Source organism: Trichechus manatus, unplaced genomic scaffold (genome assembly GCF_000243295.1).
Source record: "Trichechus manatus latirostris isolate Lorelei unplaced genomic scaffold, TriManLat1.0 scaffold00038, whole genome shotgun sequence".
Lineage (NCBI taxonomy): Eukaryota > Metazoa > Chordata > Mammalia > Sirenia > Trichechidae > Trichechus > Trichechus manatus.
Window position 1 is genome coordinate 14,746,093 of NW_004443974.1, and position 139,766 is coordinate 14,885,858.

General features: G+C 50.0%; 2 protein-coding genes across 8 annotated transcripts in view; both read left to right on the forward strand.

The window, feature by feature from the left end:
• HMCN2 (hemicentin 2) overlaps window positions 1–27,695 on the forward strand; it is a 168,191-nt gene extending 140,496 nt beyond the window's left edge. The window contains exons 80-100 of the mRNA XM_012555391.2: window positions 194–301; window positions 622–756; window positions 1,159–1,293; window positions 2,777–2,967; window positions 3,397–3,610; window positions 4,504–4,638; window positions 5,653–5,843; window positions 9,016–9,097; window positions 11,806–12,075; window positions 16,629–16,778; window positions 18,359–18,496; window positions 18,587–18,708; window positions 19,148–19,385; window positions 20,749–20,811; window positions 20,934–21,056; window positions 21,850–21,984; window positions 23,106–23,234; window positions 23,755–24,075; window positions 24,996–25,115; window positions 26,182–26,308; window positions 27,350–27,695. Of these exons, the coding sequence (XP_012410845.2) occupies window positions 194–301; window positions 622–756; window positions 1,159–1,293; window positions 2,777–2,967; window positions 3,397–3,610; window positions 4,504–4,638; window positions 5,653–5,843; window positions 9,016–9,097; window positions 11,806–12,075; window positions 16,629–16,778; window positions 18,359–18,496; window positions 18,587–18,708; window positions 19,148–19,385; window positions 20,749–20,811; window positions 20,934–21,056; window positions 21,850–21,984; window positions 23,106–23,234; window positions 23,755–24,075; window positions 24,996–25,115; window positions 26,182–26,308; window positions 27,350–27,695 (3,473 nt within the window). The remainder of the gene's footprint in view (window positions 1–193; window positions 302–621; window positions 757–1,158; window positions 1,294–2,776; window positions 2,968–3,396; window positions 3,611–4,503; window positions 4,639–5,652; window positions 5,844–9,015; window positions 9,098–11,805; window positions 12,076–16,628; window positions 16,779–18,358; window positions 18,497–18,586; window positions 18,709–19,147; window positions 19,386–20,748; window positions 20,812–20,933; window positions 21,057–21,849; window positions 21,985–23,105; window positions 23,235–23,754; window positions 24,076–24,995; window positions 25,116–26,181; window positions 26,309–27,349) is intronic.
• Window positions 27,696–43,461: 15,766 nt separating this feature from the next.
• On the forward strand, window positions 43,462–96,954 carry ASS1 (argininosuccinate synthase 1). 7 transcript variants are annotated; one of them, XM_023730809.1, is made up of 17 exons: window positions 43,516–43,543; window positions 49,744–49,856; window positions 50,137–50,193; window positions 51,257–51,376; window positions 51,635–51,703; window positions 54,372–54,560; window positions 59,263–59,319; window positions 61,899–61,973; window positions 65,772–65,842; window positions 66,514–66,544; window positions 71,720–71,810; window positions 74,873–74,957; window positions 75,609–75,673; window positions 84,199–84,330; window positions 89,921–90,077; window positions 95,231–95,296; window positions 96,659–96,954. In XM_023730809.1, exons 3-17 carry the CDS (start codon window positions 50,176–50,178, stop codon window positions 96,702–96,704), a joined length of 1,272 nt encoding a protein of 423 aa, XP_023586577.1. In that variant the 5' UTR covers window positions 43,516–43,543; window positions 49,744–49,856; window positions 50,137–50,175; the 3' UTR covers window positions 96,705–96,954. The 7 variants fall into 7 exon arrangements, with proteins under 7 accessions (XP_023586575.1, XP_023586577.1, XP_023586579.1 ...); XM_023730808.1 differs by lacking the exon at window positions 43,516–43,543 and adding an exon at window positions 43,654–48,842; XM_023730811.1 differs by lacking the exon at window positions 50,137–50,193 and having other exon boundaries at window positions 43,520–43,543.
• Window positions 96,955–139,766: the final 42,812 nt, after the last annotated feature.

Below are 139,766 nucleotides of genomic sequence, written 5' to 3' on the forward strand. Positions count from 1 at the left end.
AGTATAGGGAGAGCAATTAGGGTCGCATAACAATGTATGTATAAATTTTTGTATGAGAGACTAACTTGAATTGTAAACTTTCACTTAAACTACAACAATTAAAAAAAAAAAAAGAAGAAGCCGGCCCACTCCCTTACTGGGCACATCTGCCCTGGTCTCCTCGATCCTCTCCACACCTGCTTCCCACCCACAGGTGCCCTGGAGATCAGACAGGCCCTCCCCATCCACGCTGGCCAGTACACCTGCACAGCCCGCAATTCCGCTGGTATGGCCCACAAGCACGTGTTTCTCACTGTGCAAGGTAAGGATCCCTGAGCAAGAGAGCCCTTGGGGCAGTTGAGCAGGTGAAAGGTAGAGGCAGGTGCAGCTGGGGGACTGGGGATGGAGATGAGGGTCCTGGGGCCCCAGATGCCTGGACCTGCCTCTAATCTGACTCCCTGATGGGATCCCTTGGGAGAAAAGAATCTTTCCACTTGCCAGATCCTGCCACCTGCTTGGGGAGGTTTCCAGAACCCCCTGGTCCCTTTAGAGGCCTCTCTCTCCCCTGATCAGAGGCCACCTTGTTGGAGGGAACTGGGTGCTAAAGGTGTCCCAGGGACCTCTGCCCCTGATCTTTTGCAGCCTCCCCCGTGGTGAAGCCACTGCCAAGCATAGTTCAGGTGGTAGAGGAGGAGGAGGTGGTACTGCCTTGTGAGGCCTTGGGCATCCCCCGGCCAAGCATCACCTGGCAGAAGGAGGGGCTCAGCATCCCCACAGGTGAGTCTCCAAGGCAGCCAGCGGGGGAAGGGGAGAGAATGGTGCAGGCCTGGGCATCCTCCCTCCTGCCCAGGACACTCTGCTGGCCTGATGAGAGGCTTCCAGAAAGCCCCTGCCCTGCCACATGCACGCCTCCCCCCACCCCCCACCCACTGTGGCCCCTGCCCGGGCTTTACCCCCATCTCTTTCCTTCTCCTTTTACCACCCCAGAGCCTGGATTCCATCTGGGCGCTCGGAGGTCGAGTTGGGAGGTTGGGGAGAGGGGCAGCCCAGGGAGCTCTCGGCCAGGCTATCCCACTCACTCACCCTGTGACCACAGCAAGTCACCTCGGCTGCCTGATCAGACAGAATAATCCAAGCCATCCCTGCCCCTTGCCCCTGATTTTCTCCCACCACATCCAGGAACAAATAACCAGGTCCTCCCTAGTGGACAGCTACGGATTATCCATGCCAGCCCAGAGGATGCCGGGAACTATTTCTGCATCGCCCAGAACAGTGCAGGCAGTACCATGGGGAAAACTCGGCTGGTGGTGCAAGGTGGGCCCCAGGGAGGAGCCGAGGCAGCCCCCAGTGAGCGACAGCTCCTGGGAGGTTTTTCCTCTGATGGAGAGGGGTTAGGGCTGACCAGATCAGGGCATGTCGCAGTATCCTCCCAACCCAAGCACTACTTGTGGGTATATGTAGAAGGAACTGAGGGAAAACATCCTCTCTCATCTGGCCCCCAGAGTCAGTCTTCTGACAATAAATTCTTGTCCCCACTGCCTTCTCTCTGGCGCCTCCTGTGACATCCCTCATTAATTTTGACTTTCCAGTAACAATAGACATTTCTGTCCCTTTTCTTGCATACACACAAAATTAAATGTGCTGTTCCCTTAGTTTGAACAATCACTGTCTCCAAAGATAAAGGAGACATGATTGACCAAAACTCTACAAAACGTCCTGGGAATGTTTGATACGGATCGATCCGTGCTTTGCTCCAAGCGGTCTTCTTAGGTGCCATGTTTCGGGCGGTTGTGCCTGTGGGCTGCTGTGTGTCACTGGGGTTGACTCTGCCTCCACCTTCTGACTTTGGCTGTGAACTCAGAGGGGCTCCTGGCTCCATGCCTGCTCCCCGAACCTCCTTGATCGTGTGTCCTATTCCCTGTGACTTGGAGCATAGCTGCTGGTCACCAGAGGACCCAGACCCCAGACTTGTCCAGCCAGCAGCCTTCACTCTGCCCTGGTATCGCTCCTCCCCAGAAAAGGAAGGCGCATGGGCTTGGTGACAGCTGTCCCACTTTTGGCCCTGGGGGTTGCCTGACAGGAGAAGTCTGTGCCGAAGTGGAACCTGATTAGAGAGGCCCCTCTGCTGAAGCTTTTAGTCAGCGTGTGTGTGTGTGTGTGTGCGCGCGCGCACGTGTGTGTGCGCTTGTGCCATGGGGTCACCCTGCCACAGTATCTTAGTTATCTAGTGCTGCCATAACAGGAATACCACACATGGGTGGCTTTAAAGAACAGAAGTTTATTTTCTCACAGTTCCGGAGGCTGCAAATCCAAATCAGGGTCTTGGACATGTCAGTTCCTTCCCTATCGATAGCCCTAGGCGTCCCTTGGCGATCCTCACTTGGCATCTGTCTTCCCCTCTGTATGGGTCTCTGTATCCGTTCTGCTTTTTATCATTCAGAAGTGATTAGATTTAGAAAGCATCCTTCTCAGGTATGATCAAATTAACATAACATAACAAAGAAAACCCTGTTTCCAAACATGATCACATCCACAGGTATAGGGGTTAGGATTCCAACACATATTTTGGGGGAACACAATCCAACCCATAACATACATCTTCACCAAACTCTAGAGAATCCTGAACTCATCCAGGCCACAGATGATGGCCTACGACCAGAGAGTTTGTAGGGAAAACAAATGGGGGTGGAGGAAGGGGCTGAGGGATCGTGCCAAGTGCCACGGACCCTGGGGCAGGGGCAGCCCACCCCAGCCCAGCCAGAGTCCAGCCCCGAGTAGACCTTCCTCTTCCCCCCAGTCCCACCCATGATTGAGACTGGCCTCCCCGACCTGTCCACCACTGAAGGCTCCAACGCCCTCTTGCCCTGCACTGCCAGGGGCAGCCCCGAGCCCAGCATTACCTGGGAAAAAGATGGTCAGCCTGTGTCTGGAGCTGAGGGCAAGTTCACCATCCAGCCTTCTGGGGAGCTGCTGGTGAAGAACTCAGAGGTGAGTGCCCGGCCCGCGGAGCACAGTGGGGAATAATTGTAGCAACGACAGGAGCAAACATTGGCTGAGCACCCACTCTTTCTCATGCTTGGCACTGAGCCTCATGCAGTCTTTTAATCCCAAGAACCTTCCCCACATACAGATAAGAAAACTAAGGTTCAGAGCATAACCTGGTTTTCTCAAGACACGTTGTTGCCCAGAGGCAGAACCAAGATTTGCACCTGGGCCTCCATGCCAGTGGCGGGGAGGGAGCCTAGGCCTGGGAGTAGGTGAAGGCTTTGTGTCCCCAAACTACACATGTTTATTCTCAAACCACCCTGATGTTGGATGTCCTCCCCAGTCCCAGTCATGTTGGGGAGCGGGTCCTGAGGACATTCTGGCCCAGACCAGAGGCCCACTTCTCAGGCTGACCTCTCCCTCCACACATAGAGCCAGGACGCTGGTGCCTACACCTGCACGGCTCAGAACGCTGTGGGCCGCGCCCGCAGCCGCGTGAACCTCACCATCCTGGCGCCGCCTGTATTGACCACCCTGCCTGGAGACCGCAGCCTACGCCTGGGGGAGAGACTGTGGCTTCGGTGTGCGGCCCGGGGAAGTCCCACCCCCCGCATTGGCTGGACCATCAATGACCGGCTGGTCACAGGTCTAGGCCTGCTAGGGGCGGGTGGGAGGGCTCCCGGGGCCCTGGGAGCTCAAGGAGGGGCGGGCAGGTGGGCAGACCCTAGTTAGTGGAGGCGAAGAGAATGCTAGTTGGTCCTATGGGTTCTGGGTCTCCAGACTTGGCTCTGGGCGGGGGGTGGGTGTCAAGGCAAGCCCATGTGTGGCCACCCTGCCCCAGCCACACATCAGAGTGCGTGAGAAGCCACCTACGAAGAAGACTCACCCTGGAGACCTCGGGCGCGGTGGAGAGGCGTGCTCTGCGAACCTCTTTCCCTAGGGGGTGCTGTCTTCCCCTCTGGGACCTAGGAGATGTTCAGGAAGGCACAGAGCCCTCAGGGTTCATAGCAGGTGCTCAATAAGCGTCTGCTGAATTGATGAATCCCTAAGGCCTCTCCACTGCAAAGCGACACTTTTCTACATTAGAACATGACATCAGGAGCTCAGCCCCTCGGCAAATGTCTGATCAGTGGTAGCACTTGTCCCTATTCCTGTGGTAAGGGCAATGTCTAATCCATGACAAAAACTGTTTTAAAGCCCATCGATAGATTCCATCTGCACATAAACCACAGCAATGTTTAGTATATGCCATATGTTAGTAGTTCTCCAAAGACCTGCCCTTGACCGCTCATCACAGTCGTTGTGTGGACCTCAAAATGAGAAAAGGCGGTCCTTTCGTCACATCCTCAAATATGGCCTGTGCCTTCCGCAACCATGTGTGACTTGGTTAGGCTTCCACCTGGGAAGAAGGGACGCTTGTTTTCCACACCTTTATTAAGTACCTGCTGGGTCCCCAGGCCTGAGTTAAGTGTTCAGGGCAGGAGGTCCCTGTCACCCTGGGCTCAGAGTCCCCCTGGTGTGCCTCTTTTTCCACCACAGAGGGGGTGTCAGAACAGGATGGGGGCAGCACGCTGCAGCGAGTGGCGGTCACCAGAGAGGACAGCGGGATCTACGTCTGCTGGGCAGAGAACACAGTGGGTCGTGTGCAAACGGTCAGCTTCATCCACGTGAAGGGTAGGGCGTGCCTGAGTGGCCTTTCTCTCTCAGTCCTTTTCAGAACCAACCCAAATGACTTTTTTTTTTTTTTTTGGTACTGGCCCCCTGGCCTGTTAATGAGTATCTCTTTAACCTGGCACATTAGAGCCCCCGCTAGGGAACTTCATAGAGTACCGAGGACCAGGTTCCACCCCAGACTAAATCAGAACCTCTGGGGTGGGGCCCACACCTCAGTATTTTTTTGCTCCCCAGAAGACTCTAGGTACAGGTAGAATTGGGGATCTGACAGAGTGGCCTGTAGCACTAACCCCAGCTGGGCAGTGTCAGTGTGGGAGGAAGGCATGGGGGCCAGGGTACCCTTGCGGAAAAATCCCTGCAGGTCATCCCCGATGGCCCTGCTCCTCCAGGAGCAGCACTGTAATCCTCAGTGACACCATGACTTAGTTTGCGCAACTTTAGAATGCGTGGGGAGGGATGGGGCTTGCTGGAGAGGAATGAACAGCCCAGGACACCAGGACACAGTGGCAGCTTTTGGTAGATTCAACCTCAGGAAACCAGAAAGAATGGAAATTGCAAAGGGCATCCAAGAGTGTTAGAAATTCACATGAAATGAAGATCAAAGAAACCTGTTGCTGTGTACAACAGAGGCGTCTTAATGATCATATAGTTCTTGTTTTCCAAAGTACCTGGCAAGGAGCCGTGCAGCTGGGGTAATCCACCTATGAGAGAGAATATCTGATACACAGAACAATACCTTCCTACCTGTGCCTGTCTCAGGCATCACTAATCAATCATAGCACTATTCCCACTCAGCGTCAAAATCCTTCTCACCACAGTGCTCCTGGTATCCCCTACCAGTCTTTTTGATTTGGCCCATGACATGGAGTTGTTTGCCTTCCTTGATGTATTGACTCTACACAGCCATGCTGGGCTACTAGGAGACTCTGAAGGCCCCTGAAGGCAGAGGTTGGGCAAGACTGAGCCTGAAGGGAATCTCCTTCCTGACCCCTCATCTGATGTCACTCTGTGCAGAGGCTCCTGTCCTTCAAGGGAAGGCCTTCTCCTACCTGGTGGAACCTGTGGGGAGCAGCATCCGGTTGGACTGTGTGGTCCATGGAGACCCGGTGCCCAGCATCCGCTGGATGAAGGATGGCCTTCCACTTCGGGGCAGCCGTCTCTGGCACCGGCTGCAGAACGGCTCACTGACCATCCGCAGGACTGAGGTAAAGAGGGGCCTGAAGCTTGGAGGTGGGGCCACCAGGGACAACCCTAGGCTCTTTCTGACTGCTCAGGAGGGTTCTTCAGGTTGGCACCACACTCCACAGTTTACAAAGCATTTTCCTGCCTGTTATCCAGAGATCCTCCCAGTGACTTAATTATTCTGTGCCTTAGTTACCCCACCCATTCATCAAACAAAAACCCACTGCTGTCAACTCACAGCGACCCTATAGGACAGAGCAGAACTGCACCATAGGGTTTCCAAGGCTGTAATCTTTACAGAGGCAGACTGCCACATCTTTCTCCTAAAGAGCAGCTGGTAGGTTTGAACTGCCAACCTTTCAGTTAGCAGCCAAGAGCTTTAACCACTGCATCATCCAACGGGGCCAATGTTGTTTCTACCTCATAGAATCAGTGAGATGAAGCTTCCCAGGTATTTAAGCACGTCTGGTCCATGAGTTGTGGCCAATAAACGTTATTATTTTTAATAACCTCATGGAGCAGGCTAGGCAGATAATAGTACCCGCATTTTACAGATGAAGACGCTGAAGTGCAGACAGGCAAAGGGACTTGCCCAGCACCCCACAACCAGAAAGTTACAGAGGCAGGACCTATCTCTATGTATTTTATTCTTTTTAATGCTGTTGTGAATGGAATTGTTTTCTTAGTTTATTATTATTATTATTATTGTTCATTGCTAATATATAGAAATACAATCAGGTCTCCTGATTCCTATGCCATGCTGTTTCCAAAGCCTTGGGCACTGGGGCTGTCCCTTCCCCCTTCCTTTTCTGTGTCCCAAGTCCAGTGATCATGCAGAAACCCACAATTCAGTCCTAACTCAAGCTCCTCTTAGGGGTCCTCGATCTTACCAGCCTGGGAGCCTGTCTCTGGGTAGTAGTAATAATAGGACTAGTAATAATAGCAACACTAGTAGTAGCAGCAGCAATAATGACTACCATTACCTGAGTACTTACCATGGGCCAGGCACTACGCGTTGCACTTTGCAAACATCATTGTATTTTATAAACATTCTTTTTTTTTTTTATTGTTGTGCTATAAGTGAAAGTTTACAATTCGAGTTAGTCTCTCATACAAAAATTTATACATACATTGTTATGTGACCCTAATTGCTCTCCCCTTACTGTGACAGCACACTCCTCCTTTCCACCCCTGATTCCCCATGTCCATTCATCCAGCTCTTGACCCTCTCTGCTTTCTCATCTTGCCTCTGGACAGGCACTGCCCGTTTGGTCTCATGTATCTACTTGAGCTTAGAAGCACACTCTTCACAAGTATCATTTTATGTCCCATAGTCCAGTCTAATCTTTGTCTGAAGAGTTGGCCTCAGGAACGGTTTTAGTTTTGGGCTAACAGAGAGTCCACGGGCCATGTCTTCCAGGGCCCCTCCAGTCTCAGTCAAACCATTAAGTCTGGTCTTTTTACTGGAATTTGAGTTCTGCACCCCACCTTTCTCCTGCTCCAGCAGGGACTCTCTGTTGTGTTCCTTGTCAGGGTAGTCATTGGTGGTACCTGGGCACCATCTAGTTCTTCTGGTCTCAGGCTGATGATGTCTCTGGTTTATGTGGCCCTTTCTGTCTCTTTGGCTAATACTTTCCTTGTGTCTTTGGTGTTAGTCATTCTCCTTTGCTCCACTTGGGTTGTGACCAATTGATGCATCTTAGATGGCCGCTCATTAGCTTTTAAGACCCCAGACACCACTCACCAAAATGGGATGCGGAATATTTTCTTAATAAACTTTGTTATGCCAATTGACCTAGATGTCCCCTGAAACCATGGTCCCCAAACCCCTGCCCCTGCTACTCTGTCCCTGGAAGTGTTTGGTTGTATTCAGGAAACTTCTTAGCTTTGGTTTAGTCCAGTTGTGCTGACTTCCCTGTAGCAAACATCATTTTATTTAATGCTGACAACACTCCTAGCAATTATTTTCCCCGTTTTAAAGATGGGGACACTGAGGCTCCAGAGACATGGTAATGGACTTGGTATGATAAATGGTGAAGCTAGGATTTAGTCCCATATTAGTCTGACCCCCAAATATACAGTCTTCACTGTGCCATGTTGCTCCCTGATGGTCCCTTGGATGAAGCCTCCAGGATATCATCGTTTAGGTGTGAACAGTGGCCCCAAGCAACACCCCAGCTCCATCTCATGGCAGCGCTGCTACCCAGAAGTGAATCTGAACTAGTGTTTTTCCTGAGTTCCATAACATCCATGTTCATGGATATCCTGTGAACAAAATTTCACAGGATGTAAACTTGTTTCTCTGACCCTCAATGTCATCATCTGTAAAATCGGGGGACTATGCAGCCCTGGTGGCACAGTAGTTAACAGCTTGGCTGCTAACCAAAAGGTCAGAAGTTCAAATCCACCAGCCGCCCCTTGGGAACCCTATAGGGCAGTTCTACTCTGTCCTATAGGGTTACTATGAGTTGGAATCAACTCTACGGCAATGGGTTTTTTAAAGAGCTCTGGTGGTGCAGTGGTTAAAGCACTTGACTGCTAACCAAAAGGTTGATGGTTCGAACCCACCAGCCACTCTGTGGGAGAAAGATGTGGCAGTCTGCTTCCGTAAAGATTTCAGCCTTGGAAACCCTATCGGGCAGTTCTACTCTGTCCTTTAGGGTCGCTATAAGCCAGAATTAACTCCACTGCAATGAGTTTATCACCTAAGTTAGGGAAATGCTGCAAACCGTCTCCCATTCTGGAAGACTCACGATGCCCACCAGTGCAATAAAAGCCCTGAGAAATACTACAGTTCAGAAACATTTTGTTATCTAAGTCAATTTTTCCCAAACTTATTTAACCACAGAAAGTGTTTTTCAAGGAAGCCCCAGTAATGTGTCATGGAACAATAGTATTTCAACATACACAGTTTGAGAGAGGTGGATCTAAACTGTGCTATTTCCAGCATGTGGTTCCACGGTGGGAACTGGGGCTGGATTCTCTTTGAATTCCTATTGACAAGTGGCCACAAAGGGCTTTGGTGCTTTGTGGGGGAATCCATGGGCCCCTGGCTGATTTATGCTCTCAGCTCCTTCCTGATTAGTTGGGTCTTGGTCCAGTGCCCCTTTCCATGCCCAGCAGCCCTGAGCTGCTTCTCTCCTCCTCGCCCTCTTCTCCTGACACCTCGCTCCCCACTTCTGTGCCCATCTGCAGATGGACGACGCTGGACGGTACCAATGCCTGGCAGAGAACGAGATGGGTTTGGTGGAGAAAGTGGTGATTCTCGTACTTCAGAGTGAGTCTCAGCCTCCCCTTTTCCTGGCTTCAGTCTCTTCTCAGAAGGGCAGAGACGGGGATGGTATGAAGTAGACACTCAGGGGAGAGCTATGCTGAAGCTGTGACTGGTGGCCATGGCTGTCTGATAAGAACAGAGGAGAGAGAGGCAGGACCCCGGGACTTAGAAATCTGCTACAAGTTTATGCTGGTTTGCCAACCACTCCCTCACCCCAGGAGGTATTTTTGTAAATGTGCCTTGCTTCTTCTTCTTCTTCTTCTTTTTTTTTTCACAACAACAAGAAAAAAAAAGGTATAGTGGTGCTTTCAAAAATATCTCCCTGGGGTTGGGGAGGGAGCAGTTGGCAAACAAACGTAAAAGGTACGTGTTATTTGCGTAAAAATATGGTATTTATTCAGAACACACAATTCAAGTCTTATGAAACGCTTTTCAAAGTGGGGTGGTTACTCAGGGTCGGAGCTAATGAATACCCAGACCTGGAGGGAACAGGGCATGCAAAACTCAAAAATATCACCTGATCACAGCAACAGCCCTTGCAATTGCCAAGCAGCTTGTAGTTTACAAAGCACTATTTGTGCCCCAGAATAACCCTATGAACCAGTCTAGATACGGACTTTTTAATAAAATTTAAAAAAAACAAACTTTTTTATTGAAGATTAAAACACATACAGAGAAGTGTACCTTAAGTATCAGTAAGTGTATGGCTCAGTGTATCTTCATAAAGTGAACCCACCCATCTAACCCGCATCCAGATCAGAAAATAGAATAGTTTTTACTCCCAGATTACTCACCTACAAGTCTTAGTGTGGATGTATGTTCTCACTTCTCTTGGGTAGATATCTAGGAGTATAATTGTTGGATTGTATGGTAAGTGTATGTTTAACTTCATAAGAACTGCCAAATTATTTTTGCAAAGTGGCTGAACTATTTTACTTTCCCATCAGCCCTGTATGAGGGTTTCGGTTTCTCCACATATTCACCAACACTTGGTAATGTCGGTCTTTTATTGTAACCATTCTAGTGGGTATGAAAGGAGGCATGGTGACACAATGGTTAAGCAATCAGCTGCTAACTGAAAGGTTCGTGGTTCGAACCCACCCAGCAGCTCCTTGGGAGAAAGACCTGGCCATCTGCTCCTATAAAGATCACGGCCTAAAAAACCCTATGAGGCAGTTCTGCTCTGTCACATGGGGTCACTATGAGTTGAAATTGACTCTATGACTTCTAACAACAGTAGGTGTGAAGTGGTTTTAGTTTGCATTTCTGTAATGACTAATGAGCATCTTTTCAAGTCTTATTAGGCATTCATATATCTTTTTTGGTCAAGTACCTATTCAAATCTTTTGCCTATTTTTTAATTGGATTGCTTGTGACAGTTCTTTACATGTAATCGAGATACAAGTTCTTTATCAGATATATGATTTAAAAGCATTTCAAATATTTTTGTCTTTATATTTTCTCAATGGTGCCTTGGAGAGCAAAAGTGTTAATATTTGATTAAATCCAAATTTATTAATTTTGTTTTTTATGGATCCTGTGTTTGGCATTATATTTTTAAAAATCTTTGGTTAACCTAAAGTCACATTTTCTTCTAGAAGTTTTACAGTTTTAGTTCTTACATTTAGATTTATGATCTGTTTTTTGAGTCAATTTTTGTGTAAGGTAAGGACCTAAGTTCCTTTTTTTTGCATATTGAAATCCAATTTTCCAGTAAAATTTATTTCGGTCTTCTTTAATTTCTTTCAGCAGTGTTTTGTAGTTTTCAGTGTATAGATCTTGTACTTCTTTTGTTAAATTTATTACTAAGTATTTTTTTTTTAATGCTTTTGAAAATGGAATTATTTTCTTGGTTAGATTTTTCTATTGTTCATTGCTAATATATATAGGTGCAATTGATTTTTATATCTGGATCTTGTACCCTATAACCTTGATAAATTAGTTTTCTAGTTCTAGGTTTTTTATTTTGTTTTGTTTGTTTTTGTCAGATTCCTTAGGATTTTCTACATATAAGATCATGTTTATGATTAAAGACAATATTACCTCTTCCTTTCCAATCTGTATACCTTTAATTTCTCTTTATTGCCATATTGCATTGGCTGGAACCTCCAGTGCAATGTTGAATAAAAGTGGCGAGAGCGTACATCCTTGCCTTGTTTTCATTTTAGGGGGAAGAACATCCAGTCTTCCGCCGTTGAGTACGATCTTAGCTATAGTTTTTTTTTTTCTAGATGTCCTTTGTAAGGTTGAGGAAATTTTATTTTATTGCTAGTTTGTTGAGAGTTTTTGTCATGGATGGGGGTAGGTTTTTGGCTCGAGACAAGTCTGTCAATTCTACTTTTTGATTGTAGTGTTTAGCCCATTCATACTTAATGTAGTTATTTATGTGGTTAGATTTATGTCTGCCATTTTGCTATTTGTTTTCTGTACGTCTTGTATCATTTTTGTTTCTCTCTTCCTCCTTTACTATCTTCTTTTCAAATATAAGCTACTGTGGAGTAAAATAAAAAGTGGGTATGTGCAATGTGATCATATTTTCATCAGGAAAACAAAAACACAAGCAAATACAAAGTCTAGAAGGTCATACTCAGGAATGTTGACCGGGTGTTAGGATCTTTCTGCCTCTTTGTATTTTCTAATCTGTCTAAATGAATGTGTGTCTCGTGGACATACAAAAATGTTCCTAAAAAGCTGCCCTGGGCCCCCCACAGGTGCCCCAGTGCTCCAGGTGGAGCCCCAGGACACAACGGTGAGATCTGGGGAGGACGTGGTCCTTCGGTGCCAGGCCACTGGAGAGCCAGTGCCCACAGTGGAGTGGCTGCGGGCAGGCCAGCCCTTGCGGGCCAGCCGGAGGATCCAGACCCTGCCAGACGGGAGCCTGTGGTTGGAGCGTGTGGAAGCCAGGGACGCGGGCGTGTATGAGTGCGTCGCTCACAACCTTCTGGGGTCTGCCACAGCCCAGGCATTCTTGGCTGTGAGAGGTATGGAGTGTCCCTGCCCAGAACCTTAATGGACAGAGGGAGCATCTTCTGCATGATGGGGATCTGTGTGTTGCTTTTGGGGGACCTGGCCTACTTCCCTACTAGTTCCCCAATTCTTCTCTTTACTAAGAGCCACAAACTCAGAATGACCCAGCTGGGAGGGCCTTAGGGATCATCTTATCTACCCTGCTCACCTGAAGTTGGGGAAACTGAGTCTTAGGGATGCTAAGTGTTTGGCACTCATCTTCAGCAGGGAAACCTGGCTACTCCAGCTTACTTGGCAAGAACACATATCCTCTCTTTAGCCACTCTATAGCCTGGGAAGTGGGCAGAGTAAAACAAGGGCATCCATGGTGCCCATCTCAGGGGTTGCTGTGAAAGTCTATGAATTAATGCTTGTCCTGAGCTTTACACACTGCCTGACCATGGTAGGTGGTCAATAAAAAATACTGCTTATGGTGTTACTAACCTCTGCCATCTCAGGACTCCCTGCTGCCTTGGGTCAATCCAAACTTTAAAACTGAGAAAAGGACTATCCTGAGAAACCACTGTAAAATGACTCAGATTTGCATAAAGAAAATGCATAGAATATTACTTCTGAATGGTCTATGCCTTTTTAGTAAATACTTCGTATCTGTTGCTTCACGTGTTCGCCTCTGTCCATGGCAGACATCACTAGCCTATCTCCACATGCAGTGTCAGAATCCTTCTCCGTAGAGCGCTTCTCCAGACGGTGCCTCTTGACTAATTGGAATTGGGACTGGAAGAGAAACCCACTTTATACTCTGTCACTCGAAACCCACTGTCAATCAACTATGGGACCCTTTCTGGCCCCTGATCTCCTCATCTCTTGCAGCCCACAGAAGCAACTCTGAAAATGCAGTGGTTTAGAAAATTCAGTGCAAAATTCAGTGACACCAGCCCCAGATGCCGTATCAGACCTGAGAAGATCCTCCCTTTATTTCAGAATTTGGTCCCAGTTCTCACCCTCTCCTGTTGAAAAGCCCCCAACACAAACCACAGAGCTCTGCACATAGTTCCTTTATTAACGGAAACATTTCCCCCTGTCTTAGTTATCTAGTACTGCTATAACAGAAATATCACAAGCTGATGGCTTTAACAAACAGAAATTTATTCTCTCACAGTTTAAAAAAAAAACCCATTGTTGTCAAGTCGATTCCAACTCATAGCAACCCTATGCGACAGAGTAGAACTGCCCCCATAGGGTTTCCAAGGAAAGACTAGTTATTCAAACTGCCAACATTTTGGTTAGCAGCTGGGCTCTTAACCAGTTTAGGAGGCTAGAAGTCCGAATTCAGGGCACTCGCTCCAGAGGAAGGCTTTCTCTGTCGCTCTGGGGGAAGGTCCTTGTCATCAATCTTCCCCTGGTCTAGGAGCTTCTCCGTGCAGGGACCCTAAGTCCAAAGGACACACTTCGCTCCTGGCTCTTCTTGCTTGATGGTAATGAGGTCCTGCTCCTCTCTACTCACTTCTCTTATATCTTAAAAGAGATTGACTCAAGGTGCAACCTAATCCTGTAGATTGTGTCCTGCCTCATTAACATAACTGCCTCTAATCCTGCCTCATTAACATCATAGAGGTTAGGATTCATAATACATAGGTAATTACATCAGATCACAAAATGGAAGACAGCTACACAATACTGGGAATCATGGCCTAGCCAAGTTGACACACATTTTTAGGGGCCACAATTCAATCCATAACACCCTCATAGATACTAATTGTACACAAGTCAGATAATACAGAAATCTGTGAAGAAAAAAGTAGTTGTCAGTTATCTCTTAATTCGATGACCAGAAATAGCTTGGACAATTATTTGACCATATTCTTCCATACTTTTTTCTCTGAATGTAAAGAGTTATGCTTTTTTCTTCTTACAAACAGGGTCAAATTCACAGATTATCTTTATAACCTGCCATTTTTACTTACTCTATCATGGGCAACAATTTCATGGCAATAAACCTAGCTCCACATCTTCTTTAATGGCTTCATATCATTCCATTGTGTGAGAACATTTTTTTAACTTAACTGCTGTTAACTATGTTAAATAAGCAATATAGTTTATTCTTGCAGTTAAGAAAACCAACCCCATTGTCTTCGAGTTAATTCCAACTCATAAAGACCCTATAAGACCAAGGAGAACTGGTCCATAGGGTTTATAAGGAGCAGCTGGTGGGTTCAAACTGCTGACCTTTTGCTTAGCGGCCAAGCTCTTAACCACTGTGCCATCAGGGCTCCATTCTTTCAGTTAGCCCTCCACAAACCACTATGTGGTGCTGTCTTTGTGTGCTGGTCTGTATTTCTACAGGATAAATTCCTTTAAGGGGCTTTGCTAGATAAAAAATATTCTAAGTTTTAGAAGCCCCTAACTATAAACTAAGGGAGGCTGCGTGGCACAAGCACTTTGCAATCGGCTGCTAACCTAAAAGTTGGCAGTTCAAACCTACCCAGCAACTCTGCAGCAAAAAGTCCAGGTGAACTGTTCCCGTAAAGATTACAGCCAAGAAAGCCCTATGGAACAGTTCTGCTCGTAGGGTTACCGTGAGTTGGAATAGACTTGATGGCAACAGGTTTGGGTTTTTGTTTTTTGGTTAGCTATAAACTATATCCCTGGGTGGTGCAAACAGTTAACATGCTCAGCTGCTAACCGAAAGATTGGAGGGTTGAGTCTACCCAGAAGCACCTCGGAAGAAAGTCCTGGTGATCTACTTCCAAAAAATTAGTCATTGAAAACCGTGTGGAGCACAGTTCTACTCTGACACACATGGGGTCACCACGAGTTGGCGTAGACTTTACGGCGACTGGTTTTTTATCAACTATAAACTTGACTTCCCTCCCCACCTGCTTCATCCCTCCTTCCTGGTCAGCCTGAGGGGAAGGGCCTATCCCTGGCTGTGTGGGAGACAAGAGGCTGCTGAGTCACCCTTGTTTGAGAAACTTGACAGTGGTTTGCCTTTCCTGGGTTGCAATTTCCTGGCTCCTTGCAGTGTTGCCTGGGTCATGCTGCTGCCTTCTTACCTGCAGCTCCCCCACTTCCCTCCTCATCCCCTTAATAAAAGGCCAGGGGCAGATTACTGAACATTTGGATCAAAGATTCTATAGAAGAATCCTGATCATACGGGAGAAAATGCAGAAAAGAATTTCAACTTCTCATGGAATCCAGACTTTTTGGAGCCATAAGAGGCTGGATGAACACCTGAAACTATTGCCCTGAGATAATCTTTAAACCTTAAACCAAAAAAATTCCCAGAAGTCTTCTTAAAATCAAACAATAGTTTAGCTTAACTAGTAAAGAATGTCTGCCCTGAACATTATGCTCTTTTAAGAACTATCTATAGGGGATCAAAGTGACAACAGCAACTTGAAAGATTAGATAGGAACTTTAGGGGTCTGTGAGTGTATGTTAATGGGGGAAGAATAAGTCAGAAAAAGAGGGTGAGAATGGTTGCACAACTCGAAGAATGTAATCAATGTCACTGAATTGTACATATAGAAACTGTTGAATTGGTGTATTTTTTGCTGTGTATATTCTCAACAACAACAACAAAATAAATAAAGTTTTAAAAAACCACACACACACACACACACACACACACACACACAGAAAGTCTAGGAGTAGATTCACAACCCTTCTCCTCCTGTCCGTTCCATAAACCCTGGAGACATCCCAGATGTGCATCAAATCTCATCAAACCCCATCTTCGGGCTGCAGGAAACGCACTGCTTCCTGGAATTCAAAATTAACCAGCCCCTTAATTTACCCATTTGGGATCCTGGCAGTTGAATGTTTTATGTTTTTTCGACAGATCCTGGGCAATTTATTGTTAATTTCCCCCGAGAGCTGGTGAGTGGAGAGGCAGGCTGACTTCTGTCTCTCGCCCCCTGGAATGCCATCTGCCCAAATGAGACAGCTGGTCCATTAGGCAGAGGAAGCACCCCCCGTGTGCCCCACCAACCATCTGATTAGTGTGGAAGAGTGTCTGCTTGCAAACTTCCTGGTGGGTACCACCCAGCCAGGCCGACTGCCAGGCACCTGGAGCCAGGGCCTCTGATGGAATGGAGGAAGGTCAGGCGGCAGCACTCAGTCCCTGGCCTAATGCCCTGCCTCCCACCCTTGGCTTCTCCAGCATGCCAGCTGCCGCCATCATGGGCTCCCAGCGTTTTAGAACGCAACAGGTCTTTGGCCTGCCTGTGGTCCCACCTTCTCATTTTATGAATAAGCAAACTCAGGTGTAGCTTGGGGGCCTGACGTGCCCAGGTTTCAAGGAAGGTGATGGCAGAGCCAGAATTAGAAGCTGGTGCCCCCACCTCCAGCACAGGGTTCCTTCCAACAGCCTCTCGTTTCTCTCAGAGCCAGGATCCCCTGGGCTTTGAGTTCATCGCCTCTTAGCCATGTGCCCTTGGGCAAGTTACTTCATCTCGCTGAGCCTCAGTTTACTGCTTTGTGAAGTGGGAATGATAACAGTACCTGCTTACACTGAGGGTCTGAGGTGGACAATAAGTGCTATTGTTACTCTCTTCCTTCATCACAGGGGAGCCCTGGGGGAGCCGGGGCAGCATGATTGGGGTGATCAATGGCCAGGAATTTGGCGAGGCCACTCTCAACACCAGCGTGCTACAGGAGGCACGTTCTGGGACCATCACCATCCGAAGCAGCATCAGCCACATCCCTGCAAATGTGGGTAAGTGGAGGCTTGCATCTGGGCCCATTGTCCCAGCCCATGGGGACCCTCTGATACATGCTGGGCCCAGGAGGAGGCAGAGCCTATTCTCTGAGCTTGCTCAGGGCCTGTTTTCTGGAGGGAGGTCGACTGCCTGGCACTGCAGCCGCTACTAGGAGCTGAATCCAAGCTGAGGTGGACTCAGGTGCAGGCAGCTTCCTCCCTACCCCGCCACCCCCTCAACAGAACAAAAGAACTAGATCTAAAATCAGACCGAGAGAGAGTGTAAACTAATAAGGGCTATGTGGATGCAGGAGGTCAGATGATGATTTTTGAAGCCACTGGTTGCTGTGGAGTCTTTTTCCACTGTTAAAGGCAGGGGCTGATAGAAAAGCAAAGAGATCGCCAGCAATGATTAAGGGATTGTGAGCTGGAGGGGCCAGAAAAGGGTTGAAGTGTAGAGAATAAAATTAGCTAGAAGACCCAGAGAACCAAGAAATGTCCACTTTCAAACAAATTCATAGAAGAGTGTGTCATAAACAAATGGAAGGTGCTGGAAAGATGTTCACCATCTCAGCATCTTCCTGGGGCATTACTGCAAACCCTGACTTAATGGACCTTGACCTCTCACCCTTCCTAGGGGATCCTGTGTCTTACAGGTAGGGATCCAGAGCAGGGGAGGGAGTGTGCTGACAGAGTGTTTTCTAGAAGTAGCCCCTCTGAAGCTGCCCTTGACCACAGACCTGTGTGAGCGGTGTTGGGTCACAGGCTTTGGCTGGGGAGTCACTCAGGTGGCTGTCAGTGGAGAGTGAATAAAGTAAGATGCTTCCCAGACGTGGCTGGCTAGTCCAGCAGAAGCCTTGGAGGAATCTCTGGCCCCAAGCCAGGTGGGCAAGGCTCTGTTTAGTGGAAAGGGAGGCACAGACAGGTTGAGAAGGTTCTGCTCCATAAGCATCCGTCTCCTGGCACTTCTCTTGTGAGTGGACAGTTGCAGCAAAACAGAGAAGCTGGATTGACCCTAAGCCTGAGCCTAAGCAAGCAGGACCTTTCCCCTTCCCCAGTTCATGGGACAGCCCAGCCTTGAGAGCAGGACCAGGCATCACGTAAATGAATATCAGAGAAGCCATGTCCAGGGCAATTTTTCAACTCTTTTTCAAACTCAATGGTTTGGAGTGATCCTTCCTCTCCTGGGCACTTTCGGAAGGTGTCTACGACTTAGGGAACTTGGTTGGATTTCAGTTCAGTTCAGCAAATATGTATTGAGGGTCTGTGGAGGCCCAGGCTCTATGGTGACCCCATAGGCCACCAATCAGTATTTGTTGAATTGAGTTGAATATCAACAATTTACTACATTTCTTTGTACAAATGTATTTTGTTAATCTTCACACCGATGCCATGAAGTACATAGGTATTTGCCTTTGCCATTTTTCAGATTCCAGGTTAAATAACTGACCCAGGTAGTCATGGGGCTGAGTGTGAGCAGGGAGGGATGGGGTTGATGCTGTCCTGGGAATAGTAGGGAGTCACAGAGGATCCTTGAGCAGGAGAGTGACTGCCCTCAGGATCCAGCCCTAACCTGGCCTCCTGCCCTGCCTGTCCAGGGCCGCTGATGCGCATACTCATTGTCGCCATCACCCCCATCTACTGGACCCTGGCTGGAGAGAACGGGGACGCCCTGAACGGCCACTCCCTGACAGGTGGCAGCTTCCAGCAGGAGTCGCAAGTGGAGTTTGCTACAGGTGAGCAGGGTCTGGGTGGGCTGGATGGGGCTGAGGCCCGAGCCCAGGGACTCTCCCCCATGGTGACTCTGGGCCGGGTGGGGATTGCAGGGGAGCTGCTCACAATGACCCAGGTGGCTCGGGGTCTGGATCCTGATGGCCTACTTCTCCTCAACGTGATGGTCAATGGTGTCATCCCTGAGAGCCTGGCTGATGCAGACCTTCAAGTGCAGGTGGGGGTTGAGACTGTTTCATACCCCTCAGAGTACCAGCCCCAGGGGGTGTGCAGATGGGGTGGGGAGAGAGGACTAGGTGCCCTGCCACAGCCATCCCCCTAGCAGCTGGGCCAACTTTCCTCCCTGACACCCTTGCAGGGTCTGGTCATGGCCTGGCCTTGGACTTGGGGAAGGACTAATAGCTTGGACTTTGAGCCTGGGGGAGGATGCTCTGAGCCTGGACACTTGGGGATGGAGTGTTCTCCCCATTCCATAAACAAGAACACTGAAGGGAAGTGACTTGCCCAAGGTCACCCAGCTGGTTGGAGGAAAAGCTGAGAGGCCTATCCAAGACATCTTGTCTAGCACTCCTCAGCCCCTTGAGTGGAGGCCAAGGGTCCCAGGCCTCTTGGGAGTTGACACCCTAGGCATTCGCCCTTCCCTCCTCCTCATCTAGGACTTCCAGGAACGCTATGTGCAGACCGGGCCTGGCCAGCTATTCGTAGACTCCACGCAGCGCTTCCTCCAGGGCGGTGTCCCCACATTCCTGCACTGCAACCATAGCATTCAGTATGACGCTGCCTGGGGCCCCCAGCCCCAGCTAGTGCAGCACCTGCGGGCCTCAGCTGTGAGCACAGCCTTTGACCCCGAGGCCGAGGTCCTGCGCTTCCAGCTTACCACAGCCCTGCAAACTGGTGAGGCCCCATCCTTTGTCTCCACCCCCCTTCTCCCAGTTAAAAGCCTGCCAAGAGCCCTGAGTACACCTGGCTGAAAACCTGGGTGACACTCCCCCCCCCACACGCACGCACACACACACACACATACACACACGTACACACACACACGCACACACAAACCCGCACACGCACGCGCGCGCGCGCACACACACACAAACACACACACGTACACACACACACGCACACCTTGCATCTGCGGACCAGAGACCAGGTGTGCTCAGGAACTGAGACAGCTCACTTCCTGGCCTGCCCACCTCCAACATGTCCCTGTACCTCTCCATCTAGTCGTACCCCCAGTAGGGATAACTTTTCATTCAGGCCACTCCTGTTCAAAATTATCCAGGGACTCTTCCCAGGCCTCAGGATATAGGTCCAAACACCCACCCCCACTCCACAACCCTCACCCCCTACCCCCGCTGATGTTCAAGACTCAAGCCACTCCCCACCCTCTTCTACCAGGGGCCCCACCCAGGGGGCCAGGAACCACTGCTTAAACCCCTGGAAACCCATACGAACATGCCCTATTTTCTCAACCAATGGATGCTAAAGATACAAATGTTATCATATTTGAGGTCCCAAAATGTTTGTAACCTTGAACAAGGGTCAGTGGTAAGAACATAAGCTTTGAGACCAGATAGACCTTGGTTCAAATCTCAGCTGCACCACTTCCTGGCTGTGTGACCTCAGGGGCACCCTAGCCCTCTCTGAGTCTCAGTGTTCTCATCTGCACAATGGGTATGACATTGCCTGCCTTGCAGTGTATAAGGAGTACAGGTTCTATCTCTACAACCCGTCTGGCACCGGTGGGTGCTGTCGTTGCAGTTATTTAGGTAATCTGGTCTCCTTCCTGACTCCAGAACACATTTTTCACTGTCCACTGCCTTGTTCTTGCTATCCTCAGCAAATGCTATCATTCACCCATTCTTCAAGCCCTCACTGCCTAGCCAGCAGATTCAGGTCCTCTGAATTCTCACAAGCACAGTTTTGCACATGTGAACCTCCTGCTCTGTGGTTTAATGATTTCTCCTGTGTCTGCCTGACTCATCGCCCCAGCCCTACCATTAGCTTCTCAAGGGCACCTTGTCACGACTTGACACATCCCTCAGCCAACCCCTCCAACAGGCCTGGGCTGGGAACTGGCTGTCTGCCTCTCTGAGCACCGGCCTGGCTCAGGACAGCACTGGCCCATGCTCTTTGTACCTGGCTCAGGGACACTGGCCTGACCAAGCAGGCAGGAGGGAGCCATGAGCCTGGGCACACAGGTGGCCTTGGGCGAGGGTGCCCTCTGTGGTCCTTAGGGCCTCCCCCCTTTGCCTTGTAGAGGAGAATGAAGTTGGCTGCCCAGAAGGCTTTGAGCTCGACCCCCAGGGAGCGTTTTGTGTAGGTGAGCGCCCTTAACTCCCACCCTGGCAGAGATGTGTGAGGCCTCTCACCCCTAGCTGGACACTCTGCCTGGCCGGCTGCAGGGGCCTGTGAGCACAGACCACCAGACCTCTCCCCACCCAGACAGGGATGAGTGCTCGGATGGCCCCAGCCCCTGCTCCCACTCCTGCCACAACGCACCTGGCCGCTTCTCCTGCTCCTGCCCAGCTGGCTTCACCCTGGCCTGGGACAACAGGGACTGCAGAGGTGAATGGACCCTCAGGTGGAGAGGGTCTCCTCAACCTGGCTCAGCAAGGAGGTGTATGCATGGGGTCCCTGGAGTGAGGACCTTGGCCTGGGGCATATACCTCAGGGGATGGCCTGTTGCAGAGGGCATTGGATGCCAGCCTGCAATTTCCAATGCCCTGACCCCACTGGAACTCCTTCTCTGCTGTGAGGCTGCTGATGAGAGAGGTGCAGACACTGGGGGTGTGATGGTGGGGGTTCCTTGAGCACATGCATGAGTTTACCGCGTGCTCTTGGCGTTTATACCCGCTAAGCGTTAACACGGCCTTAGATGCTTTCTCAACACCCAGCAGTCATTTCCAATCGATCGGTGTTGGCAAGTGAACTGACACCCATTTGCCCAGGTTGCTCTACTTGATCCCCTCAGCAAAGTTGCCAGACGGCAAATCTGATAGTGAGAGATCTGTCCTGATGTTTGACCTCCAATCTGTGTCTCACCGCTTGCATCCGGAGGGCCTGGCGCTGCATTCCATAGCCAGGTCTCCGTGGGCTTCAAGCTGGGCACCCAGGAGATTGTCTGCCACCTCATCTCGGAAGCTTCAGGCCAAGGCCCTTGGATCCCTTGCCTGTTCTCTGTGTTTCAGAGAGGAGGGGAGGATGATGGAAAGAGCTTGCAGGTGGGGTGGGGACCACCCAGAGGCTTGTGGGCCCGGGGGATGAAACCTGTGTGTGTAAGCTGGGCCAGAGTGCGGGTAGCAAGGAGGGTCTGGGGAACACATGTTCATGAAGCCATCTGCCCCTCCCTCACCCTCAGATGTGGACGAATGTGCATGGGATGCCCACCTCTGTCAGGAGGGGCAGCGCTGCGTGAACCTGCTCGGGTCCTACCACTGCCTTCCTTACTGCAGGCCTGGCTTCCGGGTGGCTGCTGACGGGGCTAGCTGTGAAGGTGACGGGGACAGCTTGGGGCCTGTCCATTCTCCTGGGAACCCAGCAGTTGCCAGAGTTTAGCTGAAGGGGGACTGTGTGTCACTAGGGGGCTGGACTTTCGGGGAGAGCTGAACCTCTCTTTGGCAGAAGGAGCCCAGTGAGGCCAGATAGAAAGAGCCTGAGCTAGGGCTCAGGAGGTCTGGGCTGGTTCTAGCCCAGCTTGACTACTGGCAACTTGAGGACCCTTTCATGAGTGTATTTTACTTTCTGGGCCCTAGAAAGTTTCTCATCTGTTCAGTGATGGGGAGACTGGGTCAAGGTTGGCAAACATGATACATCTGCTGCCACGTACCCTATTTCCCCACATAGATCATGGCCCTTTTTCTGGCTAGGCCTAGACACTGGTTCTGAATCCTTCTCAACACAGCTTCCCCAGTAGCCACTACCAATCAATTGCAATCGGCATTTGAGACAAAACCTAGGTGCCACCCTTGGATGAACAATCTCTAGGGTCTTTTCTACCCTAGCGTTCTTTGATTTCATGATTCTGGGTTTCCCTGGCTCCTCCAAGAGAGACCATCCACTGGAAAGCATGGTGGGTGAACTTGAACTCAGAAGATGCACTCATTCAACCTCAGTGGGCCTCAGGGTCCTTGGATTGCTTTGACTCTTTATAGGGCTCTTCTGCCTGTTGCCTGCTTGCCTTCCACCATCTTTCCCTCCCTTCCTTCTTTCTCGCCATTGTTTGAACAGTTCCCATGTACCAGGATCTTAAGCCCTTTAGTTGCACGATCCAATTCTTTTCTCACCAGAACCGCATGAAGTGGTCCCATCCTTATACTCTTTACATATGAGGAAACTAAGGCTCAGAGAGAAGTCACTTGCCCAAGGACTAGAAATGGCAGAGCTCAGTTCAGCTTGAACCTGGGACTCTCCACCTCCAAAGCCCACCTCTTAAGCCCCTTTCTTGCTTGTGTGCTCAGAGCCCACTTAACCTCCAAACCTGGTATAATTGGGAGGGTGGTTTCAAGTGTTGGCTTCAGGGGATGAGGCCCAGATGGGGGGGGGGGGGTGGTCCATTCCTTGGGGGAGGGAATCTGAGCTCAGATCTCACCCTTGACCCCACCCCTGCCTCCCCAGATGTGGATGAGTGTCTGGAGCAGTTGGACGAGTGTCACTACAACCAGATCTGTGAGAACACCCCAGGCGGGCACGGCTGCAGCTGCCCCAGGGGGTACCGGAGCCAGGGCCCACACCTGCCCTGCCTAGGTATGGGGACACCCAGCCCCTCGCTGGGGCCCTGGTCAGCACTGCTGGCTCACAGGCAGTCGGTATTTACGACAACGTTGGTGTTGAGTCCTGCAAATGACTGAAACCACAGCCTGGAACCGAGCTCTCCCTGCTTTATCACACCCTCACCCCAGCCCTATGAGGCCACCATCCCTGGGCGCCCAAGAGGAGCGGGAGGGTGGGAAGAAGTGGGTGGACCTCAGAGAGGGTTAGGAGGTAGAATCAACCTACCTAGGACACTGAAGCGATGTGGGGATGAGGGGCCTTGGAGGCAGGATAATGCTCAGAACTGGGGGAGATTCGGGCCTCTGAGCCATAGAGGCGGAGTTGGAGAAGAGGCTGGTGTGGTCTGGGAAGGGAAGGCTTGGAGGAAGGCCTGGTGCCGCGTGCGAGGAGCTGGGTTCTGGGGAGGCATGAGCTAGAGAGTCAGCTAGAGCAGATCATGTGACGAACCCTGACCCATCCTCAGCACCACTGCCTGGCCCCGGCCCCTTCCCAGATATCAACGAGTGTCTGCAGCTGCCCAAGGTCTGTGCCTTCCAGTGCCACAACCTCCAGGGCAGCTACCGCTGCCTGTGCCCGCCGGGCCAGACCCTGCTCCGTGATGACAAGACCTGCACTCCACTGGAGTGGAGTGGACGGAATGTGACCACTGTCAGACACCGGGGCCCCTTTGCGCCCGGGCTGCGGCTCCGTGCCCCCATCCCAGGTGGCTCCTACTACACCTGGGTCTCCCTCCGGCCGGGTCCTGTATCTCTGAGCAGCATGGGCCGGGCCTGGTGCCCCCCTGGCTTCATCAGGCAGAATGGCGTCTGCACAGGTAAGGTCGGGCCCAACCATCTCCCTGGGGACACGCCTGCCATGTTATCTCAGGCTTCCAGACTGAGAGTTTGGGGTCCAGTCACCATGTTCAGAAACACAGTATTCACAGACGGGTTGGGCAGGTGGTGCAGGCAGACTGTTTGAATGGTGTTTCTCAAGACATACACTTGTTCCAGGGGGTGTCAGTAGTTGTCTGGTGAAAGGGGGGTTCCATGGCCAAGGAGTTTAGGAAACGCAGGGCCAGGCAAAATTGAGGCTGCTCCTTTGCTACAGGGCATCTCAGAGCCTTGGCTGTGCTAGTGGGCAAGTGGCCTCCAAGAGGGAGATGGGACATTTTCCAAACTATTTGACTTTGGACACTTTTCCCAGAGGGAGGGTCTCCTGGGGAATAGTTCCTAGGAACCCACTTTGAGAAACACTATTCTTGGTGCTCAGAGGTGAAGCATTCAGGGAGGGAGATTTTCAGGCATGAAAGAGAATGCTCCAGGTAGATATGAAAATGTGAACAAGGACTGGTGGATGCAGGGGGTCGGGGAGTGGGGAGGTGGTGGTCAGGGACAGGGCCCCTGGGCTGCAGAGAGGGGAGACGAGGCCGTAGCCTCCTGAGGGCTGACACACTTCAGCATTCCCACCTGGACAGAGGAGTCTGCAGTGGGAGATACCGGTGCCTTGGTGAGCACGGGTCTGGGAAGGGCAGGGCTCCTGACTCTTGCCAAGGCCAGGACTCCCTCAGTGTCCGAAGCCAGGATGGGCATTGAGTGGGGTAGGGTGGGGAGAAGGTATGGGCCGCCCATGGAGGGGAATTTCCCTGGTCTGCCCCAGAATCTGGCAGGCAGACATATGTCCACGTGGGCATGTGTGACTCAGTGTGTCTCTGCCCCTGCCATCCCCCCTCCTCCACGGCCATGCTCGGGCCAGACCTTGATGAGTGCCAGGTGAGGAACCTGTGCCAGCATGCCTGCCGGAACACTGAAGGCAGCTACCAGTGCCTTTGCCCCGCCGGCTACCGCCTCCTCCCCAGCGGAAAGAACTGCCAAGGTGAGTATGCCCAGGGCAGGGCCATCATCCTAGACACTGGAGGGAGCAGGGTTGGGCAACGTGGGAAGGGATGTGTTGGGATCTCACCCTCTCTGCTCTTCCAGCCCTTTGTAGTTCTGCAGGCCACTTCACGACCATCCTTCTGTGAGATGGGGCAGGGAGATGAGCTCAGAGGGGTCAAGAGACCACCCCAAGCTCCCACAGCCATGTGAGGGCTGGGCTGGGCCCCACATTTGAAATAAGAACCTTAAGAGAATAAGCGGATAGGCTCTGTAACCCTGGGATTACATCCCAGCTCTGCTGTGTATCCTTCGGCAACTCAGTTCACCTCTCTGAGCCTCAGCCTCCTATGTGAAATGGGACTAACACAGTTCCCCCACCCACTCCCAAACGGCTGGGATAAGACATGTAGAGCCTGGGCACAGAGCAGCACAGAGCCAATGCTTGCCACAAGGTGGCTGCTGGTGGTAGTCAGAATCGACTTGACTGCAATGGGTTGTTGTTTTTTTTTATTAACTGCCAAGTCGGGAACACGTTCCTCTGAGCCCAGCTCTGCCCATAATGTGCTCCAGGGCTGGGGCTAGTCACGCTGCTTTCCCGTCTGGAAAATGGGACTCCTGCCTGCCAGGCATGTCTCCAACCCTTGTGTCTGTCATGGGGGTCAGTGAACTTTCTCTCAGAAGGGTGAGGCTCCCACTGGGGCAGATGAGGATTGGGGGCCGCTCTGCCTGTGGGTAGTGGACCCCTCTGGATAAAAAGGACAAAATTGGCCCCCCAGGACAGCCTTCCACTCTCCTGGGCTCTCCATTCCAGCACTGGGCTTCAAGAGGACCTCAGGGTGCCCACCTTGCTCCTGAGGAGATTTGGAAGTTCTAGAGGCCTCCGGGCTGGACTGTCATGGGTCAGGCTAGCTGGGGACAAGGGGAGCAGGGCCTCCCACCTTTGGGCCTCTGAAGGTATTTCTGTCCCACTTATCCCACCCCTCTTCTCTGGTTCTGCCTTCCACCCTTCTCCTTTGCTCCGTCTTTCACTTCCCTCTTCCCTTGGCCAACCTCCCCCAACCCAGACATCAATGAGTGTGAGGAGGATGGCATCGAGTGTGAGCCCGGCCAAATGTGCTTCAACACCCGCGGCAGCTACCAGTGTGTGGACACACCATGTCCCACCACCTACCGGCGGGGCTCCAGCCCTGGGTAAGGACTGCGTCAGCTAGGGACGAGGAGGTGGAGAGAGGGGACCCAGTCCTTCCACTCTGGCTCCTGTGCAGCCAGACCCCACCTCCAGGAAGGTGGTCAGTCGCACTTGGCGGTATCCCAGCCCGAGGTTGGGCAGCCCCATCAGGACCCTCTCTTTGTCAGAGCCTCTGTGCCCACAGGGCAAGGCAGGGTGCCTTCCTGCAACCACCCTGGGTGCCAGCTCCTCTTGATGAGCGCCAGGGGCCCAGAGAGGCTGGAATTGGGGGAGAATGCGGCTGCTGGAAGAACATTACACACAGAGACACAAAGGGCATATAGCAACACACAAACATGCACACAGACATATAAACACCACCCAAAAACACACACACAAAATGACCCCTGGGGCATGGGGGGAAAGGAGGCGAACCACCCCCACTGCCTAGCCCTGGCTCAGGCAGAGCAGGGAAGCCCTTGCCCACACCACCCTGCTGTGACAAGTGGAAATGTCATCTTCCCCTGCCCCCGTGTGTCAGCAAGACCACGCACCGTGGCTACAGACACTCATAAAGATGCATGGAGACTTGGGGACCTTGGTGGGCAGAGCCACAGTGGTTAGGGAAGGTTTACTGGGACGTGCTTGTCCTGGGCCTTACAATCAGAATCCCAGCAGGAGCTGGAGCCGTGCCCCTGGCAAGGCTGAGCACGTGTCTTTGAGAACAGCCCTCCTCCCAGTCTGTCCAGAACCAGTGACTCGGCCCGCGGTGGACCCCGAGAGCTCTGTTTTATCCCTGCCCTGTGCTAGCTGGGCTGCCCTAGGGCGTGGGCTGGAAAATCCTCCGGGGAGAACTGCTCCGACAGGAAAGGGCACGTCTCTGGCTTTTTTGGGACTCAGTTTGTTGGTCCCAGAAATGGGTTAACAGTGGTCCTTGTGAGTGCATTTTGGGGCGCAGGGGTACCGGGAGAGCACGGGGAGAGTTAAGGTAGGGGGAGCTCAGGTTTGAGGACCGATTAATGCGGCCGGGCCTCCTTCCGATGGCCTGTCTCTCTGGCCCGCAGGACCTGCTTCCGGCGCTGCTCACAGGACTGCAGCGAGGGCGGCCCCTCCACGCTGCAGTACAGATTGCTGCCGCTGCCCCTGGGCGTGCACGCCCACCGCGACGTGGCTCGCCTTGCCGCCTTCTCCGAGGCCGGCGTCCCAGCCAACCGCACCCAGCTCAGCGTGCTGAAGCCCGACCCGCGCAGCCCGTTCGCTCTGCGCCCGCTGCGCGCTGGCTATGGTGCCGTGTACACCCGCCGCCCGCTCACTCGCGCCGGCCTCTACCGGCTCACAGTGCGCGCTGTGGCGCCACGCCACCAAAGCGTCTTCGTCCTGCTCATTGCTGTGTCACCTTACCCCTACTGAGGGAGAAAGGGTCATTGGCAGCAGCTCCTGGGCCAGCGACCCCCAGGGGGAAAGGAGCCAGCCCCCCCCCCCCCCCCCCCCCGAAAACCGCCCCCAGGGGCGAAGGGGGGCCCCCCCCCCCCCCCCCCCGCCTAGACCTGGCTCAGGCGGCGCAGGGTGGCCCTTGCCCACACCACCCTGCTGTGGCAAGCGGAAATGTCATCTTCCCCCGCCCCTGTGCGTCAGCAAGACCTTCAGTAAACATCACCCTGTGCTCAGCCTTGACCCCAGGACCTAAGGACCTGAGCCCTCCACCCCATGGCTACCCTCAGTGTCAGGCCAGGCAGGTGTCAAACGCTGCCCTTCCGGTGGCAGGGCCTGCCAGCAGGGCTGAGAAGTAAAGCCTGCGAGTCTAGCCGCCCCTCCGGGTCTGCCCCAGGCACCAGGGGGAGGTCAACTGGGACACAGTGCACCTGGGGCAGGGACTCAATGTACTAAGACTTCTGAGGGGTGGGGTAGATCCTGTGAGGGGTGGCAGCACCTGTCACCCACCCACACCTGCCACTGTTATCCCAAACCGGGAATGTGTGTATAATATAAAAACAATTGTCCTTAACCAGCTTGATTTTTTTGTCCAATTATTTGCTTTGGTGATGGGGGGTTTTGGCCTGGAGGGAGACCACCACCCATCTGTTTTGGACCAAGAGCACTGGAGTAGGAGTCTAGCAGCCCCAGGCCCCTTATGAGTAGGGTGGCCTCAGGCAAGTCACTCATCCTGTCTGGGTTCAGTTTCCTCATCCATAAAATATGATTATAAGAGGTTTCCCCCAACCCCCACACTCACGTAGGGCTGTGAGGAGAATTAAATGAACACAGATAGCGATACACAGTAGCAAAAAAAAAAAAAAAATCATAATGATTTTTGAATGAATGAATTAAATTCACTCATTCATTCACTCACCAAAGAGTCACTGAGTCCTGCTTATATGCCAGGCAGTGAGCATAAAACCGTTGTGCTAGGGAGAAAAGCGAAGTTGGAAAGGTTGAGGTACAGTTTTCACTCACCTGGTCAGGATAGGCCTCACTGAGGGGACATTTGAGCAGAGACCTGAAGAAGGTGAGGTCGAAAGCCATGCGGACATCTCAGGGAAGGGTGTTCCTGGCAGAGGGGAACAGCAATATCAGGGCCTTCAGTCAGGAGCGCGCTTGGGTGGTGCAGGTCAGGCAAGCGGGCCAGGGTGGCTGGAGCTGAGTAAGGGGGGGGAGGGTAAGGAAGTGGGAGATAACTGTCAGAAAGGTAAGGTGAAGAGATGGTGGGGGTCTTCTGGCCACAGGAGAAAACTTTGGTTTAGGCTGAGCAAGCTGGGGGGAGACAAGATTCAAAATGTCCATGTTGGTATGTGTCCAGTACACTGGGCCTGGGTCTGAGACTCTGGGGGAGAGCAGGTGCATGGAGTTAGCAGATGCCCAGCGCTACTTCTCCTCTCCATTCCTCCGTCCCTGCCCTCCTGGGCTGGCTGCAGTCCCCACCTCCCGTGGCCTCCCTGTTGCCAACTGTCTGCAGATAACAGCCTCTGGGAAAAACAGGCTGTCTCTTTATGCACTGTGTTTTGGAGAAAAAGGCTCCTTTCCCCTTGCTTCCCGTGTTCACAGTGACCATGGTCATCTCCCCCTTAGCATCCAATTCTGTCATCTGGGTGATGAGGAAAGCAGTCTGAGTGAGCTATTTCCCATTAACGGTTGAGTGACAATCAGACTGTCTAAATGATACCTTCCAGCAATGCTGGGGGTAAACAGGAAAGCAATCACTGGGTCCATTTTACAGATGGAGAAAGGAAGAATTAGGGAGGGGGCATGAGTTGATTGACAGGTGCCTGGTTAATGGCTGGAGCTGGGACTCTTGACTAAGCTCTTGACTTAATCAGCCCAACTTAACCTTCCCCAGGGGTACTTCTTTCAAAATTGGTTGGTTTCCTCTAAACTAGGAGTCTGCAAACTTTTTTTCATAAATAGCCAGATAGTAAATATTCTTGGCTTTGCAGGACATACAGTCTCTGTCACAACTACTTGCCTTTGCTATTGCAGTGCAAAAGCAGTCACAGGAAACCTGTAAACAAATAGGAGTAAACGTATTCCAATAAAACTTTATGGACACTTAAATTTGGATGTCACATAATTCGCACATGTCATGAATTCTTTTGATTTTTTCAACCATTTGCAAACGTGAAAACCATTCTTAGCTTGCAGGCTTCATAACAGATGCTGAGCCCTGCTTTAAGCAAAAGAAGTCACTAAAAGTGGAATTTCCTGCTGGAGGGAGGAGAGATTTTTGGGGAGGGGGGCAGAAATGGGGGGCTTCCCAGGCCCTCCTACACCCTATTCGTCTAGGGCCCTCTATGGGTGCCTTTCCTGGGCTGAATGCCCCTCTTTGGGCAACACTGGGGCCCATGGGTCAGAGTGAAAGCCCTGCCCTTTGCTGAGCTGTTAATTTTTTATGGAGCCAGGGAGTTTGCAGCCCAGGAGGAGAGACAGGTCAGCCCAGGGGGAAGACATTGCAGAGGCTGAGGCCTGCAGAGGGGCGGTGCTGACTCCCCTCTCACCCTTGGGCTCACCTGCTTGCCCCTCCCCAGTCCCGCCCAGGCCCTTCACATTTGCTGAGCTACCATTTGAGTCCCTATCCAGTGCCTTATGGACCCAGGTTTATTTAATTCTCCCAGGAACTCCAGAGGCAGGAAATAGTATCCCCATTTCACAGATGGGGACTCAGAGATGAGTCACTTGTCCAAGGTCACAGAGCTTAGATGTGAAGAGAAGGACTTAATCCAGGCCCATCTGACTGCAGAGCCCAGGGCTCTACCCATTAGGCTCCCCTTCCTCCACTCTCCGCCAAGGAAGAAGGATGAGGGAAGAGAAAAAGGGCCAGGAGCAGGACAAAGAGAAATTTAAGATCTGACAAGCTGCAAAGGGAGAGTCCATTCACTCTGGCTCACTTCCTCTCCTACCTTCTCCTCCTTTTCCCACTTGAGGTGACAAAATGGAGGCCTAGAGAAGAATGACTTGCTGGAGGTCTTGCAGCAAGCCTTGAACCCAGGCCCTGACTCCCAGCTCCAGACTCACCCCGCTCCTCCCTGCCCACACCTACAGGGATGGTCACTGAGTAGAGGAGGCACCTCTCAAGGGAGCTGCAGCTGGAGCCAGCTCTGAGATGGCTGTTTCCACTTCTGCTTTTCCAGCTGCCTGCTGTCATTGGCCGGGGCCCCATCCAGCTTCCCAGCCCTCTAGCACTGCCTGACCTCTGAGGCTGTTGCGCACCATCAGGGATGGAAAACAGCCCTGCAGGTCACTCATTAAACCCTCTGATGCAGCTTTTCCAAGAACCCAACAACTGGACTCTGTGTTCCTGTGGGTGGGGACTGGCAAACTGAGGTCCAGCCTGCAGGACACTCTCTGTTCCTGGGGCCAGTGTCTTCTGGTGGCTTCTGGTACCAACCATGAGAAGGTTACAGGGTGAAGTCCTTGCAGTCTGTACACATCCAAGCCCCTCCACGACCAGTAGACAGAGTCCTTGGGGCAGAGGAGAGACGGAGGACATGATCTCTACCTGTGTCAATAGGTTGCTTGGGGAATTTAAGAGATTACATCTATTGAGCTTGTCCTTCAGCAAGTCAGACAAATGGCCACAAACGTCAGAACTGATTGTCGTGAGACCAGAACCGGATGGTGCCTGGCTACCATTACAGAACATTGTGATCAAAGATTCTGTAGAAGAATCCTGATCAAAAGGGAGAAAATGCAGAACAGAATTTTACATTTTCATGGGATCCAGATTTTCTGGAGCCATAGAGGCTGATGAACCCCTGAAACTATTGCCCTGAAATAATCCTTAAATCTTAAACCAAAAATATCCCCTGAATTATTCTTAAAACCAAACAATAGTTTAGCTTAACTACTAAAGAATATCTGCCTTAAGCGTCAGTGGCATCCCTAGGGTTGGTGTCACCCAGTGCAATAACTCATGGTGTCACCCTCCCCATGGATATACATGTAAGTTTATTATCAATTTTAATCACAGAATGATATGTGATAAATATAGTTGTAAATTGCTTATATGTATTATTTCTTAGATTACATGAGTACTAACAACAAAATTGTAGAATCTTTCTACGTTGAATTACAACATTATTAGTGACAACATTGTCAGTGACAATATTGTTAGTGACTGAGCAGAAGGCATTTTTAATTTTTCTCCTTCTTTTCCTTTAATTACTACCTCATTCTAAAAATAAAGAAATAAATAACACCAGAAAATTTGACAAATCAGCAACTATAAGAACACCAGCAGCAACAAAAACAACAGCACATGCCTGTAGCTCATGCAGATGAAGCCGCGTGATTCAAAGCATTGTAATTGGGTAATAATGACAGCTCTGACCAGGGTGCATTAGAAGGTTCAAAAAGTAAATTAGTATAGAGTTTTAACCTTGTAGGTATATAGCTACATGTAAACTGGGTTTACACACACAAAAAAAAAAATTGTTGTTGTAACTAACTACAAGGATATTTTTATAAAAAAATAATAAATTTATGCCACAACACTGCACAAAACGTTTGCAGAAAGTCATTTTGGTATCAGCCACTCTGACAGCGTCACCCAGTGCAGTCGGCACCCCCTGTACCTTCCCAGTGGTGCCACTCTTGAGCATGGCGCTCTTTCAAGATCTATCTATATGGGATCAGATTGACAACAACAATTTGAAAGATTAGATAGGATCCTTAGAAGGCAGTGAGTTTATGTTAATGGGGGAGGAATAACTCAGAAAAGGAGGATGAGAATGGTTGCACAAATCAAAGAATGTAATCCATGTCACTGAATTGTACATGTAGAAATTGTTGAATTAGTGTTATGTTCTGCTGTGTATATTCTCAACAACAAAAATAAAATAAATTACATATTTTTTTTAATAAATTCAGAACTGACCCTTAGAAAGATCCCCCTGACTGCAGTGTCGAGTGGGGACTAGAGGGGGTGGGTGAGAGCAGGCAGGAAGACAGGTGAGGTGTCTCCTGCAGAGGTACAGGTGACAGGTAATGGTGGTCTAGGCTAAGACAACAGCAGTGGGGAGAGGAAGAGGGAACAGAGCCCTCATGTTTCTCCATTTTGTTGCTGGAGACTTTAGCCATCTACACTGTGCCAGCATGAGAGCATGTAACAAGGACCTGATCGGGTAGGGCGAGAGGGAGGGGTCAGAGAGATGTCCCCAAGGAACAGACTGTTAAGCCAAGACCTAGGAATTAACTAAGGAAAGACTGGGGAGGTAGGGAGCATCCCAGCTGAGGGGACAGTATGTGCAAAGACCACAAGGCAAGAAAGAGCTTGACACATTGGAGAAGCCATAAGCAGGCAGCATGGCTGGAGGGTGGTGGGTGACGGCAGAGGAGCAAGAAGCGTACGGCTTTAGATTTGAGCCTAAGAGTGACGGGGGATCATCAAAGTCCTTTTTAAAAATCATTTCATTCATTAATGTTTCAGTATCTATCTCTAAACACAAAAAAATCTATTTGAAATACACAACTACAATGTCATTATCACACCTAAAGAAATCAACAGTGATTTCTTACTGTCATCAAATACCCTGTCAGCATTCAAATTTCTAATTGCTCATAAAGATGGAATTTCTTTTACATTAAAAAAAAAAATCAGGATGTAAATAAGGTCTATGTATGGTGATCAGTTATATCTTTTAAATCTCTCTTAAGCTTCCATCTCTTTTTTTCCCCTAAAAAAATTGTAATAAACTTTACTGAGAAATAATTATTTCATGAATGCAAGGTTGGTTAAATACTTGAAAAATCAATCAACATGCATTCATTTTCACCACATTAATCACACAATCATCTCAATAGATGTAGAAAAGGCATTGACAAAATCCAGCATATACTCACAATAAAAACTTTTATTAAAGGAAATTTCCTCAATCTGATAGAGTATCTACGGAAAACCTACAGCTAATACTTAATAGTAAAAGACTGAATGAATGCTTTTCCCTAAGATCAGGAATAGGGCAAGGATATCCACTCTCACCAATTCTACTCAACATGGTACTAGAGGTCCTTGTTGTTGGTTGCTATCGAGAGTCAATTCTGACTCATGGCAAACTGTGTGCAGAGTGAAACTACTCCATAGAGTTTTCAAGGCTGTGATCTTTCAGGAGGAGATTGCCAGGCCTCTCTTCTGAGGCACCTCTGGGTAGGTTTGAAGTGGCAACCTTGCCACTAGTAGACTAGCACTTAACTGTTTGTGACACCCAGGGACTCCAAGCCATTTAAATAAGGCAAGGAAAAAAAAAAAAGCAAAAAGATGATAAAGGGAGAAATGAAATTGTCTCTATTCACAGATGTTATTGCTTATATAGAAAATCCTAAGGTATTTTTTAAAATCTGTTAGAATTAATGAGTGAGTTTAGCAAGGTTGTAGAATACAAGGCAAATCCAATTGTATTTCTATAAATTAGCAACAAGCAATTGGAAAGTGAAATTAAAAATACCATTTGTGATACTATCCCCAGAACCTTAAAGTACTTAGAAATAAACTTAATGAAAACTAGGTAGGACTTATACACTAAAAATTACAAAACGTGGCTAAGACATCTGAGCTAAGTAGGCTTTTTTGGCACTCCCATTGAAACTGAGGACTTTTATATCATCCATCAGAGATGCCCCAACCTGCAAGGTCTGCCTCTTCTCTGAGTAGATTTGGGCCTTTGCCTGGGAAGAGGCTTCCTCCTGGTCCTGGCAAGTCACCCAAGGTGTCCAATAAAACATTCACTTCAGAGCTGGGCCCTGGAACAGCCATACCTGTGACCCTATCTCTTCTAGCATGAGAGGTGACCTTGTCACACTGATACCACAGACACCAGACCGTTCCCACAATGATTACATATTCTCTCCCAACTGGAGAATGTCCACCCCCAGCAGGTTCATTTGAAACACCTCATCATCTTCAGAGACCTTATGAGCCTCCAGTTCTTCTAGCTATGCATCCTGCTAGTCTATATCCTTAAAAAAAAAACTTACCTGGGATTTTACACCAAATAAAGGAGCAGTTTTCTGACACTAAGGCGCGTATACTTCAACACCATCTTAGAGATGCACCTTTGGTTTAAAACACTGAATTTACCACAAATAAAGATCATCTCAAAATGTAGCCTCTACAGATTGACCTGACTGCTTTAGTTTTTTTCTCATTCCTCGCATAAATAGCAATTAATACTTCTGAGTAAATGGTTTACATTTTTTATTAAATGTTGGGACAATTAAAGAAGATACAAATAAATGGAGAGTTATACCATGTTCATGGATTGAACACCTCAATATTGTTAAAATGTCCATTCTACCCAAGCTGACATATAGATTCAATACAATACCCAATCGAAATTTCAGCAGATTTTTATATAAATTGACGATTTATATGGAAATGCAAAGGCCATAGAATAGCCAAAACAGTTTTGAAAAAGAAAAAAGTTGGGTGATAGATACTACCTGACTTCAAGACTTACTATAAAGCTGCAATAATCAAGATGGTGTGATATTGGCATAAGGACAGATAAATAGATCAATGGAACAGAATAAGGAGTCCAGAAATAGGCCCATGCTTAAAAGGTGAATTAATTTTCAACAAAGATGCCAACGAAAGGGAAATCAACCGATGTTGCTGGAACAACTGGTATCAATATTAGGGGCAAAAAAGAACCACCAAAGGGTTTTAAGAAGGGACTGACCTATTCTGACTGGTGTTTTTAAGAACTCTCTGGTGGAGAAATGATTGGAGGGGGAGTTAGGGGGAAGCAGGGAGATCATCAAAGTGGCTATTACAGTGATCTGAGTAAGCAAAGAGTAGACCAGTGCGGTGGAGGTGGAGAACTCTGGATATATTCAGAAAATATAAATGTCTTGAATCCAGTGCCTCAGATTCTCCACTTGGTCAGGCCTCAGTGTTGCTGTGCTTTTAGGGACACCATCCAAAGCCACTTAACCAGGAGGTGTGCAGGCTCCTTGAGGAGCCCTGACCTAGAGGTAGGCAGGGCGGGTGGAGGGCACAGAGTGAAAGGCGGAGGATTCCCTGGGGCCATGCCCCAGTTCAGACCCCTGGACCTGCTCTGCAGGATGAGGGATGGGGTAGGTTCAGATGCTCACCTGGTAGATGAAGAGGGTGCAGGTGCAAAGTGGCTCACTCGGGAGCCAGCCAGTCCACCTCCTCCTTGATCTCTGCCACTGGGCAACAATCCACCCTGGTGCTTAGTGAGCAGCTGGCAGCTTGGACTTCTCTTTTACTCTCAGGAGAGTTGTGACCTCACTGCCCCTCATGTCACCAATGCCTGTGCATCAGGAATGGACAGTCCCCTGGACTGGAGCCATTTCTGCTACAAGGAGTAAAAGTCCCCATATCCTGTGACCCTGGGAATCTCAGCTATTCCACCAGTTCAACTGAAGCCTGAGGTAGAGTAGAGGGTTTGGACCTGGGCTTACAGAGACTGGGGTTCCAGTCCTGCTCTGCCACTTACATGCTGTGTGGCCTTTGGGAAGATACACTTCCTCTCTGTGCTGCAGTTTTCTATCTATAATAATAATGTTTTGTTGTGTGCCATCAAGTTGATTCCAACTCACAGCAATCCTATAGGACAGAGTAGAATTGCCCAATAGGATTTCCTAGGCTGTAATCTTTAGGGTATCTATGATGGTATTGAAGGAAGAAGTCCAAGCTGCACTGAAGGCATTAGTGAAAAACAAGGCTCCAGGAATTGACGGAATACAAATTGAGATGTTTCAACAAACGGATGCAGCACTGGAGGTGCTCACACGTCTTTGCCAAGAAGGCAGCTACTTGGCCAACTGGCTGGAAGAGATCCATATTTATATTCATTCCAAAGAAAGGTCATCCAACAGAATGCAGAAATTATTGAACAATATCATTTAATATTGCACACAGGTAAAATTTTGCTGAAGATAATACAAAAATGGTTGCAGCAGTACATCAGCAGGGAACTGCCAGAAATTCAAGCCCGATTCAGAAGAGGACATGGAATGAAGGATATCATTGCTGATGTCAGATGGATCTTGGCTGAAAGCAGAGAATACCAAAAAGGTGTTTACCTGTGTTTTATTGACTATACAAAGGCATTCAACTGTGTGGATCATAAAAAATTATGGATAATATTGCAAAGAATGGGAATTCCAGAATACTTAATTGTGCTCATGAGGTACCTGTATACAGATGAAGAGGCAGTCATTCGAACACAACCATGGGATACCACGTGGTTTAAATCAAGAAAGGTGTGTGTCAGGGTTGTATCCTTTCACCATACTTATTCAATCTGTATGATGAACAAATAATCCGAGAAGCTGGACTGTATGAAGAAGAATGCGGCATCAGGATTGGTGGAAGACTCATTAACAAGCTGTGATATGCAGATGACACAACCTTGCTTGCTGAAAGCAAAGAGGACTGAAGCGCTTACTGATGAAGATCAAAGACTACAGCCTTCAGTATGGATCACACCTCAACATAAACAAAACAAAAATCCTCACAACTGGACCAATAAGCAACATCATAATAAACTGAGAAAAGATTGACTCTGTCAAGGATTTTGTTTTACTTGTATCCACAATCAACGCCCATGGAAGCAGCAGTCAGGAAATCAAACGACTTATTGCATTGGGCAAATCTGCTGCAAAAGACCTCTTTAAAGTGTTAAAAAAAAAAAAAAAAAAAAGCAAACATGTCACTTTGAGGACTAAGGTGTGCCCAAACCAAGCCGTGGTATTTTCAGTTGCCTCATATGCACGCGAAAGCTGGACAATGAATAAGGAAGAACGAAAAAGAATTGATGCCTTTGAATTGTGGTGTTGGCAAAGAATATTGAATATACTAAGGACTTCCAGAAGAACAAACAAATTTGTCTTGGAAGAAGTACAGCTAGAATGCTCCTTAGAAGCAAGGATGGTGAGACTTCTTCTTACGTACTTTAGACATGTTATTAGGAGGACAAGTCCCTGGGGAAGGACATCATGCTTGGTGAAATAGAGGGTCAGCAAAAAAGAGGAAGACCCTCAACGAGATGGACTGACACAGTAGCTGCAATGATGGGCTCAAGCATAGCAAAATTGTGAGGATGACACAGGACCAGGCAGTGTTTCATTCTGTTATACATAGGGTCTCTGAGTTGGAACCTACTTGACAGCACCTAACAACAACAGCACTCTTTATGGGAGCAAATTGCCATGTGTTTTCTCCTGCAGAGTGACTGGTAGGTTCAAACCAGCAACCTTGCAGTTAGCAGCTGTGTGCTTAACCATTGCACCACCAGGGCTCCATAATAATAATAATAGCTATTTCATATAGGGTAGTCATGAAGATTAAATGAATGTTAGGAGCATAAAAAGCACCTGGTGACAACCACGAGTGTTGGGGTTATGGCCAAAATCCACCCAGATGACCTCCCTTTTCACCCACACTCCCAGTCGACCTCTCCAGACAGGCAGGGCTCATCCCTCACTCTGCCCCCTTTCTGAGGTCCAGGTCATGTGGCTTCTCCCTGGGGCCACCACTGACTTTGGGGAGCTTGAGGGAACACCAGGCCTCACTGCCTCAGTTTCCCTTTCTGTTCCTGTCTTATTTATCAAACCATGACACTTCACCCTTTGTCCCCCCAAAATTAATGTCCTTGCCACATATAAAACACTTTTACCCCATCATATTATCCCAAAAGTCTTAAATCAACTCTAAGTCCAAATTCCATCCTGGGGCAAAATTTCTCTTTATTTGTGAACCTGTGAAATCTAGAATACAAGTTATCTGCTTCTAAAGTACAATCGTGGAATAGGCACAAAAAGTAGACATTTCCATAACAAATAGGAGAAACTGGAGGGAAAGAAGGAATAACAGGCACCAAGCAAGTCAAAAACCCAGCAGAACAATTTACATTAGTTCTCAAGGCTTGAAAATAATCCTCTGTTCTCTGAGACCATCTAGGCAGGACCCTGCCCTCCAGACTCTGGATGTTGGCCATGCTCTCTGGATTCTGGGTGGAGGCCCCTCATCCTTGGGCTTCAGCTCTGCCTTCCAGGCCCACTGGGACGGCAACACTGCCTCCTCAGCTTTGGGCTGCCTCATTCATCTGCCCCATGGGCATTGCAGTCCCACCGTCTCAGCTTTGGGTGGGGGCCCAACCACCGGCACACCTTAATGGCAGCCCCACTCTCCAGAACCAAGCTGGTGAAGATCCAACTCCTTGAAACCTAGAAGGCTATGACCCTACTCTTAGAGATCCAGGAGACTGTGCTCCACCCTTTGAAACCAAGAAGGCCCTGCTTCCCATGATCCTTCCAACAGTTCTGCTGATCTCCAAGCTGCTCCAGGGATGGTCCTTTTCTTTTCTTGAAGGATAACAGACGTAGCTCCTTTGGCCTGTTTCTTGCTTGTAGAGTTCCAAGATGCAGACAGCATTCTTCCTCTCATTCTTTCTCTGTCCCTTTCAGTCTAAGCTAATGGGTTTTCTGCTGTGATAGTTTGTTAGATCCATCAGTCACAGGCTTAATCTCTTTAACAAAAGATTATGTAGCTACTTCCTTGGTGAAAATTCTAGAACATATGTTCTTAGTTTGTACAACAGAATTTTTCAAATCTTTCAGTTCTGTTTTCATTTTGCACAGTTTATTTTTAAGACCATCTCTTTTCTCTCAGCATTTTACTATAAGCGGTGAGGAAAACAATGCAGCCCCTTTAAGATCTTGCTTAGAAATCTCATTAGCCAGATATCCAAGTTTATCACTTACAAGTTCTACCTTACACCAAACACTTGAATATAATTCAGACAAGTTCTTTGCCACTGCATAAAAAGCATTACCCTTCCTCCATTGTCCAATCACATGTTCGTTGTTTTCTTTTAAAGCCTCACCAGCACATTTAATGTACACATTTCTAGCGGCACTCTGTTGTTGGTGCCATATGTATTCTCTAAAACAATAGAGACTTTCTCTATAGCTCTCCTTACTTCTTTCTGACCTCTCACCAGAATTGCTTTTGATGTCCATAATTCTACCAATAGTCTCTTCAAAGCAATCCAGGCTTTACTATTAGGCACCTTGAAACTCTTTCAGCCTCTATCCATGATCCAATTCCAAAACCACTTCCACATTTTAGGTATCTGTTAGAGCAGCACCCCACTCTTCTGGTACCAAATTCTGTCTTGGTTACCTAGTGCTGCTATAACAGAAATGCCACAAGTGGATGGCTTTAACAAACAAATTTATTCTCTCATGGTTTAGGAGGCTACAAGTCCAAATTCAGGGCGCCAGCTCTAGGGGAAGGCTTTCTTTCTCTGTTGGCTCTGGGAGAAGGTCCTAGTCTTCTTTCAACATCTATGGGCCCGGCTTTCCTTGGATATCTCCAGTGTCTTGGCATCAATCTTCCCGTGCATCTAGGAGGTTCTCAGTACAGGGACTCTGGGTCCAAAGGTTGCCTTTGTTCTGCTCCCAGTTCTTCTTTCTTTGTAGTAGTGTGTCCCTCCCTTTTTGCTCACAACCCTCTGGTTTTATCTCTTGTAAGATAAAAGGTGATGCAGGCCACACCATAAGGAAACTCCTTATAACCGGTCAGGGCTGTGACCTGAGTAAGGGTGTTACTTCCCACCCTAATCCTTATTAACATGGCCTAATCCTGCCTCATTAACATAACAGATAGCTCACTCTCAAATGAGACTATAACCACAGGCATAGAGGCTAAGATTTACAACGCATCACAAAATGGAAGATTATCAGATTGCAAAATGGAGGACAACCACACAATACTAGGAATCGTGGCCTAGCCAAGTTGACACATATTTTTGGGGGACACAAGTCAGTCCATGAAAACTCCTTCTGTAATAACACCAAGGAGATGGTCCCTATCCACCCATCCCTCCCCAACTTTCTCAAAGGGCAACGACATCTTAAAGGAAGAAATGAGGACCAAATGAGGAGAGAGTACAAAGTCATAGGCTGTGATGGAGACTCAGAGAAGACTTAAGACAAACTGCCACCCCACCCACCCATCCCTGCCCAGGGTGGCTCTGCAGATGAGGAACTGAGCCTGGAGTGGGAAGTGATCTTCCTAAGGTCACACAGCTGCTTCCGGTGTTGTTTGGTGGCTATTTCTGACTTGCTTCCTGCTAGTGTGGAAGGCCCAGGGGATCCAGGCCTGACATTTGCCTAGTGAGTGGGCTAAGGGGCTGCTGTCACACTGCCTCCCAGCAGGAAGGTGCCTCAAGTCACCCACAGTCACTGGGGCCTGTGTGAGGGGTTGCACCAAGCCTACATAACTCACCTGGGACCCTCGCCATTACAGGCCAAGGACATGGGTGTGGGTGCTAGAGGATAAGAAGCTCACAAGGGGGGCGGGGGTCTGGGGACCATGCTTTCAGGGGACATCTAGGTCAATTGGCATAACAAAGCTTATTAAGAAAATGTTCTGCATCCTACTTTGGTGAGTGGCATCTGGGGTCTTAAAAGCTAGTGAGTGGCCATCTAAGACGCATCAATTGGTCCCAACTCACCTGGAATAAAGGAGAATGACGAATACCAAAGTCACAAGGAAAGTGTTAGCCCAAGAGACAGAAAGGGCCACATAAATCAGAGACTTCATCAGCCTGAGACCAGAAGAACTAGATGGTGCCCGGCTACCACCAATGACCACCCTAACAGGGAACACAACAGAAAGTCCCTGATGGAGCATGAGAAAAGTGGAGTACAGAACTCAAATTATAGTAAAAAGACCATACTTAATGGTCTGACTAAGACTGGAGGATCCCCAGAAAGCATGGTCACTGGACTCTCCGTCAACTCAGAACTGAAACCATTCCTAAGGCCAACTCTTCAGACAAAGATTAGACTGGACTATGGGACATAAAATGATACTGGTGAAGAGTGTGCTTCTTAGCTCAAGTAGATACATGAGACTAAATGGGCAGCTCCTGTCCAGAGGTGAGATGAGAAGGCAGAGAGGGTCAGGAGCTGGTTGAATGGACATGGGAAATCAGAGGTGGAAAGGAGGAGTGTGCTGTCACAGAATAGGGAGAGCAATTAGGGTCATATAACAATGTATGTATAAATTTTTGTATGAGAGACTAACTTGAATTGTAAACTTTCACTTAAAGTACAACAATAAAATTAAAAAAAAAAAAAGAAACAAGAACTCACAAGGGACTTGAAGCTATGGTTTGGTAAACTGATTTGATGCCTTTCTCTCCTGGAAGGACCTCCAGCTACTGAGGGAACTAGCTGGTGTGTGTCAGTGACTAGACTGCCATTGTGATGGGGTGGGATGGGCTGGCAGAGTCAGATGGTGAAATAAGAGAGTGCTGGTGTCAGGGTGGCAGCTGGACCAAGAGGCCTGGTGACTAGCAGGCTTCACCTATCTGCTGGAGGTCCCTTTCTCTGGCTGCTTCCTGATTGCAGGAAGGGGCCATGTCGGTGCCACATCCTTAACATCACCTATCAACCTTCTCCCCATTTTCCAAGATGGCTGAATGACAAATCCAGCAGTGCAGGCTTGGGTCTGCTGCCCTGCGTCCCTCGTGTTCAGGAAGCTGTCCTCCCTGGGTCAGTCTCAACTGTGGGGCGGTGGCCTTGGATGGAGTCCCAGAACCTGAGGTTTTCTTGGGCTTGTGGTTGCAGTGATTGGTGCTTTGGGGCTTATAAATCAGGCTGGGAAACTTCTGATGCAGAGACTCTTCTGAAGGCCAGATTGGGTTCACAATTCCTGGTTTCGTTTTGCAAACAAGAGGCTTCACCTTTGTGAACCTCGGCCTTCCCTGCTGTCCAATGGGTTAGTGGCCAGCCAATCATTTATTTATCATTTACTGGGTGCCCTTGCAAGACAGCCAGGAATAAGCCCTGGACTGAGGATGGAACCTTGGAGTTCTAGTGGCAGCAAAGTCCTGGTCTTCTCCTTTGCACAATGGGCACCGGTTCACAGGGGCTAATGTGGGTGAAAGGAGGGGCTTTGAGGTCTGCAGAAGGGTCCAGGACGCTGGGTGCAGGATAAGAGTGGGTACCAAGTTCCCAGGAGCCCTGGTTGTGCAACGGTTAAGCGCTTGGGGGCTAACCAAAAGATTGGCGGTTAGAATCCACCCAGAGGCTAGAAGGAAGAAAGACCTGGTGATCTGCTCCTGGAAAGATTACAGCCTAGAAAACCCCATGGGGCAGTTTTACTTTGTCACATGGGTTCGCTATGAATCTAAAATCGATTCAAGGGCACTTAACAACAATAACACGATCCTGCCCCCCCCGCCCCCCGCCACACACACACACATATACACCGCGCCGAGTGAACTTATATCCCCACTTCCACCTCGAAGCGCTTTGAAAGCTCCCAAGGGCCAGGCAGGAGGTCAGGCTGCTGCGGTCACCCTGCCAGCGGCGCGGGTTCCTGCCCCAGCCGCCTTCTGAGGCGCCGCCTGCCATCGGACCAGGGCAGTGAGACCCGCACCGCGTCACCCCCGCCCGTGCGCCCTCAGGAGGCCGTGCTGGCGTCCGCCCCTGCAAGAACCGCCAGGGACCGTAGGTGGGGGCTGGAGGGTTTGAGGAGGGTGGTGGAGAGAAAGCCAAGAGGGAAAGCGTGAGAAGGGAGGGAGAGTCGGGGCCCCGCCCACTCGCCGGTGGCTGCGAGGGCTGAGAGGCTCCCGGAGGGGGCCAGGCCCGGGGGCGGGGCCTGCCGCGCGCGTCCCGCAACGTGTCCCCTTTCCCCGGTCCTGCCCCCGACCCTGTGCTTATAAACCGGGATGCGCGTCGCTGCCGGCCCCGCTCCGCCACCTGCCACCAACGCCTGGGCACCGGTAAGGAGCCTCGGGCCTAGAGGGGTCATGGGTCCCTTTCCCACTCCCTAGGCTATGGTCACCTTCCCCGGAAGCCCCCTCCCCCGCGCGGTCCGAGGGCGAGCCGAGGACAGAGGGAGGACTTTCTAGTCGCTGCGCGCCTTCCGCTGCGACTAAGGCTGGCGGGAAAGAGGCAGACGCCAGGGATTCTGTTGCTTAAACGCCTGCGGCTGGATTCCTCGGCTTCTCCGGTGGCGGGGAAGGGGTGGGGCACGAGTCTGGGGTCTGAGGAGTAAATTAGGCTATCTCTTCGTTCTTTCTGCATTTTTCTTCCCCGTTCCAGGCTCCTCTATGCCGTGAACCTCCAAAATGGAGACCTTGGAAAGTCTAGAGAGGGTGGGGGCTCCCGACCCTCTCGGCCCCTCTCTGATCCACTGTATCTGACTCTGCCTTTTTCTTTTTTTTCCTCTGCGTGAAACCAGAGTTCCAGCCCCACCTCAGCCCCTCACCCCCGGGGCTTGGGTGTATGGCTTTTCCTGAGCCTCAGTTTACCCTGGGCAGACGGGCGCCGTGACCCTCGCTGAAAGCCCCATTGCCTTGGGTGTGACAGGGGGCGGCAGACACAAGGTTTAGCCTCCTGAAAGGGATTTGCGCGGGGCGCAGGTGGGGCTGGTGGCCTCGCTTTGGGCAGCGGTGCCTGGTTTCCGCCTGGCTTTCGCACCGGGCGGGAGGGGCAAGTTCGCAGGAAATAGCCACCGTCTGGGTTGCTGTTGCCTTTGGCCCCTGTGGGCGGCTGCGCCCTCCAGGAAGAAATGGAGGAAATTCCCCTCTCATCCTGCCAGAGTTCCTCCTGACTCGAGGCCCAGTGACCCCGCCACCTCAGTATTCCTCTCTGTGGAGTGGGGGCGTCTCCTTGGGAGCAGCGCTGTCTGGCCGCCGATCTCCGGGCAGGAACAGACCTGTCGTTTCCCCAGGGGTAGATCGGGAGGGCCCTGGGCTTTAATCCCTCCTCTCCCAGTCCACAGCCGAGTGACAGGAGGGGCAGGTTTTGGAGTCCTGCAGACCCAAGCCCCAAAGGCAGGTGCAAATACACGAGACCTTGGGCAAGCCCCTCAGCTTCCCAAGCCTCAGTTTCTCCATCTGTCTGAGCTCGCACAGGCTCAGGGTTCAGGAGACTTTTGCAGATGTTAAGATGCCGTCGAAGAGCTCTGTAAACTGGCCCATTTAATCCTTTGGTAACTCAGTTATTTCCTGCTTTGAATTTTTGGTTGATACCATGTGTTTTCACTAATGGAAGCATGCTGAATCACTGACTGTGTCTGAATTTTTGGTAGGTAGTAAGGATTTTTTTTTTTCTTGCCCCCTCCCACAAGCCTACCCTAAGTGTTTAGATGTACATGTAACTCATTGTTGTAGAGTCGATTCTGACTCATAGCAACCCTACAGGACAGGGTAGAACTGCCCCACAGGGTTTCCAAGGAACGACTGGTGGATTCAAACTACTGACCTTTGGTTAGTAGCCGTAGCTCTTAACCACTGCACCACCAGGGCCCTGGTACATATAAAGTGCCAGTAATTATACTCTAGAGTACCCACCGGGGCCTACTGGTACATATGCATAACAAATAAAAATTTTCAAAATTTCTATTTTTCTTACCAAAAATTCAGACACCTCATGCAATACCCTATAAAAACAGTATTTTGCAGCACATGCCCATTTCTTGGGTTTCAAACAGTCATAAAGGCCCCTTCCTTGAGGCAGCACACACTGTCAGTGGGATAGCAGCTTCCCAGTAAACCCCAGAGGCTGAAAAATTTCATGGTCGCTATATGTACTGCCGGGCACGAAAAGGTTAACTCATTAATAAATGTCTGGGGTGTGGCACGCTGGGTACACGGCAGAGAAGGAAGCAGGGTCTCTGATCTCATGAGTTAGGTTCTGATGAGGGGAGACAGTAGAGGCAAAAACAGTCACACAGTGGGTGGGAACTCTGGTGATGGATCAGAACTGGAGGAGTCCCCATTCCAAACTAACTCTCACCTCTCACTCCCTTTCCCTAGCATCCCTTTCCCCAGCATAGCCAGGGCAGGGAGCCTGGAGGTGGGAGTCTGCCCCACAGCCAACTGTGCGTGATGCGGAGAAGTGATTCTAGCTCTGCTGAGAAGTGGACCTAGTGGATGAGTGGATGAATCTTGCCAGCTGAGCGCCTAGAATGAGGGCCAGGCAGGTGGTGGTATGGAGGGGGTAGGCTCCTGTTCTCAGCATAGTCCAAGCACCCCCGAGCATTCATATTTGCCCCTATCGACTATCTGCCTACTCTGGCAAGAATGCTTATGCACCAGGCTTGTGAGGTCAGCTGGCTCTGATAATAGCCGTTTCACCCTGGCCCATGGCCCCAGGGGCCTTGGGGGTGGAGCTAGCATTTGTGCCCAACTTGTGGGGGGTAAGGGTGGCCAGGCCCAGACACACCTGCTGTGCAAGTACTTTCTAATGCCTCATGGGTTCTGAGAGGCAAGCCAGGACAGCCGGATGTCTTCATTTGAGCACTGAGCATGCAGCTTCTGAAGTGAGTGGCTTGCCTATGGGCACTTATGTGGACAGAGGTAACCTCACTGGAAATGAGGGTCCAAGGCTCTGGTTTCTGCTGCAACACTTTGGGTTTGGACAAAGTTGATCTTCAGGCCCTGGCTCCCTCCCTCCTGCGAAGGAGCCTCCCTCGCCAGACTTAGGGTAGGCCAGGCACCCACAGGCACTTACTTCAGCATTATTAGTAGAATAAATAAATGAATGAGTGTACTCTTTCCAACATAACCAAATGCTTTTAAGAGAAGATTTATATATCTCTCACCAGGGTCTGGGAAGGCTTACTTAGTCCTTTCTACCCCCTTCCTCAGAGCATTTTCATTAATACTGGAGACTAAATCTTCCTAAGCCAAAGCAGACTCCCAAATGACTCCCAACCCTGAGTGGAGGAAAGTGGCTGGAGGGTTGGGGTCCCTGAGAGAGTTTGGTGTTCCTGATTTGATTCTCAGGCCTCTGGAATCCTGCAGCTGAGATTCAGCCAGTTCAGTGTGTGGCTCCCTTGGGCAAGCCTCTTGACCTCAGCTTCCTCACCTGTCTGTCTCTCACCAAGGCTGTGGTGATAGAAATGAGCTGAGACTTGTTAGTGAATGGGAAGGCTGAATCCGGTAGAAGGAGGACAGTGGCACCTTCAGGTCAAAGTACAGAATTGCAGCCTAGCTCTATCAGACACAAATTAGGATGGCCAAGTGATGAGAGATGAAATCCTAGATTGAGGAGACCCTAAGTAGGAGAGAATTCTTATGGCCTAGGTGGAGCCAAGGTTTTTAAAAAAAATTATAATGAACCCAGCTCAGTTGAGTTAGAAAGTTAGGGAGAGGTTCTATAGGAACATTCCATAAGGCTGTAGTCCTAAACTACATTATGCAGGACATTACGAGAAAGAAAAGACCAGTGATGATTCATTGGAAATTTTATTCTCTAGAAGATGTATAAAGCGAAGGGGAGACTATCTGGGGTCTGTCAGAGGCCAGAGAGGATAGTGAATAGTGTAGTAAAGAGCACGGAGTCTGTTGTCAGCCTGGATTTGAATCCCAGCACTGCCATTCACTAGCTTTGTGACCTAGGGCAAGTTGCTTAACCCTTCTGAGAATCAGGTTCCTCATATGTAAATAGGAAGTAATAGTAGCCTCTATCTTGAAATGATATGTGTAGGGGAACTGAACCCAGTGTTTGCTCTTGTAACCATTCCAGCTCTGAAACGTTAGAGTTGCACAATTTTCCTTAGTGTTGAGTGAGTACCCAGGCTGGCCCAGCATGTTCACTGGAAGCTGGTAGTGTGGCTCTAGCTGAGGCCATGGAGAACGTCCCCTGCCTTGCCAACTAAGGCCCAGCTGGCAGGCGTCTGGGCATGAGACCACCTTCCTCCCTTCTTCCAGGTGTTTCTGTCCTAGTAAGGGATGTCTCGGCTGGCACTGGGAGCTGGGAGGCACAAATGTTCTTGGCCTAGAGGAAGGCAGGCTGAGTTCAACCAGGATGGGCCAGGCGCCTCCCCCAGGAAGGAAGCTCAGTGTCCTAGGATGTCAGAGCTAGAAGGGCTTTTGGATCCGAATGCAAATGATGAAACTGAGGCCTGTAGAGCGAGGGACTGGCTCAAGGTCAGCCTGTGGCAGTGTTAAGGAGAGTTTAGTGGGCACATGCTTGATGCCGAGCTTTGGGCTCCCCTCCTCCACCCAACTCCATAGCATCTTATTGAATCCTCACCATTGCCTTATGGGGGAATGGAGGATGGGCTGTTCTCACCCCCATTTTGCAGATGAGCAGCCAGGTTTGGAGCTTAAGCAACTTGAACCCAGGTCTGGCTGACTCAGCCACTGTGTTTCACCCATAGTGAGTACTCACTCGTGGATTGTAGCTGTGGTTTCTTCTTCTTCCCCATCTCTCCCTCCCCAGGTCAAAGCCTCAGCTTCATCACGCAGCCCAGCGATTGCTCTGGCAGAGGGAAGAGGGAACTTCGCCAGATGCTGGGAGGGGAGGAGCTGACGCAAATGTCAGATTACATTATTTTCCTTGCCCACCTGCCCAGCTAATCTCTGTGCGTTCACACACAGACCCAAATACACCACACGTGCACAGATACACACACTGGGGCACTCAACGCACACACACATGCACCCCCTCAGGTATACATTCCTGGGGCAGCCATTCTTGCATACCATTTAGATCCAGTGGTACCCACTTTACAAGGGTCTTTGGTGCCTACATGTGCACGCAGCCTGGCACACAGAAGGGGCTCTGTAATTTCTGGTGAGAGCATGCATAGCATTCCAGACTGTGGGGATTCTGGCTCCTCTTTTAACAGAGGGGAACTGGCCTTCAGAGAGTAGAACCAGCAGGGTCGTTCTGAGTGTCTGCCATATGCCAGGTATGGTGGGACTACTAAGGCAAACAGGGGCAGGTGAAGGTGATCGATCTGTCTCCATGGAGCTGCCTCTTCTGCCCCCACCTGTCCTCTTGACTCCAGGTGCCTTTGAAAAGGGGTAGAATCAGGGGTGTCTTTTAGAATGGGGCAAATCTTGGTACAGCATTATCTCTCCCTATTTCAAGCCTACCCCAATCTACAGCCAGGGTGTCTGGGCCACCTGAGGCTTCCCAGACCACAGCTTCCCCCAGCACCTTCCTTCCCTGAGGCTTCCCAGAAAAGGGTAGCTTTGTACCTCCCAGCAGGGGGGTTATGGAGTCCAGCTGATCTGGGTTTGAATCCAGGCTCTGCCACTTATCAGCTAAGCCAGGCCTTGGGTAAGTTCCTTAACCTGAGTCTGTTTGTTTCTCTGTCTTGAAAATGGGGATAACACCCACACTGAAGGGCTTGGCATGTGACGGATATGTTCATTATCTTGATTGGGGTGATGATTTCATGGGTGTATACACAAATTGAAACTTACTAAATTGTACACTTGAAATATGGGCAGTTTATTGTATGTCAATTATGTCTCAATAGAGCTGTTTAAAAAATAGGCAACAGGATACACCCCACCCCTAACCACACCACCATCACACACAGTCCCACAGGGTGAGAACACAGGCACTCCCTAAGAGCTTCCTGGTACAGGAGGTTGGATGGAGGCTCTGAGGCTCCTGGGCCTCCCTGCTTAATGAGGCTGCTCAAAATGAGTTCGGGCGGCTGGGGAGGCCGGATTCAGGGCCCCTGGCATCACCTGGCAGTCATGCCAAGCAGCTGAGCAGCTTCTGCCTTTGCAGAGTGGTTTGCTGAGCTGTGAAGAGAGATTCCAGAAGCAGAGAACTCACGCTACCAATTCCACATACTTACTACCCCGAGTCCTTCCTGCCTCCCTCTCCTCTTCCTTCCCTCCATCCTTGATGCACCAGTTGCCTGGCTGCAGTTACCATGGGTACCATCTCCTGGCCCCAGGGTCTAGGTCTGCTGAGTCACCAGCAGCCCAGGTCCTGGGCCATACAGCCCAGCCAGCCAGGACAGGGCCTGGCAGGCAGGTGAATACCCATTGGAGGAGAGAGTTGCGGGCATTGATCAGAATTCCCCTGCTCCCAGCCTCACTGTTCTAGAAGCTGTTTTCCCCTCCCAGTCGAAACGACAGCAAGGGCCTGTGAGAGGGGGGCAGGCCAGTGAGCAGGCTTGTGAGATGTGTTAGGGACTGCTTGGTTCTGTCCATGTGGCCAGGCTCTAGGTCATACATGGCTGGATGACCCAGGACAGCCACTTCACCTCTTCAAACCTCCAGGCATGTAGGAAGTGCTCAGGACACAGGAATCTGCATCACCACAGTGGCAGCGGTAGGTAACTCTTCTGGGCTCCCAAGCATCTGGAGGGATGGCCACAGCCTTTCCCACTGGTGTCTAGTAAGGAGCCCCAGTTGACTCCAACTTGGTCAGACTACAGCGGAAATGCTCCCACCCAGACACAAACCTGCCTCCTCTAAATGTGAGACAGTGGGCCAAGTGTCCATGGAGCCTGGAACCAGATGGCCTGGGTTCAAATGTGGCCCTCCCACCTGCTGACCATATGACCTCGGGCAGATGATCTTGCCTTTCTGACCCTTGGTTTCCTCTTCAGCAAAGTGGGCACAGTAGCAGCACCTATTCTCAGGACCCCATGGACGTGCTGGGGGAGGTAAGAAAAGCATTAATTCAGCCCAAAGGGTCAGGGAGAGCCTGCTGGACAGAAGGAAGAGCGACTGCAAGGGCAGGGAGCCAGGAAGCTGTGGAGATGCAGGAAGCTTGAGTGTAGCTGAGGAGTAGGAACAGGTGGGAAACGGGCATCTGTGCCTGCTGCAGAGCTCATCTAGGTCTCCAGGGAAAGATCCCTGGATTAGAGAGAGGCGTTATGCCTCTGCCTGTCTCCAGCCCTCTCTGGGACTCAGTTTCCCCACCTGCACATTGGGGGAGCAGGTCTCTGAGCCCCTCCCCACTGAGCATTTTTATTCACTGAGGTCCACAATGGACCCTGAGCACCTCAGTGAATAAAAATTTGAAAGAGCCACAATGCCTAAAATCCCAATGAGTGAAGGTTAAATCGGGCACCAGGTGGGAAAGGTTCAAGTGGGAGGCAGCACTGCATGCTGGGTAAGAGCCCAGGTTCTGGAGCCAGACGCAGACATGCACTTTAACCTTGAGCCCCAGTGTCTGCCTCTGCAGTGGAAATGACAGCACCTACTCCATGGGGTCATGATGAGCTTCAGGGCCTGGCACTGTCTGCTTCTCAAGTAGCGGTTGTGAGTGGGGACATGTCTGCTTGGGGGCTTGAGGCTTGGGGCCACGGCCCTTCCAAGCTTCCTAACTGCTGTGCATCCTTTCCTCCTCCTGGCCCTGGCCCAACAGCTCAGCTCAGATGTCATCTCTCACCAGTAGAGGATTGACTCAGAGATGTACCTCCCCGCTGCCAGCCCCAAGTTTTGCTCTCAGCATTCCGGGTCCCAGCATGGGATGGGGTGTGTGTGTGCAGGGTCAGGGTTTCCAGGGTGGAGAGGGTGTGGCTGGAGGAAGGACAGCTCTTCAGCTGGCCCTGATTATGGGTAAACATCCTGTTCCCAACCCACCAGTGACAGGTTGTCCAGGGGATAAGGCCACCGAAGGCAGAGGTGGGGGCTAGGGGCGGGGCTGGGGGACCGGCGGGGGGAAGCTGAGCCGGGCAGGCGAGGACCTTCCAGCTCCTGGTCACTCACAGTCTTCCTCAGCTCCCTCCAGACAAGATGTCCAGCAAAGCCTCCGTGGTTCTGGCCTACAGTGGTGGCCTGGACACCTCCTGCATCCTCGTGTGGCTGAAGGAACAAGGCTATGATGTCATTGCCTACTTGGTGAGGAGGTGCCCTGTGTGTCTGTCTTTCCACCTGTTTGTCCTGCTGCTCAGCCAGCCAGCCCTTGGCCAGTCCCTGGTTTGTGCCCTTTCTCCTTACTGTGACCTCAGGCCTGTCAAATGGAAACCACGTCCATTTGAGGGCTGTTGGGAGTGGATGGTGCTTGCCCAGGACTCACCGCAGGGGGCTGATGCTCCTCTCATGCTCTCCTTTCTGCCCTCCCTGGGCTGATTGGGCCTCTCTGTTTCTGCTCCCCAGGCTAACATTGGCCAGAAGGAAGACTTCGAGGAAGCCAGGAAGAAGGCGCTGAAGCTTGGAGCCAAAAAGGTACCAAGTGGGATGCAGGATTTGGGGTTGAAAGTGGGGTTGTGACACGGTGGAGGCAGCAGTGCACGCACTGACCCAGAGCTCCTTGCCCCTGCACTCCTTCTGATTTGTCCTCTTGCTTCCAAGAGTATGAGATTGCTTCCTTCTGCTCTCAGATGCATGAGGATCATCTTCCTGCCTCCCTCAAGCACCCAGCCACCCACATATCCCAACTCTCCATCCAGCCATCTTTTCTCCACTCATCCAGCCATCCACCTGCCCATCTCCCTTTTATCTTTCTGTCCACACATCCATTCCTCCTTCCATCCACCCATCCATCTATCCATCCACTTGTCCATCCTTCTTTTATTTTTATTTTGAAATAATTATAGACTCACAGGAATTTGCAAAATTATTACTAAGATGGGGAAAGGGGGGAATGGGGTACAACTGTTTAACGGGTATGAGCTTTCCTTCTGGAGTGATGAAACATTTTGGAACCAGACAGAGGTGATGATTACACAACACGGTGAACGTACAAAATGCAGCTGTGTTGTTCACTTTAAAATGGTTAATTTTATGTTATGTGAATTTCACCTCAATAAAAAAAAAAGATACAGAGTTCCATGATCCCTTTGTTGTTGTTAGGTGCTGTCAAGTCGATTTTGACTCATAGTGACCCCATGTGACAGAGTAGAACTGTCCCATAAGTTTTCTAGGCCATAATCTTTATGGGAGCAGATCACCACTGGGTGGGTTTGAACTGCCAACCTTTCAGTTCATAGCTGAGCGCTTAACCATTGTACCACCAGGGCTCCTGTGACCCCCCGTTAGACTCTTAAGAAATTATTGAGAACCCCCGGAGCTTTTGTGGATTATATCTATTGATATTTATCACATTATAGATAAAAGCTGACATTAAAAAAAAATTACTTCATTTAAAAAAGAACAGTAACAACATTACGTGTTAACATAAGTTATACATTTACTTATTAAAAATAATATTTTCCCAAACAAAAAATTTTAGTAAGAATGTCATTGGTTTACATTTTTGCAAATTTCTTTTAATGACTGGCTTAACAGAAGATAACTGGATTCTTGTAGCCATTTCGGCACTCAACCTAACATGCATTGTTTTGGTTGAAGTTTATGAAGAAAATCTGGCCTCACAGATGTATCGTTGGAAAAGAGAGAAGGATTTTAATAGCCTTTTTCAGAGAATTAGGGACATTCTTTGATATGGCACCAAAATTCAACAAGTGGTAGTTTCTTAAAGATTAGTGTAACATGGAATCCGAAACTGTGTCAGTCCACTTTTTGTACTCGGTTGCATTAAAATCCACTGGTCCATCTTGCACTTTGAATGGATCTTTTACTAGTGCCTAATTGTGTCACATTACGCATTGGTCATTTGGAAAACATTGTTTCACTGAGTTAAGCAGATCTTCCAAGTGTGGACACATTTCATTATACAAAATTAAAATATCACATTTGTTAACATCACCACTACTCATATCAGAGGTATCAGGAAGCTGTCAAATTCACTGAGGTGGATAAGAGCTTTCTAATCTAATGTTTGCTTGAAAGCTTGAGTTTTATCATTAGCAACAAACACTCTCAGTTTTCCTTGAGGTGACAGGCTCACTTCATTCATTTTTGTGAAAATGTCTACCAAAAACCCAAGTCTGAACGACCATATTTTGTCTGTTAGTTCTTTCAAGTTGTTCTTTCAATGTTCCACGAAAAAAGTGGCTAGTTCAGCTTGCAACTCAAACATGGCACACTGCTTTTCCTTCATTGCTTTGGTATGAGCAAAAGTGCTTTGTATGTACTTCACATTTTGTCCTCAAGGGCTGAGATTTAGTAAAAATAATTGTTTTTATTGCTTCATCAAGGTCACTCATAAGTGAAATCGGCACTGTGAGATCGCGGCATGAGGAATGCAATGGTTATGAGCACTGTTTGGTGCCTCTGCCTCCGTTCGTGCTGAGCCAGGCGTTTTACCCATCATTGCTTTTTCAACATCAGTGCAAATGTCAACATAGTGAAAAGGCAAATAACATCTTAGTATCATTATAAAAGCTTTTTGACTCAGAGTCTTCCTGAAAGGATTTGGGTACTCCTGGGGGGTCTACAGACCACATTTTGAGAACTGCTCCTCTAAATCAGGGTTTCTCAACCTTGGTACTGTTGACAAGTGGCCAGCTGTCCTGTGCATTGCAGGCTGTTTAGCTGCATCCTTGTCCTTTACATACTAAATGCCAGAACATCCCCCAACACTGCTAGCTGTGACAGCCAAAAATATCTCAGACATTGCCAAATGCCCCCTGGGTGACAGAATCTCCCCTGGTTGAGAATCACTGCTTAGATTGCAAGTAAGTTTCATCTCGTGTCCAGAATCCTGTGTTGGGAGGGATTTAGGAAGCACAATCAGTTTCAGCTGGATGGTGCATCAAGATTGATTAGCAATGCCTGCCATGATTGCAGGAGGGAAAGGATCAGTACGGTATGCTGGGATTAATTAGTGATGTCTACTGCAGATGTAGAAGGAGAACAGTCTGCCATGATCAACTAGCAGATTAGTTACGTCTGCCATAGATGCAGGCCATTTGAGACCCTGGGGCTCTGTATTCTGATTGGGTCCCCAGTCCTTGCCGAGGCTCCTTCTCATGGGCTCCTCTCCCCATAGGTGTACATTGAGGATGTCAGCGAAGAGTTTGTGGAGGAATTCATCTGGCCTGCTATCCAGTCTGGCGCATTGTATGAGGACCGCTACCTCCTGGGCACCTCTCTTGCTAGGCCCTGCATTGCCCGCAAACAAGTGGAAATTGCCCAGCGGGAGGGAGCCAAGTATGTGTCTCATGGTGCCACAGGAAAGGTAAGGCAAAAGATCTATGGCGCTCGGGAGAGGTGGGCAGAGGGAGAAGAAGGCAGCTTTGCCCACAGCAGAGGGGCCCACAAAAGACACAATGAAAACGATGAGTAATCTTCGAGCAGTTTCAGGCTTTGCGTCCAGAATAGAGTCAGATGCTCAGACTGGCCATTGTTAAAATCCAAATAAGAGTAATAGTCACAGCTAATTACTGAGCAGTGGCTGTGGGAGAAGCAGCAGGGGTCAGGACTGAGCCATGAGGTTTGACCTCATCCTGGGAGCAATTGACTAGGATCAAGGGAGGGTTTCAGGCCAGAAGTGGGTGGCCGGGGACTCCCCCAGCAGGATGCTTGGGAATTGTTCTGAACTGCAGTTGGCTTCTGTGGAAGAAGGAACTGGTAAGCTTTTCTCACAGACTGTGGCCCTATTTTTCATTAACATACCAGTAGTGAGCACATTTTGAGCAGGATAATAGAAAACCAGACGAGGAGAGGTTGACAGATCGGGCTGGTCAGGGCATGTGAGTGCTGCCTCTCACTTCAGGGCGTCGGTAGAAGTGCAGGAGAGCCCAGAGGTTGAGGAGTTGGGCCCCGGAGGCTCTCAGAGCTGGGTTCAAATTCTGCCTCCACCACTTTCATGCTGCCTGACTTTGGCAAGTGACTTCACCTTCATGAGTCTCTATTTTCTTGTCTGTAAAATGGGGATGAAGTACAACCTCGTTCATAGGTCATTAGAGCAATGGGTAGGATAATTCCAATAAAATGCTCAGCAGAGGCCTGGCACATAGTGAATGCTCCATGGAAGGGAACTGCCTTCATCATATGACAGTCACTTGTTCTGGGAGCTCCAGCAGGCAGAGGAAAGTCAATGGGAGGCAAATGTCAGAGCAGAACGAAGAAGCTCCCAAGCCATCTCATCTGCCTATGATGGAATGAATGGGCCGGTGAGCTCCCCATTCCAGGAGGCATTCAAGCTGAGGCCAGGGATCCATTCGGGAAGGGCTTCCTGCCTGCAGAAAGTTGCTCTTTATTGTACCATCAGAGCTGAGGATGGGCGGCATTCAGGGCCGATGGAACGAGTGTATGGGTGTATGGGTGGGTCTGGCCCTGGCTTGGGTAGCTCCTGGGCTCCAAGGTGAAATTCCACCGCTCCCAATCCCCCCCACCCCGCCCCACCTCCATCCATGTGCAGCTGGGAGCGGCCATCAACAGTTGTGTGTGCTATTCCTCCAAGTGGCCACCAGAGGGTACCAGAGACTCAGATTTGAGGCCGGCCAGGCTGCCGCCCCCAGAGGAAGCGGCTGGAGGAGGAGGCGGCTGCGGTGGTGGCCACCACCCAGGGTCCTCTTTTCCACATTCCGGCCCTGCAGGTCTTTGGTTCTGAGAGGAACACCCTTTGCGAGGCATTCTGTGGCTGCTTGGGGCTTGGGGCATCCCTGCAGTTCACACTCAGAGGCCACAAGAGGGACCGTTAGGCTTGGAAACATCGGCTTGGGGGCCTCCAAGACCAGTGGTGGGAAGGTCACAGGGGATGGGGAGCAGAGTTCTACCCTGGTTCTGCCGTCTGTTTTCTCTGCAAGGCGTATTCCAGTGCCTCAGTTTTCCCTTCTTTACAGTCCTTAGGAAAGCCGCTAGCAGACCCTGCAGAACTTTCTGCAAGGGGGTCACAGTGATGGTGAGAATGCTCCCCATTGCTGGGGGTGAAACAGGTGGGTGACTCCCCTACATCCACAGAGGAGACTCATCGTGGCCTCTGGGAGGGTGCCAGCCCTCAGATTCTGGCCCCTGAGTCAGGCGGTGGAGGGAACCAGGGCCCAAGGGTCCCTGTGCCAGGCACACAGACATTGCCCTCATTCATCTATTCATTGATGGGGCACTGGCTCTCCTCCAGGCACTGGCCCTTATAGGACAGGCTTGGTGGAGGACCTTGGAAATTGCGGGGTTGGGGGGCTCACCCAGCAGGGGGTCAGGGAGTGGGGGGATGCTGAAACAGTCAGGAAGAGCAAGAGTTTGCCAGTGGAGCCAAGTCCAGAAGAGGTATTCCAGCCTGCAGGAACAGCCTGTGCAAAGGCCTGAAGGCAACAGGCACCTCCCTCCGAGGCAGCCCCCAGTCCAGGCAGCACTTGGAGCAGAGAGCACTGCTCACCGCACTATGACCCTGAAACCTCCCCACACAGAAGGATGCATAGAAACTGGGGGGGCTCTTCCAGGGCCTCTGCTCTCCTCCCAGATTTGGAAGAAGGACCTAGAAATTTGAGCCTGAGGCTCTGGCGGGGTGTGGGGTAGCAGGAGTTTTGTAAATGGCACCATCTGTATGGCTATCCCAGGAGCAGATGGGAGACCCCCCTCCCACCCCTCCAATCCCAGTGGGTGCTGCACTGCACTTACACACGTCTGTATCTGTGTCAACATGTGGACACATGTGTGAGACACTGCATCACCCCTCCCCACCCAAGTTTCCAGAGGGGCTTCCCCTGGTGCTGGGCATGCTGGGGCTGGGGAGAGGAAGGACTAGATAGGGCCCTTGACTCCCGTCTGGGGCAGAGTTTGAACCAAAGAGGCCTGTTTGCTTGGCTTCTTTGAGGGTCTCTGAATCCCGAACAGATGGGTATCCCCATGGCGGGGCTTGAGGAGGCACAAGGCGCTTTTGTGTTGGGGAAACGTGAAGCCGTAGGGGGAGGAGGTAGGGAAGGAGACTTTAGGGGAAAAAATAGCCAGGATATGCAACATTTGACTATGAGCTTTACAAATCTAAAATGAGGCTGCTGTTTATTATAGCAGCTATTGCAGCAGGAACTGCCCCTGAGTCATTGCTTCCTGCCTCAGTTTCCCCATCGCTAAAATGGGGATGATAATAAAACAAGCCTCATGAAGCTGCTGTAAGGATTCAATGAATTGGTTATGCACAGAGCTCAGACCACTTACATGAGTGTGGGCTCTTGGGATGGTCCTGTTGTCTGATGGCTGTGTGACCCTGAGCAAGTGACTTCACCTCTTTGAGCCTCACTTTCCTCATCTGTAAAACAGGGTTAAAAAATCCTCCTGGCCTCAGGTAACTCTCCCATGTGACAGTGCATAGTAGGTGCTCACTGAAAGGACTGGATGGGGGTGAGTGGGGATGGCTGGTCTTGAGCAGCTCGTGGCCCCAGAGCTGCCAGCGGAGCAGCCCAACCCCACAGCTCCTGGCTCCGCGGAGAGGGGCTGAGACCTGTATTTCTGCATTGCCTGACAAGACTCTGGAAAATAACATGTTATTCCTGCCGCTGCCTCGCTGTGCCTGCGCAGTTTTCACAGTAGGGAAAAGGTTCCTCTGTTATTTCTGCAGCGCTTAAGTCTCCCTCCAGGCGCCAAGTGGATGGGGAGCAGGCAGGACACTGGCCGCCATTTTCACTCCAGGGACTGAGCGGGGCTGGCTGGAGCTGGTGCTGCTGGCGCTTCTTGGCCCTCCTCCTCCTCCTCTTCCTCCTCTTCCTCCTCCTCCTCCTCCTCCTCCTCCTCCTCTTCAGTGTGGCCAGTGTGTTATAAGCTATGTCTTAGACAATGTTCACATCTCAGTGGGGTATAGAGATTAGTCTTCATTTTACAGCCAAGAACACAGATGCAAAAAGGCAGGGCGGCTTGTATGGGAACAGAGGGGGCTGGGACATGCGGGCTCAGGTCCTGGCTCTGCCTGGCTGTGTGCGCTTGGATCAGTCCTTTTCCCTCTCTGGACCTCAGTTTCCCTGTCTGTGAAGAGAGGAGCTGAGAAGTAAAGGGCCTCAGTGATCACCTGGTTTCACATACGCCCCCCAACCAGCCATTGCATACGTGTGGAAACAGGCTCAGAGAAGCAACAGGAATCCCAGTTTTATAGGTGTGGTGGTGGTGTAGGGTGTGGTTTCAGCATCATGGGGCTCATGCCCTGAAGTGAGCTTGTCCTCTAGGCTGGAGTGGGGTGTGGCCAATCCTAGCAGGTGGGTGCTGAGGGGTGTGGGCTGCCTGGAGAAGGGGCAGAGCTGGGCCCCTTCTTACACTTGGAGTCTCGGAGATGCCCAGACATCCAGCCCCTGGGAAAAATGGGTGTGTGTGTATGTCCCCTGCACACTCTCACATCACACCTACGTACTTTCTGAACTTGTGCACATACATGAAAGCACATGCATACCTTATATCCCAACATGTTCCCAGACATGCACACCCCTACAAGTGCACACGCTACACTCTGCCATGTGTTTACACACGTACCCTCCTCTACCCCAACATGTTCCCAGACACGCACACCTCTACATCCCCCTATATGTCCACACAAGCCCACCTATACACCTTGCCACAGGTCCACACATGCACGCTCGCACACAACATTCACCACCAAGATACACACAGCTTGGCACACATGCTGGGCATGTAGGCATGCAGTCCTGCACACATGGCTTGGCTCTATACACAGAAAGTCCTGGGTTCAAGTCATTCAAGTCCTGACTGCACCTGTGGGATAGAACCTGATTACTCAGCCCCTCCAACAAAGCCCTGCTGCCTCGTCTGTATAACAGGCTAATAATAGAACCCACCTCAGAAGGTTGTGAGGTTGAATGAGAGACACATGTGAAGTATCTAGGGGCCTACCTTGAGCAGCCCTCAATATGCTGTTTGTGGTCACCTGTGTGCACACCCCTTACCCCCAGCTCCCTCCCGTTCCATGGCTCCTGACAGTCCTCTGTTCTGTGTTTCAGGGGAACGATCAGGTCCGGTTTGAACTCACTTGCTACTCACTGGCCCCCCAGATTAAGGTAAGATGTTGCTCTTCCCCTTACGGGGTGGGTGCTGGGGGCTGAGACCTTGGGGGTGGGGGCATAAGGCTCTAGGAGGTTCCACAAGACAGGGACAGTGTGCACCTGAATCTTCTCCCATGGTAGGCAATACCCATCAGACTAGATTCGAGAACACCTGGGAGGATCTTTTCTAGGGAGGCTGCCTTGACTCACCCCGGCCTCGAGAAGCAGCGTCTTCTCCCTGGCCCTTCGTTTTTCCCAGAGGTGGCTGTCCAGGTGTCTGTGTAGCCCTGAGCACTGAACAGTAGGAGGCCATTGCTGCCCTTCAACAGTGTCCTTGACTTCCCCAGATCCGGCCACCTGGGTGCAGGCCAGAAAAGTTCCTGGACATGGTCAGGCTGATTTCTGGGCTGCTCATACCCTTTCCACCCCCTCTGTGGGCTGCTAATGCCCTGGTTCCTTCCTGGCTGCCTGTGCCCTTACCCCTAGCATCCCTGACCCTTTCCTGAGATTGGAATAACCAGGATTTCAGGGAATCAACTGCCCTTGCCCATAGCATGCCCTCCAGGAGTGAGAGTCCATGTCTAGACTATCCAGCTGGCAACTACTCCCCTCTGCCCCTACAGGCCTGGGTCTGGGTCCATCCATCCAGCCATACATACATTCATCTATCCATCTACCCGTCCATCTGTCTATCCACCCATTCATCCATCCACCCACCGAACTGCCCATCCATCCACCCTCCCACCTACCTATTCATTCCCCCACCACACATTCATCCACAACCCACCCACCCATTCATCCATCCACCCACCCAACTACCCATCCATCTGTCCATCCATCCACCCACCCACCCACCGATTCATTCACCCCCCCACCCATTCATCCTCCACCCACCCACCCACCTACACATCCATCCACCCACCTACCCATCCATCCATCCATCCATCCATTATTCACTGGGTGCCTAGTGCCAGGCTCCAGGGGTACAGCCAACAAGGCTGGGGCTCCTGGTCCAGAGCAGCACTGAGCAATAGAAACAGAGCACATGCCACAAATGTAAGCCCCATGTGTAATTTAACATTTTCTGCTAGCTACATTAAAAAATGTATATATGAAAAAGAAACAAGCAACATTAATTTTAATAATATATTTCATTTAACCCAATATATCCAAAATATCATTCCACATGTAATCAATGTAAAACAATTATTGATGAAATGTTTTACATTCTTGTTTTTGCACTAAGTCTTGGGAATTCGGTGTGGGTTTGACACTTGCAGCACATCCCAGCCAGGACTCACTGCATTTCACGGACTCAGTGGCCGCACTGGCTCACGGTCGCCATGTTGGACACGTAGGCCTGGAGCATGAGCTCCTCTGAGGCACAGCAGGCCACTTTGGGAGAAAGCTAAGGAAGATTTGCCCCCTCCCAAGCACCCCAAGGGGCTCTAAGAAGTTTAATTTTTTTCTTTTAAATGAACCGTCTTTCTCTGCCCCTTTAACCAGCCAGCAGCTGTTGGGGGAGGGGAGTGGCCTGGAGGTGAGCAGTAATGAGCTCTAATGAGCTATTTTGACCCCAAACGCCAGGCTGCTAAGAAGCCCTGGACAGTAGCTGCTTGTTGACTTGCTGGAGGCGGGCATCAAGGGCCCTTCCCCCCAGTTCCCACAGCAGCTTGGGGGGCCAGAGTGTCCGATTTCTGGGCCTTTGTCTGAGGAGGCCAAGCTCAGGGGCTGGGACGGGGCTGGTGCTGGTTCCCAGTGTGTGGAGCCTGGTCCAGGGGCTGCCCATTCTCGGGCTGGGGGGCGGTGCAGAGGATAGTAACAGGCCCCTCTACTCTATCACCCTAGCCACGGCCCTGGTCAGCTCCACAGCCCAGAAATCAAACCAGCTTCTCCATTTAGATGGCACCCCCTCCCCATCTGAAGTTGTTGCTGGCAGAGGAAGGGGCTTGGTGAGCCCGCTGAGAAGGAAGGGACTGTCCTTCTCATGGACCTGTCCCTGACCCTCTCAGGCCAGTGAGGCCCACATGGAATGAGGCTGGTCTCCCTCAGGGCTTGGACTCCCCCTACCCCACCTCCTTTCCCTCCACTACTCAGAGCAGTGTGGGGTACAAGAAAGAAGGGAGCAAGAAGAGAAGTGAGGGGGGCATATGTGGTCTCTGGGCCCCACCGTCCAGGAGCAGGGCCAGGCTGGGAGACAGCAGCTCCCTGGACCCTTTCTTGAGTCCCAGCAGTGGAGGAGTCTTGGCCCTTTGGCAGAGGGCACTGGGAAGGACCTTGAGGCCTATTGAGTTCAAACCCTCACATCCCAGTTGGGGAGACTGAGGTGCAGAGGGCAGAGACCCACTTGAGGACACCACCTGCCATTCTGCCATGAAGCTGGAGGATGACCTCTCTACAGCCATCCCCCAGCTGTTCCCCTCCTCTGTCTAATGCCCCACCCCCACGGGCTGCATCATCTCTGGGGACACAGCAGGAGACCCCCAGTGACTACTGGAGGTTTGGGCCCCTTCCCAGAGGGCAGCTCTGCAGCCAAAGGCCTAGAGAAGCCAGCAGCTGGGCCTCCCAGTCCTGACTTCTTGCCCTGTGCCCAGGTTATTGCCCCCTGGAGGATGCCGGAGTTCTACAACCGGTTCAAGGGCCGCAATGATCTGATGGAGTATGCAAAGGTATGGCTGAGTCTACACCATCGCCCCGCCCTGGCCTACTGCCCTCTCCACTCTCCTCCCTGCTCAGGGGCTGTCTGGCCACAGCACTAGGTCCAGGATGGATCCCCATGTGACGGCAGATTGAACCTCTGTCCCGACCACCCCTATGGCACCTGTTGTCCCCTGGGCAAGTCCCCTAGAGGTGTGGTCATCAGCCTGGTCCTTTGCCTGGGCTGGGCGTCTCCAAGGAAAGTCCCCAGCCTATTGAACCAGAGGGTGCTGGGCTCACCCTCCCTCCCGTTCCCGAGGAAACGGAGGCCGGAGCCCTGCTCCCCACCTCTGCAGTGTGTGTCACTGGGAGGACGGCTGGCGGGTGTGAGTGAGAGGCCGTTCTCTGCACAGGACCTCAATTACCTGGTAGCGAGTTGTCCCCAGCACTCTCCCAGGAACAGGTAGGCACTCTGAGGGGCAGTGGAAGACAAAGGCTTTTGTCGCAGCAGCCTTTTGAAGTACAAGTTGCAATAAAACATATTGGAAGTTTTGCATCAAGATCCTTAGCCGCTCTTCAGGGTACCTTTCTTTTTAGCGACTCGATGGCAGCTCTTGACAAACAGCCTCAATCAATCAGACAGGGAAAAAGCAACTCGGTGCACACACCAGAAAATTGCTCAGGTTTTTAAATAGCAGTCACCAGGGCTGGCTGTGAGCTCTCACCACAGCCAAGGTGCCGCGTCGTAGGGGACGTGGCGGGGACGCTGCGGGGACGCAGCCCTGCCTTCGCTGCCAGCATCCCATTAAGACCTGGAGAGCCGGGAGGAAAGATCTTCTCTACCATCTGTTGTTTTATTATTAAGAGGGGAGTTTACAAGAGCAAGCCCATATGTTGCCAAACAAATTGTCAAATAGCGGAGCTATTAAGAGAGCTGAGGTTGGCGAGGGTTTTTTTTTTTTTTTGTCCCCCTCTTCTCCTTGATGATACAGAATATGAAACATGTATCATCTTTAAGAATAGAGTTGAAATCCTTGCCCCACCTACATGCTCATGCCCTGAGTCATGGTTAAAGGCAGGGACTCAAAAAACCAAAAAAACCAAACCACTGCTTTGATTCAATTCTGATTCATAGCGACCCCATAGGGTTTCCGAGGCTGTAAATCTCTACGGAAGCAGACTGCCACATCTTTTTTCCACGGAGCCACTGGTGGTTTCGAACCGCCAGCCTTTTGGTCAGCAGTCAATCGCTTTAACCACTGTGCCACCAGGGGACAGGGTTGACTAATATGTTGCTCTTCATCACTGTTAAGTTCCCCCCACCAGAATAAAAAAAAAAAAAAGCGGTTCCTGATCTTCCCTGCACGGATGAATTTCGGGAATGTTGTCTCCATCCATCCCAGGTTTGGAGAAAGGCACTTAGCTCAGCTTCTATCCCAAATAACCTTTTGAACAGGAAAGTTTGACAGGGAGTCTCGTTCTCTCAACCTCTCTCTCTCTCTCTCTGAGCTCTGGGGAATGTGAATATACTCTAGAAAGGAGGCTGTGTTTCTGCACCCAGCAAATGACCAGCATAACTGAGCAGAGGTGAGGCTTTGTCCAAATTCAGAGCCAGCTAGGTCTGAGCCAGTTGAGACAAACATCAACGGGGCTTTAAAAATCTCTGCTTTCACAACCTGTAAGTAACCCAGACCAAGAGGTACTGCATTAAACTCATAAAAAACATACATTTGCTTTACTTTCCATCTCCCCCCAAACCCGTTATACAAGGAAAAATACTCAGAAGCAGCCCATCGTTATCACTGTCATCACAGTCAATTTAAAAACAAAAACAAAAAAAACAACAGTACAAAGTGGGAACTGACAAGCAGGTGGGGTCTTGTGTTTACATCCCAGAGATGGTTTTATTTTCTGTCCTCAATTACAATGAGAGTTTGCAGAGAGGAGCTCAGGGGTTGGGAAACAAAAATCTCTTTGGTCTGGGGATTGTTACTATTATTGGCATTTGCGTGTTGCCCTGCTGAGGAGGGGCTGCCTGTCCTGTTCTCTGCTTCTTTCCTTCCCTCCCTTTCTCCTTGTCTTGCTCCTTGGTGGATGCCCTTTGGAAGAGACAGGGCGAGGGTGTTTTCACACACACACACACACACACACACACACACACATACACACACACACACACACACACAAAAGCCCCAGGGAACCCTGGCAACTGTTGTTCTCAGCCCCCCAGCTGCTGAGCGAGCTGTGAGGACAGAAGGTTCTGCAGGTGACATTGGCCCCACCTTGCACAGCGCCCTCTTTCGCACCACTAGCAAACTGCCTAGAGACAGCAGGGGGCAAGGGTGTGGGCTTTACTCTGGGCAATTTCTTGTCCCCACAAGGGCCCCCAACATGGGGCAGCCTCTGAGTGTGGTGTTGTTGTTTGCCTGTGTAGTTTACATTAAGAGTACGCACATTCTGGGTAATTGTCGGCTGTTTTTGTTTGTTTTTTAAGTGAGTCTCCTGCTAAAGCTTAAAAAAAAAAAACACTTCAAGAGTTTTAGCATAATTTATTTTGAAATTTTAAAGTGGCAATGAAGGGAACACAGCAACTCCTGAAGGAAGCCTCTAGAATCTGAGAGTGGAGGCAAATGAGAGCCTCATCAGGAGAGGAGTAGCTGGGCTGAGGCCAGTGGAGGCTGCTGGGGTTGGGGGCTGGTGTGGTCGTGGGTCCAATGGGGCTGAAAGGGGACTTGGTTTAAAGGTCTCCAGCTGGGCCAATTCACTACTTGTTGTCCCATTAAGGAGTCCCTGGGTGGTGTAAATGGTTAAGCACCCTGCTACTAACCAAAAGGTTGGCAGTTCAAATACACTCAGAGATACCTCAGAAGAAAGGCCTGGAGATCTGCTTCTGAAAGGTCACAGCCATGAAACCCCTGTGGAGAGCAGCTCTACTCTGCATACATGAGCTTGCTATATGAACTGGAATCAACTCAACAGGAACTGGTTTTTGTCCTGTTGAACACAGGGAGGAGAGAGCTCAAGTGAGTTTTGTAAGGGGACTCCAGTCCCGGCGGAAACCGTCACACGTGAGCTTGATTTCCATCAGGTGTTAATGAGGGTGGCAACCACCCTCATCTTTCCCCCAAAAGCTGAGTACGATGAGTCTTCAGAGTGATTGCCAACAGCCTTTGGAGCCCAGGGGCCTTTAACAGTGGTTTGGATCATCTGGGAGGCAAAACAATCAGAACCAAGTATGACGAAGATGGGGGGATCCTTCTGGGCTGTTTCCTTTGTAGGGTCTGAAGAGTGGTGTGCGTGGCTATTGTGCTAGGCCAGGAAGTACCTGGCCGCAGACAGTAAGCAAGTGCTGTGAGCTAGACGCTCTCACGGGCATTCATTCTTTCACCGGGGAAACCTTAAGCACCCCTGTGGGTTCTGGTGGCAGGTGCTTTGGTTCCCATCCTGGCTCCACTGGTGGGAGTTTGGTCCATTCCAGCCCCTGTTCACAGGGTTGTGGTGAGGATCATTGAGCTGGAGCTGGGAAGTGTAGACTCATAGATTCTTCTGGAGGAAACTTTGAGGTCAGCCATCCACCCCACAACATCTCAGACAAATGGTCTTGCAGTTTCTGTGTGACTACATTCAGGGATGAGGCCTTTACTCCCTCACCATGCAGCCAAGTGGGAGGGGGAGGAGCCCAAGAGGTGGTCCAGGGTCTTGCCTGAATGGGACCAGAGTTTGGGGCTGTCTTCAGCCTTGAGTGGGGGTTGGGGGAAAGCAGCTGGGCCTGACCCTCATGTCTACTTCAAGCTGCCTCAGGCCTGCCTTCTGTTGACTCTTGCCTGCAGCAACACGGAATCCCCATCCCGGTCACCCCCAAGAACCCGTGGAGCATGGACGAGAACCTTATGCACATCAGGTAAGATGCTCCACCCACCCATCCATCCTCTGCTTGCTCAGCAGAACCAACTTTGGTGAGCACCTGCCTGAATGCTGTGCTGGCACCAGGATGTGATCGTGACCCCGACACACCAGTCCCTGCCCTTGTGGAATCTTGAAGAAGACAGACATGGGACCACCACTCACCCAGTTCAGTCATTGCTGTCATTGCAGTTCCCCTGAGTGCCGTGGGGGGTGATGCTGTGTGCTAGGAGGAAGACAATGGAGACCTCGCCTTGTGGCGGTGGGGTTTCAGGGAGGACTTCTCTGAGGAAGTAGCATTTGAGCTAAAATCTCAAGGATGCAGAGAGACCAGCCAGGTTGCAGGGAAGAGCCTTCAAGGCAAAAGGAACAGCATGTGTGAAGGTCTCACGGCCTTATGGGTACCTGAGAGCAGAGCCCCGGCCCCCCAGCCCCAGGGTTGGAGCCCTTGCACTGTGCCCCAGAAGACTGCGGGAAATGCCTTGACCTCTTACTTGCAACCCACAACTCCCATGGCCAACTAGGGTGGGCCCAGAATGTTCTAAGCAGGGTTGGTAGTGGTCTCTTTGGCAGAGAGAAAAGGGCAGCACAATTAGGGGTGTAGGGGGGGCACAGTTCTGTCCCTCCCCTATTGACTCCCTATTTTTCTTGTCCCTCTACCCCCCGCAGCTATGAGGCTGGAATCCTGGAGAACCCCAAGGTAATCCCCCATCCTCCACACTGGCAGTCTTTGGTGGTAGCCCTGCTGCCCATGCTGACTGATGCATTTGTAGCCTAATTTGAAACTTCACGGGGGAGGGGGCGCATGGGGCTGGGGCCAAGCCCTGCCTGTGTTCCCCATCCCTCCCCACCCGGCCCCCCTTTGCCTGCCCTCTCAACACTGTGTTTTAAGACCCCCTCCCTCCTGTTCTTTTTCTAATTGCCGTTGGAATGAATAGGGAAGGAAATATTTCAGGGCAGCATAGAGGGAGAGAGTGTCATTGTCAGACAATAAAGAAGCAATTAGGCAGATGAGACACTTGTGGGAGGCGCCCAGCCTGTGCCCACCAGCTCTCGGCCCGCTGCCGCGATTATAATGGGGGGTGGCACAGATTAGAGCCTCAGGACCCATTTGTCTGGGTCCCTGCCCCACGCCCGCGGCAGCCTGCCCTGAGCCCCTCATCCGAGCCAGGCCCTGTTTGAAGTTTAGGGTTTCTCTCCCCGGGGGGTTTCTCTTTGTATCTCCCCCTGCCCACCATGGGAGGTGGGGTGGGGGAAGCAGGGCGAAATCTGTCATGGGAAGAGAGAAATCTCTTTGTCCCTGAGGGAATGTGACTCGGTTCCCTGGCTCAGCCCCACATCCCTGATGGCTGGTTTGGGGGCTGAGGGGCTGCTTGTCTGATGTTAGGGAAGAAGTGTGCTGGGGAGGGGGCTCAGGCAGCTGGGCCTGGGACACCAAGAGGCCAGCTGGAAGGGAGGAGAGGATGCTGGGTGGTTTGGGTGGGGGCAGGGAGAATTCTCCTGACTGTGTGAGCATCCTCATTTTGGGGTGCAAAAATGGGACCCAGAGAAATGACTCGCCCAGCACACCAGCTGCTCAGCGAGGAAGCAGGGTGGTGCCTGTATCGCCCTGTCACAGGAGTGGTGCTCCTGTCTCGGGGGTTCCCCCACTGCCCACAGCCCAGAGGAGCCAGCTGGCCCCCGCCTCCCTGCCCGCTCACCGGCTCTGCCCAAATATGTCACTCAGGAGAGCCCCGCACCCTTGCCCCCTGGGAGCTGATGGGCCCCACGGGGCTGCTGCCTGCTGGCCACAAGTTTTTCCAGTTCATGCTCTGCTGACCCCACGACACTCAGGCCAGCCACCCCTAATTAGCCAGTCAGTCAGCACCCAGGGGGGTGGGAGGTGGGGTTGACCGGCACAGAGCGACTTGACTTCGTGGCAGGGCATCCTCCTGGCCCCAAACATGCTGGGAAGCCGCATGCTACCTCTCTCCCAGCAGCTGTAGCCCCTCTCCTCACCTGAGAAGAGACACCCCCAAAACAGACCACCTTAGACTGGGGGAGGAAAGCTGAGGCCAGGCCCGACATCATCCCCCGGGCAGTGCCAAGCGGCTGTGGCTTTAAGACACCTGTGTGGCCACCAGCAGGTCCTTTCCTCTCTTGTCTTACGAGGGTGTTGAGTGGATAAGTAAGTGCTAGAGAGTTTGTATTTATTAAGGACTCTGCCGCCCAAACTAGGTTTGAGGCTAGGAAGATGGAGTGGATAGTGGTTAATACTTGGATCCCAGAGACGGGAAACCTGGGTCTGAATCTCAGCCCTGCTTCTTATTGCTGTGCAACCTTGGGCAAGCTACCCAACTTCTCTGATCATCTGCTTCTCCATGCACAAAATGGGAAAACCACAGGACCTCCCTCCTGGGCAATTGAGGCACTCAGTTTATCCCTGGCACAGAGCAAGGCCTCGGTCATGGAGCCTGGGGTCCTACCTGACTCAGGCCAGCTAAAATTCTTTTGGGAGGAAGCGGCTAGGGTCCCCTCAAGGACTGTCTCATCTCCCCAGGGAGAGGCTGTGCTGAGTATGAGTGGAGGGGAAACTCTTCCCTGCTGAGAAGCACCCCAGGTCCAGCCACTCTGGCCCTGGCCTCCCAGCCTACCCTGCTGTTGGGGCAGGTGCTCTGCGCTGGCCTCTAGCTGGCCTAGCCACAGGGGCCCCCCAGGGCTCCGTGTTGGAGGCCAAACCCCAGACCCACCTTGCGCCTCTGCAGCCCACGTTCTCCAATGGCCGGCTTGCGCATCCCGGGAATGAGGAGGTAGCATCCAGGGGCCTGGAGTGCTTGCTCCACGGGGGAGAAGCACCTGCCTGAGCAGCCCTGGCCCCCTCGGGAGGAGCTCAGGGAGACAGAGCGTAAGGGAAACAAGGCCCCCTCCCCCTCTCCAAAAAAAAAGCCCTGAGACCTGCCGAAGGGAGGGCTTGAAGGCAGATGGCTGGGCCATTTTCTGCCTCCATGAGGGCTGATTGAAGGGCAATGAGGCAGCTAATGCGAAGAAAGATAGAAATTTACTTGCTTTAACTTCATACGGCCCACAGTGAAAGAGTTCATTCAGTTGCCGGCCCCTCCATATCTGATGGATGAATAAACCATTTGCAGCATCGATCATGCCTCTACATCATGGTTTAGTTCATGGGCCATTTGCTTCCAATTTCTTCTTCTCGGGCCCTGTTTCATGCTTTCTTTCGCCCTCTCCCCTCACCCCCCAACTCTCTCTCTGTCTTTTTCTTCACTCTCTTCCCTCCCCACGCCCCCCCTCAACCAAAGATGACATTGGAAGTGAGCCCTCCCGCTGGGGTGGATAAATAGATGGCATTGATACTCAGCAACAAACTATTTGTCATTTGAACTGGGCTTTTAGGAGCGAGAGTAAAAAAGAAGGCAGGCGCCCAAGCCACCTTGGAATGCAAAGCAAATGTCAGTTTATTTCTATTTAGTTATTTTATTTAATCGGTGCTGTCAGGTGCCCGCCAGCGTGTTGCAAGCCCCTTGCCAGCTGCTTCCGACTTCCACTGTAGAGTCTGGGGACTTGCCTCTGCCGGAGTTTTCCCACCTCCTTCCAAATGCAAACCTTCTCATTCTCTGACTTTTGTTTTGGGCTCAATTAAGAAGTGTGGCAGGAGAAAGTGACAAGCACAAAATTGAAAACGGATGGGCAGGCACGGAGCAGGTGGAGGTGGGAGAGGTGGGGTTGTCAGACTATCCCACTGAGGGGTCCACTGGAGACCCTTGTTTGAGTTAAGCCTGGGCTGGGGGACTAACAGGAGTACCAGGCAGGCAGGGAAGGCACTGTGGAGTCTTGTCAGCCACCCAGAGGTCCAGCAGTAATCCTAAGCCTCGATCATGTGGCCTTTGACTAAGAATGGGCCCTCTGGCCTGTCTGTGCCCAAGTGTTTGGCAGAGCCCAGAAGGGGTTGGGGAGCCTGATGCCCCACCCATGGCTAATGATGCGGAATTTTCTGGCTATACTCCTCACACTGCTTCTCAGCTCCCGGTTACTTAAAGCAGCTAGAGAAGAACCTCGTGTGGTGGACAGACCACCAGGCTGGGAGTCCAGAGATGCCGAGTCTGCCTGCCACACTGGCGGTGATGTGCAGTGTGATTTGGACAAGCTGCTTCTCAGGCTTTGGTTTCACATCTGTTCGATGGCAGCATCAGGCTTAAGGACCCTTCTGTCTCCTTGGGTTTCTGTCTTTGAGGTCAGCTTAGGGCACTTGTTTCCACCTCACAGATGGAAACAGATGAAGGCATGCTGGCCCTGAGTCATGCAGCACTTCAGGGACGGCAGGGAGGAGACTCCATCACAGACAGGGCAGGGAGGAGGCTCCGTCACCGGCCCCCATAGAAGCTCAGGCAGAGATTGAGCTAAAAGGATCCATGGTCCCAGTTTGCCCGAGACTGAGGATTTTGCAGGGGTTTCCTGGGCAATCTGGGATGGTTGATCACCCTAGTGTCAAGCTGGCAGGCAGAGTGACCACAGGTGAGCAATCAGGCCCTCCTGATGGCCCCACCTCTTGCAGGGAGGGTTGGCCTCTCCTGGAGGGGCTTCCCTCTGCAGAGCACGTTAACAGCCCGCATCCGGCTTTCCCTTGCATCTTCTTGTGTGTTCTTCATGTCCAATAAAAAACACAAAAACTGTCCATTCTTTTAAATTGTAAGATAGCCAAGAGCAGTTATTTTCCCCATTTTACAGATGAGGAAACTGAGGCTCAAAGAGGGAAAGCAACTTGCCCAGTCTCCATGGCCTGGGGTCTTGACTCCCAGCTTGAGGGGTATTTTCCACCACTCTAAAATTCAACACAAGTCTGTCACGGGCCTTGTGGGTTCCCTGCCCTGTGCTGGGTGCCAGGGACTCGGCGGGGAACAAGTGTACGCGGTTCATGCCCGCACAGGACTCACCGTTGCAGCTACAGTCACTTCCCCTCAGCCTCAATCTCTTCATCTGTAGATGGGGTAACAGTGGTACGCTTTCCTACCAACAGGGTGACTGCAGATAGAAAGTGACATGTGAATGTTTGCAAGGACTTAAACCAAAGATGTGAGGGACTGCAGCACCCAAAGTGTCGGCAGGTGGACAAGAACAGCTGGGCTGTGGGTGCCCACAGGAGGGACTTGAGCAGTCAGACCTAAGGGGCCCTTGTCCCCACGGTGGCAAGTATCCAAGCCACAGCCTGCGGGAGCCTCCAGACATGGGGGGGTATTTTGAGAGTCCCCGGCAGCAAATGTGCCTCTGTGGCTGCATGGAGACGAGGCCCGTTTTCCAACACGCCCAAGAAAAAATATACATAAAGGTTGATGTGTTTTCAAATGGGTTTTTGCTTTGCTCTTCTCTTTTCTCCCTGTGAGTATTAACCTCGGGGACCCTGAGGAGGGCTCTGCTCGCCGGAGCACCTGCTGGGGTCACGCATAGTCATTAGCTTTGCGGTCAGTGCAGAATAAACCCCAATTCCCAGCGCCAGGGAGAACGTGCGGGCTGGCTCCCAGGAAGTCTGTGGAGCGCTGCCTCGCTCCTCCAAAGTCACACTTTTTCCTGCCTGACTTGTTCCTCTACTGCTATTCTACCTCCAGCTGTGGGGGCGTCGAAGAAAAAGATGAGATCAAGTTGAGGGGAAAAATTGTCTGATTTCTTGAGCCATTTGTTTCCCAGGCCCCTGGCAAGCAGGGCTGGCTTGGGGCTGGGGGCTGGGGGGCATGCTGGGCCTGCAAGCTGGTGGGGACATGCCAGCAGCCCCCTGGTTCTGGAATGGGGAGAGTGGGGTTGAGGCCTGCCGGAGGCGGGGCAGGGACTGGCACGGGATGCCTGGCTCTGGCACCCCATTCTCCAACCTCTTTCTGTCTTTTGTCAGAACCAAGCGCCTCCAGATCTCTACACAAAGACCCAGGACCCAGCCAAAGCCCCCGACAGCCCTGACATCCTTGAGATCCAGTTCAAGAAAGGTACATCCCCACCCTTCAGGATTTAAAGACATTGATGATTGGGATCTTAGCCCCTTTTCCATCCCTGCCTGGGAGGCTGGGCACAAGTCCTCTACACACCTCCTACGTTCCTGAAAGCAAGAGTTCAGGCAGAGTGTCTGAGGGATCCTAGCTACCCCCTGTCTTGGACTATGCTCTATAGAAACATCTAGACTCCAGAGGAAAGCAGATGGGCCCTCAGCTGCTCATCACACTGGATCATGGACACAAGATCCAGAGTGAGTGTACTCCAGTCCCCAAGCAACCCCTTGCCAGCTGTGGGGCATTGGGGAAGTCACTCAACCTTCCTGGGCCTCAGTTTTCTCATCTGTAAACTGGGGATAAAAGAGTGCCTGCTGCCTTTAGTTTTCATGGTTGCAGAGGGAGGGCTGCATGAGAAGCACCCAGCACAGGGCCCTGGCACTGAGGAGGTGCTCAGCAAGTAATGAGTCTTAAAGAGCCAGCCCCAGCGACCCTTCTGCTAGAGCCTGAGCTAGTCCCAAGTTAGCTGCTCACTGCCTCATCCCCAACTCCAGTTTCAAAGCTGCATCCATTCCCACTCCCCTTGGCAGGGGTGAGCATCCCAGTCTCCTCCTCATCTTCACTGCCATCCGCAAGGAGGGTTTGCTGGCCTAAGTGCCAGCCCTGAGCCAGGCATGAGGGACAGCCTGAGATAGTATGTCTTGCCCTGGAGGAAGGAAGGGAAGAGAAGGTGTGCCTCGTAACAACAAGAGTAGCAGGCCCAGGCTCATAGTGAGGGCTTAGGGGTCCGACAGGAGGATCTTCCCAGAAGGCTGCAGAGAGAGATCAGGTAAGCTTCCTGGAGGAGGTGGTGCTGGATCTCGGCCTCAGAGGCTTGGCAGGAACCAAGAGGAGGCAGGAGGGCATCCCAAGCCCAGGCAAGGAGACTGACGTGCCGTCCGAAAAGCAGCTTCTCAGGCTGGAGCAGGGGGCAGAGGAAGAATGGTGCCCAGAGATGCCAGGGCACCTCAGAGACGGGGTTCAGAGCACACTCCCTCACACCAGGGCAACCTTGACAACCAGTTGACCTCCCCCGTCTGGGCCTACTCATCTGTAAAATCGGCTCACAGGTGCCAAGACTGGTGTTCCACAGTGTTGTTGTTAGCTGCCGAGCCAGCCCTGACTCGTGGGGACTCCGTGTACGGTGGAATGAACCAATGCCCAGTCCTGCACCAACCCTGTGATCACTTGTGGATCAGACCATTGTGATCCACAGGGTTTTCATGATTTTCGGAAGTCAATCATCAGAACTTTCCTCCGAGTCTGTCTTAGTCTGGAAGCTCTGCTGAAGCCTGTTAAGCATTGTAGCAACACCACGGCTTGGGAAATAGAGGCTGTTTGTACTTTAATAATCTACCTCTCCGGGGCCTTTCCCAAGAGCCTGGCCAAGCCAGTGGGCATCTTCGTCCCTCCCCTCCATCTGCTCAAAGCCTGGAATTTCTCACCGCTCAGGGGCCAGAGACCTTGGTCTGAGGCCCCTAAAGGCAGTTGCAGTTCTAAGTCCATCTGATGCCCACATTGTCTGACGCAGGCCTTGCTAGCAAGTGTGGGCCCCCTTGCTCATCAACCCTCAGAAGACGGATGGGACAAACCCAGGTGACACCCCACCTTTCCCAGCAGGTGCCCCCAGGCCCAGGGAGAGCTGGGGGGGTGGGAGCTGAGCCGGAGGCGGTGGAGGGTCTCAGGGCACGGGTCTCTGGCAGCCCTTCCTCAAGGAATAGGCAGCCCTTGGGCTGAGCTGGAGAAGAAATGTGATCATTTTAATGATTTGGGGACCGTCTGGAAAAAAAATAGATGGGAGGAGCCCTGCCCTGACTACTCCCCATTCATCCTCTAGTTAATTTATTTGAAGTTTTAATCTAATTATTAACTATTTTAAAGGCTAAGAGGCTTTTTCCAGCAGCAGCACCAACAATGTCCCTCCCCTCCTGGGCAGGCCCCATCCAAGGCCCCAGCGAAGGCTGATAATAGGAACAGGGGGGAGAGAAAAGGAGAGGGGAGAAGCGGGGGGTGGCGAGAGGGGCTTAAGGTTCATTATTGGGCAGACTTACATTTAATAGCAATTTACAACGAAGTTATAAAACCCCTGGAAATGGGGGTTAAGAACGGCGAGGCTGACAGCGCCTTGAGGGAAGCCCCTCCAAGCGGCGCCTGGCTAATAAAGACTCGAAAGGCGCCATTGAGCCGTGATTGGCACCCGATCGCTGGCTACATGGTAATGAGTCGGGCAGATGGGTGGGGGATTAGCCGCCAACTTTGAACAGCTTTTCTTTGTCACTGTTACAGCTCTCTTGTTAGCCCCCTAATACATTTATTGCTCATTTCACACCGCTAGAGAAAGTGCCCCTTGCTATTCAAAGTCAACCCTGAACCCACCCACCGCCCCCCCACCCCCCTGTACACAGCCCTTCCCTCCCCGAGCAGTGGCTGCCTCCCTCCTGCCACCCCAGACCTGACGTCTCAGGATTCATGGACGCCCCCAACACCTTGCCTGCTGGGGCGGGCACCATTTCACCCCATCAATCAGATGGTGGTGAGCGGGTCTGGGGTGCAGGGTCGGGGGCGCTGGGGTCTGCCTGACAGACGTGTCAGGGGGCTGTGTGTGTGTGAGTGTGTGTGTGTGTGTGCGCGCGCCCAGCCGCACCTCGGCCAGGCGGCCTCCGAAGCTGGTGGGACAGAAGGTGCTCCCGGCGTAAGACAATGGTGGAGCGTGAAATTCAATTAGTTCAGGGCCTGGTTCCAATTTCACAGCCCCTAAATGCAAAAGGGGCAAAGAGAATGGGAAGGGTGGGGGAGAGCGTTTTTATTGCATTTTCCCTTTCATTCTGGGGGGCTTTCTCGCCCTTTCTCTCCCCCCAGCAGGCCTCAACCTGCACAGGGCTTTTCAAGGAGTCATTTGGAGTCCATATCTGTCACATCCATTTAAGGCGTTGAGGGTGGAGGGGAGAGGGCGGGGTGGCAGGCGTGGGGCTTCTCCGCCAAGCTTTGGCCCAGAGGCCCACTGCCGTCTCCTCCTGCCCCAGGGGTCCCTGTGCAGGTGACCAACGTCAAGGATGGCACCACCCACTGCACATCCTTGGAGCTCTTCATGTACCTGAATGAAGTCGCGTGAGTGTCCACAGCCCTACCCAGCCTCCTGGGAAACCACAGAGATGGTCACCACCTGACACTTAGGGTCCAAGGAGGAGAGGGAGTCCCCTCTGCCTGTGTCCTTAAGGCAGCCTTGGCTGCAGCCCCATAGGGTCTCCTAGACTATAAGGCAACTAGTTTGACAGGAGAGTCCTGGGTGGCCCTTGTTTAAATCCCTTAGCCTTGGAAGGCAGCAACCCCAGGAAGTCTGCTGCCCACCAGGGACAGTTAGGCTGGGGCTTCCAAGCCCACAGCTGGATCTGAGACACCCTGATAGAAGGAAAGATGCACAGAGGTTAGCACTGGCACCAGACAGACACAATGGAATTACATAATTACCAGACAGAGGTCATGGAAGAAGCAAATTGAACTCACTGAGCAACCCAGACAATCCATCTCTGGGCCTCAGTTCCCCCACCTGTCCGATGGGAGGTTGCACCAACGGGCCTGGTTCTGATGTGCTTCAAGTCCTGCGTCCTAAGATGGAGCCTATCCCCCTGCATGTGGCTCTGGGGACACAGCCAGGCCCCCGTGTGGCACTGCACACTGCAGCAGCCCTGCAGCCAGGCTGATGGTGTCCGACACCAAGCCTGTGGTAGCACCTGGTCCAAGTGACCATTTCTCCCACAGGGGCAAGCATGGTGTGGGCCGCATCGACATCGTGGAGAACCGCTTCATCGGAATGAAGTCTCGAGGTGAGTCTGCTCACTTGTCTTGGGGGCACGCCAACTCTCAGCGACCCCAGAGGCCCCTGGGACCCCCATCCCATTCAGGTGTTGCTACTCCCATGCTACATGGGTGACCTGCCTGTCTTCAGTTTCCCTCCTGTAAAGTGGAGATAGCGAGCCCCTTGCCACTGACTTCCTAAGCACAGGGCCTAGACGTTGCTGGGGGGAGCCCAGAAGCATCCTGGAGATACTCTGAGGAGAGGGGAGGCCACAGGCCAGGCCTAGAGGTCAGGCTGTCTTGTGTCCCAGGCGGGCCAGTGAGGTTTGGAGGCGGACCGTGCAGGGCTGATTTCGTGGTTATTAAGGCTTCATTGAGGAGGCTGGCCAGGCAAGGCGGGAGTCCTGCCAGCGGTGGGCGCTGCGGGCTGCATGGGCCCTGAGGGCTGTCCAGGACCTAGAGGCCTGTCTCAGGGACAGAAATAGCTGAGGGCTCTGCCCAGGTTTCTGCCACAGTGTGGGGTGACGCGACCTTGGCTGGTCTTCTAGGCCACCCAGCCCTGTATCCCCCTCTGGCTGGGTCTAACGGGGAGAGGGGGAGTCGTTGGTCCCCACACAGCTGCCTCTGTTTTCTGTTAGTGATCAGAGCCCTGTGATGTCCTTTGTCAGTCTCTACAGTGTCTGAGCCCTCGGTTACTCACTGTGTCGTCTTGACCACGTCACCCTCCTATCTGGGACTCAGTTTCCCCATCCATACAAAAGGATGTCAGGTCCCTGTGGCTCTGCCAGTTTGCGATAAAGCAGTTCTGTGACCTCTGGGGGCTCTGAGAGGGAAGGGGCAAGGTTTCAGCAATTAGGGCCCCTGAATTGGGCACCTGAATTTTAAAATATTGGTAGTGGGGTTGAGGGTCCCCCGTTTTGGTAGGTGTTCAGATTGCTTTGCTTAGTGTCATAAAAAGATAACACAACAAAATGAAACTAGGCCAAGGTATAGTCGTGGCCCTTATCCTCCGGGGTTTTTCACTAAGATTCGAAAATTCAAAGGCGCTAAGCATTCCCAGATTTCAGCTGCTACAAAAGGGCTGTAGTGGTCTGGAAGCAGAATGCTTGGGGTTCACATCCCAGGTTTGCCCTGCCTTACCGAATGACCAGGAACTAGTCACTTGTCATCTCTGGGCCTCAGTTTCCCCAAGTGTGATGTGGTAGGGGTGGAGGTGGGAGTTGCATCATTTCTGCTCTGACCTGTTTGGGGTTTATCTTAAAAGGTGTGGGGTGGAGGGAAGAGAGACGGCTGCTTTCCTTCTTCCTGTGGTTTTTTTCCTCCTAACTGAAACTCTCTTGGGAAGGCCTTGTCACGAACAATATTGCTAATTAGCTGCTCCCTTTTATCCTTGCCTACCTTTGTCTCTTACCGGTATTAACATCTGATGAAATATCCCTTTGTCTAAACCTGCCCTTGGGAGTCAGCACAATGTAAGTCCTTCACGGCAGAGCCGGGAGGGACCTTGGGGATGTAAGAGGCCAGCACCCTTATTTTACAGATGGGAAAACCAAGGCTCCTGGAGGGGAGAGAGGGCTTGCTCAAAGTCACAGGCATGTCAGTCGCAGGGCCAGGACTGACACCCATACCTAGAGAGGTATGGAGTGAACGTCTAAGAGCTTGGGCTCTGGAGTGGGACAGACCCCAATTCAAACCCATGTGTAAGAGCAGGAACTGGTGCAGTGGACAGGAGCCTTGGTGGCACAGTGATTAAAAGTGCTTGACTGCTAACCATGAAGTCTGCAATTCCAACCCACCAGCCGCTCCATGGGAGAAAGATGTGGCCGTCTGCTTCTGTAAAGATGACAGCCATGGAAACCCTATGGGGCAGTTCTACTCTGTCCTATAGAGTTGCTATGAGTCAGGAGGGACTTGACGGCAACGGTTTGTTTTTGTTTTTTTTGGGAAAACGGAGTTATTTCATAAGCAGTGGTTGGCCCACAGGGGATACCAGGAAAGAGTAAAGGCAGCTGTGCCCTCTGGGAAGTGTCAATAGAGCTCAGAGGTGCCCAGTATGGCCCCTATTGTCACACCCCTCCCCTGCCCATGGCAGACATCACTAATCAATTGTGGCACTATCCTGTTGAAAGTAGATGTGGTCTCGGAGTTGCCAACAGCCACTGCCTATAGGTTAGGGTTGGCACATGTGATGTTAATTCTTCACCTTCCTTTGCTGGAAAGATAAGGGCTGGTCTGGGGTGGCTCTGTGAAATGGCATCCTGGCTGGGGGAACTGAACTGAAGATAGTAATCACAGAAGGATATAGTGAGGAAGGCCTGGACAGGGCCATCTGTTCTGCGAAGGCCTACTGTGGGAGTTGGGAGTAGAACAGCTTCCAACTGGTAGGATATGAAGTAGACAGGGTTGGGTGGGGGCATTCCAGGGAGAGTGGTCAGGAAGCATAAGAAGTGCCTGAGGTGGCCTGTTGGGTAGTGGGTGGGGTCTGATGGGGCAGGGTCCCTAGAGACCCGGGAAAGGCACACTGAGGAGCTGGTGTAGAGGGTCAAGGCTTTGGTGTCAGATCTGAGTCCCAATCTTGGCTCCATCACCATTGGGAAAGCAGTTTAGCCTCCCTGAGCCTCAGCTTCTCCATCTGCAAAATGGGTTGTTGTGGGGATCAAATGCAGAGAGCTCTTGACACATAGCAGGTGTCATGCCTGGATGATAGATTTACCACCTTTTTCCCAGACCTGGGGTCATTATCACCCTAGAAGGCCAAAGCCATGAGAATAGCAGTCTCTTCTGATTCCTTTGGCTCTTTAATACCCACCCAAGGAAAAGATTCCTAGAGCAGTCTTCACTTTGCCCAGATATCGTGTGTGTCTGCAGGGAGGTGTCCCTAAAGGCATAGAATTTAGTCTGCGAGTTGTCCAGTCTTTTGGGAAGGAAATCAGAATTCCGACTCTATAAACTCGCTATGTGACCTTAGGCTAGTTGCTTTTCCTCTCTTCAACTCCACCTGTCAAAAGAGGGGCCAGGCTAGGTGGTCTCAACATCTCCCTCGAAGTTCTGACTTGCCCATTCTCTTGCTCGGGGTGAGGGGTGGGAGAAGAGAGTTACTTTTTAATTTTAGGGTGGTGTCTCGTTTTTATGTCTCCACCCCCAAATAATTAGTTGGTGAGAAAGAGAGAAAGAATGGGAGCAGTAAATTAAGGTTCCTGTAAAAGCATCATGGATTCCCCCATGATGAGGTTTTTATTAAGTGTGTAGTAATGGGAGAAGCTGTTAATCATCAATTATATTGAGGGCAGAGCCAGGAAGATGCTATTGTCTGTATCTTGGTGTGCAGGGAAAAATGTCATTTGTATTGATTTTACAAAGCTCGTAATTGAAATTCGTTAAGGACTTGTTTTTTCTGGGGAGGGGTAGAGAGTAGGGCAGCTTTAGTGCCCTGGGTCTGGGACAGCCTGGTCAGCGGTGCTTAGGGCCCAAGGGTCAGAGGGGCAGGGGGCTGGGGAAGCTGCAGATGGAGTAGCTTTCGCAGTATTGTGGCTGTTCACGTCGTCATTATCACATTATCTTTTTAACTCTGGAGGGGGGCTAATTAAGTGAAGTAAATGAAATCAGTGGGGAGGAGAAGGGGGGGGCAAAGCAGGCAGGAGGGAAGCAGGGGAAGAGCCAGCACGTGTCCTTCCGCTCACCTTCTCCCTCCTTCTCTCTGGCCGAGACTTTTCCAGCAAGCTCACTCCTCTCCTCCTGGCCCTGCCCCACCTATCTCACCTCTGCCTGCTGCTGCCTGGATCTTCTGGGTTCCACCTCCTCTCGCCTTTCCTTCCTAGCTCCTCTTTCCTCTGCCCTTTGCTGACTCCCTGCTTCTCTCCCTCCCCTTTCCTCTCCTCTGCTCCCTCGTTGCTTGGTTTCCCCGCTGCACTCTACCCTTGTCTTTCCAGTCCCCCTTCTTTCCTCCTTGCTCCTTCACTTTTTGGCCAAGAAGAAACAAGGGCAGCCCACCACTTACCCACGTGTCCACCCACCTGTGCAGCTCATCCAGAGGCCTAGCTCAGACAGAACATCCCAGGCCCAGACAGGGAGTGAAGGAGGCCTGTGAAGCAAAGGGGTTCACAATCTCAGAGACATGGGGTGGACAGACCTAGAGGTCTACCCTGATCCCCAGGATGGGGCCCACAAGGCAATAGGAGCGTGGAAGATAGCTAGAGTCCCACCCTGACTGCCTCCCCATCACCATGGCAACCACCTCCATCCTTGGCCCTGGTACCCATGAGGGGAGCCCTTGGGCTCCAGCCAACCTCCCTTTCCCTGGTCTTTCCAAATCCCTTCCTCTGGATACTGTTTTCCCAAAGGACCAGAGCCTCTTGGAAAGACTGGGGAGGTGGCAAGGGGTGTGTGTGGGCTCTCATAGTGCTGGTGCATGTGCCCCAACCTCCCCCCGAGTTGTCAGATCCCACTCAATCCTGCCGAATTGCTCAATCTGAGCTAACCTGGCAGCCTCAGGAACAGATGAGAAGAATTTAAGCCGCAGCAGCTGTTTTGGTCCCTACCTCCTCCTCCTTGGTCCACTAATCCACCCCCCGCCCCCGCCTGGCCACCCCCAGCTCCTCACCCTTCTCCCCACTTCCCCCCTTCCTGGCAGTAATTATGGTGTGATTGAAGCTGCTCCACGGAGAACTGCTGACACCTCTGTCTTTTTCCTGTAAACACGGGGAGATGAAAATAGACACTTGGAGCCACTGTGCGTGTCACTCTGAAGATGTCTGTTGTCTCTTCCACGGCGACACCAAGACTCAGCTGTCATTTCCTTCTTCTTTTGGCGCAGTGGTTTGTACACTGACTGTCAAAAGCCCTAAATCCAGAGTCTTTTAGCATCAGGTTTCTGTCATCGATTTTTTTTTAAGTCATTTTTTTGCAGAAGAAATACACAGAAATCATCTGAACCCCCTGCACCTGTGGAGAGGAGCGAGACGATCTTTAAAATGCACTCACACACACACACACTCACACACACACACACACGCTCACACACTCACACACACACACCCCCACACTCACACACACACACACCCCCACACGCTCACACACGCAGGCACACGTGAAAGCAGCAACCCCAAAACAAGCTTTTTGATCAGTCCCAATTAACTTTAACACCTTCTAAGAAACGAAGTAGGAATATTAATTGCGCTGGTGTGTTTACTGGCTGCTGGCTTTTCTTCTTGCCCACGACCCTTCCTGAGGCTGCCTCGGAGGGTTGACAACCATGGAGGCTAGTGCTGTGGGCTCAGGCGGAGGCCCTCTCTGCTCCCTGCGCTGGCCTCCCTTTCCTGGGGTCAGCTGGGAGACCTCGGTTGAGTCACATCGCTTCCTCCCTGGAAAGTAGAGCTCCCTCCAAGCTTTGCACACTGCCTGTCTTCTCCCTCTGGACTGTTGGAAGATGATGTTGTGGCGCTGGCCTGAAGTGTTTTAGAGCCAAAACCTCAGTATGTATACTGTACTGGAAGACAGTGTGTCCAGATACTCACCTTCCAAGCAGGTCTCAATGGAAGTTAGAATGTAAGAGCAGCACCAGTTGCCTGGGGCTCAAAGAGGCGGCTGAGAAGGGCCAAGAATACATAGCAAAGGCAAGCAACCTGTACAGGTGTAAGCTGCTGTGGGACTTCTAGCTCCAAGCCCCAACCCTGCAAATATGGCTTGGACGATGGCCCATAGCTGATTCGGCCACAGACAGAAAAGCAGGAGGCGGCCTGGTTCCAAGAGCTGAAAGCCAGGAGGGCTCCTGCTTGGCCTGGGATGGCATTGCTACAACTACCTGTGGTCCATATAAGGACTAGCTTTGCAAGTTTCTGGGTTTTTCCAAAATGTGGCAAAACACCTTAGAAGGCTGGTTTCCAACCCAATAAGTATTGAGTTCTTAATGTGTGCCAGAATGAGAACGCCAATAGGCCTTTGTCAATATCTGGCTTTTGGTGGCTCTTGGAAAATTACATTATTCTTGGTGATGAAGTTTCTAAGATAACTGATAACATGGCCCTTTAACTTTGTCGTTATTTCTGCCATTTTGGAAATTGATATTTTCAAGCATTCTGCACAAGTCCGACTTTGCAAACAGGCTGCTGAACAACTAGGCCTTTCTCAGTGGCTTAGAGCCATCGGGAGCAACTCTGTGGAACCACACTGCCCTTGCAGGGAGTGGCCCTGGCTCTGTGTCGAGTTCTTGTGTCTGCTTTTTATAGGTTTTCTGTTTCCCTCCTGTTCTCTGGTGTCAGCAGTGGCTTTTCTCAGGCGTGTGTTGGTCTCTGCCTCCATCAGCCTTCCTGCCCCCTTTTGACTTGTGCTCTGGGCTGCTCGGCAGGAATGGATAGTTGAGCATGTTTGAACTGTATTTTCAAGAGGGATGCTGTGGCTGAGTGAAGGCCTGAGGAGCTCTCTAGAGAGCTGAGGGCTTGGGCCTTGTGCAAAAACTTGGGGATACTGGTGTTTTGCTGTCGGAGAGGCCATTTTCCACCCAAAGATCACAACTCAATTCAGAACAGTAGAGATGGCCTAAGAGCTGGGTCCCACACAAGGGACGTGGGGTGGCCTCTTTTGTGGCACAGTATGACAGTATCAACCATTATACTGTATAGGCTTTACACACATATGCCCACTGAGACCAGGATATCAGGGGTTTACAGATGAGCAAACCAAGCCCCGGAGAGGTTCTCTTTCCTCGGAAGCACCTTGGGACCACAGTAAAACCCAGATTTCTCTTCCACAACCTCAGCTTTCAGACTTGCATGTTTCCTTTGGTGCTTTGGTCAGGATTTGGTCACTTCTGCCAAAGGCCCTGAGAGACAACCTGGAGTAGAGGTGGGAAAGCCAGATGCTGGTCCTGGCTCCCTCTCTAGTAGGCTAGATGACCTAGGGCAAGTCACTTCCCTCTCCAGGCCTCAGTCTTCCCATCTGTAAAATGGCATGCTGGACCAGACTGGTGATAAAAGGACTGCTCAGTGGAAACCCTGGTGGCGCAGTGGTTAAGAGTTCAGCTGCTAATCAAAATGTCGGCAGTTCAAATCCACCAGGTGCTGCTTGGAAACCCTATGGGGCAGTTCTGCTCTGTCCCATAGGGTCACTATGAGTCAGAATCAACTCAACAGCAATGGGTTTGGGTTTTTTTTTTTTTTTTTCTTCCAGTGGAGCCCAGGATTTGCAGAGGGGCCTTGGCTGTCTCTTCTCTATGTTAGACTTCTGCCTAAGACTGTGATTGAATAATAGGTTTGCAGCTAAAAGTTAGGAAAATACTAGCCAGGTTAATTCCAGAAGGCCTTTCCTGCAATTTCTGTGATTCCCAGACTTAAAGATGGAAGACTGAAGGCGTTCTCACAGGAGGAAACTTCTGGGTCAGTCACATAAAGGACTCATCAGATAAGTTTTCCAACGTCCCCTTTGGACTCCAGAGTTGAAATGATCTCATTTTTGTTTTTATAAAGCAACCAGTGCAGGAAGACAGTGGTTTCAGGATAACTGAAAACTTACCCCTTTAATGCTGTAATATTATGTGGTGGGAAGAAAGGAGCCTTGTGGGGTAGAATTAGTGGGGGTGGAGGCAGTTATTGCCCCTCCTCATTGGAACAGGGGACAGAGAGCAGGTTTGCCCAAGGCTGGGGTAAGTAGGAGTCTGGAGTCATGTGAGCTTGAGCAAGTCTTGGTGCCTTGGTTTCCTCAAATGTGGCATGGTGCTACAACTGGACCTTCCTCATAGCACCATGGTCAGCCCGGGACCAGGCGCCTCCATGTCCCTCTGGAGACCACGTGGTCCGAGCAGATTGTTTTGCAAAGGGAGGGGCCTGAGGTGAGGGAGAGGGGACCTGAGCAAGACCCCTCCTCCCCCAGGCCTCTGGGTTTCGGCCCCAATAACCAGTTGACATGCCAGGCAGCAAACACTGGTGACGGACTTGGGAGCTTAGATTCTGTTCCCAACTCCACCTGGGGCCAGTCTCTTCTGGCGGGCTCAGTTTCCCCATCTGTACAGTGGAGTCCACACGGGTGATTGCTTAAGCCCTTCACCACCTTAGCAGTCAGATTTCTCTGGAGAGACGAGGCTGCAGGGGAGCCACCAGTGGAAGCCAGCATATGTGTGCACGTGTGTACACGTGTGTGCGTGTGTGTGCAGACGTCCCCCTCCCCTGACTCCCTGGTGGAAGGCAGGAAGGGATATTTGGGGCCCTGGGCTCCACCATAGTTGGTTTAATTGCAGGTTTTCAGCTGCGGGCCGGTGGGCATGCACTGGGAAGGAGGGGGGGAACTGTTCCGAAACCCTGTCATTTTCCAACGTCTGAGGGCCTCTTCAAAGGGGGGCATCTAGACATTTTCTCCACAAGCTGCAGAGTGGACTGTCGTGGCCCCAGCATGAACATAATGACAGATGCACTTTGTAGCAAGCTGGGAGTGAATGGGTCCGACCGGCTTGTCTCCTGTCAGACAAGTCATTATTTTTTTTTTTTTTTCATCATTTGCTGACAGTTTGTGTTTCATGTGTTTGTCTCTTTTTTCTCCTTTTCCCCCTGCCTGGAAAAATGGCTAGGTATCTACGAAACCCCAGCAGGGACGATCCTCTACCACGCTCATTTAGACATCGAGGCCTTCACGATGGATCGGGAAGTGCGCAAAATCAAACAAGGCCTGGGCTTGAAATTTGCTGAGCTGGTGTACACCGGTACGTAAGCCTCTGCAGCTGCCCACCCAGGTCCCCAGCCTACACCCTCTCTGCCCTTTCTGGCTTTCTGGCCTTTCCCTCCCCTCCCTAACAAAATGGCACCTTCCTTCCAGTCCTGCCCCTCCCATTACCATCCTCTTGGAGAACCAGAGAGATGCAGGTTGAATGGGGTCGAGAGAAGGCAGGGGAAGAGGGAGCAGAGAGAGGATGTCAGGACATGTCCTGTTCTTGGAGTGTCCTCCTAAGGTGCCTGGCTGCTCCCCTCACCTAGGATCTGTATGACTGTTGAGGCCCAGGAAACATCATGGTGTTATTACAATGGCAGCCAACTTTTATCAGCAAAGGCCAGGCGCCGGTCACTGTGTGGGCAAGAGGCACTGTCCCATGGAGTCCTCTCATCTTTCCTAGAAGATCTACAGATCATTTTACAGATAAGGAAACAGAGGCTCAGAAGGGGAAGTAGCTCAAACAAAGTTATGCAATTGAAAGTGGCCAAGCTGAGATTTGAACCTAGGTCAGCCTGTCTCCAGACAGAACCTGTAGCTACTACATGAACTGCCTCAAGGGCAAAAACTCCCTTGACCAAGAACTCAGACCCACGCCTGAGCATTGCATAAGTCAGAGCTTAACCACAAAACACCGGGCGGACACCACACGCCCAGCCCCACGTGGAAGGATCAGTGGACATTAGCAGCATCTAAACTCCCACCAGCCCTGTGTGGGTGGGTCTTCACTTTCCAGGTGAGGTGACTTGATGTCACAGAGCTGCAGTCCAGGCCTCCTGACTCCAAATCCCTCCCTAGTGTTGCATAACGGGTCAGCAAACTATGGGCCACAGGTCAAGCTGTCGCCAGCTTTTGTTCAGCCCGAGAACTAAGAATAGTTTTTACATTTTTAAATGGTTGGAAAAAAAAAATCAAAAGAAGGATATTTGTGACATGTGAAAAAATTCTATGAAATTCAAATTTCAATATCCATAAATAGTTTTATCGGAACACAGCCATGCTTGTGCGTTTGCATGCTGCCTGTGGCTGGTTTCCACCACAGCGGCAGAGATGAGCAGCTGTGAGAGAGACCATATAACCTGCAGAGCCTAAAATATTTACTGTCTGGCCCTTACAGAAGTTTGCTAACCTCTGCTCTATAATGTTCATGTATCGCCAGTTTGGGAAATCACCGAACAGCGCCTCTGAGCTGTTGTGGGGATGGGCTGCTGCCAGAGGCCAACCTTGGCATCTGTAGGGGCCTGGACATCAGGAGGATGGAATGTAATGTTAATGTAAAGTTAATGTTCATAATAACTATCTGGGACGAGCCTGCTCTCCACAGCCCTTCCCTTCCTCCCCTCCCCTCTGAGGTTTTGTTTCCTTTAAACTTCCTAATCATTGTAACTCATCTTGGGATTTAGAGGGCTCGGTGGTTATTGGCTGCCCTCATTTCTCCCTCCCATTGTTCCCAGTGGCTTTGAAGCCCATGTTCCCCCTCTCCAGGTGCAGGCAGGTGTTTAAATACCATTGTCTCCTACGGGCTCTCTTGCTCGGCAGGATTTAAACGCTCAAAGATAGATTTTGGTTACAAAGTGGGAGAGTCATTAGAACGTGGCAGGACCCAGTGGAGGTGAGAGCACCTGGCCTGGGAGCTGGAGAGGCATCAGGAGGGTGAGCAGGGGCGGCTGAGTAGCACCACAGCCACGAACCGTTGTCTCTGGCTGCCAGGCTCCAAGCAGGGCCCTGGACGGGTACTGTCTAATCTCAGCTGCACAGAGGTGAGGAGACTGAGGCCCAGGAGGGGCGAAGACTCTTGTCCAAGTTTTCACAGCTTTGAGTCCAGGATAGACTGGCTTTAGAGGAAAACTTCTTGGACGGCCCAGGAAAGCACAGAGGGGTGTGGAGGTGGGCTGAGCCGTTAGAAAGGGCTGATCAAGGGGACTTGGTATATGACCAGGAGGGCCCTGGTGTCTGGGGCATAGCTTGGCCCTGGCTGTGGGCACAGTGCCCTCTGCACCCAACCGCCTAGGGTGAGTGACTGCTGTCACCCAGCAAACCATCCAAATCCCAAGATGAGTCACCATGATTAGGAAGTTTAAAAAAAAACAAAACCACAGAGTGGCGAGGTGTGGTGAGAGGTTAGGGGAGAGGAGGCTTGTCCCAGGTGGTTATTACTAATAACCTTCCTGAAGTCCCCCTGATGTCCAGGCCCCCACAGAAGTCAAGGTTGGCTCAGATTAGTGATACATGAACATTATGAAGCAGGGGTTAGCTTGAGCAAGTTACTTAACCTCCCTTTGCCTCAGTTTTCTCATCTAAAGAATGGGATGACGATTCTACCTGCCTCGTAAAGAGAATTATGACCAATAATATTTGTAAAGTATCTGTAACAGTGTCTGGCACTTGGGGGCAATGTTCCCGTGTGTGTTAAATAACTACAAATGCTGGCACAGTTTTCGGGTATGGAGGCAGGACTCTGGGGGCCTTGCTTCTGGCTTTGTTTATGATCTTGGGCAGGTCTGTCATCTCTCTGAGCCTCAGTTTCCCCACCTATAAAATGAAGGGACCCCAGGGTCTCTTCTAGTCCTTCCTAGCTCCTTGGCGATAGAGCCCACCTCACTGCTACAGCACTGGGCTTCCCCTGAGCCTCTGTGGTCTCCTTGCACAGATGTGGAGACTGAGGCATGGGGCAGCTCTCTCACCCTACCCTTACTCCTAGATGCCCTGGCTCCTGTGAACTCAGCCTTAACCCACTGCCTCCCTGCATCTGCGTGTCTGTGTCTGACTTCCATCTCCGCCTCCTCCAGACCCTTCCCAACCTTCCTGGTCTGGCTGTTCAGGGTTCGTGCAGACCCCCTGCCTCCAGGAGTGGCCTCACCCCAGCCCACAGGGTCAGCTGGCAGTACCCAGGCTTCAGTGAGGACAGCATCCCTGCAGGGGCTCCATGGAGCATCGCATTCAGGGGGCTTAGCTCACTTCCTCGCTCCTTGCCTCAGTTTCTTCTAGCCAACTCTCCATAGAAAGTTCAGTTGTTCTCCGAATTAGAAAGGATCATGTGTGTAGAGTGCTTGGCGGGAGCTTGGCAGCACGGGATGGGGGGATGTCTCTGGCCCAGCCCCAGGCCCGCTGCGTCTCCCAAGGTACATCCACAGACCCAGGACATGCAGGGTCTTCTTCCCACCCCTCTCCCATGTGCATCAAGCTCCAGGCTTATTGTCCCTCACCCCAGGCTGGGTCCACTGGAAAAAGAAATTTGAGCAGAAGACCCTCGGCGGCAGGTGGGGGGTGGGGGGGGGGGTGGCAGGCGGTGATCCCAGAGATAAAGCCCAGGTCAGGAGGCTCCCCAGGGATCTCTGTCCTTCCTATCTCTGGCCTCATCTCCAGCCTGTCTTCCAGCCTGGGAACTTAATGGGCTAATTATCCTGACTTAGAAGATGGTGTGACCCAGGACACTGGGGGCCGAGGGAGGGGACTTCAGTGCCCTCTCCCACAGGGGCCTCATGGTGTGTTGGGAAAAGCCCTGGGCTAGGGTTCCCAGGCCCAGGTGCTTCTTAGTTGACTTCAGCTCATGGCAACCTCATGTGTTTCAGACTAGAACTGTGCTCTGTAGGGTTTTCAATGGCTGATTTTTTTGGAAGTAGATTGCCAGGCCTTTCTTCCAAGGCACCTCTGGGTGGATTCAAACCTCTAACCTTTCAGTTGGCAGCCAAGTGCATTAACTTTGCACCACCCAGGGGGTCCAGCTAGAGTTAGGAGCCTTCGATTGAGACTTACACTACATGGCTTTGGACAGGCTTTTTCCCTCTCTGGGCATCTGCCTTTGTGCATATACGGGGGTTGATGTAGGTCATCGGGCGTTCACGTTGCAAATACAAAATGCTTAGCCATCTACATGGATTCTCATTGAATCCACACAACCAGCTGGAGAGTGGTTAGTAGTATTATCTCATTTGCAGATGAGGAAACTGAGGCACCACAGGTTATGCTGCCTGTCAAGGTAGGGCTGGGATGTGAACTGAAGAACGAGGACCCAATCTCTTCTCTCCCTCCTCTGCAGGGCAAAGGACCCCACCCCAGAGAAGGTCTGCCCCCCTTTCCCATGGAGAGCTTTTTTAGCAGGTGCCCCCAGAGGCCTGGGCCGCCAACAATAGCCGCAGACCCTGGGCTGACCCAGCCCTTTATCAGGGCAGGAGATCACACACCATCTGGCCCCACAGCTGCCCAGGTGGGCTCACCTTCCCAGCTCTGTTTCAGAGAAACCCTATGCCCGCTCTGTCCCTCCCCCAACCCTGGCCATCGCCCCTCTGCCTGCCCCTCTTACCTTTCTTGGGGAGACTAGTGAGGAGGAGCCGGCTGTCCCAGGGTCTGAGCCTGCTTGTCCCTGAGGTATGGGGTCGCCAGCCTGGGCCCACCTGGGGACTGAGCACCCAGCCCTCCCCGGCCCTTAGGGCTCTGGGGCATGGGGAGTGGGCCTGGGTGGGGGAGGAGGTAGCACACTTCTCAGGCACCTCTTGCCTTGACCTGCAAACCAAGGGATGTTCCAGCCCCGGAGAGGAAAACTTCAAGATAATTATATGAAGCAGAGTCTTGACAACTTGGGCTGGCTGAGGTCAAATCCCTGCTCTTCCCTTACCAACTACATGATTAGAGAAGTTTATTCAACTTCCCTGAGCCTCATTTCCTTACTTAGAAAGACAGAGAGAGTTTTTCTTATACGGTTGTTTTATGAAGATTCAGAGCCAATCCAGATAAAGAATTTTGCTCAGCGCCTCCACTTATATATGTAAAAACATCATATTTGCATATGCAAATAGTATTACGTGGAAACTATTTACGGATTTCCAAGGGCACTGCCCATCCCGAGGGGTGGGCTTTTTTCAGCTTTTCGAATTGCCTGGATGCCGGTGTTCACAGCAGCCCCTGGGTCCACACTCACTAGGGGACAGGTGCCCCATGTACGATAAGTTTCTGGTCGTCTGAGGAGGGAGATAGGTGTCATCCCCACTGAGGAGTCAGCCACCCCTAGCTGCCCATATTGGACACACTCATCACTCAACACCAGGGCCATCTGCCTCCAAGTGTTGTCTGAGGTCTCCTTCCTGGTAAATGTCTGCCTCCCTCACAGGAGCGGAGCTCTCTGTGGACGAGGGATGGGGTCCCTTCATCACTGTCCCCAGCGCCTGTCTGTTGCATGAAGCAGTGAGTTAGCTCCCCTCCTTCTGACCCTCCTTATCCACAGGACCCCTTTGAGGCTACAGGACAGGGGCCCCGTGGGCGTGGTTCCTTGACTGAATCATTTACAAGCTCATACAGTGTTAGCACTTAGCAGCAAGCAAGGCTGATCCGGTCTGTCCTCCGAGAGTCCCTAGGGAAGGTGTTCAGAATCACCCTGTTTTTTGGTGTGAGTGGCTGGGTACATGTTGGTGGCAATCACTGAGTTGAGGAATGTTCCTGGGAAAGATCGTGAATTTAGATTTGAACATCTTGAGTCACAACGCAGCGGGCAGCGTCTGCCGTGATGGGGGCAGGGCATGCCACATCCCTCCTGTACCTGAGTTCCTCTCCATGCCCTGGCCCTAGCACCCTCACTTCTCCTCCTGCAGGTTTCTGGCACAGCCCTGAGTGTGAGTTTGTCCGCTACTGCATCACCAAGTCCCAGGAGCGGGTGGAAGGGAAGGTGCAGGTATCTGTCTTCAAGGGTCAGGTGTACATCCTCGGCCGGGAGTCCCCGCTGTCACTCTACAACGAGGAGCTGGTGAGGTACGTGCCCCACCCCTCACCCTACCGCTCCCAAAGGGCATGCTCACCTCATCCTGCCCTGCGCTGGGCACCAGGGCCTCACACCCATTGCCTCTTCTAACTGGCTTCTCCTAATAACTATTTGCCTGAGCACATGTCAGGTGCTGTGTGGAGCACAGGGGACGTGGTCGTGAAGAGTATTTGACACCATTTATGCCTTTGGCATTAATGTGGAGCTTACAGTCTAGACGGGGAGAAAGGCATCAGTCAAATGATGACACAGATGTGGAATGAGAGAAGCTGACAACGTGCTATGAACAAAGTATAGGATACTCTGGTTAGGTATAATAATTGGGGTTGGGGAGAAGCTTCCCTGAGGAAGTTCTCTTTGAGCTGATCTCTGAAAGAAAGGAGTTAACCCAGCAAAGAGGGGGAGGGCTTCCAGGGAGAGCACGTGCAAAGATTCTGAGCTTTGGAAGAGCCTGGCACATCCCAGGCACTACAAGAACACGAGGGCTAAAGGGCCCGGGGGGAAGGTCCAGAGTCAGATCATAAAGGGCACGCTCAGCAATGGAAAGACAGGATCAGATCTGTGTTTTTAGAGATCCTTCTGCCTGCTCTGGAGAATGGGTTCAAGTATGAGGGAAGCTGGCAAGGATAGAAGCAAGGACACCCTGTGGGAAATGCTGGTGGTTGAGCCAAATTTATGGTTCTGGGAATAGAGAGAAGCTGACAGGTTTAACAGATACTTAGGAGGTGGAATCAAAAGGGCTTAAATTGGAGGGAGAGGGAAGGTGTTCAGAATCACCCTGTTTTTTGGTGTGAGTGGCTGGGTACATGTTGGTGGCAATCGCTGAGTTGAGGAATGTTCCTGGAAAAGATCGTGAATTTAGATTTGAACATCTTGAGTATGGGCATCCTTTGAGATAGCCAAGGAGAACTATCTAGTTGGCCGTTGGACGCATGAGTCTGGAGTTAAGGAGAAACCTGGGCTGAAGCTATTGGAGAGTCATAGGCATTTCCATGTTCTTTGAAGCCATGGGCCAAGAGGAGACCATCTGGGGGGACAAGAAGGGTTTGATCCAAGGGTGTGAGCTGAGCTTCCTCATTGACTGGCCAGGCAGAGGGTGGCTAAGAAGGAACTCCCCGAGAAGTAAGAGGAGAACGCTGGTGGGATGGGTCAATGGCGGTGTTGTTGCTGTTGGTTGCCGCTGAGTCGGCTCGTGCTTATAGCGACCTTAAGTATAACAGAACAAAACACTGCTCGGTCCTAGGCCATCTCCATGACTGCTGGTATCTTTGAGTCCATGAAAACCGAATGAGTCAAAGGCAGCAGTTAACTATTAGCTGCCACTGTGTTTGCATCGTGAATGGGAGAGTGGCCTCCTCTGGAGGTCACCTAGCCAAGCAAGAGGTGGGGGCAGACCCCTGTGGGACAGCCCCATCTGATGCAGGTCCCAGGCCCAGCTTCTCTCAGGCTAAGGCCAGCTCTTCCCTCCCGAAGGCCAGATGGGAATTAAAGTACGAGTTTTGTTTGGCAGCCAATATTATTTTTTCTTTGCCTTCTCTTTGCCATGTTGAGTTTTTCCCCCCTTCAATCTTTCTAAACACTTTATAAGCCATAAATATAACCGAATCAGTTTAGATCAGTCGGGGTAAATGTCAAATTATCTTCTCTCTTTCTCTCTCTGGCTCTTTCTTCCCTCCCCCTCCAAATCAACAGCCTCTAATAATCTGTCCAACCCTTCATTAAGCCTTACAGTCTCACTCAGGGAGATTAAATGAATAAAGTAAAAAGGGAAAGGGGAAAAAAAGAGAGAAAAGCAGGAACATTTATTCTCACTGTGTCTCCGACCATTTCCCTTTTCTTTTTGATTTCTACATCACTGACTTGAAAGCCCTTGAGTGACAGCGTCACAGGGACCAGCGAGGAAGCCGTGAGAGGTAGCAGAACTGGAAATGCCGCGGCACAGTAGGTAGAAAGTAACGTAATTATAGAGCAGGTCAGAGCCACTCGAATGAGCAAAAATAAAAGCACAGAGGTTTTCTGTAGACCGTCAGGGGAGGTTAAAAAAAAAAAAATTATTGTAAACTCTTTTCCACCTCCCCCCCTCACCCCAACTGCAATTTTAAAAAGAGGTTGTTCAATTCCTGAGAATCATCTCTTGGAACTCTTCAGCAGCTTTGGGAGACAAGTTTGTCCCTGGGTGTGGGCCCTCTTTGCAGGGGCTGCTGGGGCAGTCTGGAAGGGCCCATTTTGGGGACAGGGATGGAAGACTGTTTTGACATGTGAGACATGGAGGTGAAGACAGCTGCTTGGCTGATGGGGGCAAGGGGCAGGGAGAAGGGAATTCCTCACCCTGCCTTCTCCCTGGGCTGAGTACAGGAACCCCTCCAAAGGGGAGGGGGAGATTTAGAAGGCGGGGGAGGCCAGATTTGGAAAGCATGTTTGACAGTTTGTGTGTTGGGGAGTAGGGGATGTTGAGCCTTGTTTATCACCCAGGAGCAAGGTCTGAAAAGGAATTTGAGGACGTGGATGTGTTTGGTCCTGGCTTTCTGAAGCACTTACTCCATGCACAGGGAGGCACTGTGTGGCAGACACCCAGGAAGTCTGGTATCTTCTCTTCCAGTGAGCTGCCAGTGACTTCACTGTCTGAGGCCTGGAGGGGCTGCTGGAGGTGGCGAAGACGGGCTGGGAGGTAGAGAGATTAAGGAGGGGTAGGAGCATGGGGATGATTTCATGGAGAGTTCCATGTGCCAGCTCAAAGGCCCAGTGAAGGTCAGGGTGAGGTCGTTTGGGGGTGCACAGAGCCCGTGTCCTGAATAAGTTAAGTCACTGGGCTGGGTGGAGGCACAGACCCCGTTGTCCTTGTAAAAAAAATCCACGATCCACGAAGACAACCAGTCAGAAGTACAGCCTCAGGGTTAGCCGCTCTTCCCTCTCCCTCTCTCTCATCCCAACCTCACCTCTCCAGAGAGGGCTCTTGAGGGGCCAGGCCACCTCCTTGTCATCGAGAACCTTCAGACTGCTTTTTCGCGAGGCTGGAGTTCTGTATCTCTAGCCCTTTCTGACGGGAAGACAAGGGGCTGATTCAGGGCAGGACATGAGGAGGGGCCCGTGAGAAACAGACGGGCTTGGGCAGCTCAGAGGAGCGACCCACCCTTGGAGGCCTCAGAGGTGGCCTCATGGAGGAGCTGGGGCATCTGAGACCACATCCTCATCAGGCTTACCGGTTGCTGTGGAATTGACTCCGACTCATGGCGGCCCCATGTGTGTCAGAATAGAACTGTGCTCCATAGGGTTTTCAATGGCTGATTTTTGGGAAGTAAATCACCAGCCCTTTCTTCCCAGGCACCTCTAGGTGGACTCACACCTCTAGCCTTTTCGGTTAGCTGTCTAGCACGTTAACTATTTGCACCACCCAGGGACTCAAAGTACTTACCACAGTTGTATTTCAGGAATGCTTAGTAGGTGATTGATTGCTTATGTCTGCCTCCCTTATGGGCACCCTACCTGTCTCGTTCGTGTGTCCTCAGCACCTGGGACAGTGCCTGGCAGATTGTTGTTGTTGTTTGGTGCCGTTGAGTCTATTCTGACTAATAGTAACCCTATACGACAGAGTAGAATTTCTCTGTAGGGTTTTCTTGGCCGTGACCTTTAAAGAAGCAGATTGCCAGTCTTTCTCCCACAGAGCTGCTGGCTAGGTTCAAACCACCTACCTTTTGGTTAGCAGCCAAGTGCTTAACTGTTGCATCACCACGGCTCCTTGCCTGGCAGGTAGTAGGTACTTAATAAATATCTGAATAAGTGAATGAGTGAATGGATGAATAATATTAGTAAAATTGAGTGCTTGCCATGTTTCAGGAGTTAGCTAGCTACTTTATTTCATGTGGAGCCAATAATAACTTTAAGAGCCAGGTATCCCTAGCCCCATTTCACAGACGAGAAGACTGAGGCTCCGAGGGTGAATGTTGCTCTAAGATTTATGGTGGTGGAGCTAGGATGCATACCCAAATCTGTGGGACTTGAATGACTCTGCTGTGGTTGAGAGGAGCTTGGAAGGGCAGCTAAATGAGAACAGCACAAAAGATGAAGGTGGTTGAATCCAGAAATATGGAAACTATAGAGGAAAAAAAATGTTCAATTGAATATAGCAGCCACTGACCAGGCACTTTTCACAACCAGCTGGTGTGTGATGAGTGCTGGGGTTCAAGGACAGATTAGACAGGGTCCAACTGGTTGGACAAAAAGATGAAACAAGACTTAGCAGCCAAATCTTGCCATGAATGCTGGAGGCTGAAGCTTGAGAGAAGCTGTCGGTCAAAACTAAGGCTATTCCCATGCATGCTTCCTTGCCTCCCAAACCTTTGGGCCACTGGCCATTGTTAGCTGAACACTCCTCCTCGAGCCACACCACAGCCCCAAGGACAGCTGGCTCCAATCTGGGTCCCCAGTTGACAGACGGAGTGCTCTGATTCACAGGAGGATTTCACCTAGCTAGTACTGGCTGATTCTGGTAATTGTGGTTCAGTGGTAGAATTCTCACCTTCCAATCTAGAGACTCGGGTTCAAATCCCAGCCAGTGCACCTCATAAATGCAGCCACCACGTGTCTGTCAGTGGAGGGTTTTATGCTGCTATGATGCTGAACGTGTTTCAGCCAAGCTTCCAGACTAAGACAGACTAGGAAGAAAGGCCTGGTAATCTACTTCCAAAAATCAGCCAATGAAAACCCTATGGATAACAACCGTCTAGCCCACAAGTGATCATGGGAATGGTGCAGGATCAGGCAGCGTTTTGTTCCATTGTGCATGGGGTCCCCATGAGTCAGGGGAAGATTTCATGGCTGCTAACCACAATTACTGGCTGAGCTGGGGCTGCTGCTCCCAGCCTCCCCTCACTTGTGAAGCAGGAAAGACGACACTGTGCTCTCCTCGGAGGCAGGGCCAGGCCTGTCTGGCTCTCCAGCCCCTGGTCCAGAGTAGGGGCTCCCTGAATTGGACAGAAATCAAATGGAAGTCAAAGCGCAGGGAGAGTTTGGACAAACTCAAGGAGGGGAAACGCCCTGGGCATCTGTGAGGATCTGTGCGGATCTGTGCCTGGCCCTAGAGTTCCCTCCAATGCAGAGAGCAAGGCCTGGGTCGTGCTGACAAGTTTCTGTTCTCTCCTTGCAGCATGAACGTCCAGGGCGATTATGAGCCGATCGATGCCACCGGTTTCATCAACATCAACTCCCTCAGGTGAGACCCTCTGGGCCCTGATGGACCCTCAGATCCCCACGTGTGGGGAGCAGGCTCTGACTGCGGCTCAGCCCTAGACAAGCCCCACCTTCCTGTCCATCACCAACAGCATCCTCAGTGCCTGCTCTGGACCCAGCCTGCTCTCAAGCTCAGTGGGGCCAGAAGGCGTGCTTGCAACAGCCATAAGGAGCAGAGGGTCCTGGGCATTTGGATCCCAAGTTCCTGGATCCTGTCCTTTGTCTCTAAAAGTCACTCCCACCCTCTCCAACCATAGGGGCCCCCACATATAAGCCCTTTTCCTGGACAGGTTAGAAATGAAAGTGGCTGAGTGGTAGAAAGGAGCCTTAAAAAGTCACCTTGTCCAGCTCCTGCCTTCATGTCACCACATGACAGCTGCTGGTCTAGCTGGAAACCATCCTAGCTATGTGGATCTCCACGGCCCAGTGGGGTGGCACATGTACTCTGAGGCCGCCCAGACCTGGGTTCAAATCTTGGCTCTGCAGGATGCCCTTAACCCCCTCTAAACCTCTGATAGTCCCAAAGTGAGGATGTTACCAATACCTGCCTCAGTGCCCAGCAGCAAGCACTCTGACTGGCCGTGGCCTGGGGATGGCATGTACAAGGGCAAACTGGGTCATGACCAGCAACTACCTTTTAGGCACTCCCTTAAGTTGTCTCATTTAATTCTTACACAAATTTGCAGCTGCAGAAACAGGCCCAGAGTGGCTGAGTAACTTACCTGAGGTCACACAGCTAGGAAGTTGAGGAGCTGAGTCCTGAAGGCTTGTCGGTCAGCTCTGGGTTCTTAATCACCAACTTCTTTCTCATGGGGCTTGGATTTGGGAAGGTGCAGGTTGCTCTCCCCTCCCTGACAGCATGCCCTGAGCACAGAGTCACCATTTTCTCCCAGAGCCAGTCTCTGTGCCTGGAGCCACCCTAGCCCAGGAGAGACACTGAATCCATCCAGAATGCTCTGGGCACTCTCCTCCCCACAGTCACCTCCAACCTCCCACCTCCTGCACCCTCTGTTTGTATTTTATGACTCTATAAACCCTTTTAAATGGCCCAGAACACACCGTGTTTTCATAATGGCCCCTTCATTTCTCCCATTGCCAGTTAACCGCTTTGTCTTCAACAATGACAAGCAATGTTTTCTCCCTACAATAAATTACATTATCCTGATTGGAGGGCAGGAGGGGCCAGGGCAGCAGAGGGAAGAGAGGAAGGAAACTAAAGACAACTTCACACACATCTTAACAAACAGCTGCCCCCCACCACCCCGATTCTGCCTGAATTAATTGAACCGAGTGCATGTTGTTATTGTTAATTTACATTTTTCTTTGTTTTGAATCTGGTTTACAGGCTGAAGGAATATCATCGACTCCAGAGCAAGGTTACCACCAAATAGACCGGCTGACAATGAGGAGCTGGGGCCTCCTCGCTTTGTCAATTTCCCAAGTACAAGCACTAATTGTTGTGATAATTTGTAATTGTGACTTATTCTCTCTGGCTGGCAGCATCTTGGGGGCGCCAGATCCCAGCTTTGTTCCCTGCCCCCCCTAGCCTGCAAAAGTGGTCAGCAAAACGAAGAGTGGGGGTGGCTACAGTGGGGAGCAGTAAAATGACAATTAAAAAAGATACATTAGCCTTTTGTTTCTTTATTCCTGCAGAGAGCTGGGTGAGTGAGCGTGTGTGCACGTGCGCGCGCACGTGTGTAGTCAATCATGCTTTTCTTAGCTCAACCTTTGCGCTTTGTGATTTAAGTGCTGCCGAAGACCACCTTTTGCCAGAGAACCTGTTTCATCTGGCAAAGTCAACCCCTCTCCCCCAGCAAAAACTTGGAATTCAGAACTGCCCACCTGAGTCAGACTCTAGACCCAGCAACCTGGGGCTTTGTCACCAAAAGGAAGCCGAAGAGAGTTTAGGTGACATGCTTGGGGAGTGTGTCCTGCCCACAGCCCTTTCTCTGGGCATTGCTTTTACCCACAGCCCACACAGGACTCCTGGATTTGGTGGCCACGATTGACCACACGACGCTCCCACACCACAGCTGAGTGGCCTGAAGTAGCCTAAATTATGGAGGAGGAAGAACCCCAAGTAAGAAGAGAAGCCTATGCAGAGAGGAGAAATGAACACAGAATACAGTGGGCACTTTTGGGGAGGGTGTGTCTGTCCAGACTACAAGGTTCCTGTATGGCTAATCCACAAACCGACCCAAAGAAGCCATGTTTTACTGTGACCCGCCTCCTCCCTCCTGCTTACTTGGTCATATCTGATTGGACCAAGACTGATCACCTGACCTGATCTGGGCCAATCAGAATCTCCCAGGGATTTGGATTTTTTTTTTTTTTTCTAATTACGGTTTAGGCAAATGGTCAGAACTGAGGACAAGTAAAGTTAGGCGTGGTGTCTTGCCCCCTACGTGAAGTAGCAGAGAACAGTCTGCAGAGAGGGAGAAGAAGGATGCGGGCAGAGAAGCAGAGGGGAGGAGTTGAAGAATGGATTACGAGTTTAGAGCCCCTGTTCCCATCCTGATACCATCATGAAAGCTGATGGCATTTCTTGACCTGGATTCCCCGAGACACCCTGGTTTCACATAACCAACTGCCATTTAGGGCTTTAGCTTCTGAAGGGAGTTTTGCTGCTTGAAACCAAAAGCATCTTTACTGGGAAGACCTGAATGCTGATTCCTCTGGGCCTTGCCCTGGTTCTAGACCCAGAGCTTGATCTCTGAGTTTTCCACTCCACTGCCTTTGTCAATGAGGGCTTTTTTAAAACTTGCCTTCAATAAAACTTCTTATTTTCTGATTATGACAGTTATAAATGCCCATGGTAATAATAGTAATTACTCAATGAATATTAACTTTGTGCCAAACACTTTGCTACACACTTCATTAGCATTATCTCATTGAATCCTCAAAACAACACTCTATGAGGTAGACACTTCTATCTCGATCTTACAGAGAGGCAACCAAGGTACGGAGAAATTGATTTGCCAAAGGTAACACAACTAGCAAGTGGCAGAGCCAAGAGTCAAGCCCTGACCTGGCTGGCCCCAAAGACCTTGTGTGTTTATGTTCTTAACTATTGTAATCGACTGTATCTTAATTGCTTTTTTTCTTTTAAAAATTAGGAAACAACAGAAAATGTTATAGAAATAACTATTTCCCATTATCCCACCACCCAGTTACAAACATGGCTTACATTTGGTGTATTTCTTTTTTATTGTATTTTTCTATGCTTACATTTTGCATTTTTACTTAGAAGTAGAAATACAACATTGCACCCTGTTTTTGAAATTTTAATATTATATCATTAATGCTTTCCTATGTCATTAAAAACTCTTTATAAGCAATTTCAAGGAGCCCTGGTGGTGCAACAGTTAAGCACTCAGCTGCTAACCAAAAGGTTGAGGGTTCAATTCCACCCAGCAGCTCCATGGGAGAAAGACCTGGTGATCAGCTTCCATAAAGATTGCATGATAATGAAGATTTCTGCTTAGAGTAAGATGGTATGACAATTTAAAAAGAAATATCAATACTGTTTTTCAATTCAATTTTTTTCATTTAAAATCAGGAATAAATTTTATAATATGGTGTAATCTTTTAATAATGAGTCTGTACCAAAAAAACAAACAAACAAAAAAAAAGATTGCAGCCAAGAAAACTCTATTGGGCAGTTCTACTCTCTCATGGGCCACTATGAGTTGAAATCAACTAAATGGCAAACGAGAACAATAAGCAATTTCAACAACTGCATAATATTCATTATACTGATACCCCCTACCTAACTTTACTTTCCCCACTTATGGATTTAGTTTTGTCCACATTCTAAATTATTTCCTGCTTTTTTTTAAGATTTATTTTTATGATTGATTTATTACTATATTTCCTTTTTAGTGGCTTTTCTAGGGCCTACAGTATGCATCTTTAACTTACCACAATTTACCTTCAATTGATATACCACTCCACATGTCTTGTAATAATCTTACAATACAACCTTAGAACATTTAACTTTGTGTAATTGTTGTCATAGATATTACTTTTACAAAACCCCACAATACATTGTTATTATCTTTATGCATATACTGATATAGTCATATGATTTTTCTTCTTTAGCCTATGGATGTGATGGACTGCATAAGCTGATTTTCAAATGTTGAACCAGCCTTGCATACCTGGAATAAATCCTACCTTGTTGTGGTATATAATTCTTTTTATAGATTGTTGGATTTGATTTGTTAATATTTTGTTGATGGTTTTTGCATCTATGTTCCTGAGAGATATGGGTCTGTAGTTTTCCTTTTTGTAATGTCTTTGTCTGGTTTTTGGTATCAGGGTAATGCTGGTCTCATAGAATAAGCTGTGTTCCTTTTGCTTCTATTTTTGGAACCAGTTGCAGAGAATTGGTACCATTTCTTCCTTAAATGTTTGGTAGAATTCACCAGTGAAACCGTCTGAGCCTGATGCTTTCTGTTTTGAAAGGTTATTAATTATTGATTCAATTTTTTTAATAGATACAGGCCTATTCAGATTATCTAGTTCTCCTTGCGTGAGTTTTGGTAGATTCTATCTTTCAATAAATTGGTCCATTTCACCTAAATTATCAAATTTGTGGGCATAGAGTCGTTCATAATATTCCCTTATTATCCTTTTAATATCCATGGGATCAGTCGCGATGGCCCCTTTCATTTCTGATATTAGTATTTGTATCTTCACTTTTTTTTCTTGGTTATCCTGGCTAGAAGTTTATCAAATTAGTAATCTTTTCAAAAACTAGCTTTTGGTTTCATTGTTCTATTGTTTTCCTGTTTTTATTTTTATTAATTTCGTCTCTGATTTTTCTTATTTCTTTTCTTTGGCTTACTTTGGATTTAATTCACTCTTCTTTTTCTAGTTTCCTAAGGTGGAATTTTGTTGTTGTTATGTGCCGTTCAGTTGGTTCCAATTATAATGACCCTACATACAACAGAATGAAATACTGCCTGGTCCTGCACCATCCTCACAATCATTGTTATGCTTGAGCCCATTGTTGCAGCCACTGTGTCAAACCATCTCGTTGAGGGGCTTCCTCTTTTTCACTGACCTTCTACTCTACCAAGCATGATGTCCTTCTCCAGGGACTGGTCTCTCCTGATAACATGTCCAAAGTGTGTGAGATGAAGTCTCACCATCCTCCCTTCCAAGGAGCATTCTGGCTGTACTTCTTCCAAGAAAGATTTGTTCATTCTTCTGGCAGTCCATGGTATATTCAATATTCTTCACCGACACCATAATTCAAAGGCATCAATTCTTCGGTCTTCTTTATTCATTGTCCAGCTTTCACATGCATATGAGGCGGTTGAAAACACCACGGCTTGGGTCAGTTGCATCTTAGTCCTCAAAGTGACATCTTTGCTTTTTAACACTTTAAAGAGATCTTTTGCAGCAGATTTGCCCAACGCAATGCGTCATTTGATTTCTTGACTGCTGCTTCCTCCATGGGCATTAATTGTGGATCCAAGTTAAATGAAATCCTTAACAACTTCAATATTTGCTCTGTTTATCATGATGCTGCTTATTGGTCCAGCTGTGAGAATTTTGGTTTTCTTTATGTTGAGGTGTAATCTATACTGAAGGCTGTAGTCTTCGATCTTCATCAGTAAGTGCTTCAAGTCCTCTTGACTTTCAGCAAGCAAGGCTGTGTCATCTGCATATTGAAGGTTGTTAATGAGGCTTCCTCCAATCCTGATGCCCCATTCTTCTTCACAGAGTCCAGCTTCTCGGATTATTTGCTCAGCATACAGATTGAATAAGTATGGTGAAAGAATATAACCCTGGGCACACTTTTCCCTGACTTTAAACCACACAGTATCCCCTTGTAGTCTTTGAACGACTGCCTCTTGGTCTATGTACAGGTTCCTCATTAGCACAATTAAGTGTTCTGGAATTCCCATTCTTCACAATGTTATCCATAATTTGTCATAATCCACACAGTCGAATGCCTTTGCATAGTCATTAAAACACAGGTAAACACTTTTTTGGTATTCTCTGCTTTTAGCCAAGATCATCCATCTGACATTAGCAATGGTATCCCTTGTTCCATGCCTTCTTCTGAATCTGGCTTGAATTTCTGGCAATTCCTTGTCGATACACTGCTGCAAATGCTTTTGAATGATCTTCAGCAAAATTTCACTTGTGTGTGATATTAATGATATTGGTCCATAATTTCTGCATTCTGTTGGATCTCATTTCTTTGGAATGAGTACAGATATGGATCTCTTCCAGGTGGTCAGCCAGATAGCTGTCTTCCAAATTTCTTGGCATGGACAAGTGAGTACTTCCAGTGCTGCATCCATTTGTTGAATCATCTGAAATGGTATTCCATCAATTCCTGGAGGCTTGTTTTTCGCCAATGCTTTCAGTGCCGCTTGGACCTCTTCCTTCAGTACTGTCAGTTCTTGATCATATGCCACCTCCTGAAATGGTCGAATGTTGACCAGTTCTTTTTGGTACAGTGACTGTGTATTCCTTCCATCTTCTTTTGATGCTTCCTGCGTCATTATTAGTATTTTCCCTGTAGAATCCTTCACTATTGCAACTCGAGGCTTGAATATTTTCTTCAGTTCTTTCAGCTTGAGAAGTGCCAAGTGTGTTCTTCCCTTTTGGTTTTCTATCTCTAGGTCTTTGCACATTTCATTATAATACTTTACTTTGTAAAATTTAGATTATTGATTTTAGATCTCTCTTCTTTTCTAACACAGTGAAACCTGTGAAAGCCAGAACTCAACCGGACTGCCTTGTTTTTTCCAGGTCTTGCAAGTTTTCCACCTTTGGCAGGGTGCAGTCTTACCACTTTTCTATCCCTCTCTGTTACTGGAAAATATTTGCATTTGCTTTCTCTGACAGGTTTCCACCTTACACAGGTTCCGGCTTTTGCAGGTTTTACTGTATACAGTATACATTCAATGCTATAAATGTCCCTCTAAGCGCTGCTTTCAGTCTCACAAATTTTGAATCTCACAAATTTTTATAAGTTGTATTTTCATTTTCATTCAGTTCAAGATATTTTTACATTTCTTTTAAGACTTCTTTGATCTCTGTGTTATTTAGTAGTGTACTGTTTAATCGCTAAATATTTTGGGATTTTCCAGCTATCTTTCTGTTATTGATTTCTAGTTTAATTTCACTGTGATCTGAGAGCGTACCTTGCATGATTTCTATTCTTTTAAATTTGTTAAGATGTGTTTTATGGTCCAGAATGTGGTCTGTCTTGGGGAATGTTCCATGTGAGCTGGAGGAGAACATGATTGTTGTTGTTGGATGAAGAATTCTATAAATGTGTGTTAAACCTATTGCCATCGAGTCAATTCTGACTCATAGTAACCCTATAGGACAGAGTAGAACTGCCCCATAAGGTTTCCAAGGCTGTAATCTTCATGAGAGCAGACTGCCACATTTTTCTCTCACTCAGCAGTTGGTGGGTTCAAACTGTCAACCTTTCAGTTAGCAGCCAAGCCCTTTAACTACTGTGCCGCCAGGGCTCCTTAAATGTCTATTAGATCCAGCTAAGTGATGGTGCTGTTCAGTTAACTATTTCCTTACTGATTTTCTGCCTGTTGGATCTGCCAATTATTGATGAAGAAATGTTAAACTCTCCAACTATAACAGTGGATTTGTCTATTTCTCTATTGTTATTATTTTTGCTTTAAAACACAAAAACCAAACCCATTGCCACTGAGTCGATTCCAACTCATAGCAACCCTATAGGACAGAGTATAACTGCCCCATGGGTTTCCAAGGAGCAGCTGGTGGATTCTAACTGCTGACCTCTTTGTTAGCAGCCAAATGTTTAACCACTGCACCACTAGGGCCCCATTTTTGCTTCAGATAGTCAGACATCATTTTTAAAAAATTAAAAATGAGAAAAGAATGTGTTTTACATTTATCCATATATTTCTGGAGCTCTTCATTCCATTGTATAGATCCAAGTTTCTACCTGTATCATTTTCTTTCTGCCTGAAGAACTTTTTAAAATATTCCATATAGTATAGGTATTTTGATGATGAATTCTTTCAGCTTTTGTTCGTCTGAAAACATTGTGTTACCTTCAGTTTTAAGAAATATTTTGAATGTAGAATTCTAGGTTGATTTTTTTTTCTTCCAGTGCTTCAAAGATGTCACTTTATTGTCTTGTATCTTACATAGTTTCTAAAATGAAGTCTGCTGTAAATCTTTGCTCCTCTGTATATATTGTGCCTGTAATATCTGTATGCCTTTTAAAAATAGCTTTATTGAGGTATAATTTACATAAAATTTAAATCACTCATTTTATCTGTAGAGCGGTAATTTTTGGTGATTGTACACAATCATATAACCTCCAACACAATAAATTGGTTGTGTCCAGTTGGTCCATTTCATTAAGTTATCAAATTTGTGGACATAGAGTTGTTCATTATATTCCTTTATTACCCTCTTAATGTTCATAAGATCAGTAGTGACGGCTATGTCTTCAAGATCACTGATCTTTTCTTCTGCACTGTCTAATCTGCTATTAATCTCATCAACTATAATTTTCATGTCAGTTATCTTTTTTTTTCCCCATCTCTAGATGGGTCATTTTTATATGTCCTATTTCTCTCCTTATGCTTATGTTTTTCTTTACATCCTTGACAACATGGAGCATGTTTATAATGGTTGCTTTAATGTCCTTCCCTGTTAATTCCATCATTTCTGTCACTTCTGGCTCTGTTTCTATTGACTAATTTTTCTCCTGGCTATGGGTTACATTTCCTGCTTCCTTGTATATCTATCATTTTTTAAAATGAAAACAGACATTGTAAATTTTACATTGTTGATTGCTGGATTTTCTTGTATTTCCTTAAAGAGCTTTGAACTTTTTTTGAAAGGCAGTTCCATTATTTGTGGATTTTCAAGATTTGTTTTTAATCTTTTTTAGGGAATGTCTAGAGTAGCCTTTATTCTAGGACTAATTTGGCTCTACTTCTAAGGTTTGGACCTTCTGGGGTTTCTATTTAATACCTCTTGTATTCAGTGAAGTCTCTCCAGTCCAACTGGGGAAAACTTAAACAATTCCCAGTCCTGTGTAGCTTCCCAGTAATTATTTTTTCCTTGAACGTTGTTCTTGTCCAGTCTCATGGGATTTCATTCTACACTTGAGGAGACTGGCATCCAGCCAAACACTCAAGTGGACACCTATGTAGATTGCTGGTGTTCTTTCTCTTAGTAGCTGACTCCTCTCTGGTAGTTAGTCTCACAAATTCCAGTTGCCTTGGCCTCCCCAAATTTCATCTGTCTCCTCCACTCAGCAAAATCACTGGTTTCTTTTAAGTTTCCCCTCCACATTCTGCAGTTTCAGAATTACTTGCAGGCAAAAAGCTAGATGATGGTAGGCATCACCTTGTTTGTTTCCCTTTTCTCAGGAATCACTGTCTTATGTTGCCTGTTGTTGAATATCTGAAAATAGTTGTTCCGTATGTTTTGTTCCATTTTCTATTGTTTACAGTGAAAGGGTAAATCTGGACCATCTTACTTTACTTTTTTGTGGATGGAAACGGAAGTTGATTTTTTCAATTATAAAAATAATATAACCCCAAAACTCCTAGGCCACACTGGCCTAAGGTCACACTTATATCTTGTTAACATAAGTCACATAGTTCTCACCTCTCCTGAACCCTCACCCCACCTCCCACCTCTGCAATGGCTCCCATCTCATGCAACATAAAATCCAAAGTTTTTACTACAGCCGACACCAACTTCCAGACTTGGAAGTGAGACCACATGGGACCCTTCAGCTCCAGTGAAGCATAAGATGGTGCAGCTGCATGAATGATCCCAGAAGAGACCAGCAAGCTGTCCAAATGCCAATACATAGGCTTATGAATAAGAATAATGTTTTATTTTAATCCATTAAGTTTTGGGGCTGTTTATCATGTAGCAACAGATGACTGATAGATATGCTTACTTTGACCTGCAAGTTACTTCATGATCTATCTCCCTGCTACCATCCTTCCTCACTTCCCTCCACTCTTTCTATCACTCTGTTCTAGTCCCACTGTTTTACTTGCTGTTCCTTAAACAGACCAAGCTTTGCTTGGAACACTCTTCCTCAAAATAGCCATAAAGCTCCCTCCTTAAAGCCCCAACCTGGCACTCACTATGCCCTTTACCCTGCCTTTCTCTCCTCCATGGCATATTATTTGCTTTGTATATCTAGAAATTTTTTATTGGATACTAGGCATTGCAAATTTTACATTGTTAATTGTCTGCCCCTGTAGATGGGGAGCTCCCTGTATGCAGAGACCATATCTGTCTTATTCACACCTGTGTCTCAGATGCCGAAACTATGCCTGATCCATAACAGGTGGTCAAAAAGTATTTGTTGAGTGAGTGAATATCAATCCAGTCTTCATTAGCTCAGAAGCCCCACCTGAGAAACTTCAGGAATGCCCTCTCCCTGCCTACAGCATTTCAGGGCCTGTCCCTACTCTAGAAGCCCCTGAAGTCCCCAGTGGTGCAAGGCACTCAGGAGGCATTCCAATCCGATCTTCATGCCCCAGCTCAGAGCCCACCCTCATCACCTCCTTGTCCCTCCTGTCACTCCACTCTAGCCACTGTCCCCTCTCTTAGCTCCACTGGGAAGTGGGTAGGAAAGCAGCACTCAAGAGATCTATAGCAGGGTCACTTGGGCATCAAGATGTTAGAACACTTAATTTTTCACATACACAGCACCTCTCCACTTGGGCATGCAGGTGCTGCCAAATTGGCTGGGTTGGCGATGGCTTCAACTAATGGCCCCGGCTTTCCTAGAACCACCTCACCCTCCAGCTCTCAGTCCCTATTGCTGTGGTTAGCTCATCGGGAGTGACTGCCTTCTCTCAGGGAAGATTCCATCTTGGGAGATCATTGATCCCCTACACCCTGACTATGAGACTTCTGTGGGGTTGCTCTCAGACCACCAGACAAGACTGGGTATGTCTGAAATCCAGGTCACTGGCAACATTGGAGATCTTTTTCTAGGAATATTTTTAGCGTTCAAGTCAATCTTGAAATGCAAATTGATATTGGGGCATGAATGGGGAAAGGGTTGGTATCTTACACCCATCGTTTCCCTGGGCTCAGTCAGAGTGTCTTCGTAGAGTAATATTGAAAATTACAGAAACTTTGGAAAATAAAGGAACATCATTTCTGAACAAATATCGTAATCAAATGTTATTAATATTTTGATGTGTTTCCTGATAGTCACTTTTTCAGATGGACATTTGTTTTCATGCGTGTAATGTAATTTGTTTACATTGTGTACCTGCCGTTTGTTTCATTTTTACACCTACCGTAATAGCATAATTAATTTTCCACATTGTTGATAGATTTCACAACCAACTTTTTTTTTTTTTAAATGACTTGTATAATATTAGCTGGAAGGATACAGAAACAATCAAAGACAGTCCTGGCTTTCAAGAACTTATACCCAAATTCAGTAGATAAGACTTATACACTGGAGGGGGAAAGTATATAATTCATGATAAATAATTAGTAGCTCACACTGAATAACTTGTAAGATTTTGGAGGAGAGATGACACTGGGGTGGGGGAGGGGCGAGAGAAAGCTTTAGGGAGGAAATGAATCACTTCGAGCCTTAATCAAAGTGTCCTCCAAGGTAAGTGGAAAGGAGAGCAAGAACTGACATGTTTTGAAAACCCACTATGTGTCAGACACTGATGACATGATTATCCCCATTTTACTGATCAAGAAACAAAAGCTCAGAAAGGTAAATTCACTTGCCCAAGGTCACACAGCAAGAGAACTATAATTTGAACCCACACCTGCTTGATTCATAAATCCCTGTGGTAGGTGCTGTGAGAATCGACCAGGGAACATCCCTGAAGGGGAAAGACTGGGGCCAGACTTTTGATAACATTTGGGTAATGGGGAAAAGGTACCAGCTGGCCTCCAGGTACTGTTAAAGTTTCATTTCTTAAGCTGGATAGCGTGTATACTAGCTGACATACAGGGGCTTGGTTTACTATCATTGTTTGAGATTTTATACATTTAAGCATTTTTGTATAATACTTCACAATGAAACAGGGTAAGAGAAGGATAAACAAAATGTGGCATATCTATACATTGGAACACTATTCATCAACAGAAAGGAACAAACTTCTGACACATGCTACAACATGGATGAACCCCAAGGACATTATGCTCAATGAAAGAAGTCAGGCAAAAAAGACCCCATACTGGATGATTCCATTTCTATGAAATGTCCAGAATAGGCAAATCCATAGAGACAGAAAGTAGATCCGTGGTTCCTCAGGTTGGGGGGTGGGAATGAGGAGTGACTGCAAATGGCAGTGAGGTTTCTTTTTGGGGTGATGGAAATGTTCTACAGTTAAATCGTTGTGATGTTTCCACAACTAAAAACCATTGAAGTATACACTTAAAACGTGTCAATTTTGCATGGTATGCAAATTATATCTCAATAAAGCAGTCAAAAAATATATATATATTCATACATATTTTTGTTGTTGTTTAATGTAAGGAAAAAAAAAAAAAGAATGGCCAACGTTAAAGAAGAACATGAGCTGGGACAGTGACGGGTTGAAGCAAGTTTCCTCATCTGTGGCATGGCCTAGAACTTGGACCTGACACGCAGGATTGAGACAGGGATGGAAGGAAGTAATGTATTTATCAAGCTCCTAGAAGAGAGTAAGCACTCCATCCATGCTGTTTCTAAACACTGAACTAACTGAACATGTGAAACTCCACCACAGGGATGCAGTCACCAAAACTCAGACTGTGGGGGACTCTCCAGAAGTAACGAAGAACAAAGGGAAAAGAAATGGGTGGGAATCTATAGATTAAAGAGATTTAAGAAACAGCAGCCAGTCGCAATGTGGGCTTCTCATTTGGATCCCGATTCAAATAAACTGTAAAAAAAAGAAAAAGTGACATTTGTAAGATACTGAAGATGTGAACACCAACCCTCGGAGAGTTGACGCTATTAAGGAACTAGAGTGAATTTTTTTTACATGTGTTAATGATATTGTGGGTTTTTTTTTGTGTTTTTGTTTTTTTAATCTTACCTTTAAGAGAGTCATACTAAAATATTTAGAGATGACACCGTATGATATCTGTGTTTGATTTGAAACTGTGTGGGAGGGGGAAGGAGGTGGTGGTGGGGGGTTGACTTTGCCCTGGGTGGACGTGTAGGTGGGCATTTATTATAATATTCTAATTATTTTGTGCATTTTCAAAATTATCCATAATGAAGTTATTCTGTAAGGAGGAATTGAAGTTCAGAGAGGTAAAGCAACTCATCTAAGGTCACACAGAAATGGGGGTAGCTGGACCTCAAACCCAGAATCTCTATATCCATATCCTAGGCTCTCTCTCTGAATTCATGCTGACCCTTTTTTAGATGCTGGGCAAGTTGTATGTCCTTCCAGGGACAAGACTTCACCCTCCATACCCTGTCTTTGTCCCTCTCCATATCTGGGTTTGACTCCTGAGCCCTGGCCCCAAGTCTGAGGGTATCTCTCCTTTCCATCCCAAGTGTTCCGAGGGCCAGAATGGAGGGAGAACGAGCATGCCCAGCAGGCCGGGGTGCCTGAGGAGGAGGCTGAAGACTCAACAGGGCAAAGGTGGACTTGAAATCATGTCACTTCCTGGCCCCAAAGCTCCCACTGCCTGCCCCAATACTGGCATCAAGCCACACTCCCATCCCACTTCTTCCCACACCACACAGCCTGGCCAGACCTCACCTTTCGATGTTCCACGCATACCACCTTCACACATTTGCCCATTGCCTTTGAAACGCCCCTCTCCACATCTCCCATCTGGAAATCAAAGTATATAGAACAATGGTTCAGAGTCCAGGCCATGGGCTGGTTTCAAACCCTTGGAAGGCCAGCCCAAGACAGCCCATCTGGGGGGCCGCTGTTGGCTTCATCTGGATCCCAGGCTTCCGCCTGTGCCGTCTGTGAGGACAGCCGCTAGCCGCCAGCCGTGGGCTGCGGGCCAGGCACAGGCTGATCTGCACGCCTCTCAGGCTGGGGAAAGGGCTCGCCTGGGGTCAACGCAATCGATATCTCATCTGCAGCTCTCCTAGCGGAAGTGATGGCTATTGGAACATGGTAATGGGTGTTGTCTAGTGGAAGAGACTAATCTTCCCAGCTGTGGAGGGCTCCGCAGGTGGCCTGCACAGCGGGCTCAGTTCTACCGGCTCACTCACCCTGCAGCTGTGGAGCCGCTGCCACCACCACCGCTGCCACCACCGGGGCTACCAAGGCATTCTTAAAGCCACAGCAGCCTCTTTGCACACTGGTGTCAGACCCAGTCTTCCCAGCAGCTTCCTGGCGCAAAGCCCCAGAGATGACTTCAACCCAGTCCTTCTGAAAACGAATAGGGAGACTGAGGCCCCTGATTTGCCCAAGGCCATGCAGTCAGTTGGAGGAGGGCCAAAACTAAATTCTGGTCTCTAGATTCCCTGTCCAGTACTATACAGAATGAGAATGCTGGCCATGGCAAGCCCATGGCCATGGGCCAAACTTGGCCCTTAGATATGCTAGGGTTTCCTATTGGCTGACTCAAGGCTTCTTGATAAAAACTAAAATCTGAAGACAGACGATGTTGGTCACAATCCCTACAGCTCCCTAATGTATCACACTCATCCAGCTTCACTGATTCCATCACCTGTCTGACCTTGGAGGCTTCTGGGTTGGTCACTCCTGACAGAAGTTTGTCTCTGGTTCCCATCCCCAACAAGGTCTCCCCACAGATTGGTAACATTGAGGTCTCAGTATGGTGCAGTGAGGAAGAATACAATCAGCTTCCTCTTCTGGGTAGTGGGCCCCTGCTTCATCTTCCTTATCCTAGCTTCCAGGCCATGGAGACCTGACAGGCTATGAGCTCCCTGAGAGCAAGGACTGTGTCTGTCTTGCCTACTGCTGTGGAGGACACTCAGTGCATATTTCAAGAATCTTAACTGATCAGCTGCTATATGCCAGGCTCCGTGTCAGGCCCTGGGGGCGCATCAACCCAGCTAACATGAAGTCCTAGACTTCAGTGTCTTCATGTGCTGCTCCTCCACGGAGCCCTTCAGGAACTTGGCAGTAAGTAGTGATCTCCAGTGGCAGAATTCCAGTCACCTGTTACCCCAAGGAGCTTGATGTCATGGCAAGTGGCTTAACTGAGTCTGCACTAACTTGTGTGACCTTAGGCAAGTCCCTTAACGTTTTGGGGCCTCAGTTTCCGCAAATGTATAATAAAGGGCTGAAATTCCATGACCCCTAGGCTTCCTTTTTTTTCAAGCATTCTTTTTACAGCTTCTGTGGCTATAAAAGCCCCTTAGCTTTCTCCTCCACGAGACTGCAGGGGTCCCTACTGGTAAGACTTGGGGGGCTCCCTGGGGCAGGTCATAGATTTTAGATATGGCTCCAGCCTACTTATCTGAGTTCTGCCTGAGCTCAGGTGGACCAGTATGAAAGGAGACTGGGTTCTTTTCCTACTTCTGAAATGGTGGAGCAGAGCTTGCCAGAATGGTCCAAGTACCTGGCATCAGCACCTTTGGGGGCAGGATGTTTCTTGTTAAATAGGAAGATTTGTAGGGCCTTAGGCCCGTTCTCTGTGGCTGGGGCCCAGAAATCCGCTGTTGAACAGGCTACCTGAGTGATTCCGATGCCCACTGTGGTTTGCAAACCACAGCCCTGGAGAGAAAGCCAATTGCATTCTTTGAAGGGAAGGCCTGGTAGATGGGCCCCATCCTTGTTCTTCATTCCCCTCCCAACCCCTGCCTCACCAGGATCTGGGCAGAGCCTGAATATCTGCATGTTTAACCAGAACCATTGATGCTGGTGCAGACTCGGGCCCACGACGGCCTCCCCCATCTGTACACCCACGTTCACCAGCCTCCCTGAGTGATACAACCAGAGCTGCCAGGGCCTTTCAAGCCCGCTTGAGAGCCACAGGTGACACCTGGGGAGTGTGGTGGTTAAAGCCTCCAGTTAGAATTCAAGCGGACCTGGATGTGAAGCTGTAGCTTTTTGACCTCAGACCAGTTTACTTCACCTCTCTGAGTCTCAGTTTCCTCATGTGTAGAATGGGCCCAATAATAGTGCTTATCATATGGGCTTGTCCTGAGGACTAACTTATGCACATCAAGAGCTTAAAACATGGCTGGTGCCTGGTTACTGTTCAATGCATGAGAAGGGTTATGTTACTATAAATTATCACTTTTCCACCAGCTCCCAGATCATACCCATCCTCCCTCAGCCCTTCCCCCACACCCTGACCCTGGGGCGGGGTCAGGCACCAATTGTGACTAATCATGACATTAGCCCCCTCAATGGGGCTCACAGGGACCCAGCCAGCCACTCAGTTAAGACGGTAATGAAGCGACTGTGAAACAGGAGGCCTTCCCATCTGGGGACCTGGGCTGACCTGACTTCTGCCTGGGGTTTATGAGATCACCGTGTGGACTCCCCATCCCTAACCGGCTGGTTATCCCTGGTGCTGATCATTTATTTATGTCTGAGTTATACACACACAGGCCCATGCTCACCCCCGCTCCCCTCTCCCATTTGTCTTCCCTGCTCTTCCCCTGGGTCTCCCCCTGCCCTGCCGGGCCCTGTTCATGAAGACAGATGTCCTGGCTGGTAGCTCCACTGCTCAGAGGAGGGCTGCTCCTCCAGATAGGGTGGGGAGGGCAAGGAAGGTAGGGGTACAGAGAAGACAGGGGCTTGGCCCTCTTTCCCCTTTCTCTGGATGAGAGCTGGCCCGAGGTCAACTCTCTGGGCTGCGGATGAGAGATTATGAAGCCCTAGAAAAGCTTTGGAGCAAAACAGATGCAGGTTCAAGCCCCAGCAGTGCCTTCTACTTGTTATGTGACTTGTGAAGGGGCTTGACTCCTCATTCGAGAACTGGGAACACTTCACTCATTCCACCATTATTTATTGCACGTGTCCTACGCGCTCAGCGCTGCTCTAGGTGGTGAAGACACGGAGGGGAAGGAAACCGACAGACTCCCCACACACTAGAGGGGATGGGGTGGGTGATTAAATAGAATGTGAAATGGGGGTGTGAGGGGCATTTGGGTAGGCAGGTCCACGAGGATGGGCAGGGGCAACTATGTGAATAGCACAAGGAAGGGCATTCCAGGCAGAGGGAACAGCGCATTCAAAGGCCTGAGGTTCAAGGTTCCAAAAGGAGTTGAGAGTGGGCTCAGCAGAGACAGCAGAGAGAGAGAGGTTGGGGAGATGGGCAGGGCCAGGTCTCCCAGGGCCCCAAGGGCACCAGGTTTATTATAAGAACATCAAAAGCAATGGGGGCCTCATGTGGTTGAGAAGAGCTGGTCAAGAGGCAGCTAGGACACCCCCAGAACCCAAGAGTCCTGCTCCCATGGGCCCGGAGCCCCCAGCTCCACCCTCCCTAGGCTCAGCGAGGCTAACGGCCCAGTCCTGGGAGCAGCTGGTCCCCTGCACCCTGGAGAGCGCTGCGGGGAAAGGTCTCACTGGGGAGTGGGCTCCCTGCTCCCTAGGAGCCCTTCAACAAGGCGGCTTTGTCTGGCAGTTTCCAGAGGACCCCGGCACTCCTCTCCAGGCCCCTTGCAGCGGCCTGCGTGGAGCTCTGAAAGGAGGCATTATCTATGTCCCAGGCCAGATTGCTGGGAAGCGGCAGCCGGTGCTGGCACACAGACCAGACAGCAACGCAGCCCTGATTCCCCGGGCTGCAGGCACAGAGAGAAGCCAGGGACAAAAGGGTGCCCTGGAGGAGCACCATCAACCCTCTGCCTCAGAGAAGACAAGAGGACTACACAGGCGTCCCTGCACCCCTCCCTGCCCCCACAATCTGGTCACTCGATCGCAGTGGTCAGTGACATGGTCCTTTTGCAGCCCCTGCACTGTGGGAGAAAGAAGGCAGGTAAGGTGGGGCTGGCTGTAACCAGATCTCCTGGGCCCTGCTCCCCTTCTCTGGCCCTGGGAAGCAGAGGGAGGGTGGGAGTGGTTTGTCAAGGAGGACACACTTCCAAATGGAAAGGAGCTTCTAGAAAGATCTATAACCAAAGCCACCATTGGACACACTGGGGAGAATGAGAACCAGAAAGAAGAAGTGTTAGAAAAGCTGACGTTTGTTGTGCAACCCCTTCCTGGGCTCGTGGCAGGGGAGGGGTGGCCCCAGCTGGTCTTGGTCATCCTTGCTCAAAAAAAAAAAAACCCATTGCCGTCGAGTCAATTCTGCCACTGCATAGGACAGAGTAGAACTGCCCCATATTCTTTCCAAGGAGTGCCTGGTGGAATTTGAACTGCCAACCTTTCAGTTAGCAGCCATAGCTCTTAACCACTATGCCACCAGGGTTTCCCATCCTTGCTTAGTCCTGGTTAATGTTGATAAGGGCAATAATGGCATTTGTGAAGTGCCATGTGGGGATTACCTCCTTTAATGCCGACTCTTTTTGGCAGGTACAGTTAGCCCCATTTTACAGGTGTGTTTGCAGAGGCCCAGAGAGTTTAAACTACCTGCCCAAAACCACACAGCTGGTGAGAGACAGAACCAGGATTCAAGCCCAGAACATCTGGGACTCAAACCCAGGCCCTGAATGCTATGCCTTTCCACTCAGCCAGGCCCGCCCGCCAGCTGTCAGTGGATATGTCCAGAAGTCCATGGCTTTAGGCACCCAGAGAGTAAGGACTGGGCAGACCTTCCAAAACCCTCTAGCTCAGAGTTTCCCAAACACCAGTCAGCCAACTGTTACCTTTAGGGACCAACTAATATTTACTTACTGCTTTTTCTGTAAGGGACTCTGTTCTTTTTTTGTTAAAAAGTGAGTTTAACAAGTATTAAAAAATCGAGGGCAGTGGTGGTTCAGTGGTAGAATTCTCACCTTCCGTGCTAGAGACCTGGGTTCAATTCCCAGCCAATGCACGTCATGCACAGCCACCACCTGTCTGTCAGTGGAGGCTTACGTGTTGCTATGAAGCTGAACAGGTTTCAGTGGAGCTTCCAGACGAAGACTGACTAGATAAAAAGGCCTGGCAATCTACTTCCAAAAATCAGCCAGTGAAAACCTGATGGATCACACAGTCTGATCCTGTTGTGCATGGGCTCACCATGAGTCAGGGGCTGACTGGACCACAGTTAAAAACAACAACAAAAATCAATCCTAAGCCAAGTCTCACTGACACAATGAGAAGGGATGGAAGAGAATTGAAAGGGCGATACATTTATCACAACAGGGTTCAATATTATTACAGGCAAAATCCTAAATCATCTTGTGAGCCACGAGGTGTGCTCATACATCTTCAGGAAACACTGATCATTGTAGAAATGGGGAGACCAAGACCCAGAGAGAAGAAGGGGTGAGCCCCAGATGCCAGCTCCAGTCATAGGAAAACCCAGCCTGGAACCTGGGACAGTCAGCCTCTGGATATCAACCTCTGGCCTCTCCCCGGACACCATGCAGCATCCAGCAAGGACAGTGAATGCCGCCAGGAGGGCAGAGTGTCTGCGCCCCTCACCTTGCCTCCATTCCCGAGAAAGAGGGCAAAGGCCAAGGAGAAAATGGCTGGATGCCCCCCATCCCCTACCCATTGCACTGTGTCTGCACCCTTGGCCCACCTGTGTTGGGAGCCACAGACCCAACAGGCCAGTGGCATTACCTACAGCAGCCTCCTTTAAAGGGCAGATGGGAGAAGCTCCTGAGGGCAGGGGAGCTGAGGCATCAGAGGGGAGGGAGGCTAAATGCCGCGTGGTGGAAGGGGAAATGGGATAATAATGGCAGCTCTACTGACTGCTGGGCCCCAGGTGCTGTGTCAGGGCTTCCCCTGGGTCATCTCAGCTAAGTCTTTAACAGCCATAAGAGGTACAGGCTGTGTACCCCCCAAAAATATATGTTGAAGTTTTAACCCCTGGAACCTGTGAATGTGACCTTGTTTGGAAATAGAGTCTTTGAGGATGTTATCAGTTAACATGGTCACACCTGAGTGGAATGGGTTCTAATTCACATCCTTAGAAGAGACACAGAGACAGGGGGACAGAGGACAGGCAGCCATGTGAGTATACATCTACACACCAAGGACGGCCTGGGGCTACCAGAAGCAGAGAGAAAAGAGAGAGGATCTTCCTCCAGAGCTGTCCCTGCTCATACCCTGAATTCAAACTTCTAGCCTCTACAATTGTGGAACAATACATTTCTGTTGCTTGTGGTACTTTGTTATAGCAGCACTAGGCAACTAATACAGATGAGGAACCTGAAGCTCAGAGAGAAGTTCCTTACCCACATCCACACAGCAGCAAGTCAGGGGAAGAGACAGAATTAGAACCCGGGTCTGTAGACTCCAGAGCCTGTGGAGTAAACACCTGGGAGACTGGGGAGCAGCGCTGGGAGGGGAGCCCCATCATCTCTATCACACCAGCCTCCCTGCTGGTGCACAGAAGCCATCCTTCACACTGGAATCAGTATGAGCTTTGCGGAACACAAATTGCATCATATCACTCCACCACCAGCCCCCTGTACCGTAAGCTGAAGCTCTCCTGTGGCTCCTCTTGAAAGTCCACACCCGCACCTGTCCAGACCCCCTCACACTTCGTCCCCTAGCCAGAATGACCCATTTGCAGTTTCTTAAATGCTCTGACACCAGCAAGCTGTCAGATGGGGCAATGAACTCTGCCCACCTCTGACTCAGCTCCAGCAAGGATGGGAGTGGGGTGTAGAGTGCTTTGCAAACTGTAAAGTGCTGCGCCCCCAATACATGAAGAGAACGGAAAGCTGATCAAACGCAGGCTGACCAGGGCACACTGGGCATCTAGCCACATGAGCCATGGCCTCTTACTTCTCTGGCATAGTTGCCTCCCCCACCCTGCCCCCACTGTCCCCAGGGGAGGAAGATCCAAACCCAGATTTACTAGGACATGTTAAGAACGTGGTTTGAAGCCATCTCCGAGGTCATCGGGTCATGGCAGTTTCCCATCGATCTATTTGTCCCTCCCTTGGCTGGAGCCCTTTGCCCTCAGCAGTCCCCAGAGCCGTATCAAACTTCAACAGCTTCCCCCCAGCCTCCCTGCTCCCTGGCCAGGCCCTGTGGAGCCAAAACACAGAGCAGGGCTTTCAAACACAGCTACCGGGCGCTTTACCAGCTGGGCTGCCGAACCCCTGACCTCGGGAGGACATGTAATGCATCTCCCTGGTTTAGCTGGATCAATGGTGCTGTGAAAAACGGCCCCATGTGGGCCAGTTAGGACAGCAGAAATCCCACCCGGACAGCCACTGAGCTGTGTCTGTGTGTACACATAGGCTTGGGGACATGGCCAGCTTATCCACCATTCCACCGAAAGGTCTCAGGCACAAGCCTGCAAGAGCTAGGATTGCTGAGTCCAGCCATATAGGTTTCAGATGGGTAAACTGAGGCTGGACGGGCTCCTGAAGGTCACAGAGCAAGTTCATGGAGGTCTCTGGGTCCCCCATAGGGTGCTCTCCCTGCTTAGCACTTCTGCCTCCTCTTATGGGCGAAGGTGACAGAGGCCAGGCCTTGTAGGCAGTGGCATTTGGGTTGTTGGCACCTCCGAAGCTCAAGCTTGTCCCTCCCACACCCTTTGGGAGGATCACAGCAAACCCAAAGCACCACCAAGGCAGAGCTCCCTGCCTTTGACTCCATGTGTGGCAGAAAACAGAACCTCAGGATGGTCTTCTGGCTTGGTCCTAATGTCCCACCGAGGGAAGAGGCCAGAAGGCACCAAGCTGCCCTGTGCTCAGACCCCCTTGCTCCCCAGAAAGAACAGCGGCCTTTCTTTAAGGAGGAGGGTTAAGGAAGGTTTTACACACACACACACACACACCCCACACACACACCCTACCCGCCCCCCAGTAGGAACATCAGGCAGTGCTACAGGCTCCTACTCCTACCTGCTCCCTGGATCAGCAGTATCACCTGGGAGCTTGTTAGAAAGGCAATGGAATCAGAATCTGCATGCTAACAAGATCCCCAGCTGATTCATATGCATGTTAAGGTTTGAGAGTTCTGGTTTACAGGACCTCCTAGAGTTATATGCCACCACCTGTCAGTTTGTGGTATTGTGGTGACTTGTGCGTTGTTATGACACTAGAAGCTATATCTCTGGTATTTCAAATAGCACCAAGTTCGCTCATGGCGAACAGGTTTCAGTAGAGCTTCCAGATTAAGATAGACTAGGAAGATAGACCTGACAATCTACTTCTGAAAATTAGCCCATGAAAACTCTACTTACGGATCACAACAGGATGCTGTCCAACATTACGCTGGAAAATGATGCCCCTGGGTCAGAAGTCACTGAAATACACTGCGGCTGCAACAACGACTTCAAGCACATGAATGATGGTGAAGACGGCCCAGGACCAAACAAAATTTTGTTCTGTTGTACGTGGGGTCACCATGAGTTGGAGCCAACTGGATGGCAACTATCAAAAACAGAATTAAATGAGGAGGTGTGCGTGTGTGAATGTATGTGGATGTGTGTGCACGTACATTAAGATCTTTACCCTATAAGACAGTACACAATACTGGGGAAGCCAGACAACTTGTATAAGGAAAGGTCATGGAAGCGCCATAGACACATCCAAACTCCCTGAGGGACTGAATTGCTGGGCGGAGGGCTGTGGGGACCATAGTCTCGGGGAACATCTAGCTCAATTGGCATAACACAGTTTATAAAGAAAATGTTCTACATTCTACCTTGGCGAGTAGTGTCCAGAGTCTTAAAAGCCTTTGAGCAGCCATCTAAGAAACTCCACTGGTTTCACCCCTTCAGGAGCAAGGGAGAATGAAGAGAACAAGGTACAAGGGAGAGATTAGTCCAAAGGACTAATGGACCACAACTATCACGGCCTCCAACAGACTGAGACCAGTACAACTAGATGGTGCCCGGCTACCACCACTGACTGCTCTGACAGGGATCACAACAGAGGGTCCTGGACAGAGCTGGAGAAAAATGGAGAACAAAATTCTAACTCACAAAAAAAGACCAGACTTACTGGCCTGACAGAGACTGCAGAAACCCCCAGACACCCTTTAGCTCAGTAATGAAGTCACTCCCAAGATTCACCGTTCAGCCAAAGATCAGACAGCCCCGTAAAACAAAATGAGACTAATAGGGCACAACAGTCCAGGGACAAGGACTAGAAGGCAGAGGGAACAGAAAAGCTGGTAATAGGGAACTCAAGACTGAGAAGGGACAGTGTTGACAGGTCATGGGGTTGTTAACCATTGTCATAAAATATGTGTACTAACTGTTTAATGAGAACCTATTCTGTAAACATTCAACTAAGGTACGATAAAAATAAATAAATAAATCTTTACCCTAACGAGCCTAGAAATGAATAAAGAAGAAAAGGAAGGAAGGGAGGAAGGAAGGGAAGGAGGGAAGGAAAAAATGTGTAGCCTGCCTAAGTCCAGAAAGTATTTGTGGTAACTTCAAAACAGGACATGGCAACTCATTTAAAGAAAAAAATAAACAAAATAGACCCTGCAGGAAAACAGCAGAAGGTGAAGGGGTGTCAGGCACAAGAATGGAGCAGTTCTCCTACAGAGGCCACGTCGCTGGCTCTAAGCAGCCCAACAGTGCATTTGTTGGCAGCCGGAAGCTCACAGGTCACCTGGAACAACTCTGCCCTGCCAGAAGCATAACTAAATATGGCAGGTAGGGTGCTTGCCCTGGGCGCTGCTTGAGGAGGGGCACTAATGTTCTATTAGCCATTGCAATTTCCATCACCAGCTGTGAGAGATCATTCAGCAATTTAAAACTAATTGCCATAGGCACTATTTTCTGTAGATAGGCCCCTGCCTGGAACTCGCCTCGCATGGGGCTCTGAGCATTTGTAACATGGGGTAGCAACAACCCTAGCCTGAAGTCCCTGCCTCAGAGTAACTGCTTCCGCCTCTGTGGTCCTAGGCTTACCTACTAGCTACCATGAGTCACTTGAGCCTGACTTCAAATTCTGGTTCTGAATCTTTCTTGCAACATAATTTTGGGCAAATCCCTTAGCTATGCAGAATCTCAGTTTTCTTATCTATAAATTAGGAACAGCAGTGGTTCAGAGCTTGGCTGCTAACCAAAAGGTCAGCAGTTTGAATCCACCAGCCACTCCTCGGAAACCCTATAGGGCAGTTCTATCCCGTCCTATATAGGGTCACTATGAGTTGGAATCCACTTGATGGCAACCAGTTTGGTTTTTGGTTTGGCCCTCCTGCCTGCCCAGCCCTGCTCTGGACTCTGCAACTGGGAAAGAGGTGTGGATACTTGCTGTGATTTCCACAAAAAGCCACCCCTTCACTAGTGTATGCAAAAGACCAAAGAAGGTTTCGAAAGGAAGAGGGTTTCCTGTCGCATAACATGGGGAACTTCAGACTGAGTTAGGATGCCCTTGGGCCCCCAGTTCTTTGGGTACCATGCCAGACTGCTGGGTGAGCACTGCCCCTCTCCTTTTTTGGCTCCTCTGCTCTCCCCACCCCTCCATCCCTGCTCATTTCCTAGAAGCCTTCTTGGCTGTGTGGCCTCTGCCAACCCAAGCCTCGAAGTCTCACATTTCTCCCCGAGCAATCACCTTCTCTGGGAGGAATTCTAGTGTGGATGTTTGAAGGTCATAATTTTTTCCAAACCTTCTACACTTGCATGAGGATTGAATGATCTTTATAACATAGCACAGTGCCTGGCACACAACACCCACCCATCCATTGCTTCATTGCACAAACATTTAATGAGCACCAAGGATGTGCTGGGCCCTGAGCTGAGTATCAAGGACAGCAGTGAGCAAAACAAATGGAACCCCAGCCCCTTGGAGCATATGTTCTAGAGCTGTGCTGTCCAAATGGTAGCCACCAGCCACATCTGGCTATTGAAATATGGTGAGTCCAAACTGATATGTGCTGTAATTGTAAAATACACACCAATATTAAAGCCTTCATAAAAAAAGACTAAAATATCTCATTTTAAAAATATTAATTACATGTTGAAATGATAATACTGTGGATACATTGAGCTAGGTAAAACATATAGATTAAAAAACTTCACCTATTTCTTTTTACTTTTTTAAACGTAGATACCAGAAAATTTAATGTAATTTATTTCATTTAAGATTTTGTACTCTCCCCATGTACAAAAGTAAAAAGAAACAGATGAAATTTTTATTTACGTATTTTACTTAACTCAATATACCCAGGTTATTGTTGTTGTCGTTGGGTGATGTCAAGTCTATTCTGACTCACGTTGCCCCCATGTGACAGAACAGAACTTCCCTATAGGGTTTCCTAGGCTGTAATCTTTACTGAAGCAAATCACCAAGTCTCTCTCCTGTAAAGCTGCTGGGTGGGTTTGAACCACCAACCTTTCGGATAGCAGCTGAGCACTTAACTGTTTGCACCATCAGGGCTCCTTTAATATATCCATAGTATTATCACTTCAACATGTAACCAATGTATATAACCTAAAATTTTCCGTTTTAACCATCTTTAAGTGCACAATTCAGTGACATTAATTACATTCACAATGTTGTGCAACCATCACCACTATTTCCAAAACTTTTTTTCACTCCAAACAGAAACTCAGTACCTACCCATTAAGCAATAACTCCACATTCCCTCTCCCCCTAGTCCCTGGTAACCACTAACCTACTTTTGTCTCTGTGCGTTTCCTTATTCTAGATATTTCATATAAATGGGATTCTACAATATTTATCCTTTTGTGTTTGGCTTCTTTCAGTGACATATTTTCAAGATTCATCCACGTCATAGCATGTATCAGAACTTCAGTTCTCTTTATAGCTGAAGTGTGAAGCTTCTTTCACCCAACATTGTGCTTGTGAGATTTATCCATGTTGTTGCATGTGCCAATAATTTGTTTCTTTTCATTTCTGTGTAGTATTTCATTACATGAATCCACTACAATTTATTTACTCATTCTCTGTTGATGGATATTTGGGTGGTTCCCAGTTTCTGGCTATTAAAATAAAACTAGGTTTTGCTAGTTTCTGCTACAAACATTGCTACTGGCCATGGTGGATATATGGCCAATTGTATAACGGGAACACAACCAGCCCTCTTAGTTTCCCAGTGCTGCTATACCACAAATAACCACAGGTAGGTGGCTTTAAAGAACAGGAATTTATTGTCTCACAGTTCTGGAGGCTAAAAAGTCATACTTGAGGTCTTGGCCATGTTGATTCTTTCTGTGAGCCTCTCCTAGTTTCTAGTGTGTGCCAGCAATCTTTGGCGTCCCTTTACTTGAAGATGATCTTCATATGGCATCTGTCTTCCCCTGTGTATGTGTGGCTCTGTGTCTATTCTGGTCTTTTTATGACTCAGAAGTGATTAAGTTTAGAATTCACCTTACAGTGGTGTGACCTCAACTGATTGATTACGTTACACTAGATAGCATTCATTAGATTGCATTATGGAAAGTGATTACATTACATTATATGTGAAGTAATTACATTACATTACATTACAGAAGGTAAGGGAGCTCTCTTGGTGCAATGGTTAAGCACTTGGCTGCTAACTAGAAGGTCAGTGGTTTGAACCCACTAGTGGCTCCATGGGAGAAAAAACTGGTAATCTGCTCCCATGAAGATTATAGCCTAGAAAACCCTATGGAGAAGTTCTACTCTGTCCTATAGGGTCACTATAAGTCATATTCGACTCACTGGCACATAACAAAAACAGCAACAACAAGGAAGGTAATCTGCTCTGCCAAAGGCCAGCTGATTTAATTGCACGTAACTACTCCATGATCGCAACTAGATAGTGTTTGGCCAAGCCACTTGGAACCATAGCCTAGCCCAGTTGGCATGTAAAATCAACCATCACACCCTCCCCCCCAAGAAATAACCATACAACTGAACAAAATATATGAAGCAACTGTTTTCAGGCGGTAGACAACAGACAGCAAGACTGAGACCCCTGAGAGATGGGAAGCTTGTGAGGTGAGACCCATGATCACCCAGCTCTCTGCCTGAGGCCAATTTCCCAATCACAGCTCAGAGGGCTGAAGTCCAAGCAGAGCACAGTGGTCTTGATGAGCCGAGGAGGCAGAGATCAGAATTAGGGGATGCTGAAGCAACTGGAATCTGTGAGACAGGAAAAGAAGAAGCTTCACAGGGGTGGGTTTCTAAGTAAGTCCCTGGCCAAGGTCTAGGCTGCACATGCACAGGATAATACTACTTGGGGCTTTCTGGGGAGCAGCCGCTACGAGGTGGGGAATGGAAGAGAGATACTACAAGTCAAACAGTGCTGGGGAAGCTGGAGTTCTGTTCCAACCAGAAAGGACAGACCTCATTAACACCCCGGCATCCAGCTGAGACACCAGAAGAGCCTCCCCTTAGGAATAAGGACCATGCCCTAGAATAAGGCCTACATGTCCTTACAATGTCTAAAACTAAGCCCTGACAAGACACACAGGGAAGAAAAAATTTGGAATTTAAGTCCTGCCAAGTTAGCGGGGCTTGAGAAACACCTTGGGTTCTTCACAGATCTACCCTAACAAAACATAAAACCAAGCATGCACAAGTTCAAGGTGATCAGCCAGTAATTAAACTGCTTGCTAAAACAAGAACAAATATTCTTCCTAGGAAGATAACAAAATACAGAGTCTCTACAATGTACCATTACAATGTCCAGTATACAACCAAAAATGACTAGAAATACAGGAGGAAAGCTGCTATGAACATTTTTCTACATGACTTTCTGTGGACATACATACTTCTACTGGGTATATATTCAGGAGTGGAATTTCTTGGTCTCACAGTTGTTTTACTACAAGTATTCATTCATCTGCCCAGGATGTTAAGAGAAAGGAACCCCAAATCCAGTCTGTTTCCCTGCACTTTAGACCATTTTAGTGCTATCTACGTGGGGAAGTCAATATTCAACACTTTGGGCAACTTTGGGCTCTCTAGCTTGTGGGTTTCCAACCAGGAGATGTTAAGCCAGACTCAGAGGGACTCTATCTCTCTAACATCTCTCACAGCTCCTTCAATATGAGCTGGAGATGTGACCTCAAATCAGGTTCAATCTCTTTGTTGTTATTGTTGTTGTTCTGAATCTTTCCTGTGTCACCAGAGTCTGGCTACAGAAAGGGAAAAGAAAACCACATTTCATTCATTTGAACAAGGGCCAGCATAGGGCCTGGGTGGTGGAGGCACTGGGGACATGGGGCAGCAAGAAGGCTTTGGGGAGTTGAAGCAAATTCTTGCTTTGGGTAAAAAGACCATCTTTCTCCCCAGTTAATTGGATTCTTAGCCCAGACCATGTTCCCCTCCACACAGCCAGTTCCACTCGAGCAAGGACTATCCTTGGGGTGTCCCCTCACCTGAGCCTCTGGTGCTGACAGTGTTTATGATCATGACTTCAAGAATAGTGACCCATCCTGATCTCACCCCTGTGCCCAGCTTCATGTGGCCTCCCTGGCTCTCACTCTTCTCCCTCCAGCCCCCCAGTAGCTCCCTCCCAGCTCAGAGCCTTCTCACTGCTCTTGTCAAGGCCCAGACTTCTCCTTCCTTCTATGCCCACCTGAGGCTGCCTCTCCTGCAGGGCTCAGTCTCCCCAGTACTCCTTGTTCCCCACCTCACACTCCCTCCCTAGCATCCGCATCACGCTCTCCTCCTCCAGGAAGACTTCCCCCTCCCGCCAACTATTCCAAGCGACCCTGTCACAAGCTTAAGTGGCACCCTCGGCTCCCTTCAGAGCACGTGTCACAACTTGCATTAATGCTATTTTGAGATTTTTCACCTGTTGCCTGTATCGCTGCTAGGTTGTAAACTTCTTGCTCGTCTCAGTATTCCCAGCCCCTAGCTGAATGCCTGGCCCATAATCAGTGCTCAAAAAAAAAAAAACAAAAAAAAAACTTATTAAATAAATGACTGTCTGGGTAGATAGGTGAATGGATAGACAAACAGATTAAATCAAACCTCCTCCTTTTACAGAAGCAGACACCGAGGCCAGAGAGGAGAGAGGGCTGATAAAGATGGCTGCATTGAACAGAAGCAGAACGAAAGCTGTTTTTATCTCCAGACCATCTTTCCCTGTCTACCCTTGTGTCACCATTGCCCTCTGTGACCTTCCTCCCTGCTACTGGGACCCCCCCCCCATCCCTTCCCAGCCCCCAACCACACAGGTAGCTGCTTCCTTGCTTGCTACTTTTTACCAAACCCAGAGCAAAAGCCTGGGCATGAGGGTGGCTAGGAGACGGGCCCTTTGTCCAAGCCTCAGCCCAGGTGGTGGTGGGGGGGGCAGTCTCCCTCCTCTCTGTCTGACTTTTGTCCTTGGATGGTCTGCGTGATCAGAAGAGGTTTCATTCTCTGGCAACCAGGCAGCTATTAGGAAGAAACAAGCGCGTTGCCCTCTCACCGCACAATAGTTGGCTAATTCAGTTATTCTATTTCACCTGAATACTACTCCCCAGCCTGAGCCTTGCCTTTAGAGCGGGGTGGGCCCCATCTGTCGGACAGTTTGTTCCAATGTCTCTGGCCATTATGCTCCACTCGGAGCACTGCATGGGGTGTGTGTGTATGCGTGTGTGTATGTGTGGGCACGCATGCGCATGTGTGTGCATGTGTGTGTGTGTGTGTGTGTGTGTGTGTGTGTGTGTGTGTATGTACAAGCGGGCCTGTCTGCACTGTCTCCCTCTTGTCTCTTTATCATTCTCCCAGGGCTGAACAGAACTTACTTAAAAGAGTGATGTCAGATGTGTGCAAAACAGACCGATAAAACCTAATGCACTCGCTCCCCTTTGTCTGTCTGACTCTTGTACCAAACATTTCCCACTCAGAAAGCCACTTAAAACACATCAGCAGTAACTCCACAAAACAGCCACTTGTTGGCTAATTGTGCTAAGCAGCTGCAAGCAGGGCTGGGGGAGGGGATCTCCAGCTTGGCCCTTAGGGAGAAGCCCCTCTGCTCTCCCCCAGCCCAGAGCCGGCCTCGGCCTAGTGTCCCTCCCCGGCCTCAGCAGCAAGACGCTCAGCAACGAAATGGGAGGCAGCTCCACTTGCTCACTCGTGGAGAGCAGGGAAGAACCAGGCCTGGGGATAGGAGGCATGATTCTATCCCAGCTCTGTACCAACTCAGCTGCGGGACCCTGGGGAGTCACTGCCTATCTCTAGGCCCGTTTCCCTGCCCACCCAATGAGTAGATGGGATCTCAGCCTCTAAGGGCTCTTCCAGCTCCCAAAGACTGCATGATACAGTGTGCCAGGAGCCTCAGACAGACCTGGATTCAAGCCCTGGCTCTGCTACAGACTGGCCATGTGACCTGTAGCTAGGGACTCACCCTCTCTTAGTTTTCTCATCCGGTAAATAGTATAATAGGAGTGCCTGTGCTCATCAGGTCCTGTGAGAACTCACCGAGGTGGTACCCATATGGATCTTGGAAGTGGTGGGCACTAAAGCTGCTGAAGGAGCCCCACAGGCCCTCCTGCGCTCAGGAGTTCACAATGTGAAGGGAAAAGCGACACTGCAATCAGACAAACCAACTCTATATTCACCAGCACATTGAGAGCTGTCAAGAACGAGGATGGGGCTGCTGGGCCCCTAACAGGCACCCTGACCCAGGAATCCAGAGCAGATTCAGCTGAGATCTGAAGGATAAGAAGAACCTAGCCAGCACAGGGTATGCTAGAGGGGAAACAGGGGGCAGGGGAGGGGATAACAGGTGGCAGGAACAGCATATGCAAAGGCCCTGAGGCAGGGCTGAATTGAAGGAACGGAAAGGAGCTCAGCATGGCTGGAGCCCACAGGGAAGGGCTGGAGAAGTGGAAGGGTGCTGCCAGCCACAGTAACGAGCTTAGCTTTATCCTTGGAGCAAGGGGGGGCCATGGAAGGGATGTAAGCAGTGAGGTACATTTGCCAGGTTCTCTTTTCAAAGACACCCTGGCTTCCAGGTGGAGGAGTTGGGGTGGGGCGGGGGTCGAGAGCAGAAACAGGGAGCTCTCCTTCCTTTGCTCCGATAGCCCACACAGACGGCTGGCTGGGTGGCAGACGTGACCAATCCTCCCACACTGAGCCTGTGTCCCCTGCTCTGGTTCCTCAAGACCCCTTGCTCACTGGGCCGGCTGGGGCAGCTGCTGCCCATCCTGGAGAAGCAGGGGTTAAGAGCCGCGGCCCCGTAGAAATCAGAGGATTACAGGTTTGCCAGCAGCCTGTCCCATCTGTCACGTAGGCGCGACGCACCCTGCTATCTCTGGACTCAACTGTCACTGCCGCACACTGTATCAGGACTCCATTAGGGAGGCCCAGGCGGTGGCTCACAGCTGTCAGCCAGCACGTCCTCACCCTCTCTGACCGACCCCACTGAGATCAGCGCTAACCACTGGCCCAGGTGCAGTCTCCTCCTGCCCCTTCTTCAGAGGCAGGAGGGCCATACGCACAGTCGGGCAGCGTGGGTGCAGGGGTGGGAGTGGCCTGGGTTTGAGGCCTGCCTCTGCCACTTGCTTGCTTCCAGGCCTCAGATGCAAGGCTAAACACTGTGAGCCTCAGTCTCTCATCCCGCACCCACCCCAGAAGGGCGTAGAGCAGTTTCACTGAGACACTAAGCGCATAGTAAGGGCTCAACAAACTGCAGCTGCTGTTATTTCCCCGCTGCCTTAGTTCCTCTTATTCTCCCTGCAGCCACCTCTGCCAGTTTCCCATTTAGCCTTGTCTTTGGAAGCTCGGAGTCAAAGTGAACTGTCTGTCAAAGTAGCTCACTCTTCCCTGGTTCCTCGTATAATTACCGCCCCCTCCATCATTGCTTCTGATGCTGCTTCGATTTTCTTTTTCTTTTGAAACTTTATTTTAACTATCCTTTGTGCGTGTGGTTAAAAACACCAAAAATCTTGCAAATGAAAATAGCTTAATTGCTTTTTCTGACTTTCAAAGTAACACATGCTTATTATAAAGAAAAGAAAAAATACCCGGACAACACTGAAAGGTAGAAAGAAAAGAGGGAAAACAACAAGGTGCTTTTTCAGCAGCCTCAAGTACTTTGTGGCAAAGTAGGGGGAAAGAGGCCTACTCTTTATAAAGCTGGGGACCTCCCCACCTGCCCTCCAGCCCTGCTTCTACTCCCTGGCTCTGGCCACCCTCAACCCCAGCAGTGCCCTTCCCTCCTCGCCTAAATTCTACCCACTGCTTAAGCTCCAGCTCAAGTTCTTGCTTCCCACAAAGACCCCCAAGACCCCTAGCCCAGGGCACACTTCCCTTCCACTGAGCTCAATTCTTTTCATCTCTGTAAATATTTATCAAGCATCTGCTTCACACCAAGACACACAATCCGGCCATTTGGACTCGTCCTCTTCTGCCTGCCTTTAACTGATGTTGCATGATTTCACTGCCAGCATCTAGACTTCTCCTCCAGCTGGACTGTCAGCTCCTTGAAGGCAGATCCACAGCTTTTATCTCTTAGTATCCCTGCCCCCAGTATCTATTGTTCTGGAGTGGGACTTCCTGGATACCTGCAGGAATGGTAGCTGTGTGGATTACTTACTTGGTGTGCTGGGCATCGTGCCAAGAACTTTGCATGCACGATCTCGTCTGATCCTCACATCAACCATAGGAGGTGGGCATTGTTGTTACTCCCATTTTGCAGATGAGAAAACTGAGGTTAGATAGGTTAGAAAGCTTGCCCAAGGAACCACAGTGATTGAGTTGAGAACCAGTGTATTACTTTCCTAGGGCGGCCTTAACAAAGTACTTGCAAAGTAGGTGCCGTTAAGCAACAGAAATTTATTGTCTCATAGAACTGGAGGCTAAGAGTCCTAATTCAGGCAGGGGCATATTCTCTCCAAAGGCTCTAGGGAAAGACCCTTCCTTGTCTCCCCAGCTTCTGGTAGGCTCAAGCGTTCCTTGGCTTGCAGCTGCAGCATAACTCCATCTTAACATGCCCATCTTCCTTCTGTCTCTGCCTCGCTCTGTCTCTCCTCTTTATTATAAAGACATAACTTATATAGGATTAGGAACAACCCTACTCCAGTATGCCCTCATGTTAACTTAACTGATGACATGTTCAAAGACCCTATTTTCAAACCAGGTCACATTCACAGATACCAGGGGTTAGGACTTTGACATATCTTTTGGGGGGACACAATTCAACTCATAACAAGCAGGATTCAAACCCCAGTCTCAGACCAAGGCTTAATCTCCTTACTTCTACACTGGACTGCCTCCTTGCACAACTCATGATCATACAAGGCAGGGTAACAAATGCTCTCAGCAAGATATATGCAGGAAAGAAACAATAGTGTCATCATTGTGGGACTTGACAAGGAAGGCTCCCTGGAGCAGGGGATGCTTGACTGAGTTTTGAAGGATGCACTAGAGTTAGCCAAGTAGAAAGCATTCGAAGAGGAAGCAACCATGTGTGGGACAGGACAGAGACTTGAGTCAGTGAGAGGGACCGTGGGCTATTCTTACTGGTGGGAATACAGGATGCATGTGAAGAAGGGCTAGAGAGGTGGTGAGCAGGGATGTCGGCAGGCCATGCGGTAACAGGTCTTACATACTCTGTTCAGGCATTTGGGCTTGAGTTTCAGGCTGAAGGTTCAAACTGAGCTCCCCAAAACCCTAGAGGTTCCTCAGAGGCACCTTCACAACCTGCAGGAACGTAAACGGAGGCAGCCCAGGTTCTGTCCCCACCCCTGGTTCTAGACAGGAGCTGTGATTTCCTTGTTTTGTTTTGAGTTTCAGTGTAAGATTTCATTTAAAGAGTTCTGCAGCAAACATGTTGGAAACCTCTCTTGCAGGCCTTGGGGAGTTTTAAGCTGGGCGTGACATGACCAGATTTTTTTTTTTCACCCTAAACAAACTGTATTTGACTTCAATATTTCAAGATTTCACCATTAAGTATGATGTCAGCTGTAGATTTATCAAATTAAGGAAGTTCTTAGTTTTCTGAGTTTTTTGTTTGTTTTTGTTGTGCTTTAAGTAAAAGTTTACAGTTCAAGTCAGTCTCTCACACAAAAATTTATACACACATTGTTATGTGACCCTAGTTGCTCTCCCTGTACTGTGACAACACACTCTTCCTTTCCACCCCTGATTTCCCGTGTCCATTCAGCCAGCTCCTGACCCTCTCGGCCCTCTCATCTCACCTCCGGACAGGAGCTGCCAATTTAGTCTTGTGTATCTCTTTAAGCTAAGAAGCACACTCTTCACAAGTATCATTTTATGTCTTACGGTCCAGTCTAATCTTTGTCTGAAGAGTTGGCTTCGGGAATGGTTTTAGTTTTGGGCTAACAGAGAGTCCGGGGGCCATGTCTTCTGGGGTGCCTCCAGTCTCAGGACATGACCAGATTTTTGCGATTCATTTGTTCTTCAAAAACCTTGGTGGACCCCACCCTCCACCCTCCCTGTCCCAGGCCCAGTTCCTGCTTCAGGCAGGGATTCTGTGTCCCAGGCTTGAGGTCAGGATCCTTGGGCCTTTGTCCTGGCTCTACCGGTAACTTGCTGAGTTACAAGCCTCCACATCTCTGGATCCCAGGATTCTGGCCCCCGGCCTTGGATCTGATCTGTGCCCATGGCCACAGACTGGGTATAACCTTACCCTCAGCCAGTTCTCTTAAGGGCAGACATCAGCTCCTGATGGGGCTGAGGCTGGATTGGGCAGAGCCCCCCAAACATCAGACTGGAAAAAGAGCCACAATAGCCGCAGCAGCCACTCCCAGTACCAGTACCAGTACCAGGCACTTTCTCTGCCCCCGCTCTGTGCTGAGTGCTCCAAACAGTGTCATTGAACCCTCACAACCACCCTGTGAGGTAAGCAGTGTCTCATCCCATTTTAGAGATGGAAGAACTAAGGCTCAGCAGTGAAGTCACCTGCGAAAGACACACAGCAACTAAACAGGGGAGGCAGAATTTGAACACAGGGTCCCTGGCTCCAGAGCCTGCATTCCCAACCACCCTCTCAGGGGTGCTTTCCAGCAGAAGGCAGGAGTTTGTGCCTGTAGCAGCTGTGAGCACCCTGCCCAAGACCCTCCAGGCTGTGGTGCTGTGAAGTGGGCTAAGTTATAGGCGCCCACACCATCAGGAAGGCCAGGAAGCTTTTCTAAGGAAGGGGAAGGGTCGAGTTGTGCTGGAGAGAAGGGGAAAGAGCAGGTGTTGGCTGGAATGCGGACGACGCTGAAGCCAGGGTCTGGTCCTACTTGGCTCCCACCTTCAGACTCTTTCCTGACTCCACCATGGGGGCCCTGAGACCAACAGACTGAGACCCCAAACTGGCCAAGCCCACCTACCTCACAGGAGGGTCTGAGCAGCCTGACATCTGGGGCTCCACATTGAGGCATCTTTGCTGTCCCTCCTTCCCAATATGGCATCCCAGCTCTGAGGTGATGTTATGTCTGCTGGGGCTTCCCTGCCCTTGACTATGAGAAATTCCTCCCACTCCTGGGATGGTGGACGTGGCGCTGCCAGGGACATCTGTGCTGGGGCGTGAGGTGTCTTCCCTCCCAGACTCCTGCTCTGCCTCTGGGAGTCCACCTTCCTTCCTGCTGACAACACCAACAGGTGCCTTAGTCCATCCTCAGCTCCCACCACGAAGTGTCGCTCACACCTACATCTAGGGATTTGTGACCTTTCCTGGAGACGGTTGGGCCGGCAGAGTCCCAGAGAGGCACTGTGCCTATGGTCGCACCCCTCACTGGGTCCCACCACCCCCTGAGATGACCTCCCATTCTTCTCTCCCTGCTCTGAAGAACACTCCCTGGCTGCCCTCCCTCCTCCTCCCCAACTCCACGTCAGGCCTGTGGACTCCTGGTCCTGGTCTCCACCTCTCAGAACAGCCTGGGCCTCCGCCGGCCACTGCTGACACTCATCACTTCTTGTCCAGCCTGATGGCCATTTTAAAAGGGAAATCAGGAACCAGAAAGGGCTACTGGGTGATCTGCCAAGGTAGTCCCAATAGGTCTGACCCCGCTTGCAGTTAACACAGAGGCTGCACTACTTTGCAGCGCTAATGCTGGGCTAGCCCTCAGGAACACACACGGTCACAGGAACCAACATGGGCGCCCACAATATGGAAGGGTGGTCCTCCACCGAGGAGCAGCGCTGCTTCCCAGTGCTGTGTCTTCCACAGAAGCATGTGGCTGCTGGTGCTCTTAGGGAATATTCTCTCCATACAGGGAGTTCATCGATCTTTTCTGGGTCCTTCTCATCTTCCTTTTTAAGGGGAAGAAATTCTTCAGATACCTTTTATGATGCAATGCTCATTTTGAGTAGTGTTCCCCAGATACAGCAAGTTTAGAAAAAAGCAATACTTCTGTTAAAAACTGCCCATTTTCATTTATCCAGAAAAATATCCACTGTGTTTAGGTGGCTACAGCTCACTTTTTCAGCTGGGCAAGAAGGTGCCGGGAGAGCGGCTTCTACAATTTTCATTGATTTGTTTATTTGGTGAATATTTGTCGAGTTCCTGCTGTGCCGGACCCTGAGCTGTGTGCTGGGAGTATATGCTGAAAAAGGCTGAGGAAGGCCCTGTTGTTGTTAGGTGCTGTCAAGTTGCTTTCCACTCATAGTCACCCCATGTGACAGAGTAGAACTGCCCCATAGGGTTTTCTAGGCTGTAATCTTTACAGGATCACCAGGTCTTTCTCCTGCAGAGCCACCAGGTGGGTTGGAACTGCCAACTTTTCAGTTAGCCGCCGAGCTTTTAACTGTTGGGCCAGCAGGGCTCCTTGACAAACGTCCTGGTCTCAGGGAACTCGCAGGCAAGTGGAGAAACAGGTTGTAACTAGTCAGTTAAGGATAGTATAATAGCTCATCATGGGCAAGTACAGCAAGGGTGTGGGGAGTGTGTGGGAGAAGTGAGGGGTGAGAAGATAGGACGATGGGGGATGTGGGAAGTCAGGGGAGCACAGAGGTGGGACTGCCTCATGGCCCCACAGAGACAAGGACACAGTGCCTGAGGAGACACGGTTTGGCTGAGGCCTGAAGGAGAAGCGTTTGCCATGCAAAGAGGAGGAAGAGCGAATGTTAGAGGAGATGTGGGGTGAAAGTCCAGAGGCCTTGACCCCAAAACTAGTGACTCTGAATGCCAGAGTCAGAAAAAGGTACACCTTCCCATTCAACAGAATTGTTCAAGTACTGCCTGTGTCCAAAGATGAGGACGCCTTAGTCCTGGCCTCCAAGGGCTCAAGACCTGATGGGGGAGGCTGATTCCAACACAACAGTTACAGGAGAGGGGCAGAGAGAGCAACACAAAAAGGTGCTTCCTGACTGAGAAGCCCAGGAAGGCTCCCTGGAGAAGGCAGCATCTGAACTAGGCCAAGAAGGAGTATGTCGGGTGGTGGGGTGTGTGGATTTAGACCCGTGGAAACCCGGGAAAAGGCTTCTGGGGACACATGGCTGGAAGGAGGGAGGAGAAGATGCAGGTGAGTCCTGAGGCTCTGGGGGCGCTAGGGAGCGGGTGCAGGCACCTTTTTCTCATCTGTCTCAATGAGGAGCACCAGAATCGATGTCCCACGGGGCAGTGGCCCTGACCTCTGTCTCTTCCTCTCTGCCTCCCTTTGTCTCTCCTTCTTTCTCTTTCCCCATCCCTCTCACTCCTTCCCCTTCTCTCTTCCTGTCTTGGCACTATGGAAGGCAAGGGGATAATAAAAATAGCTGATATGATAATAAGAATACTACACCCAGACACAAGAGTTAAATACTTTACATGCATTATTATCCCAACTCACAGGGGAGGGCACTGAGGCTCAGGGAGGGCCAATAGTTCGCCCAGCAAGCTGAGGCTGGAATTTGCACCCAGGCCTTGTGACTCAGAAGACTTTGGAGTTGTGCCACAATGCCATGTGCCCTACCATGCCATGTTCCACAGTGATTTTGTCGCTCTGCTTGGCTGCCTATATGCCGCTAAGGTACATTCAGGGGTAGGCCCAGGAGAGGACTGGTGGGCATAGAAATTAAGTGGGCCCCATAAAGGGCCTGGTCCCAAGAGCCTTTCAGTCTATCCACAACCACCTATTGAGCACCTGCTATGTACGAAGCCCTGGAATGCAACAATGAGCAAGGCATGCACAGTCTGCCCACATAGAGCTTACAGTAGTGGAGGTTGCAGGCCTCAAATGCAAGCTGATAGTCACTGGCAGCAATGGTGGTTAAAATATTGGAATACTTCTGTGTACATTTCCCTCACCTGGACCCACCACGCGCATTTGTCCACGATCCAGCAACCAAGGGGTTAAAGCCTGGCCCAGCCTGGAGGCCGCTGGGACCTTGCTGCAGGGCTGCAGCCAGCGTTTACTCTGATGGGGGGGTACCCATGCCAGGCCGCTATCATAGTTTGTACGTTACCCCTCTGTGCAGGGGACCTGACCTGATCCAGCAAGCTGGGAAGGATCCTTGAGGAGGTGGTATTTTAGTGAGATTGAGGCTGAGGAAGTGATAGGTAGGGGAAGAGAGAATGAGAACGCAAACCAGCAGAGAGATCCCCAGCTGCGCAGGCTCGAGGTGGGCAGGAAAGAGCTGCAGGAGGGGAAGAGTAGCCATGAAGAAGCTGGAGGAGGATGGAGCAGGCCTGCAGGGTTTTGTAGACAAAGGGAGAGATTTGGCTTATATTCCAAGTCCACTGGGGAGCCATACAATCGGTTAACATGTTCAGCTGCTAACTAAAAGGTTGGAAGTTCAAGTTGACCCAGAGGTACATTGGAAGAAATGCCTGGCAATCTACTTCCACAAAATCAGCCACTGAAAACCCTGTGAAGCACAGTTCTGCTCCGACACACAAGGGGTCGCCGTGAGTCGGAGTCTACTCAATGGCAACTTTTTGTTATTGTTGTTGTTTTAAGCAAGGGAGGGGCGTGGTCTGGTAGAAGGCGTGAGAGCTCAGATTAGAGCTAGGGCAGGGAGATGGATGAGAAGAGAGGCTATGGCATCATCCAGAGCAGAGGTGGGTGAGGACGGCCCAGATCAGGACAGTGGGGAAGGAGAGAGAGGTACAACCCCATGGACAAGTAAGAGGTAAAATGGATTGACAGGAACCCCTCTCCCCGCATTCATCCCTACCCTTTAGGGCCCTGGGACCTGATGATCAGCCGTCATTCCTTGGGGTCCCCGAGCCCCCACCCCAGGAGAACTTTCTGGAGCCTGCTGCAATTTCCAAGGCAGGGACCCTTTGCCTGGCAGAGCGGGCACGAGTGAGAGCAGCAGCCTCCGGGCCTGGCTTCCCGGAGTGCCAGTTCCGAAAATGACAAACAGAGACCCAGTGAAGAGGTTGGAAAATGGGCGCCTCCCTGCGTCTATTGCAGGGTTTGGAAATTGCTAAGATGACAGGAGAGCTGCAAGCAGGGAGTGCCCGCTGGGCAGGCAAGAGGCCCAGAGAAGCTGCTGCCGCTGGTGCAGAAAGGCTGAGGAGGGGAAGGAGAGGGACAGGAAGGCCAAGGACGGAGAGAGGACCCCAGGGGAGGAGATGAGTGAAGTCAAGGAACAGCGAGAACAGGTTTGGAAGCTGGAAAGGCCAAAATCAAGATGGACACACACAAAAAGACCAGTTGTGGGTGTGTAGCTTTGGAGTGTGTGGAGTGTGTGCACGTTTCAGGCTTTGAGGAGTAATTCAAAAGCCTCTGGCCCCCTCTGCCCATCTGAGCATCCCCCTTGTCTCTTACCCCCACCGCCACCAAAAAAAAAAAAAAAATGGAGAGAGAGAATGAGAGAGAAAGAAGGAAAACAAAATATCTACAGTTGTCGAGACAAGAGGGGAAAAATAGAGGCAAACATCCGTAATTTTCTCTGTGGGGCTTTGCGGTAATTGAGCCATTTGGATAAAAATAAAGGCAGCAGGCCCCTTAGGTAAGAAGAGCTTTTGCAATCTAAGAAGCTTGAATTATGCGTCTTGTGTCACTTGAAATCCCCCATTCTCCCCCTTCCACAGGCGACCCAAACCACTTTCCCTTTTCTTATTATTTTTTTTAAGTACCCTGTCAAATGTCGTCTGTAGAGCAGAGAATTTCAGCTGTCACAACTAATTTCAATTTTTTCATGTGGTTTTCCCCCTTGAGTACTGAGGAGGGGCCTAGGTGGGCCCCACTCTCCTCCCTCTTCCATCCGCTCACTCGTTTTATTTATCATTATTGTTATTATTTCAAAACCAGATTTACATCATAAATCTGTTTGGGGAGTGTTTAAGGACTGTGGTTTGCTTCTGGGGAAGGCTGGGCCTGGCCCTGTTGGTTTGCAGCTTCCCTCCCCCACCACATCCCTACCTCATGCCCCCACCCCTACCCTGAGCCTACAGAACTTACATCACCCTCTTCTTGGGCCTGAGCTGCCAGCCCCCCTGACCATCCACCAGGGGAAATCCAGGTGTCAAATGCAAGATCGCTTCTGGAGATTCTATCAGCACCACGGAGAACCACATGCATCTTCTCACCAGGAGGGGGTTGCAGGTGGGGGGCAGAGGGGGCATGTAGCATTTATTTGCCCCACTCCCTACTCTCTCCGTCTTCCTCTCTTTCCCACCTTTTGCCTCATCTTTCTTTCTTCCCTTCTCAATTCACGCATTCTTTGCATTGATAGAGAGCCACCTTCTCCATGCAGGCCTGCCAAGGTGCTGGGAGCACCAAAATGAATAAGGCATGCTAAGAAGATAACAATCTAGTAGAGTCAGGGAAACAGAGTCAGACAGATAGGTGCAAAATGGTATTTGATGTGCTGGCCGATGGCTGTGCAAGGGCAGTGGGGCGCAAAGGAGGGAGGCTGACTTCCAGCTGTGCTACTGAGAAGCTTGGCCAAGGAGCGGTGCTTGAGCTGACTTTTGAAGGCAAATGGACACTCGCCTACTGGACAACTTGGGGAAGGGACTTCTCAGCAGAGGGAACAGCCTGGGCAAAGCCTGAAGACGTGAACCAGCGTGTTCTGAGAAGTATATGTACTTCAGCAAGGTGGGTGTTTGGAGTTTGAAAGAGGTGAAGGGTGAGGCTGGTGTGCAGGGGGACTAGATCCTGCAGAATTGGGAGTCTTATCTGGAGGGCCAGGGGATGGGGGTGGGTATCGGAGCATTTTAAGCAAGAAGGCGATAGACTATGATGAGCTTCCTTACAGGCACACCTTGGTGACAGGTGAAGAACACGAGAGGGGCTAAGATGTCTCACTTCTCCCATTCCCATTCTTCCCCTTCCTCATGCTTAAGCTGAGCTCTGATGGGGCAGGGCTCAATTTACTTCTCCATGGGTTCTGGGGCTCAGGATAGAAACTACCCTTCGTGGGCCTCAACCAGAGTTTGGTGAGTGAATAAACAGGTCAGCCAGCTCTTTGTTTCTCACCCTCTTCCCTTGCTGGTCCCCTTGGTTAACGGCCCTCATGGAACACCCCAGGATACAGAACATAGGATCGGGAAGCCTAGGAGAGCTGGGGGGCGGGTCAAAGCAGTCAGAGACGTCGTACCCTTGCCCTTGAGAAGGCACTGTTTTAACAAGGGAGGTAAGTGACAATATGTCAGTGTTATGGATTGAACCGTGTCCCCGCCCTCGCAAATATGTGCTGCAAATCCTAACTCCTATACCTATAGATGTAATCCCATTTTGAGATAGGATTTTTCTTTGTTATGTTAATGAGGCTATACCAGTGTAGGGTGTGTCTTAAACCTATTGAGATATACAAGGAGCAGATTAGGCATAGAAGCAAGCAACCGCAGATGGGGTAAAATAGATGTCACACCACATGAAGATTGCCAAGGAACCGAGAAACAGAAGCTGAAAAGAGACAAGGACCTTCTCCCAGAACCAACAGGGAGAGAAAGCCTTCCCATAGAGCCAGTGACTTGAATTCAGACTCCTAGCCTCCTAACTGTGAGAAAATAAATTTCTGCTCATTAAAGCCACCCACTTGTGGTATTTCTGTTACAGTAGCCCTAGATAAATAAGACAGTTGACAACTGGGACACCACTGCTGTGCCTCCAGTGTGTGAGAGCAAAGGCTGCAGAAGGAGAAGTCACTGCCTTGGGGTTGGGGGTCACCAAAAGAGGACTCGTAGACAAGGTGGAGAGCTGGGCCCATACTTCTTCATCCCCTTTCCTTGCTCCTTGGTCCAATCCAGGTTCCCAGTGTGTGCCACTTCATTTTCTCCTGCATTGTCCTGCCTTCCTCCCTGCCCCTGCTCTCCCTGAGGGAGAACAGCAAAAAGCCTGGAAGAGACCACTACTCTTTCCCAGGAGTGGGGGCTCCTGAGCAGTGACATCCCCTGGGATGGCAAGTTGCATCTGCACTGGAGTTTCTGGTCACCGGGTTTCCTTACATACATCCCCAAAAGCAGGACCTGGGTCATGATGGGTCACTGTTGTATTCTCAATTCCTGGCATAAAGTCACAATGATGAGAATGACCCACTCTTACTGAGCACTCACCATCTGCCAGGCCCTGTCCCAAGTGTTGTAGTTGGATTAATTCACCGTGTTCTCACAATGGCCCTATGCAGTCGGTACTATTATTATTCCCCATTTTATGGAAGGGGAAACTGAGGGACAGAGCAGTTATATGACCTGCCCAAAGTCATACTGCTGGTAAGAGGCGAAGTCGGGGATTGAACCCAGGCAGTTTGGACCAGAGCCCTCACTCTCAGCACACACTCTGCCCCCATAAAGGCCCTGGTGGTTACTCAATACCTATTTGTTTAATTCAGTGTTCACTTCCAGAGAAGCAACATAGCCTGGTGGTTAAGGACACACACTCTAGAGTCAGTCTGCTTGCAGGTTAATCTTGGCTCTACCCCATCTCAGTTGGGCAACTGGACCACTGAGCCTTAGTTTCCTCATCTGCAAAACTGGAATACTAATGTTTCTTATGAGTGGCAAATACTGGCTGCTGGTCACCAAACTGTTTCCCTTTTCCTCCCAGGTACACAACTAGATACTATATTTCCCAGCTTTCCCTGCAGGCAGGTGAGCCATGTGACTTAGTTCTGGCCAATGGAATATAGGAGGAAGTGAGGTTGCCACTTCCAGGCCTGAGTCCCAGATTTCCCAGCCTGTCCTGCAGGCAGATTCTGCCATGTGACTGAGTTCCAGTCAATGGAATGTGGGAGGATGTGGTACTCCTACTTCTGGGCCTTGATCCTAAAACTCCTTGCCCTGTCCTTCATGCTCTCTACCCTGGGCATGTGAATGACTGCATAGAGCGGAGTCCCCACACCACTCTACACCCCACTTCACACTGGACGGTAATATAAGCAGGAAATGAGCTCTTATTGTGGGGTTGTTGGTTAAGGCAGTGTGATGGTTAAGGTTGTGTGTCATCTTAGCTGGGCCATGATTCTTCGGGGTTTGGCAGTTATGATGTAGTATGGCAGTCATACGATGTTGTGATCACTTCCATGATGAGATTTGATATAATGTGATCACCTCCATGATGAGATCTGCTCTGAGTAGCCAGTCAGTTGAAAGGGAGTTTCCTTGGGGGTGTGGCCTGCATCGAATATAAGTGGACATTCTGGCGAGGCTCATGGGCTTTTGCTCACTCTGGATCCTGCAACTGGTTCCTGTTCATCTGACCTCTGGTTCTTGGGGCTTGAGCTAGCAGCTTACCTGCAGTCTTGCCTGCAAGTCTTGGGATTCGTTGATTCTCTCAGCCTGTGAGCAAGAGCCCTGCTCTCTGACCTGCCGATCTTGGGTTCACCAGCCCATGTGGCGACATGAATCAGGAGAAGCCTTTATCCTGACCCACAGACATGGGATATTCCAGCCTCTACAACTCATGAGCCATCTCCTTTATGTAAATCTCTCTCTATATATATATTTATATGTTTTGCTGGTTTTCCTTCTCTAGAGAACCCAGCCTAAGACATTTGGTACCGAGAGTGGTTCTAGAGAAACAAAATTGTAAGGATGAGTTTTCTAAATTGGTTCGCAAGTCTAGTCAGTCTTAAAAATGTTGATGACTAGAGTTCCGGCAAAACAGCGCTCTAGGCAGAAGCCCCACGCCGTCCCTCCACAGCAAAGATCCTAAAAACTAAGCCGAACAGAGAATACAACAATCCTGAAACCCTAAAACATCAAACGAAGCAATAAAGAACTCAGCCAAGCACCAAATGGAGTGAGAAAACTGACAGAACGGAGAGCAAGGAGAGATTCATGCAGAGGTCCCCTACCAGCTAACGCAGCATGGATCTGCCATCTTGGACTCCTATCAGAGACCAGCAAATGGGGTACGAGAAAGCAGCCTCACGGAGCATCCAGCGAGAGACAAAACAACTGGTAATTTGCGATATACGCTTTCCCACCCCCCACCCTTCTTTACCCCCACTCGGCCTCCTCTGCTTCCCGCGGCCACAATCTCTTGACCAGGAAACACCTGCTGCTTGGATTCCGCACACCCGAATGGGCTGGCTCTCTGAGTGCCATTTGTTGGCTGCTGGTGTTGCTTTTTTCCACTTGTTTTGATATCTTCCTTACCTCTCACCACCTCCCCCTCCTTTCGCTCAAATACCTGGCTACGTGCACCATCTTTGCTTCTTCCTGAGGGGCTGCAGAGCTCCGGTAATTTGTGACATATGCTTTCCC

Excerpts from the sequence above, each read along its gene's own strand:
- ASS1 (XM_023730807.1), top strand. The coding sequence starts at position 43,490 with ATGCGCGTCGCTGCCGGCCCCGCTCCGCCACCTGCCACCAACGCCTGG. Across the intron at positions 54,561-59,262 it reads CTCATGGTGCCACAGGAAAG|GGGAACGATCAGGTCCGGTT; the intron begins GTAAGGCAAAAG and ends TCTGTGTTTCAG. Across the intron at positions 61,974-65,771 it reads ATCTGATGGAGTATGCAAAG|CAACACGGAATCCCCATCCC; the intron begins GTATGGCTGAGT and ends TCTTGCCTGCAG.